Source organism: Bos javanicus, chromosome 22, assembly GCF_032452875.1.
Source record: "Bos javanicus breed banteng chromosome 22, ARS-OSU_banteng_1.0, whole genome shotgun sequence".
Classification (NCBI taxonomy): domain Eukaryota; kingdom Metazoa; phylum Chordata; class Mammalia; order Artiodactyla; family Bovidae; genus Bos; species Bos javanicus.
This window is the reverse complement of record NC_083889.1, coordinates 17,768,675-17,912,488: the sequence shown is the minus strand read 5'-3', so window position 1 is coordinate 17,912,488 and position 143,814 is coordinate 17,768,675. Positions and strand designations below refer to the sequence as shown.

Below are 143,814 nucleotides of genomic sequence, written 5' to 3'. Positions count from 1 at the left end.
GCAAATATGGGTATAACTAGGCATTTCACTGTACAGCAGAAATTAACACAACTTTGTAAATCAACTATTTAAACATTAAAAACAAACACATTTAAACATTAAAACTCAGTTAAACATTAAAAACAAAAACAAGAATAGTGAGTGGCTCTGCTGACCCCCAGACTCACCAATGAGTTCCACGAAGTCTTAAGGGAATACCTGGGAAAAGGTAGGGGAAACATTCCTTTGAAAATGCCATACATTTTATGTCTCACCTAACTCAGTCGAGGAGTGAAAACAGCTCAGGAAGTGAAATCCCCAAAGCCCTCTGACTTAAAACATGGAGCCCAGTATTCACTGCTTGGACAAGGAAATGGCAACCCACTCCAGTATTCTTGCCTGGAGAATCCCATGGACAGAGGACCCTGGCGGACTATGGTCCACGGGGTTGCAGAGAGTTGGACACGACTAAAGCAACTAAGCATGCGTTTACTGCTAACACCAGGAAGGTGACATTCTTGAGGAAGGCCTCTCGGACATAGTGTTTGGAAGAATCGCCTGAGGAGATTGCTTTTTTTGTTTTTTTTTTGTTTTAATTTTATTTTATTTTTTAACTTTACAATATTGTATTGGTTTTGCCATATATCGAAATGAGATTGTTAAATGTGGGTTCTGATTCAGTTCTGATCGGATGGCATCACTGACTCAATGGACATGAGTTTCAGCAAAGTTTCAGAGACAGTGAAGGACAGGGAAGTCTGGCGTGCTGCAGTCCATGGGGTCGTAAAGAATCAGACACGACTTAGCGACTGAACAGCCGATTCAGTAGGTCTGGGGTGGGCCCTGAGATGCTGCCTCTCTAACAAGCTCCAGGTGGCGATGCCATTGGTCTAAGGACCACCCTTGGTGTAGCCAGGCTGGAGCATGTTAGACTTGCAAAGGCTGATCTGAGGCAAGGCAACCTGACCCCTTGCCTGAGAAGTGAGGAAACTGAGACCATAGAGTAGAAGAGCTTTATCAGGGTCACACTGCAAGCTCAAAGTAGGGCCAAGACCACCACCCAGGTCTCCTGGCTTCAAAGCCCACAGCCTTCCTGAACCCGCTAGCCAGGGATGGGATTCCAGTGCCTGCAGGGACCAGGGGATGAGGTACATCCATGAAGCAGGCCACATGCCAACAGCAGGGGCCAAGCTGCTTGTGTGGCTGCCTGTCACTTCGCTTTCTAACACACCAAGAAACATACCTGTTGCTACAACTGCTTTGAAGGCAGCCAGTTTGCATCGCCCCAACCTAAGGCCAGGATTCAGCAACATGTTTCTGCAAAGGGCCAGACAGTAAATATTCTAGGCTTTGCGGGCCACATGGCCTCTGTTGCAACTGCTCAACTCTGCCCTAGTGCCGGGTGAGTAGCCACAGACAAACGGAGACAAACAAGCACCCCGGGTGCCAATAAAACTTGACTGGAGGTAGGCTGGATTTGGCCAGGGAACCAGGGTTCACTCAGCTAATTACACAAACAGGGTCAGGGGGCGGGGGGAGTGCTCTCTATCTTTACCAACTATCCCTTCTAAAAGAGGATTTTTTAAAATGCAGCATGCATCTTTCTAGCTGGTAAAGTGCTGTCCTCTGTGCGTGTGCAGGGACAGAGAGAGGAGGTTAACTATCTTGCTTTCTTGGTTCTAAAGTACACATGAAATGAAAAGATCACATTCCTAGGATGGGGACTTGGCTCCGCCCTGCAGCCCCATACAAAGTTGTCAGTTGAGTGAACGGTACGAGCAGTGAACAAAAACCCATGGAGGACACGACAGATCAACTCATGGAGGACACCCTCCTCTGAGGGTCTACTCTCACGGTGTTCTCAGGCTCCCATCACAGCACAGCAGGGTGTGACAAGCCCGAGTTTTAGGTCATGGTAACCAGCGCTTTTCCATCTAGGAGAAGTCGTATGGCCAAACCATGGTAAACGGATGGGATTCATGTGGAACCAGAGACTGAAAATTTTTATTTTTTTTATTTTATTTTTAAACTTTACAATATTGTATTAGTTTTGCCAAATATTGAAATGGATCCGCCACAGGTATATGCGATGGAATACAACTCAGCCATGAGAAAGAATGAAATGATACCAATTGTAGCGACGTGGATGCAACGAGAGATGGCCACACTAAGTGAAGGAAGTCACAGAAAGACAAACATCATATGACGTCACTCATGTGGAATCTAAAACATGGCACAAATGAACGTGTCCACAAAATAGAAACAGACTCACAGACACAGAGAACAGACTTGCAGCTGCCCAGGGCGAGGATGGTTGAGGAGGGGAGGGCTGGGCTTTGGGATGGGCAGATATAAAGTATCATATATAGGACGGATAAACAACACGGTCCTGCTGTACGCCACAGGGACCCACACTCCATATTCTATGATAAGCCATAATATCTTTATGTGTATAACTAAGTCACTTTGCTGTACAGCAGAGATTGACACAACACTGTAAGTCAACTACACTCCAATTAAAAAAAGAAAATTGTAATTTACTTTCAAAAGTTACATGTCTTCCTGCCACCAACTACCCGAAACCCCCCTACTATCCCCAAAGTGGTTTCCCTACCATATATGACTGGTGTAACTTTCCTAACTGGAGGAGGAAATGGCAACCCACCCCAGTATTCTTGCCTGGAGAATCCCATGGACAGAGGAGCCTGACAGGCTATAGCCCATGGGGTCACAAAGAGTTGGACATGACTGAGCAAGCATGCAACTTCCCTAAAGGGAATCAATTCTGTAGGAGCTGAATTATCACAAATTCCAAATGAGCATGTGGATCTGAAGGAATGAGGCGTGATTATACCTATGTACTCATCGTTTTTTAAAGAAAACATTTTTTAAAAATCAAAAGATTATTAAAATAGAGGCCTGGAAGAAAATACCAAGCATTCTAGATGAAACACCCACAGCCTGAAATGAAAACACCTCATGCTGGAAGGACGAACAACAGTTTACATGGCTCCAGAGACACGTCCTCTGAGCTGCTGTGAAGTCAGAAAATAGCTGGCAGCCTGCCATGGCCTCAGAGGCCGGCTTTTCTTCTAACTCTTATTTCTTCTTCCATATTCAGAGTTTCAAGTGCCTTCTGATGGGTACATGCATCTATTTCCGTTTGGTTGTTGTCAGGCTGTCCATCTGTCAGTCAGAGTGAGATCTTCCAGATTCTGCCCAAATCGAGACTGCCTTCTGTTGCCTGGCGAGGGAATCCCACAGGAGAACGCACACATGGCCCTGAAATCCAGCCATCAGCTTCAGACAGAGAGCGACGTGGGGATCCATCTCACGCTGGGGCTGTGGCGCTGTTCATGCTAAGAAACTTCCTTCTGTTCCGAAGGCAAACCCAGTTCCAACCATTAGGACACCATGTGGTATCCTCCATGCCAGGAAACTTGCCAAGAGAAAAGGAATAGTATTTAGAGTCGGTGGATCTTGTCTGTTCCATTTATAATGGAGAACCAGAGAAATTTTCCATCATTCTTTAAAATTAGATGACTCTTATTTAAAAGGCTAAGTCATCTGCAGGCCCCTGGGCAGCAGTCTGAATGACTACATTAGAGATGCAGGCCCCACTGGTCTTCCTATCACAGGGGAAGAGGAAGACGGTTTGTCATCCTGTCCCCACTCACCCCAGGTAACCGTGCAATGTACGAGTGCGTGCTCAGCTGCTTGGTCATGTCTGACTCTTTGCAACCCCATGGGCTGTAGCTCCTCTGTCCATGGGATTCTCTAGGCAAGAATACTGGAGTAGTTTGCCACTTCCTACTCTAGGGGCTCTTTGCAACCCAGGGATCAAGCCCACGTGTCCTCCACCTCCTGCACTGGCAGACATATTCTTTATGACTGTGCTACCCGGGAAGCAACGTTGTAATAGGGAAGAACAAATCTGACTCCATGTTGAACCTGTTTCTTTTACTTTAAAGTTTGTATTCTAATACTTTTGCCTCAGTTAAGAATGCTGCCTATAGCCTGAAATATACAGGATAACCCATTCTCAAGGGTATAACACTTTTTCATTCATATAGAGGTAAAAAGCTGCAGAACAGAGAAAAACATTTGTCTTGTTGGAGATTTACAGGAACATCATGACATGACCCAGGTAAACAGCTGCAAGAACAAAGGATTCCAACATCAAGAAACTTCCAACAACTGACCATAGCCCTCCCTCGTTCTCCCTTAAAAAGAACTTTGCTGGACTTCCCTGGTGGTACAGTGGATAAGAATCCATCTGTCACTGCAGGGGACACAGGTTGAATCCCTGGTCCAGGAAGATTCCACAGGCCTCAGAGCAACTAAGCCTAGGAGCCACAACTGCTGAGCCTGAGTGCTGCAACTACAGAAGCTCACGTGCGTGCAGCCTGTGCTGTGCAACAGAGAAGCCACCACAATGAGAAGCCCGTGCACTGCAACTCGAGAGTAGTCACCCCTTGTCGCAATTATAGAGAAAGCCCACATGCACCAACGAAGATCCAGTAAAACCAAAAATAGATAGCTAGAGAGATAAAAAGAGCTTTGCTGAAACCCTGCAAAGATTTTGAGGCTTGGAGGGCACAAGCCACTCCACCTCCTTGCATGGGCCTGCAAAAAACCTTTCTCTACCTCAAACTCTGATGTTTCGGTTTATATGGCCTCACTGTGCGTCGGGCACATGGACTTGCATTCAATAATAACCTGAGGCCAGACACTGCAGTGCTGTAAGAAAAAGCTTAGGAAGAGGAAACACATGACACTCCAGCACCAAAAGACCCATCAGAGGAGTCAGTCCCCGTTGTTACATAGAAAGAGGAACTTTCCGAGGTTCCTGATGACGAGGACACCACTCTGCACCCATCTCTCTGCGACCTGGGATCTGGGCCCTGCTGGCAGGCTAGTGCAGGGAGGAAAAAATTCTTTTTCATTGGCTGGGGCCCACCAATCAAACTACTGAAAGAAAGATTAACAAAAGGAAAAAAGCTTTTAATTGCATACCTGTGCCCAGGAGTTGACAAAGAGACAGCTCAAAGAGACAGCTAGATGAATGAGATTTCTAGCGCACATTTCAGGCTTAACAAAGGAAAAGGGGTTTGGGCTTCGAGATGCAGGAGCTGGTCAAGTTACAGGAAGGTAACCAGCAAAAGTACAGTAAACTAGGGTTGTTTAGGAAGGTTTGTTAGGCAGGTTCAAGTCTAAGCTTTCTCTGTGAATAAGAGTGATAAAGAGTCCCCCACTGATAATATAGAGACAGGGAATCATCTTTACAAATAGAAATTTCTTGTGAATCTAAATTTCCTCCTATGCCCTGTTTTTACAGGTTTGCCTACATTTGCTGCTTCTCCATGAACTTCATTCATTTGGTGGTGGTGTATTCCCACAAATGTCATTAACCTAGACTTTTTCTAGTCAGGGCCTTCTTTCTTGAGAGGCTGGTTCTAGATAGGGGATGACAGGAAACTGGCCCAGAAGGCAGAAAGCTGGAGCTCAGTCCTGGGCTCTCCTGCTCCCTGAGAGCTTTCCTCACCTCAGTATCACCTGCAAAACTGGCGAGTGATGGCCGAGAGCATCCCTCCCACCCACCCCTCAGCACTGCTGCGGACCGGATGAGAGGTGGGATGGGAATGGTCTGTGTAAAGAGTACTAGCCATGCACTGCTGCTTCTCTGACATTCTCAGAAGAAAACATTGGCTTTCTGCTAATCTGGTTTGAGAAGAACGTTCTCTCGGCAGCCCCTGATGGCCTAACTCAGGCATGTGCAAACACTGTCCAAACGCTCTATGTCAATAAAATTTATACAGCTTCCTCATACATGAAATAAAGGAAAGCAGGGCTGTAAGCACGAGCAGGGGGAAGGCAGCCAGAGACCCCCCCCCCAACCCACGTATCCACTCAACTGACAGCAACTGACGAGGCCTCCTCACAGACCCCAGGGCTCCCAGGAACCATGGGGGCGGGGCGGGGAGGGGCTCTCGACATTAAGGCTCATCCTTGAGGCAGGAGCTGAAGCCAGACACCCCTCATTCTGGAAGTTCCTTAAAGAAGGGCATTAGGAGGGAAGAGAAAGCAAAACAGACCATTTATCTGACTACACAGTTCAGGTCTGAGGGCAGGAAACGGGGGTTCACTGGGGCAGGGGACTCTGACAAGGCCAATGGTCTGAGACAAGGCTGGCAATCTGGGCCCAGTTTGGAAAGGTCACGTTCATGACTCTCCTTCAGTTTCTGTCAAGCTTAGCCTCACTACATGCTGCAAGTGGAAACCACCACCCCAACTCTTGTCCAAACAACCCACATGGTGATGGATGGGAGGCGGACTGAGGGAAGTTTCCACACATTCGATTTGCTTAACTGGCCAAGCAGTTGGAGCTGCATCATGGCCCCAGAGCAGCTGGTTTCCAGGCCAGCTTCAGGGTCCTGCAGGTAAAGGTTGAGGGCCCAGCCCACCCAAGATGCTGACATCAGAAAGGCACCCAGCCTTGAGGAGGACCTGGAGCTGCTCTGGGGGTGCCCCCTTCTGTCTGACCTACCTCAGCCTCTGTCAGGAGACAACAGATCCTAAACGCAAAACACGGTTGTGGCTCTCGGTCGTACATCACTACAAGGACTAGCTCTGTCCTGCTTTTCCCCTAAACCGACTGACTCTGTGGCTCTTAGGAAAGCAAGCTCAAAACCACTGTGTTTATTTCCTTGACTGTCATTGAAGATCGCCAGATATCCAGTGTGGAGCCGAGGAAGATTATTCCGGGCAAAATGTCAAGACTGTTCAAGTAAGCAGACATTACTATACTGTATCAATAACACAGCTGAGAAACAGCATTTCTGGGGACCCTCACACAGCCCGAGTCCTGGCTGCACTGCAGGTTACTCGTCTCCTTTTTGCACAGGATGAAACTGGCTCAGGAAGGTTATGGAACAAGCCTCGGGCCACTTGGCAGACAGCCGGCAAACCAGGGCTGATGATAACCTGGGTGGAAACTGAGGCCTCGGGACCACACAGCCGGGAAGTAACAGGACTGGGACTGGACACCTGTTCTCCTGGTTCCTTGTCCTGAGGCCTTTCACCTCCTCTGTAAAAGCAGTGCTAGTAACCGGTGAAGCAAGCGGCAGTTACTAAGGCTGTTTTTGCCACGATTTTTGTTGTTTTCCTTGTCATTTTTTGCCTAAGGTCAGAGAAGTTAATTGAGGTTGGCCAGCAAAGGAGGAATTGATCTTGAACAAACACTCGTATTTTTGTTTTATTATAACTCTGCCCATATATTTTGCCTGCAGGGCAGGCAGTTTAAAGGCAAACAGAATCCCGCCACCCCGGTTAGCTTCATCCACAATGGCCTGGATCCTGCCGGCTCAGAGAAACCCGGTGTGAACCAGGGTTTAACTGCAATTCAATGAAGTGAAAGGCAGATATGACCTCCATTCTCACAGAATCCACGGTAAAATATTGGCTGTCCTGGGAAACACTCGAGAAGTATAATAAGGTCGGACAGACAGCTCACGGCCCTAGAAACGCTCCCTGGCTCAAGGCAGGGGCCAGGGTCCCAGCGCTCCATTCACAGACAGGGAAACTCAGGCTCCAGAACAATCCATCATGGGCTCTTCCCTGGCACTCAGGGTGAAGCCTGACTCTGCCACGCCTCAACAAGGCTCCACAAGGGGCCACTTTACAAGAAGCTTTGCTGGTTTCACAGCAGAAATGTTGAAGGGAAAGTAGAGCAGGTCCGAAACGCCACGAAGAGGCCAGCGTGTTGGGGGTGGGGGTCTCTGTCCCAGGTTTGTGAGGTCTGGTCTCTAGTGCTCTCTGCTCGCTACACAGGGAATCCCTGAGGACCCATCCCAGGGCGCCCTTACTGTCCAGGTTAGCACCCAGCACTTGCCTCCCAACTGGTTCGCACCCCTGTCCCCACATGACCCATGCTTCACAGCTGGTACTGACATGCCCAAGTCCCACCCTGCTCACAGCCTGGTGGGGTCTCCCATAGCATCCAGTCCAGTCTCTTTTCTGTGGTTGGGATAATTCAGTGCCTGTGAACCTCCCAAATCTCACCCTCCATCACCCCCACCTTCACTCATTAGGTTCCAGCCACACAGGCCTCTGCACGGTGCTGAGCTATAACAGCCCCAGGACCTTTGCACTTACTGGGTACAGGGATGCTGCCTCTTCCCCAGGTCATCACACACCGGCTCCACGTTGCCATCCAGCATCGACTCGGATGCCAGCTCTACAGAGACGCGGCCCCAATCATCTGATCCATAAGGCCCATCCCCAGTCACTCCATGTCACATCCCTGCCTGTGACACAAGAACTTCTCTACACTGACTAAGGGAAGACCCTTCTCTGCCCAACCCAGTATGGTCACTATTCATAGCGCACTTCTGTGACCAGAGGCAGGGGTCTTTCCCAGACTCACCCATTCTCTGACACCAGGTGAGTGTCCAACCATTCAGTTCTGACACTGACCCCACAGGCTAAAGGCTCAGCCCCACAACACTGCACCCACTCCAGGCACCAATCACGTGCCCCCACTTGTCACCTGTACTTCTGACCAATCAGACATAAATCAGGGTTCTCACGACCGCCTCCATGGGTTTGATAATTGGCTAGAGCAGCTCAGAGAACTCAGTAATGCTTACAGGTTTACTACAGGACACGATAAAGTATACGGATGAATAGTCAGGGACACAGGGCGAGGTCTGGAAGGGTCCCAAGTACAGAGTTGGAGAATGTCACTCCCACCCCGCCCAACACATGGATGTGTTTACCACTCTGCAAGCTGTCCAAACCCCATGATTTACGGATTTTTATGGAGGATTCATCACTTGGACCCCATCCCTTATTAACTCAATTTCCAGCCCCTCTCCCTTCTTTCTAGATTGGGGGAGGGAGCTGAAAGCCCCAAGCTACTAATTTGGTCAGGATTTGGTCTTTCTGGTGACCGGCCCCATTCAGGAGCCCAACCAGGGAGGCCTCATTAGAACCAAAGATCTATCTCCTCTCACCTAGGAAATTCCCAGGGGGTTAGGAATTTTGTGTCAGGAAGCAGGAGCAGAGACCAAGACACATATATTCTTATATGACTTAAAAATCTATTTTCTTGTGTACAACATATAGGGGTGGATCATGTTTATTTTGTTTCTTCTTATTTTTCCACCAGAATGTAAGCTTCATGAAACAGGGGCCTTGTTCATGCTTGATCCCTCAGACTGTCAACAGTGTCCAGCACATAGTAGGCACTCAATAAATCTGGCTGAATGAATGAATAACTGTTTGACAGAGGAATGAACAGCCTATATTTGAGTTTGCTACTGTTTTGTGCTCCCATCCTGGCCTGAAAGCTTCTCCAGAGCAGAACCATGCCTGTTTCATGCAGAGAAGGTGTCTTTATATTATCTGCATTTTCTTACTTCCTATATTCTTGACTGTCTCTCCCAGGGCTGGTCACTCCTTAGAGATCTTAAACAACAGTCCTTTGATATGGAAACCAATCTGATCCTGCTCCACATCCATCGCCTTTGATCAGAATCCTGCAATTTGAGACACTACTCCCCTGCCCTAAGTCAACCCCAGGCTGCATACTGGACAAGAAGGGACTCTCCTGTAAGTCCAGAGCTCACATAAAATTCTCCAAACTACCCAGCCCTAGACAGCTCAGCTTATTCACCTTGCCTCTCCCATGCCTTCCTGTGAAAACCACAATAAAGGCCCCTGCCCACTCTTCCTCCTCTCTCTTCCTGCCTCCTGAGGACCCTGGTGTTTCCCTGCATGGCCCCCCATGGCATTATGAGTCCCTCCTCTTGGGAATGAGCAACAGACTCTCTTTTCAAGGGCTGTCCTCTCCTGATCTGTTGGCCTCATGACACATAAATAGTAATAAGACCTACATTTGAATACAGTCTCCTATCCACAAACACAGCCTGTGCTTAGTCGCCCCCTGAACCACATGGGCTGATCTCACAGGTGAAAGTGAAAGTGTCAGTCGCTCAGTGGTGTCTGACTCTTTGCCACACCGTGGACTGTAGCCCACCAGACTCCTCTGTCCATGGGATTCTCCAGGCAAGAATACTGGAGTGAGTTGCCATGCCCTCCTTCAGGGGTCTTCCCAATCCAGGGATTGAAACCAGGTCTCCCACATCGCAGGTGGATTCTTTACCACTGAGCCACCAGAGGCTGGCACTCAGCAAACCCCACACAAAGATCACACGGGGGCAGGAGTCCCGCCTACCCACCCCACTGCTCTACCTCCAGAGCCTAGCACACTGCCCAGCACACAGCAGGAGCATAATAAACATCAACTGAATAAATGAATAACTTGGCTGAGGGCCTACGAACTGTCAGGATCGTCCACATCTCAGAGGATAGCACAGTGGGTGCATGCACCGAAGCCTGGGGAAACCCTGTTCTGCTACATCCCAGCTGTGCAGACTTGGACAAGTTACTTCTCTGCACCTCAGTTTACCCACATAAAATGTAGTACATAATAATGCCCTCAGAGAATCGCTGTGAGTGTTAAATGCATTCATTTAGGCAGAGAACAGACAGCTGCATGTGGCAGACGGTCATCACCACAGATGTAATTACCTGCCCTTCTTTTCTCTGCCAACCAGCTCTGAGAAGGACGGATTACTGTTTCTATGTTGGAAGGAAGAGACTGAAGTGAAGAAGTGGCGGGACTGTACTTTGACCACTCATCGTGTGTTAGAATCCAGGCTTCCTCCAGTCAGGATGGAGAGCTGGGCCTCCTCCCACGGTGGGGCCCACAGCCCACTCTGGCTCTTGCCCACCCTCCTTGGGCTGCACACACAAGTCATTTGGCGCAATAACCTGGGTTCCAGGCATTCAAATTAAGCTACAATTACGCCTTTGCAATCAGGACTATATTATGCTTGGCAGAGAGCTGTCCAGTGGGACTCAGGCCATAGCACCCCCTCCGCACCAGCAAGAGTTTAAGCATTTTTATTAGTTGCCAATGATGAAAAATTGTGAGATTCCACAGAGAACATCTAAATGTCCATATTCTGCTGAAAAAACAAAAAAAAAAAAAAAAGAAGGGCTGTGCTTATCAGAGTTCAGACCCACCTCTCCAACACCACAGACCCTTTGTTCACGTTCACTCAGACTGTCACACCCTCAAAGGCTCCTGTTTCCACCCTCTCTAGTTCTCCCTTCAGACACCTCCCAGAAAAGAATTTTACCCCACTGCCCTTGGCACAAGAATCTTTTAGAAGATATCAGGGTTAGCATGTCATGCCCTTGCTCTAACTTCCTGATTCTTTGTTTCTCTACAACTTCATGACTACACTCCTTACTGGGACATTCCAAGCCTCTATGGCCCAGCCTCTGGGTACTTTTCTGACCTCATTTCTTTCTATTTTCTTCAGAGCCATCTTAAACTATAATCCTATCCTAACCGGGCAGACAGACAATGAACAAAGAAATAGATGAATGAGACTGTGGAGATATGAAAGAGCTGAACAGGGCAGTGTGATAAGCAATACCTGTGGGTCACCTAGAGGTAGAACAATCTAGGAAGGCTTCTCAGAGGAGGTGGCCTTTGAACTGGAACTCCCATGAATAGAGTTGGTACCAATGAATCTTAAAGACGGATCTTCATCCATCCTTCATTATGAAGGATTTCAGTCCTTCCTGTATCCCTGTCTCCATATTCCTAGCAAGGCAACTTGGCTACCCTCCAACCAAGAAACAAAGTCTATTTCCCTATTCCTTGAATCTGGACTATCGTTGGGACCTACTTTGGCCAACAGAATGCAAAGACCATTCTTTCCTGGTCCAAATGCTTGGGCATCCTTGTTGAAAATCAGTTATCATACATGTGTCTATTTTGGACTCTCTTCTGTCCAGTGGGACAGGGTCTATATGTCTACCTTTCACCAACACGACACTGTCTTGATTGTTCTATTTTATTTTTTATTTTTTTTATTTTTTGATTGTTCTAATTTTATAGTAAGTCTTGAGACCATAAAGAGCTAAGTTTCCCACCTTTGTTCTTTTCCAAAATTGTTTTGGTGGATTCTAGATCATTCTCATTTTCACAAAAACTTTAGAATCAGTTCGTCAATTCCTACAAAAGTGCCTGCTGTGATTTTGATTGGGACTATGTTGATCACTTTGGGAAAAACTGTCATCTCAACAAAAATGAGTATCTCAAACCATGATTATGGTATACCACTCTATTTAGGTCTTCTTTCTTTCTCTTATTGCAGATGACTTCCATTGTAAAAAGTCTTGGCTATTTTAATGAAATTTATTCCTCAATTGTTAGTGGTAATATGATTTCTAAAAACTTCATTTTCTAATTGTTTACTGCCAATACATAAAAACACAATTGACTTTGATTAGCCTTAACCGGAAGCCACATACATCTACCCTGAACATGCATGTTCACTGTTCAGTCAGAGACATGGGGAGAAAATGGAGAAGGTAGGGGTTCCCCCTCCAGCTCTCTCTCCTGCCCAGGACTTCATTGTCACTTTTCAGTAGCCCCCAGAACCAAGCTCTGATCCCCTGGCTAAAGATATGGCAGGATTTCTATTGGAGTTTTAGGTACAGTTTATTGCACCATGACTGCACCCTACCTTCAAGCTAAAGCCATAAACGCTGCAAACTACTCAATGCTGGGTCACTTCTTTCAAGTTTTGACCCTCTCCAAAATCTACTTACTCTGTGCACTTTACAGAGTCTTCAGGTCCTGATTTTCTATCTTATTCAGAGCTTATAGTTATTCTCTGAAGGAGGATCAGCCGGTTAAGAGCCTAGTCTACCATCCCATAAGTGCAACTCCTTATTGATCTTAACACCTCTGATAGAACAAAAAAGGTAAAAAGAAACATATTAAAAAAATAAAATAACAACTGTTGGCAAGGATGTGGAGAAATTGGAACCCTTGTGCTTTGCTGGTAGGAATGTAAAACGGCACAGCCACTGCTGAAAAGTTTGGCAGTTCCTCAAAAAGTTAAGCATAGAACTATCATACAATCTAGCAATTCTCCTGGGCATATACCCAAGAGAATCAAAAGCTGAGACTCAAGGAGACACTCGTATACCAATGTTGAAAGTGACGTTATTCACAACAGCCAATAGATGGAAATAACCCAGTGTCCATCAACAGATGAACGAATAAACAAAATGTGGTCTAGATACAATGGGGTAATTTTCAGCCATAAAAAGGAAGGAATTTCTGGTACATGCCGTTTGCTAGAGATGTCATAACAAAGTACCACAGACTGGGTGACTTAAACAACAAGAATTTATTTTCTTCAGTTCTGGAGGCTAGAAGCCCAAGACCAACGTGTCAGTAGAGCTGATTCTTCCTGAGAGCTGTGAGGAAAGGATCTCCTTGGCTTTTAGATGGTCTTCTCCTTGTATCTTCACATGGTCTTCCCTCTGTATAAATCTGTGTCCAAATTTCCTTTTCCTGTTAGGGACACTGGTAACACTGGATCAGGTCCCATCCACATGACCCGATTTCAGCTGAATTACCTCCGTAAAAACCCACTCCACAAATACGGTTACATTCTCAGGCACTGACAGTCAGGACTTCAACATATAAATTTTCACAGATGGAGGGAGGAGGGACACAAAACTCAGCTCTAACATACAACAACATGGACAAAACTTGAAAATATTAAATAAGCCAGACACAAAAAGACAAGTATTATGCGATTCCACTTATATGAGGTACCCCAAACAGTCAGATTCATAGAGACAGAAAGTAGAATAGAGGTTAACAGGGGCTGAGGGGAGAGTGAATGGGGAGTTAGTGTGGAATGGTTACACAGATTGTCTTTGGGATGATGAAAAGTTCTGGAAATGGATAGTTATGATAGTTGTACAATATTGTGAATGTACTTAATGTCACTGGGTTATATGGCTAAAATGGTAATTTTGTTATGCATGTTTTACCATAATAAAAAAGAATACTTCTATAAAAAATCTATAGGAAGAAATTATTACCCTATGTTTCTTTCACATCTGAAAATGGATGGAGTAGTAGAGAGCATTTCTATTTTGTTTGTTTCCTGAGAAGAAATTTTAATTTTCTATTTTTCCCCCTTTGTACCTCAATATACTGACACCAAATGACACCATTATTTTAAGACAAGAGTGAAAAGTGAAAGTCACTCAGTTGTGTCCAACTCTTTGCCACCCTGCAGATTATATAGTCCATGGAATTCTCCAGGCCAGAATACTGGACTGGGTAGCTTTTCTCTTCTCCGGGGGACCTGCTAAACCCAGGGATTGAACCCAGGTGTCCCACAATGCAGGTGGATTCTTTACCAGCTGAGTCACCAAGAAAGCCCAAGTATACCGGAGTGGGTAGCCTATCCCTTCTCCAGCAGATCTTCCCGACCCAGGAATCGAACCAGGGTCTCCTGCATTGCAGGTGGATTCCTTACCAACTGACCTTTCAGGGAAGCCCTTAAGATAAGAGAGAGGTTGTTAAAAGCAAAATTAGAAAGAGAAAACAGTTTCTGAACAAGTCTTTTTAAAATGAAGTTAAAAGTTAGATCTTCCTTTGGAACAGTGGGTCATCAATAGCCCAGGGTGAAATAATTTAATTTCAATGGTTCCTTGAACTCTCCCAGGGTGGTCAGCTGGGTGTCCTTTTACCCCAGTAAGATTCCATCTTTCGGACTGCAGACTCAGAAGAATGATTTCTCTCTGTGTCAAATGTCACTGTTACCCATTTATAGAACACAAAATGTCGTGGTCCCGGGAGTTTGGCATATGAAGACAAGCAATTTGTGTTTTGGACAAGACATCTGGTACAAGGCATTTTCACTTAATATTTAAAACCACCTTGAGAGAATTATAGCAATCCTTACTGAACAGATAGGAAAACAGGCCTTGGTCTTCCTTCAGGAGCCTACACACAGCATTGGAAAATGGATGTATATTATAAACTATTTGCAGAAAAGTTGTAGCCTTTCCTCTGATGGTTCCAAAATAATTGCCTTTTCTTTCCACTGGAGAAATAAGAGGCAAAGGAGATATATATAATATATCTGTATGTATTGTAAATCTTAAATATTTGTTTCATCACCTTATAAACCATGTCACTTTAGGCAAGTTACCTCACTTTCTTACACTTAGTTTTTCTCAACTGTAAAATGAGAGAAAATACTAAAATTTGACTGGAACTTAGGAAGCATTTGATAACTATTAGCTAGTGTTATTATTATAAAGGTGGTTATTCTTATGTTCTCAGCAGTATATCAAGGGCCATAAGCATATTATTATGTTTCCTCTCTTTCTACAGATATATATCTCTCTATTAGCACCCATCTATCGCATCTAACTCAATCATCTCAGCAACTCTGCAGAACTGCTTCTCTCAACCCTGTCGTATCACAGGGAAACGGACGTTTTGAAACATTAAGTACCTTTCCCAAAGTTTGCACAGCTTATTGGTTTAGACATTCAGGGTCAAGGTTAAGGAAAAACTGTGGCTTCGAAGTCCCAGTTTCAACACTGGTTTGTGACTGTCACTGGACCTTCTCCAACCTCTGTTTCCTCACCTGGAAAATGGGAAAAACCGATCCCTTCCTTCTCTACGTCCTTGCTGTGAGTACCATCCGAGACTGTTGGCTGTGACACCCGGAGTCACGATAAAAGAGTACTCAGGCTTCCTGGGAGGCCCACATCTGTTCTATTCCAGGCAACACTCCCAGTTCCTAGTACTTTGAGTGGGACACAGTAGGTACGCAATTCAAAGAAGCCAGAAGAAGGGGCAAATTAACTGTTTTGCCCCAAGCAGAAGATTCCTGAATAATTCTCCAAATCCCAGTGATCCTGTGGTCCTCAGAACAGGAGCCTGGGAGGATGATCAATCACCATGTCTGTCCCAGGTCGAGCTGTGATTCCAAAGAGGAAAAACGGACCCCAAGTTCCCGAGGCGGGGCGTGGGGGCAGAGACACCTTTATGTCAGCAGCAGTTGTGGCAGAGGGAGGAAGGCCTGCTATCTTTGCAAAGGCTCTGGGTGCTAGTGCCCTGCGTGCTCACAAGGCCGCCTCCACAGAGAGGGGAGAGTCTCTGGATGCCTCACAAACTGAAGTTCACAGTGAAAGTGCGTGCCAGTTTCATTCACGGCCTTATTTTGGCAGTTCAGAGCTCAGCCACCCTTTCAAGGTCCACGCTCAGGTCATGGAGAAAAGCATTCTGAGTCACTCACTGGCTGCCCTGTGGCCATCCCTGTGTTCAACTTGGGTTTTTCTACTCCTCTCAGCAGAGATTAAAGTCTCATTTAGTTTTCCACTATATCCTGGAGGATGCATGTATCTGACAATGAGTCGTGCCTAGAAAAATGAAGAAAACCCTCCAGAAGCAGCCATTTATTTGTTTGCAGATAAAGCTGCAAAAGAACCTAATTAAGGCTTTTATTTTTCACTTAGGTTCAGTTTTGAAACACTCCATTACCAAGAGCCCAAAGGAATCTGCTTTCAGAGTCCTAAGGACTTGAGCAGCTAGACTGGGAAAAAAAGGAGCTGGGAGTCAAAGAAGATGCAGGCTGCCTTCCAGAGATGGGGGCAGAGGTCCTGAGGTTGAAGAAGAGCCCCTTGCCACCAGGAGAGTGACTCTCCCGGTCACAGAGACAGTCACTCACAATATTATGACACCCACACAGCCCACTGTGCAAACTTAACTGCAAGTTATTTTTAAAAACTGTTTCAGCTGCAAGGTGCTTAGTCCTTCAGGCCTCAGTCTTCTCATCCATAAGTGGGGATCATAATGCTTGCCTACATCAGAGTTGTTCTCAACAGTCCAGTGATCTGATGAGCAACAAAGCAATTTTCACAGCCACTGCTGTGACGGAGGTGCTGCTATTAACCTCACTTTACCCATGAAGTAAAGGGGCTTCCCTGGTGGCACAGATGGTAAGAAGTCTACCTGCAGCGTGGGAGACCCAGGTTTAATCCCTGGGTTGGGAAGATCCCCTGGAGAAGGAAATGGCAACCCCCTCCAGAATTCTTGCCTGGAAAACCCCAGGGGTGGAGGAGCTTCATGGGCTACAGTCCATGGGGTCGCAAAGAGTCGGACACGACTGAGCCACTTCACTTTTCACTTTACCCGTGAAATAAGAAGCCTTAAAGAAGGCCTCCAAGCATATGAAAGATTAAATAATTTTCAGAAGCATGAATAGAATTCCCAATTATGTAATTTGAAACACACACACACATATGTAAATTCACACACTGAGATGAGTTTAAGTCAACTATAAAGTTAGAGGGCACTCTCCCCACGAGCACCTTCACTTCTGACACCAACTGCAAACTCAGGGTGGTTCCCAAAATCCTCATGCTTGCTAGAAGAACCCACAGAACTCATGCAAACTCTTAGACTCACAGTTATGGTTTATCACAGGGAAAAGATACAGACTGAAATCAGCCAAGAGAAGACGTGCATAAGGCAGAGTCCATGGGAAAGGTCAAAGGTGGAGTTTCCACTGCGGGTCACCGACAGTTTACTCTCCTGACATTCACACGGGCCACCACACACAGAGTGTCTCTAACAAGAGACACTCACCCAAGCCTCAGAGTTCACAATGTCCACTGTGGTGCCATTACACAGGCACAGCTAACTGACTGATTTATTGATTCACTGATTGACTGCCCCACGGTTGGCTAATCTGCAGGTCATCTAGTAACTACGTGACCCGAAGCCCGCACTCTGCATCACCCAGTTGGTCTTTCTGGCGTGGCCAGCCCCACCCTCAATCACCCTGTTATATCCGGCTGACCCAGGCAAACAAAGATCACCTTCCAGGAGCCAAGGGCAAAGGCCAGACCTCCTTTGGGGCGAGGCTAAACTCTGTACTACATATACACACATACATTTGCTTGTATTTACACAGATAAGTATATAAATGCCTAGAAGAGAGATTAGAAGGAATCTTACACACTGGGAACGGTCAGAATAGAATGAAGTGTAACCTAAATGTTTCACTGTTTTGTTTTTTTTTTTCTATATTTCTCTATTTTTTTTTAACTCTTTTCTGGTGAGAATATATTCACATATTACTTGTGAGAATAATTACCTTTAAAACTTCAAAGAATAAAGAAAAAGAGAAAAGAAAACAAAGTCTATTGTGGCCGCTGGGCTGGCAGTCTAAGGCATCAGGTCTGAACTGCCTCCTCATCCTATAAATAGGATGAAATCTGCTGACTTGACCTGGTGTGGAATGGCCTGGGCTGACTGTGTCACAGAGTTCGGAGTTGGGAAATCCTAATGAAATGGTGCACAGCTGGGACCCAGGAGGAAGAGGAGGGAGAGGAAGGTGAATCCACAAGAGAAACGACCCTCGGACAAAAGCCCACTTAACATGCAGCAAGGCTGCGCGTTAACTGGCAGCCAGCCTGGGCTGAGTCCTGGGAGGAGACACGGTCAGTGGTTGGGATGGTGAACATGGAATTCACATCTTGGCCTTGAAAACGGGTGAGAGAGGTAAAGGGCAGAGGAGCAGGAGCAATCACCCCCACCTTGATGGTCCTCCACCCCAAATCTGACCCAGGAACCCAGGAGGAGTCAAAGCCCCAAGCCCCGCCTGTGTGGCACCCCATGGCACCAATCTGTCCTCCTCTCCCAGCCACACAAAAGCTCTTCCAGCTCAACACCCCAGAAGCTCCCTGATTTCACCCAATCTCACAGCACAGGTCAGGACAGGCCCTGGCCACATGTCCTGGTCATCTTCAGGATAAGCTCCCAGACCTTGCTCTGTGGGGCCCAGCTGTCCCAAGCAAAGGCAAGGCCTGTGGTTTTCTTTTGAAAGGCTGTTGCATTTTCCCTTCTGAAAAGACTTCCTAATAAACCCTAGCAGCAAAGAAAGGCCAATTTGCACAGAGTTACATGCATGAGAAACATAAATGAAAATCATTTGAAAGCATAATTCAAGCACCCTATGGAATCTATATGATTCATGTTCTCCAACTTTTTTTTTTAGAAGAGTAGGATTCTTTGAAAGAGTTCATAGTGCTATTAGAGGCATAACAATGAAGTTATAAATACAATGTCTGCTATATACTGGGTACCACACTAACTCAATTAATCCTGACAATTAAAAATTGCAAAGTGCTACCCTCACTTCACAGATGTGGAAAACTGAGGTTCAGAGAAGTTAAGAGGCTCAACAGCACACAGACAATGAAAGGAAAAGTCACGATACAAACCCAAGGCTGATGTGAGAATCTGTACTCTTCCCAGAAGGTCCTAAGAGTTCCTGGCTCTCTCAGCTCAGAGGAAGTCCTGGTTCCAGTTTATTACAATGAGCTGTAATTTATCAGGCTTTGTTGTCAAATTCAGCAACATCTTGAATCCCAAAATGACCTGGACTGACTGTAAGCTCACCTATTACAGGGATACATTTTCCAAACCAAAATACAAGCTCAGAGTCTAACAGATGAGTTATATTCTCCTTCAAGTGTGAAGTCAATGTGGGAAGGTGTCATTTGGATGATTCCAAGGACAGTTCAATGGTTTATGAAGACCATAGGGGAGAAATTCAGGCACTGGGATTACCCAGAAACCCCATGTTCCCATAGCATCCTGTGTGCACCTTGGGCCCACCTCTCACCAGATGCTAGTGATTGACATGTGTCTTGCCCAATGGCTTGCAACCTGGAGGACAGAGGCACCTGGGGCAACATTGAGTTCAGTGAGGGTACTGAAAGAAAGGAGAGAAAGGAAAGGAAGTCAGAGAAAGTGGGAAAGGAAGGAAAGATAAGAAAAGTAAACCAGAGAAATTTAAGACCTACAGTCACTCTAGTTATAAAACCACTGAGTCCAGTCCCTGGAAAAGGTTCCACGGGCAAACAGACCTGTAGGTAGGAGGCTCCTCTTTTCCTGCATCTGTCACTCCTGATGCAGCCCTTCCTGGTGACCTCAGCCAGCAGCCTAGAGACTCCAGAACCTGCTGACCAGCCCCCAGGACCACACAGGCAGTGCTGCCTGAGGACCGCCTCCCTCGGGTTCCCACGGCCACCTGAAGACCCGGTCCTCCACAAAGATGATGAGGACCACCAGGAGCAGGACGGGTGATCAGGCACAGGACAATCCCCATCCCTGCTTTAACACTATGACAAGTCACTTGCACAGGGATCGGGTGAAGACACAGACTATCTGGATCACAATCTAGCTCCCCCAAGCACCCTGCAAGTGGATGAAGAAATAGGAGCCAGATGATGGAGCCTGTAAGGTGTTGAATGACCACCTCCTAAAAGGGCACTGACTGATGGCTTCACTGAAGCCTGACAGGGACGCACGTGTCCAATTCCACAGGTCATGCTTCTCAGCGACAGGTGAGCACAGGGTGGGCAGCACAGACCCGACAAGGGCTGCCAACTTTTAAGAGAAGTAGGACCCCAACATATCCAGGCAGCCTGGAGCAACAGCATGGATCCAACAAGGCGCAACTCTAATGGGACAGATGCTTGAGAGCCCTGCACTCAGGCCCCGAGATGCAGCTGCCCAAATCCCAGAGGGGGCTCAGCGCTTGACAGCCGCGGGTGTGAGGAAGTCGTGGGGTTGGGCCATGCGTCAGGAGCAGGGGTGTCTGCCAAGCAGGGCTGTGACGGTGGCTGTGCGAGAGTCAGAATAAACACAGTGCCTGGCTCCTCTCTCCTCCAAGCAGCACCTCCGAGGTCCCTCCACTTTCAGAAGGACAGCAAAGAGCTAGTACTCATCCAGGAGAAAATGGTGACAACAGTGGGGCAGACGGAAGCCACGTCATATGAGCAATGGTGGAAAGAGCTATGTTTAGCCTAGAGAAGCAGTTCGGGGGACAAGAGAGCAGCTTTCCAATATCTGAGAGGCTTTCCAATACCTAAGGGCTGTCACAAGGGAGAGGGATTTCAGCAGGTTCCATGTGGCTCCACAGGGTGAGACTGGGAGATGGAAGTGGCATCAAGGCAGACTGGGCTGTGCAGAAGTCAGGTGCAGTCCAGCAGTTTGAGGTGTCTCCAAAGAGAATGAGCTCCCTGTCATTGGAAGTAATCAAGTACCAGCAGAATGACCACCTCTTAGGGGTACTGGGAAGGGTATCGGCCAGCTAAGATGACCCCTGTGGGCCCTTTCACCTCCAAGTTAAACCTTTCCTGGGAGACCTTAGGAGGAAAGACCTATTTCTCTAGCAGGGTGTCTCTAAGGGCCTTTTCCTTAAATTCTCTGGCTAAAGGCAGGAGCCAAGCACTTTCAACAGCTGCCATCCCACTGATTCCTTTTCCTAAATTAGGCTCCCTGGGGCCTCACACCGGCTGGAGCCCAGAGACAAGGACCCTACGTGCTCCAGAAAGTAACTAAGTCCATGATATCATCAGTGACTTGTCCCAAGAACACCGAAGCCCCAGGGGCAGAGGGCCAAGTTCCTCAAATTACCATTCTTGTGGCAGATTTTGGCCTTTTGTCCCCATGGGCTCAAGTCTCTGCAAGGCGACACATGCCAAACAGCGCCCGAAATAGAGCTGAGTGCTGGGACACAGGCTGGCACCCAGGAAGGGGACACCCATTCAAGGACACGAGGGAGGCGGCCTCTAACAGCCCTGCCCACCTCTCCCTCCACTGTCGTCTGCAGTTGTTTTCTTCTGAATCAGCCAAGCAAAGTCAGGGGTGGGAGACGCTCCTCCCCACCAATAGGAGGGGGGCAGGAGACACCCTGAGCGGGGCAGAACTGGCGAGTCTTGGGCCTCTGCTCAGTCTCAGTTCCCCCAGCAGATGAGCGAGCGCTCTCAATGCGGTAGGCATCCTGCTACAGCTATCCATTCTACCAATGGGAAAGGAAAGGACTAACAAGCCAGCAGATACTCTCTCGCGTCGCACTGGAGGCAACTGGAGTCCAGAGAGGTTCAGCGACTTGGCCAGGGTCACACAAGGCCTCAGTGCAATTCTTAAACAGAAGTAGGTCCACGAGGCCCAGAAGCACCAAGGAGGCCTTCTACCATCCAACCCACCGGCTCTCTCATCTCTGGATCCTCTTTTTTCAAGGAATCAGAATGTGTTGGGAATCAGAATTCCTAAATACATAGAAAATGTAAAATCTCTGGGTGCCTAAAGGAGGTGGGTGGGATCTGAAGAGCTTGGGGCTTCCAGAGACAAATTTAGCTCCTTCTCAAATTTCCATCTTGGGATGACTGTCAATCTCGGGAAGGTGAGAGAAGAGACGGAGACAGGTAGGGGCAGGAGAAGCAAAGTGAAGACACTGCCAAACTGGGCACAAAGCCTCAGCCAAACAAACCAACTCTACAGAAATCTGTGCATCAAGTAGCAATTGCATATAGTTCCATCTAATACTAGGAGGTATCTGTGGATGAAATAACACAATTCTAGGATTTCCTTCCAAATTACCTAGTGGGATTAACAGAAGCAGAGGAGGTGATAAGAGATGAAATGAGACCGGCCCTGAGTTAGTAACTGCTGAGTCCAGGCACTAGATACCAGGGGCTCATTATACTTAACATTCTCTCTACTCTTGTACATGATTAAAATTTGCTCTAAGATTTAAGAAGGAGACGTTGCCAATATTTTGAGCATCCCTTCTAATGTCGTGGCCTAGAAAGAGAATCTGTAAATGATGCAAATATTTTCCCCAAGGTCAATTCTGGTGTCTGTGATTATGTTAGTGCTTATTAGTCTTTCTGGAAGGCATATGAGCACATTCCTACTGAGCAGGGCAGGGACTAAGAAAAGCATGCTCATTAAAGACATGACCAAAGAGCTATTCATCCTCACTTTTTTTCTTTCCAGGAAGCCAATAAGCTGGTTTCGGCCTCCTTCGGGGGAAGGAATTGTCTCTGCGGAAGCTCCTAGAAGGTATGGGGGGCGGTTCTCATCCCTTTAATTGCTTCCTGGTGATCTCAGAGCTGGGCTATTGTGCCCTGGCTCCAGTGATGTCACCAGTGAGCCTGCTTTGGAGATTCCAGCAACCCCTCCGCAGAGCCTGGCCCATCCAAACCCAGTTGCTCAGATGCCTTCTCTAAATAGAAGGCTTGTATGATGATGCCTCCCATCTGCCTGCTTGAGGAAGCCACCAGGCCACACCAATTAATCCTGAGCTAATTTTTACCTGTGTCCACCTGTCAATGTCAATTTCCACAGGTCCTGAATAATGCAGCCACGTGGTGTGCTGATGGGACAGCCTGACTTGGGGACAGGACTGTCCATGTTCTGGGGTGAGTTCCCCTGGAAGTTCAGGGATGGCTCTGGTGGTCCACAGACCCAGCATGAAAAGACCCAGGCCCACACAGCAAGAGATTTACCATGTGCTACTCTCAATTCTCTATATGTCACACTGGTTACTGCAGGAGAAAGTAACCACTGCCATTCACTTCGCTGCCGTTAAGTCTTTAACATCCTTCTATTAGATTGGTGCAAAAGCAATTGCGGTTTTTGCATTGTTGAACTTTGCTGTTTGATATCAGAATACATTCCTAAATAAATGTGGTTATGTTACATATCATTTTAATGCATATTTCTCAGTTTATTTTTTTGATAATGACATTACTTGCTGTTTATTTTAGACTAGTGAAATGATGTTAGACAAAAAGAAAATTCAAACGATTTTCTTATTTGAGTTCAAAATGGGTCATAAAGCAGTGGAGACAACTTGCAACATCAACAATGCATTTGGCCTAGGACCTGCTAATGAACACACAGTCCAGCAGTCATTCAAGAAGTTTTGCAAAGGAGACGAGAGCCTTGAAGATGAGGAGCACAGCGGCTGGCCATCGGAGGGTGACAGTGACCAACTGAGGATCGTCGAAGCTGATCCTCTTACAACTACACGAGAAACTGCTGAAGAACTCAACGTCAACCATTCCACAGTCATTCAGCATTTGAAGCAAACTGGAAAGGTGAAAAAGTTCATTAAGTGGATGCCTCATGAAGCTGACCAAAATTCCAAAAAACTGTCTTTTGAAGTGTCATTTTCTCTTATTCTACACAACAACAAACTAGATGGTGACATGCTTCAAAAAGTGGATTTCATACAACAGTCACTGACAAGCAGCTCAGTGGCTGGACCAAGAAGGAGCTCCAAGGCACTTCCCAAAGCCAAACTTGCACCGAAAAAGGGTGACGGTCACTGTTTGGTGGCCTGCTGCCTGTCTGACCCACTACAGCTTTCTGAATCCGACAAAACCACTACCTCTGAGAAGTATGCTCAGCCAATTGATGAGATGCGCTGAAAACTGCGATGCCTGCAGCCAGCATTGGTCAAAAGCAAGGGCCCAGTTCTCCAGGACAACACCCGACTGCACGTCACACAACCAACACTTCAAAAGTTGAGGGAACTGGGCTACGAAGTTCTGCCTCACCCTCCACACTCACCTGACCTCTTGCCAATTACCACTTCTTCAAGCATCTCAACAACCTTGTACAGGGAATACACGTCCACAACCAGCAGGAGGCAGAAGATGCTTTCCAAGAGTTTGTCAAATCCTGGAGCTCAGATTTTTATGCCACAGGAATAAGCAAACTTATTTCTCATCGGCAGAAATGTGTTGAGTGTAATGGTTCCTATTTTGATAAATAAAGATATGTCTGCCTAGTTGCAATGATTTAAAACTCCTGGTCCAAAACTGCAATTATTTCACCAAGTGAAAGTGAAAGTCACTCCGTCGTCTCTGACTCTTTGCGACCCCAAGGACTATACAGCCCGTGGAGTTCTCCAGGCCAGAATACTGGAGTGGATAGCCTTTCCCTTCTCCAGGGGATCTTCTCAATCCAGGGATCAAACCCAGGTCTCCCGCATTGCAGGCAGATTCTTTACCAGCTGAGCCACAAGGGAAGCCCCAAACCAAGAACAAACCTCAGGTTTAGGGTCCCTGCAGGAAACAAGATCCAGCTAAGGCTGAATGACTTTGATTTCCACCATGTTTAATTCTACAGCCACTGCCCTTTCCATCATGTTTAATTCTGTAGCCACTGGACGTGACACTGGCTTCCCATGGACAAGGAAAAGAAATGTTAAGTAGATACAATTCAAGAGTTCTGCAAAGTGTGATGACACAGACAGATTTAACAGGGAGCTAAAGAAGTCTGCATGGGCCCTTCTTGCATCCACCCCAGGACCACTCCATACAAGTGACGGTGTGAAGAGATCACAGAAGACAGGGAAGCCCATCTCAGCTGAGTGGGATTAAGCTACCCCACAGCCAACTTTTCAAAGTCTACAAAACCACAGAACCATCTGAAAATATTCTGTTTGTGTGTGAGTGTGTGAGTGTATGTGTGTGTGTGTGTGTGTGTGTGTGTGTGTGTGTTTTCTCAGTTACCAGGCCTAGAAATCCAGAAGTCACCCTGACTTTACCATCAAATCCCACTTATCACCCCCACCCCTGTTAACCCCACCCATTATCACCATCATTAGCATCACCATCATTGTCTTCACCATCATCAGCATCGGCAGTAGACAAATGACATTTACAGAGTGCTTCCTAAGAGCCAGGCGCTCATCAGTGAATCCTCCCAACACTTGACAAGCAGAGATAATCTCACCCAGCGTATCCTGCACATAATGAAACAGACCGGGAGAGGTTAAATGACTTGCTCATGTTTACAAACCAACTCAGTGGTGGAGTCAGGATTCGAACCCAGGTTTGCCATCAGAGACCAAGCTCTTAATCACTGAATTTTCCTGCCTTTAATGCAATCAACCACTGACCTAGCTTAGACCTTCAGCATTTCTTTCCTCGTTGTCAATACTATTGATACCTGATCAATCTTCTTGCTTCCTGTTGACCACTCGTAGGCCCACAGGAACCAGGTTATCCACTGTTCCGTCACCAGCTTGCTGTATGTAACACTCATTCTGCCCCAGACTCACCTGCCTAAAATCTCCCAAATGGGCTTCACCACTATATCGTAAAAACTCCCTACACCCATTAGGGCTCATTGATAGAAAACAAGTCAAAGATGCTAGGTACTTCAAGAAAGGAAGAAAGGCAAGGGCAGGGAATATATTGGAAAGACACTAAGTAGCTCGCTTATGCTAAGCATGGAGCCAAAGATATAGTAAGCACTCATCCCAAGTTTGTTGGGTGGAAAATGAAAGAGAGAATGGGACTTCCCTGGTGGCTCAGAGGTTAAAGCATCTGCCTGGAATGCGGGAGACCAGGGTTCAATCCCTGGGTTGGGAAGATCCCCTGGAGAAGGAAATGGCAACCCACTCCAGTACTCTTGCCTGGAGAATCCCATGGAGGGCATGGAGCCAAAGATATAGTAAGCACTCATCCCAAGTTTGTTGGGTGGAAAATGAAAGAGAGAATAGAGACCAAATAGGGCAAATTCCTTGGTGAACATCATTTGCTTGTAATCTAATTTGGAATTGCTTTAAAAGCCCCTAGCAGATGAGGCTCTGGGCTACACATACCCCTTCCCCACTACTGCCATCGGAGTTGGAAGGATTCCCAGAAAACCTTCATAAAATCACAGGTAAAATAAGTAAAGCACCAGCCTAGAACCTAGAGATTTACACGTTAGTCCTGGCTCCACCACTCACTGGATGGCATTCTTGGGCTCAACATGTCTCCTTTCTCAGCCTCAGTTTCCATGTTTGTAAGATGGTCATGTCTAGTAACTCCAAGTTCCCTGCGCTCAGAGGGGAAAGCGATAGAGTGTCATTGCGTAAACCCTGAGTAAGTCCAAACACAAGCTCTGCAAATCAACATTCTCAATCATATTTTGGAATTAGTATTAAAATAAACTCTACCCAGCCGTGGGAAATAATGCGGCCATGATGGCAGCTACAGGAAGAGGGCTTTGTTCGAGGGAAAGGCAGTCCTGGGTTTCCAAAGCTGCTGCTATTATTATAGCTAAGTGCATTTACAGCACCAGGGCAGCAGGAGGAAGTTGACAATTTAAGATGAATGAGCTGGGACCTAGCCACCATCCAGCAAGTAGACTGTACAGGAGAATATATATTTTGGCCCTGTGTGTGCAGAGACATGAACACGAGTGTGTGTACACTTGATGGAAAAGGCCCTAGCGAACTTTCCAGCAGTAACTCGCACAGAGGAAGTGTGGAGGAAGCTGGGACTGAGGGGTCCAGTATCTGCTTTTTATGTGGTCACTGATTTTGCATCAGTGGTCGCTGCAGCCCAGGCGTCCTGCTTCCACAGCCAGGGTGTGCCTGCTCTCCCATCAAACCCCCACCCACGAATCCTTGCTACCGCACACCCTGCTTCTCCTCCAAGGGGACCCTCGGTCTGCTGGTGGCGGCTGTCAGTGCCCCTGCGTCCACAGGAGGCAGGTGCAGACACGCTCCTCCACGTGAGCACAACATGCAGTGTTTTTTGTTCTAAGTGGATTGGCACCAACCCACCCTCAACCTGCCAGAAATCTCCTGTGTTCTTTGGGCTCAAGCCCAAGGTCATCATATCACTTTCCAGGGAGTCATGGAACTGGACCCAGAGAGAAGGAACATCTGGAAAGTAGAAAATGGACACATGTTACTCTTGGAACCAAAGCAGCTTTCACCCACCACACAACAGGCGCCAGGCTCACCTTCAAGACCAATACCAACAGACCAACAGACGCAGAACCAGGGGGAGGGGCCAGGACCTGGGGAAGGGCCAGGCTAGGAGCAGGGGTGTGGGGAGAACGGGCCCTGAAGAGAGGCCCTACCAAACTCCCCACAGGCAAAGCTATGTTGGGATTTGCACCCTCCTAGGTGACTGGCAGGAGAAACAGGGCTAGTAAAGAGTCTCTGCAGGGCCTCAGTATACAGCAAGAGTCTTAAAAAAATGTATATAATGTTGCACACAAACCCTGTACTCACAATTTTGTGTTTCTGCATTTACATCTGACATCTCCTCTGGTGTCTGATCCTGGGCCAGGCCCTCTTTTCACTCCAGCTCCTTCAATGATGCCTTCTCCTTGACGTGTGACCTTGAACCACTTAGAGCCTCAGTTTCCACACCAATGACTTCATCCAGTAAACCTCAATTCCCCACTCTCTGTGTCTTATGACTCTGGCTGTTCCCAGCCTCTATGGAAGGAGGACCACTCCATGAAGGCCGAAGGGGTCCCAGCCCTGATGACATTTCAGAGTCACTCTGGTATTCTGAGATTCACATGTCCAAGTGACCATGGCCATGAGGGGCAGCAGGGCTGCCAGGACACCCCTGGAGAGCTCCTGTCTGTGTCTGCTGTAACCGAAGCCAGCTCTTCACTCGTCTGAGTGAACACAATGCAAAACTCAACCCTTTATAAACTTTCAAGAGAAATGCACTGACCCCAGGTGGGTTGGTCAGAATCTGGCAGGAAACAGCCAGGGCAATCAAAACGAGCATCATTTAGGCCATGTTTAACAGAAGGACATTTTGCAAAGGTATGGGCAGGGTGCAGAGACACCCCAGGAGATCACGTGCTTCCCTGCCATCAGCACAACCCCCCAGCACAAGGTGATGGGGATGTAGGAAAACAAATAGCCTCCCCACTACCACTGCTCTCCTCCTTCTCTCTGACGCCCCACTCAGACATAAATGGGGGCACCCCACTGGCCAAACCCAAAGCTCCCTGTTGCCCAAACCCAAAGAAAGCCAGAGGGCAAGGAGCCCATGCAGGATGGCCTCACAAGGTGAGGGAAGTAGAGAGAAGAGACGCCGCCCACCGAGCACTGGGGGATTTCTTAATAATCTTTACTGGCGACTCATGTGTTCACAGGGAAGGAAGGCCCATGTCACCCAGCACCCTGAACTTCCCTTGAAAAGCTCCCCACCTGACTACCTGAATCATCAGGGCCCTCTCCTCAGCAGTGCTATCTCTCTCCCTCTCTCCTGCCCTTCCTCTGCCTGAGGGTCAGCTTTCAAAGCCAGTCACTCCCTCCCCAACTTCAAACCCTAACTTCATACCTCTCCCTCCTTCATTATGCAGAGCAATTTACAGAGCATCCTGCCCTCTGGTCCAAGGGGTCATCCACGTCTGACCTCCCAACCGTACAGCGCCCTCCCTGAGAGGCAATCTGGCAAATCATCTTCTTGTCTCCTTTCACGTTTCTGTCATTCGTACTGTGCAGTTCAAACTCATTATCAGCTGCAAAGCCTTGTTTGGGGAGTGTTGCAAGAAAAATAATTTCCCCTAATTGATCTGGGTAAACATGTGTCTGTCAATACAAATCCCATCCCTTCACGGATCATTTGCTGTGTCTCCAGCTATCCACCCCAGGGCAATGCTAAGGAGGCTGGATCCATCTTTGAGAAAGCTCTCTCTGAGTCAAGCTTGAAGAAAGGAAAAAATAAGCAGATGCTTCAAGCCAGGAGGATTTCTTGTTGTCATGATCAACTCTGGTCTGCTCCCCTGCAAGAGTCCAGATTCCCTCATCTCCACCAAGAGTCACTGCTCTGGAGCCCCCAGCCCACACCTGCCCATCACCACACCACACTGGCCCCACAGCCTGGCTTGTCTGCATTCACTCTAAGTGAGGAGCCTGCTTCCTGCCCCACCTGAGGACAGCATGTGTCACTTAGAGGAGACTGGCCCTCTGTCTTCCTAAGCACCTCCCCCCTTGGAGGCAGATCGACCATCAGTGGACGCTGTTCATGGCAGGAAAGAAGCAAAGTTGGGAGCTTGATTTTCCTCCCAGTTACTGACTGAGCTGAGGCCAGTGTAGATGGAGAGCCTCCAGCCCACCCCCTGCATCCTCAGAGGGCACTCTGCACCCAGGTCTTCATCAAGTTCATGGGTGACATTGAACAGGCACAAGCTTACTGTCTCTGGGGAAAGAGGTTGGCTGGGGGATGCCTCACGTCCAAGGTGTGCACAAATCCCACCCTGGTTGTTGACTGTGTTGCTGTGTAGATTCCCCAACCCCATCTGGGAATGGCACCCAGATTTTCCTAAGGGAACCAGCCGTTCTGAGTTCTGGATCCAGGAGGCTTCCACAGGACAGGTCCCAAGCCCTGGATCCAGGCCTCGCCAACCAGCTCACTTCATCCGCCAGCTGTCAGCTGCTCTGCTCACCCGCAGGAGGGCCGGGGCCTCACCCGGTCTCACACACACTGGGAGGCACGCCATCCATGCCGGCACACCGCCCCGCACCCGGGACTCAAAGACAGCCAGCGTGATTCTAGCTTTCCTGTTACGTGACAGTGGTGGGTGATTTAAAGTCTCTGCGCCTCAACCTGCACACCTGTGAGACGGAGATAGAAAATGCCCCTCCTTATAGACAAAAGGGAACCTGCCTACACAGTTGGCACGAATGTAAATTGGTGCCGCCACTATGGAGAACAGTATGGAGCTTCCTCAAAAACCTAAAAATAGAGCTACCATATGATCCAGCAATCCCACTCCTAGGCTTATATCCAGAAGACAGAAATTCTAATTTAAAAAGACACATTCACCCCAATGGTCATAGCAGCACTATTTACAATAGCCAAGACACAGAAATGCCCACTGACAGATGAACGGATATAGAAGGTGTGGTGTATCTATATACAGAATATTACTGAGCCATAAAAAGAGGGAAATAACACCATTTGCAGCAACACGGATGGATCTAGAGATGAGCGTACTACGCAAGTAAGTCAGACAGGAAAGACAAACATCACCAGGTACCACTCATCCTTGGAATCCTACAAAATGATACAAATGAACTTACTTATAAAACAGAAACAGACGCAGATGTGGAAAACAAGCTTAACATTTACCAGAGGGGAAAAAGCAGGGGAGGGATGAATTACAATGTAAATAACACACACATACTACTATATACACAGATCTACTCTATAGCACAGGGAGCTCTACTGAACACCTTGTAATAACCTATCATGGAAAAGAACATTAGAAAGGATAGATGTATAACTGACTCACTTTGCTGCACACCTGAAACTAATATGACATTGTAAATCGACCATACTCCAAAATAATAATAATAATAAAGTTAGAGTTAATAATAGAGTTAGAGTTAGGACTTTAAACCAGGAGACTGCTTTTGCTAAACAACACAGCCCAGTTTAGGAATACCTTAAATAATCAATAATAAGTGTTGGAAGATTAAATTAATAGTGTTAAAGAAAAAAAGTCCCTTCTTCCTAAGATTGCTGAGATTTAGGGTCTAGCACATACAAAAGCTCATGATAAACTTAGTAAAAGCTTAACAAAGATTTGTCATCATTATTCCCAGTGGCAATCAGTGAAAAGGCAAAAGGGGATTGGGCAGAATCACAGCACCTGCCAAGGCCTGACGAGACGAATCCCACTGGGCTCTGTAATATGACTGAGGTGGGAAGAGACAACAGTTCTGTTAATGTAACAAAGTTCCAACGCTGGGCTGGGTCTCCTGCATGTTTGGCCATGAGCTCCCAAGGTAGATGCTTGGAGTTCTACCAGGTCCCTGGGGACATCTGAAACAAAAACAGGCAGGAAGCACAGTATCTCTCCCTCTGATTTCTTCCAGGAACCCAGGGTACCACCAAGGAGGGCAAGGATCACACTAAAGGGCTGTCCAGCACCCAGGGAGGGGGGTGAGGAGGAGCAGTGAGTGACTGAACTACCTGCCGTCACAAGCCACTGCCTAGCTCAGAGGGCGTCACCAGCAGGCCTGGGGACAAGGAGTAACAAAGGCTGAGTCTCCTGTTGCATTTATTCCTGTCATGATCAAGTCTACCTCCCCACCAAACCAGACACAGCGTGGGCTCTGGAGCCAGACCGCCCATGTCCATGTGTCCAAATAACTGCTTTTCCGCTGAACGTGGGACTTGGATTTAACTTCTACAGGCCTCAGTTTCTCCTTTGTCAAGTGGAGTTCGGGTTCAGACGTCCCTTGCAGGATTCTCATCAGAGGACACGTCGAGTCAAGAACAGCCTCTGACACATGTTCACTATTATTTTGAAGACAGGGAGTCCTCAAGGCAATATCAGGGCCTGATCCACCTTTGCTTCCCTGGTCCCTTAGATCCAAAAGCTAATGTGCTGACCTACAGCCCTAACTTCCAGTCTGGCATCTCAAGTCTGCTTTCCTAAATGTCCCTACTGATTTCCATGGTCTCTTTCTGGAAGGAGAAAGCAGTTTTACCTGGAGTCAATGAATAACGGAAGATATTCTACACCTCTGAAGAAAATTTCTGGAGCCACATCGAGTTCCCCAATAGCCTGAGGACTGCTGAGAGACCCTCACAGGGTTCTGGTGCAGGAGAGACCCTCCAAGGTTTCATGTGTGTGCGCCTGCTGCCCCCTGGTGGACAGAGTTAAAGTGAGCAGGAAGTCTTGGAAACAATGAAGGCTGTCCTTGCCACTCCTAACAGGAGGAATATCTATGCAGAGTTTTAGTTTGCGAAGTGCTTTTCCGTTCAGCATCTTATTGTTGGTTGTTGTGTTTGTGTTGGTCGCTCAGTCGTGTTCGACTCTGTGTGACCCCATGGACTGTGGCCTGCCAGGTTCCTCCATCTGAGCCTTCAAACAACCCGCAAGGGAGGGAGGGCAGGAATTCTCCCCCACTTCAGAGACACAGAAACAGGGTTAGAGAAGGTAAGCCCATGGCGAGCTAAGGAATGAAATTTCAGGCTCAAAAATCTGATTCCAAAGCTATTCTTTTGACTCCAAAAGTCAGTGTCCTGTTCTGACCATTCATAGAATCATCTTGGGCACTGGTTAAAACTACAGAATCTTAGCCACCAATACGCCAAATACCTAGGGCTGTGAGTGAGAATCTGCATTTTGACAAACTTTCTAGGTGATGGTAAGTAGAGTCAGGTCCAGATACTCTAACTGGCTTTTGAAAATCACTGCCTGGTTATCACATAGCCTCAGATTCTGTGCTTAGACACCCTTCTAAGTCTGTGTGAGCTGCTAGACTGGGTGGCTGATGAACCAAAGAAATGTATGCCTCATGGCTCTAAAGACCAGAAGTCCAAGGTCAAGGTGCCAGCATATCCATGTGCTGTGCAGGAAGGGCCTCCTTTTTAGCTCACAAACAGTCACCTTTTGGCTTTAACTTCACATGACAAGGGAGCTCCCTGGGGTCTCTTTTAAGGGACACTGATCCCATTCATGACAGCTCTGCCCTCATGACCTAAACACTTCCCAAAGGTCCCACTTCCAAACACCATCACATTAGAGGGTTAGGATTTCAACATATGAATTCTGAGGAGACATGCAGTTTATAGCACCCTCCCTCTGCTCTGCCCCCAAAGCTAAGGGTCTAATCTCTTTCTCCCAACTTCGGCCTCTCCCTGGATCCCATCATACTAAGAGCCCAAATCATCTGAGAACTCATTTGCCATGCACATCATGCACACTATTCCTTGATGCTCCACCCCCATAAACCTAGGGGTCAGTGTTCCCATCTTACAGTTGGAGGCCTCTGGGCCAGTACAGGTGAGCTGTAGAATCTGAACCCTGGACTGTGACCATGGAGTCCACACGGTGTGGCTCTGTGCCACGCTACCCTGTCTCCCCAGCAGAACTCCCATCCTGTGTTCCAGCCCCCTTAAAGCCCTGCCTGATTTTCTGATCATGAGACAAAAACAAACTGTCACTAAAATGACACTGACTCATTTGGGTCTAAAAGATGAGCTGCCCACGTCCAGGTCACATCTTTCTTTGAGGTGGAAATCCCATGGCTAAATCCCATGTACTCCTACAGCATGGGGACCTGGCTAGAGGGAAGGGACCCCAAATCTGGATGTCCTTAGGCTGCTCCAAAGTACAGGATAAATATCAACTGCTTAGAGAACCACTAGACAGAACATCTACGGTGCTGGTCTCTATGCATGTTTCACTACGAGAAATACGCATTCAGAAAATAAGCTCAGGTCAAAGGTTTAATTCTCTGAAGAAAAAAAGAAACAAAAGACAGAAGGTTCCCAGGACTGCCCCGCGGTCTGTCAGAGAGGCGCCCACCTCCCAGAACAGGAGAGAGAGGCGCCTGGCTCTAGTGTGTTCCCAGAGGCGGGAGGAAGGAGGTGAGGAGGGGGCACTGTACGGAAGGCCTTTGGGGCCTCCAACCACCGCAGCCCCTGTTGGCCTGTGAGCCTGGTGTGTGTGTCTGGGTCCCAGAGATTTCATTTGAGGGAGAAACGGTGAAATTTTAAGAGGAAAAATAAGAAAAGGAAAAATGGGATCCAACCTTCTCCTCGGAGTATAAACCTGAAGGCCCAGAGGGAGGTAAATGGACTCATCCAGGGCACACAGCTGGGAGAGGCCAGACTGGAATCAAAACCCAGTATCTGTGTTAAATCAACGCGTGGCACCTCCATCTAGCCCGTGGGTCACGCTCGGTGGTTTTCTCCGATACAGGCCACACTCACGTAATGCAATGATGGGCAAGACCCAGGGCGCGGGGAGGCGGAGACCAGGCACAGCAGGGGCCGGCACTTGCGCATGCGCCCTGGGAGACAGCGAAGAGGCGATGCCGCAGGACGCAGCCTGACCTCGGGGTGAGGAGAAAATGACCCAAGGAAGCAGTGTGTGGGGGCTGAGCTGAGCAGGGGAGCTGGTGGAACACATGTCACTCACAGTCACTTTGGTGCACGAGCTCCCGCTCACTAGTCACCCGGAGAGGCACTGTGACAAGCATTCAAGCACTGACTGCCCCCAAAAGGAAGAGATGTCCTTTCTAGGTACTGAGCACCTACCTACACAGAGCTCTGCAGTCTGATCTGTTTCCAGTCTGCCCTGCAAAGCAAGCTGTACCACCCCATCTCACAGAGGAGAAAAATGAGGTTAAAAGAACTGCCCAGTGTCACGAAGCTGATAACAGGTGGAACCAGAATTTGAACCACAATGTATATGGTCTTTCCACAATCCCTGCCTATGAAATGTAAGCAAGCAGAGACTGGAGTTTAAGCTGAACACCCCAGCCACTGAATCTAGACAGGTCTTTCCTGCTGAGAAATATAATGCCACAGTCCTGACTTAGAAAACACAGTTCTCTCATGGCTGTCTATATCAAGGGCTGCCCATGAATTTGAAATTGAAGTTGGCTGAAGTACCACAAGCTGATAGGTGTTGAAGGCTGGGGTTAGGGAGCTACAAAGAATGACAGGGACCAGGAGGGAGAGAGGACAACCAGGTCGGGGAGAAAGTCCCTCCTGCCTTCTAAGGAGTGATCCTCCCAGCCTGGCAAACACACACATGCAATACACACAAATACACACACATCATGAATGCACACAAAACATACATATACCATGCACATGCATATACCATGCACATGCATATATACACATGAACATACTCGTGCACACATCTATACACACATGCACATACACACACATGCTTGTACCCACCACCACTGCCGCCACCTTGGCCCTTAGGCTTCCGCATCTTGTAAAGCCACCTGACTCTCACATGGATTCTCTCGTTTTCCTCCACTTGCAGACAGCCTCTCCTTCCATCCTAGAGTCTGAGGGCAGAGACATCAGATGTCTGGGAAACCCTCACCAAGCCCTGCATGGCTCTGGCCGCCGGGCAGAGGCCCAGCGTCTGTCAGTGACTGTAAAGAGCAGGGCTGGTGTTCTCCTTTGGCAGGTTTGTAAAGAGAAACCTAGCCACTGCATCTGCTGTGCTTCCACAACTGAACCGAACTGGGACCAGAGCCACAGTGTACAGCGGCCAGTGCAGGGGTTAGGGCCGCCCTCAAATTCTGCACTCTACCCTCCAGGGACTTTAACTGGTCTGGGGCGAACAGTGACAGCCAACTCAGCCCTAGGGTAACAGGCAGAAAGAGCAAATTAAGTCAGATCCTGGCCACAGCCAAAGTCATGAAAACAGATCACACTGCAGGGGAAAACACACACCAGTTATCAAACAGCCAGAGGACCCAGTGACCATCTGAGATTTTGCCAGAACCACCAGAAGCAAGGATCCCTGTGGCTGCTGGTTCACAGGGGCTCAATTAGAACAGTACCCCCATGACCCAGTTTATTCCAGCTGGATTTTCTCATTGGGTCTGGCTCGCATGCCAACAGCACATATGAGCTACACGGCCTCAACTCTAACATACTCAAGGTTCCCTTTTCACCCTACAATGACACTTATACACAACCCACTTACATCCCATTTTTAAAGCAATTTAATGCCCAAACTGAAATATAAAGGAGAAATGAGAAGACAACAGTGGTTTAATACATGTATTTTGATCTGTGATGCTCAAGCACATGGCCCGAGGAACTCCACTGAAGGCAACGGAGTTACAAGTGTGGACTTAAGGGAGAGGATCAGAGCCATTTCAAACAAGACATACCATAAAAATCAAATAACAGAGGTGAACACTAAATAAAAATCAGCGTTGCATTCATAAGACCTTGTCGAAGTTCTCTGTGAGTGTCGGCGGGGTATCTGCCAGCCTTGTAACATGTGGAATGATGCTCTGCTGTGTGAACATCCCTGAGCACTGCCGGACACCCAGCTCTCCTGGACTCCGTCCACCAATGAGAGCAACAACCAAAAACCATCCCTCCATTTGTACAATGCCGCGGGGGAATGGCCCCAGCCTCCCTCTCCATGTCAAGCCTGGGGGAGCAATCCTCTTCCAGGTGGAGGCAGGCGTTGGAAGACCGACAGGGGCATCTGAGCACTCACAGCCAGGCTCATGGTGCCTCACGCAGCCCCTGACCCAGCACTCCAAAGGTGACCAACCGGGCATTCAGTGTGTGGGATGTGCCCTCCCCGCTCCCAGCGTCCCTGCACAGGACAAGGTATGCAATTCTCCTTATTCTCAGTGGGCGGGTTGTAAATTCAGCATGTGATACAGCAACCTGCATGTATCCTCTAAAACTCTCTAAAATTTACCCATGCACAGGCACCAGAGTAGAATGAGCATACAGACCCTTAGTCTACCCAACAAGCAGACTTGTTCTCCAGTCTTGGAGCAGATCTCTATGTCCTTAATTAGGGTGCACATGAGGGGTGCTTACCCTGAGAGCCGCCACGCTGTGAGGAAGCTCACGCTGCTTGGGGAGGCCACGTGTAGATGTTCCAGCTGACAGTCGCCATCAACCACTGGATATCTGGGGGAGCCAGCCTTCAGATGATGTCAGCGCCCTTGCCCTTGAGCCACCCCAGCCTTTGAATCTTCCAGATGAGGTCCCAGACATCATGGAACAGAGATAGGTCATCACGCAATAGCAGCATCTGAATTTCTGACCCACAGAATGAGGAGTAAAATTCTGTATGCTTTTGCCTGAGTGGCATTAAATGGCAGCAAATTTCCATGTATCTTTCAACAATTCAAGATCACTCAGCTCCACAAAAGGCCCATGCTAGCAGACACACACCAGAACTGAGACTGACCCAGCAAAAAGCAAAATCAACCCCACACTCAATCAGCACTTTAGTTCAGAGGCCAGAGGCAAAGCCCCTGGTTTAAGTTACTCCTCCTAAAGGAATGTGTGTCGATGAATTCTTGAGGGATAAATACAAAGTGAATTCTGCCAAAGGGGCTCCAGAGGGACTTGTGGCTAGACAGAGGAGCCACATTCTCCGGAAGGATACCCAGGGGTTTGTGACTGTCAGAGGAGCCAACAGTGAGTGACCTCAGAGACCTCAGCCGTCCTCGGGGCACATGTGAGTGGCGGGCTCTGGGGGCAGCTGTGTGGTGTCAGATGATGGTGCAGCCACAGCAGTATCTCTCAGGGTAATCTACCAGATACACCTGGCGGTCGGTGCCATAGATGTAGTAGACGTCCGTCTTTCCTTGGTACCAGTAACGAACTTCTGTGAGGGGGATCAGCTCCAGGGTCTGGCGCTGAGGAAACAGTTGGCCAAAAAGAAAACCTCAGTGTTCTGTTCAAGTCACTCACCTCCTCAAGAACCCTCATAGCTCCCTCCTGCCTGCAGGAGGAAGCTCATGCTCTGGAGTTGCCATTTTGGCCCAGACCTGCCTTCCAGATGTATCTCCTCCTAGGCTCCTTCTCTCACCCGAAGCTCTGCCCCAAACTGACTTCTCATCTTTAACCATCACCTGATTCTAAGTTTCATCAAGTGAAGGCACAGACATCCCCAGGGGAGTTTCAGGATGTAGGGAAAGTCACCAGCCCAAAACAGGACATTAATTTTTAGATGGGGCAGGGAGAGAGTGAGGTGGAAAAAATTGGAGGGTAAAGTCATTGTAAACATTTTTATATTAAAACAACCATGGAGATATTAGGAAAGGAGACATTAGGGCCCCACGTATGACAGCTGTCTCCTAACTGGATTCTACTTGCTAATGTCTTAACCCTGAGCAAAATATCAGCATGACTCTTGGTCTATAGATGCCAACCCAAAAGACAATCTGGGGCAAAGATTCACAGAAGTGTTCCCCCATTACATCTCTTTAAAAAAAATGCATGTCTGCCCCTAGCTCACCCCTCCCTGCTCCAGGACCACCACACAAATGGCCTGTGTCACCTGAGATGGGGCTGTGCCATCATAGAAAGCCCAGGAGACCCAGGGTGTGGACGGAGGCCTGCCGCCAACATACTGTGTGATCTTGGGTAGTCAGTGCCCCTTCGCCAAATGAAGGGTTCAAAAGGACTCCAATTGCCAGCCTCAGCAGTAAATACATCCCAGGAGAACCATCTGTAACCACAAACTGCTAAAATCATGTCCTGATCCTCTTTCCCAGTCCCAAAACAGACACCTCAATATTTGGGGGTCTGCATTGTAGTGCCCCCAGAATATACCAGGGCTGCAGGAGCAAGGGTCCTTAGGTACCAATCTGGGGTCCTCTCTGGATGGGGCTGCAGACCAGGCATCACCTCCAGGTGAACAGCCGCTGAGGTGTGGCTGATACTCAGAGTACTACTTCCACTGCATCGCCCCCTTGCCTGACCATCCTGCTCTGGCTCCCCAACCCCTTCACCCATTTTCCCTGGGAGCCCTTGCTTAACACGTGACGAGCACACAAATCCTTGTCTCAGAGCTGCTTCTGCAGAGCCCAGCCTAATGCAAGGTCCAGCCACACCCATTTACAGATGAGGGCATGGAGGCCCATGGACAGAAGAGAGGGTTCAAAACCCGTGACCATGTGCAAGAACCAGGGAGCAGAGCCTGACCTGGTAAGCGAACCGTCCCTGCAGTGGTTGCCAGGTGAAAAGCACCCTGAATCCCTCAGCAGATAGCCCTGCAAACCTTCCCTGGCTTTCAGAGAGTCACTTGTGTGCCTTGAATGTGGTAGATAATAACATATTCCTTAGAGTTGAAAAAGTTGAGTTCTACTTCTGGGCTCTTCCACTAAGAAGCTGTGTTTCCTTACCTAAATTACTTCCACTCTCTGGGCCCCCTCTGATTTATTGGAAAAGTCATGGTTTGAAGTAGACCAGAGGTAGCTGAGGATGCCCACAGGCTAAAATCAGCCTGGTAGCCGATACAATGTTCTTAGCATTTTTTAAAATTTTGTTCTCAATATTGAAAAACTGGAAGGTTTCATATAAAAATGTGGACTTCAGAAGGTCTGAAATCTCTGTCCGAGGGGAGGCCCAGCCTTCTGGATAAGGGGCCCTCCCACCCACAGTACCACCCACCCTGCCGGCCTTTGAGTTTGCAGTGCCCCCATATCATGCTGAGGTTCATTCCAGCTCCAAGAGGGTCACTATTAAGTTAAATGCATCCTTTTCTCTCCTGCAAATAGGGTAGATGTGCAGAGAGAAGGGGAATACTCATTGCAAAGGGAATAGAAGGACACTTCCCCGGTGATCCAGTGGTTAAGAATCCACCTTGCAATGCGGGGTGTGTGTGGGGGGGGTGGGGGGTGGGGGGTGCCTGTTCGAGCCCTGTTTGAGGAACTAAGATCCCACATGAGGCAGAGCAACTAAGCCCATTGCCACAACCAGATAGTCCACGTGTGCGCTGTGCGCTCAGTCGTATCCAACTCTCTGCGATCCCACGGACTGTAGCCCACCGGGCTGCCCTGTCCATGGAATTCTCCAGGCAAGAATACTGGAGTGGGTTGCCGTTTCCTTCTCCATAGGCCACAACAAAAGATCCCGCATGATGCAACTAAGATCCGACACAGCCAAATAAAATTATTTAAGTATCGGGTTCCGGGTGGTTAAAGCAAATGATCTCATTCCTTCAAAACCCTCTGAGGCGATGGTAGCATCTCTTTTTCACAGGTTAAAAACTGAACTGCAAGGAGTTCGCAGCTGGTGTGGGACCACTTTGAGATACGAGAGAACCAGGATCTGCACCCAAACTGTAAGACTCGGACCCGGGAGAGACTCCTCACCAAGTTCAGGCGCTGGGCTTCACGGCTCGACCCCTCATCTTCCCGCCCCATTTCTTTTACACACACACCCCCGTCCCTTCCGTCCCTTCCCACACACCACGCAGCATCTGGAGGCGCGATGGGCAGCACCGCCACCTAGTGGCCAGGAGGATACAGCCGCGCAACTGCCCTGGCCCAGGCCGCCGGTCCAACCCTTGGGGACCGGAGATTTGGCAAGAGCCCTGTCGGGCCGCACGCTGGGTTCCAGCCCTGCCTTCCACCCTAGATCTCTGGCTTTCCCGTCCCCTCTCTGAATGAATACCAGGGGGTGAGAATCAAAATCACACTGAGCCACATTCCTGCGTGAAACCCTGCAAGCTTCCTGTCGCTCTCTGGATAAACTAACCCAAACCTCTCCCTGTGGCGTTCGGGGGGCCCGGCCTGCTCTTTGCCCTCCGGCCACTGTGGCCCCAGGTCAGTCCCCAGTACCTCCGTGCTCCTCCCACTGGGGCTCCTTCCCCCCTCACCCTCCCCGCCCCCATCCTTCCGCCCTGGCACTCTGGGCAAGGAGCCTCCCTACAGAGGGAAGGGCCCACTCCCTCCTTTATGTCCACAGGGCAGTGCCCTGGAGCCCCAGCCCAGCCGGCACCTCACCTCCCACCAGGCTGGACCCCCTCAGCTCACCTGCTGCAGGACGCGGGCCCGGGAGGCCAGGGCGGCGCTGTGTTCTGAGATGCCGCGCCTGGAGGCCAGAGAGATCTCCCGCAGGGGGAAGTCCACAATTGGATACACCTGGGGGAGACGCAGACCTCCTGACCCGAAGCCTCAGCACCTGGAGCCTTAGAGGGCTGAGGGGAGCTTGAGCCCAGAGAGCGGAGGGCCCAGGCCAGGGGCGAGTGGGATGGGTGGGGCTTTTTAAACCTCCGCAGACCCTGGATCCAACCAAAGAGGAGGACTGCGAACAGAGTACTCCCCCACCCAGCAGACCTTTGCTGCTGCCTAACTCAGGTTGAGGGTGGCTGCAGGGCTTCCTAGAGCGGTGATGCCTGAAGTGAGCCTTTAGGAAACAGAGTGACTGGGGCAAAGAAAGAAGGCTAAGGACTATAGCGCAGTCATAAAGAAGGAAACCCTGCCATTTTCAACAATATGGGTGGCAAAGGGCATTATGTTAAGTGAGGTAAGTTATAGAAAGATAAATATCCTATGATCTCACTTATATGTGGAATTAAAACAAAAACAAAAAACCAAACTTCTAGATGCGGAGAATATACTGATGGTTACCAGAGATGGTAATGGGAGTGGGGGCGGGGGGGGAGGGTGAAGGGGGTCAGTTAGTACAAACTTCCAGATAGAAACAAGTCTTGGGGATGTAAATTACAGAGCTGTGACTACAGATGATAATACTGGATTGTATATTTGAAAGCTGCTGAGAGTAGCTCATAAAAGTTCTCATCACAAGAAAAAAAAAAATTTTAACTGTATGGTGATGGATGTCAAACTAGATATATTTACCAGGCAATCTGAAACAGCCACATACTGTAAAAAGAGAAAGGAAGGAAGAAAAGAAAAGAGAAATAAAGAAAACCTGACCCTCCCAATAAACCTCTCCGTAGATGTCCTATAAAAGCCACATTCTCTTACCAGGTGGACAGCAGGGGGCAGCAAATCTTTTCTGTAAAGGGCCAGAGTAAACACAGGCTTTGAAGGCCATAGGGTCTCAGTCTCAACTGCTTAACTCTGCCCTTGAAGTATAAAAGCAGCCACAGACAGTACACAAACAAATGAGCTGTGCTCCAATAAAACTTAATTTATATAAAGCAGGGTGAGGGCCAGAGTTTGCAACCCCCAGTGTACAGATGCTCCCTAATCTGGCTGCCGGCACCTGTTGTGTCTCAGCCCCTTGCTCTGGCCGGTTCACTGCCCCCAGCCCCCCGCTCTCTGCTGCTCATTACGGCCTCTGTCCTGCTGCTTCCTCTGCTGGACACTTTGACCCCTGTTGTCACACCGTCCACTTGCTCCCAACACCACTCCCCACCCCAACACCTCTGTCCCTTCCTGTCTTTCTACCATACAACACTGTGAAGAAAATGCCATTATCATCTTCTCCCTCAACAACTGTGAGATCTGAGGGCAGAGATTGTTTTCCAGGATCCCCAGGGTCTAGCATAGTGCCTGGTATAGGAGGAAGATCTCAAGATTTGTGCAGGGAAGAAGGGAGGAAAAGAGGGAGAGAAAAGGAACAGGGGAAGGATGGAAGGTTGACGATGTAAAACTCAAAACAGAAGTAGCCCTGAAGGGTCCCAGCAGCTTGTGTCCTGCCTGGGAAGCTCTGCTCCTGCCCAGTCTCTGGATGAAGGCATTGCCTGCAGAACCGGAATACCCGGGCTCACAGGGGAGGAGGGACCCAGCTCCCTTTGGGGCAGTTGCAAAGCCCTCCTCACCGTTGTGTTTTCGTCCTTAAACAGGGTCTCTCCTCTGGCTTTAGCAAGCAGCTCCCCAGGGAAGTCCAGCTGGTGCTCAGACACAAACTCAAACAGACTGTTCTTCCTGGAAGTGAGGAGGATGAGAGACGGAGCCGGGGGATTGCGTTAAGAACATGGCCTTGGCATCAGGCAGCCCAGGGCAGGAGGGCTTGCCATGCTACCCTTGGGACCTTGGGAACACGCTTTAGCCTCTCTGGGCCTCAGCAGCCTCACCTGTAAGGGGGGAAACTAGTCAGGTGCTGATCTAGCAAGGTGCCTGACGGGAAAAACCCTGAATGTGTGTAAGCTTTCCTGACATGGGAACTCAGGACCTGGGACTCCTATCTCCCAGCAGGCGCCTGCACTGTTAGAGCCCCAACCAAGCGGACCTCCTCTGCAGGCGCCACTGCAGGCCATGCCCCACCCCAGCCACCACCCGACCTGGCCACGGCACGGAGAGGCACACGTACCACGTGATGACCAGCTGGATGAAGTGCAGCAGCTTCTTCTCACCCTTACAGGTGGCACAGGTCTTGTTCCCCCTCCCCGAGCACGTGCTGCATCTGAGAGGGGCCCCAATTGTAACAGACAGTCATGGCATCCCAGTGGCTCCAGGGCCCTTGCCCCACTTCCTTCCTCAGAAAGGTGGGCTGTGGTGGGCAAGGCTTGCTTCAGTGTGCCCACCACCTAGACCTCCTGCTTCTCATAGCAGTGCTCCAACCTCCTACTGGAGACCACCCTTCTCCCCCCTCCCCAGAGCCTACACGGTTCAAGGGCTTGTGCCCCATCCCTCCTGGGACCAGCCTGGGACCTCAGCCTGGCCAACCAGTTCATTCCATCTCTCTCGCCACAGGGCTGATACAAAGACTAACACATGAGCCAGGTGGGTGTATTGAGATCTACACCAGAACTTTTGTTGGGACTATCAGGAAAGGGTCATCCTTTTCTACTGAGATTGCCAAGCTTGGAGCTGCTGGTGGCCACCTCTGCCACCACAGGAGATAACCTGCCTGAGAATGAGGCCAAAACAACGGAAAGCAGAGTGCAGGACAGAGACAGATTCCTGGTGATATCACTTTAGCACCTGGATCCAGCTATACCTCAAGTCATTCCAGAAATCTATTCCTAGACTTTTCCACTGCATGGGCCTACGGGTTTTCTATTTTGCTAAAGCCAGTTTGAATTGGAGTTGTTTTGCTTTTTAAATGAAAGAAACCCGAGTTTCCTTCCAAATCTAAGACCTTCTTTACCAATCAAGGTGGCAGATCCTCCAAAGCTCACCATCTGGCTTGTTAGAAGGATGGCCTGGGCCTTGGTGAGCCCAAAGTGTCATTAACCAGTGCACCTGTTGAGAGTTTCACTCGTCGGGGTTTCTTGTTCCCTTTTAAAAATTTATGAATACATCATTTCCAAAATGGGCAACAGGCCCATTGACTGCAAAGTCCTGCGAACAGGCACTTTGTTGATCTAGCCAATCAGCCGACCTTCCTTGATTCCTCCTACATTTAGTCCCTGCAGTGGGTTATAAATAGGGTGTGCCCAGGCCTGGATCCTCCGAGTTAAGAGTCTCACCTTGGCTGCTTTTCTATATTCACTTCCCCTCCACGTGAGCAGGAAGAGGTCTCCTCTCTTCACCCACTGCCTCCCTTCCTCCCGGAAGTGCCTCATCCCTCCCATCCACCCACCCGCAGATTGCCTGACGGGCTCCATCTGGTCTGGAGAAACTCTCTCCGAGGTGACAGGCACCTACAATGCCCAGAGCTCTGGGGACACAGGGGTGACAAGACGGATCGCACACCCACTTGCCTTCCTGAGGGCAGGCAGTGACAAGCAAGAACACCCGTGAGAGCACGCTCAGCTCCTCAGCTCTGGCTGGGGAGCCCGGTCTTACCTCCGCCTGCCAGACCCCGAACACATCTGACACCGCCGGGCGGACTTGGCTTTGCGCTTGGCACCACTGCAGGAGGAGCACCGAGCCTGCAGACACACGCAGCCTCAGTCCCACCCGCCTCCCCGGAGCAGGCAGAGGGCATCCTGAGGCCCGGCTGCAGGCCAGACAGTGACCCTCCCCAAGCCACTTCCGTGCTCCCTTTCTCTGGGCCTCCGCCCCTTGTCTGTAAAAGACCCTGCATCCTCACGTCCCTGCTTTTTCTGAGACATTCGCCTCTGCTGCTCTTCTCTGATCCCCACGACCCCCAGGGATCATCCCATACTAAGCAGCCATGGCCAGAAGAGGCGGGGAGATGGGCAGGCTGGCCCTTCGGGTGTTGGGGGTAACAGTTCAGTCTTAGAAAAGCCCCCAGAGATGGCCCAGGTTACACCCCTATAGTAGGCTTGGGGTGGGCTCTGGAGCCATTCCAGGGAAAGCCTGAGGGACAATGTGGGAGGAGGGGACAGGGGAGGAAACAGCAAAGGCCACGGGGAGGGGGCCCTGGGGAGCAGGCCAGGGCAGGAGTGAGACCACAGGAGACACAGGGCCAGCGCAGCCACAGCCAGACCCCGCAGGGCACAGAGCCGGCAGAGCGATGAGCCTGCAGCAGGTCAAGGAAGGAAAATGCTCAGCTTAGAGCAGCAAGCGGTCAGTGTGTATCCAAAAGGCTGGGGCACAAATCGGGAGGTGGGGAGATCTGAGAACACACAAGGGGCGTGGACTTCCTGCTGGGACAGCCGGTGCCTACAGGGGTCTGCAGAGAACACTGATGCCGCAGGGGCCTGGATGGTGCTGAAGGGCCCACCATGGGCTGAACAGTATACGTTATCCCCTCACCCCCAGATTCACTTCGAGCAGAGCCTCAGCGTGTGGCAATCACCTTTGCAGATGCAATTGGTAACGGTGAGGCCACACTGCAGAAGGGTGGGCCCCGTATCCAATGACCGTGTCCCTGTGGCACGGCAGAGACCCACACACGGAAAAGCGATGGAGGCAGAGGTGCGGTGAGGCAGCTACAAGCCAAGGACTGCCAGCTGCCACCAGAAGTCTAGAGGAAGGATAAGATGGCACCTCCCTCAGGGCCTCCCAGAACTAACCCTGCCGACACCTTGATTTTGGATTTCCGGCCTCCAGAACTCTGAGAGAATAAATTTGTTGCTTTAAGCCACCCAGTTTGTGGTCTTTTATTACAGCTGCCCCGGGAAACTAATCCAAGGCCCGAGTCTTGTCCCTCCAAGGCCCTGAGTGTCCCTTCTCGGCACGTGTGCCTGCACTGTAAATCCTGGGCATCTGTCTCTCTGTCCCACAGACAGAGGGTCCCTGCAAGGAGCACCCCAGGTCTCTGTCCTCCTGCAGCTGCACTGAGCAGGTACTCAATAAAAGTTTGTAGGTGGAGGAGGGGAAAAGACAAGAATAAAAATCATGAAGCATCAAAATGAAATAAAGTCAGTAGAGACCAGCCAATCCAACGTTCCCATTTTACAGGCAGGAAAGTGGAGGCCGGGAAAGGGAGGATGACTTGACTGAGATCCCACTGTTAGTGCAGGGAGGCCCAGGCCCCAGCCCAGCACTCCACCCCCACAGGGCCCTGCTCGCACACATCACCTACTCACCAACAGCAACGTGTGACTCACCGTGCCAGCCCCGTGGCAGCCACTGCACTTGTAGCGTCCACGCCCATGGCATTTGTGGCATTCCTGAGAGTAAATGCTCACCTTGATCCCGTTTCCCAGGTACCAGTAGTTCCTGATTTCACCACCCCCACCCCCAGGATGTCAGTATCCCAAATAAATGTCCAGCAGTTCAGGCCACAGTGGGAAGATGGCCATTCACTCATGACAAGGATTCCAAAGAGCCTTGAACGCCAAGCCAAGGAGGTCACATTACCATCTCGGAGCTCCAGTCTGTCCTGGATGCTAAGATGGGGAGGCCTGGTCTCTGACTCCCATGTCTTAACTCATACTCCCAGGCTAAACCACAAAAGCCAGTATCCTTTGCCTAACAGGTGGCTAAAGGAGTCTTTGGGAACAGAAGCCATTTAAAAAAAAGAGAGAAAAACAGGGTATTTTTGCAAAAGGCAGTGAGGTAGCTACTGGAATTCAATAACTGAATCAAAATAGCTTTTCCGCCCTGGAGAACAGAATGAAACACTTTCTTGGTCTCTCAAAGTCGTTTTCATCTTATGACGCTGTGAAAACTCAGAGGGTAAAACGACACGCTTGAATCAAGTTCTACAGTGAAAACAAGGCAGGTGATTAGATGAGAACATAACATAAACATCTCGGCTGTGTCTTTACAACACACTAGGCTACCCTCGCTGCCTGTCCTGATTACATTTCTGTAAAACAGCACGGATGTCGAATTCTGCTCCCCTAATGACTTCCATTTAAAAAAATCCCATGATGCTTTAATTTTGTTTTATATTTGTTTCATTCAGCTATTTACCGATGGGCCAAAAAATAAAAATAAAAAGGATAAAAACACTCAGAGGGCCTAAGAATATGAATGCTCACTATTCAAAGCTGGTGACAATTTCATACCATCCTGTTGCTATGTGAATGCTCCCTATGCTACGTGGAATTTTGTATGAGCCTACATCCCATAGACTGGGTTTCCTTAGAATTCTGTGCATTTGATGGGCAAGGAATGAACCACCAGCCTAGACTCTCAGTTTCCTTTTTAAAAGGATAAAGTTCAAAGAAACCACAGTGCCAGAAAAAACAGCTCAGAGAAGAGTAAAGTCTCCAATAAACAAGTTACCTTGACCAATGATGAGTGAGGGACTTGGAACCTCCTAGTGTCTTCCTGAAACATTGGGGGAACCTGGACCTTGATGTCCCAGAGCCTGGGGGAGGTTCCTCTTTGTGGCCCATCCACGGAGTGATCTGACAGAGAAAGGGGTCATGTTATGACCAGCAGACAGCTGGGAGTACCAGCTTTCATTTACTCATCAAAGAGTCTGGACCTTCACCTGGTACCAGGTATTAGGCTCAACCCGGGGCCAAGGGACTGGTAGGCACAGGTCCCCTTAGAGTCTGTGGTTAAGAACCTAAGCTCTGAAGTTGAACAGACCCAGCTGACTCCTGTTTCTTTGTACTTCCTTGCTGCAGAAGCCCACCCCAGCTCCTCTACCTCTGTGCCCTGCAATTCTCTCCTCTCTAAATGGGGGCTAATGGTGCCACGATGGTAGTAAAACTGCATAGCAGAAGGCACACCAATGCTCATTAGCCCAGGGCTAGTACGTGCTGAGCGATCAATAAACAAGGACTGGAACTGCTACCCTCACCACTCCCACCATCGCCTTCTTTCTCGTCCTCCTCCTCCATTCAAGGAGACAGACTCAGCAACAACCACGACACAATGGCATATGACGCGGTAAGAGCTTTGGACCAGAGCTGAGTGAGTGAAGGGTTCAGGAGAGGAAATCTTCAAAGGCTTCCTAAAAGAGGGGACCCGTGAGCTGAGCCTTGGAGGACAGGCCATAGTGGTCAGCATGGAAAGCAGGTTGAGCACAGAGCCTCCCAGACAGACAGCCTTAAGCTTTTGGGTGCTGCAGAAGAGGGCGGGGTGGCGCACTGAACAAGGAGGGGGTCTAGAGACTCGGGGAGGTGCTGGGGGTGGCCTGGGAGGCCGGCAGACGCCCAAGCACACTTGCTCCCTTTGCCATCTGGCCCCAGGTGGCAGCACCAGCCTGTAGCCAAAGACGAACACTCGACTTTTTCAGGATCTCCTGCATACCACTTCTTGGACAAGGAAGCGTTTGCTAAGCTCAGCTCTGGGGAGGCTCCAGGAAGAAAGGCTATGCTGTTGTTTTATGGGAAATCAGGCTCAGGGCAGCAGAGCATCTTCCTCAGCGTTAGTAGCTAAGACAAGTCCTGACATTCACCACCAGCCCCGTCCATATCTGCTTCCAGTTACACCGATATCAGACAACTCACTTACTGGTAAAGGGCTGAAAAGTCCATTCACTTATCCTGGATTCACTGAAGGTCTCCAATCGATACTGCAAAGGAAAAACAACGTGTTCACACTCATGCCCTTAGGAAGACAGAGCCTTATGCAGAAAATGAGGCTTCCCACCCCTGGGCTCATCATGCCACGCACAGCACTCAAGGGCTGCTCCAAACAGGCTGGCAGTAGTGACTTCTCACAGGTGGCCCAGGGCACTCCTGCAGGGGTCACTCAGTCCGAGGCCTCGGACAAACAGATTAGTTGTGTCTTAAAAAACAAGGCTTTGGAGCCAGCAAATCTGGTTTGAATCCCAGCTTGGTCACTTCTAGTTTCATGTTTGGGGGCAAGTAACTCCACTTCTCTAAACACCCAATTCCTCCTCTTAACTGGTGATGATGGTTATCTACAGTGCAAGGCAGCTATGAGGATTTGATAAGACATATATGGAATGTGCTTCCCATAATGCCCAGGGCATTCAAGCTGCTTCACAGTGGCTGGTACTCATGATTCCTTGTATTATCCCTCACTGCAAACCCAGGAAGTGACAGAACCAACGTCACCACCAGTCACACACACACAGCCCCCCCATGATTCCTTTCCCCCGGCCTCCCCAGACCCCCGCCGGCTGCCCCTCACCCGACACAGGTTCTGTTGCTTCAGCTCCAGAATGACGAGGTCGCTGGCGGCTGCGCTGCCATAACAGCACTTGGAGTTCACGAAGCTGAGGAGGGCTTCCCGGGCCACCTCTTCTGTCACCACGGGGACTCTGCCGGGGATGGAGCAGAGGGGCAGTGGGTGTGGGGACACCCTGCGGGCTCACCCGGGCCAGCCAGCCCCCTCCCTGTGCAGATGTTAACTGAGGACTGGAGATCGGGGCGGGCAGGGAGTTGGGGGGCGCCATGGTCCCCAGCAGGGATAGAGCCCTCGGGCGTCCACCTGGGCAAGGTGTCTCTGGCATTAGGAACTGTGTGAACAGACTGCCGGTGGGAAAGCGTCTAGAGGACAGAAATGTACTTTAGCTGGAGTGTGGGGCTGGGGAGAAGGGCTGATAGAATCCTAGAACTTGAATAAAATAAAAACCCAAAAAAAACAAGATGAATAATGTCATTTCGTAGATATGGAAAACTGAGGTCCAGAGAAGATGTCACACAGCTAGACAGAAGCAGGGTTAGGCAGACACGGTTCCTGCTCTCGGGAACTGTAAGCAGCACTCAGGAGGAGACCCCAGTCGAGAACCTTCTGACAGTGGGGTCCAGGGAGACTTCCTGTGAGCCTGCAGCAGGAGAGCAGCACTGGCTGGAAGGCAGACGACAAGTGGCCCTTCCTCGGCCAACTCTCGGAGACTCCCCTGAGGCCCAGCTGACCTGTCCCTCCTCAGCAAAAGCCCCCCTGCCCTACCACCGCCACAGGCAGAGGCCCCTTCCTCCTTCTTCCCCTCTCATCTCCATATTCTTCTCCATGGCAGCCCAAGTCCAAATGTAAGCCCTGCATTCACACACGCTGTGTCCCCAGCATCCCTGCCCAGGGCACAGAGAGGTCTGTGCACCCACAGATGGCGCACAGCAGATGGAGAATGTGGGGACTGGGGCGGCTAAGACGAGTCCACGGAGGAAGTGGGTCCATGGGCACACAGGGCGGGTGGCCAACGAGCAGAAGGGAAGTGGTCCAGGCAGCAGTGGGGCGAGGAACCAGGAGGACATCCTCGAAGGCAGGACATAGCCGCTCTAGACTTACAACAGGCATAGCTCCTTGTGTCCACACACACCTGGCTGTGCAGCCAGAGCTCTTCCCTGAGTCCTCCACACAAGGAGGGTCTGCTCCAGGGAGCAGAGCAAGTGCAGCAGACTTTTGCTAAAGGCTTAGAGAGCAAATGTTTTAGGCTTTGTGGGTCATATGGCCTCTGTGTCACCACTCAGCTCCTCTGTCACAGTGTAAAGGCAGCCACAGACACTAAGGGAAATAAAACGCGTGGCCGTGTACCAATAGGCTGTGGACTGGATCTGACCCGGGGGCTGTCATTTGCAACCCCTCATCTGGACTAGCGTTTTCAACCCTGGCGCGGTAGCCAGACAGCTTGGAAAGCTTGGACAAGTACAAATTCCCAAGTTCCATCGCTGGAGAATCTAATCGAGTGGGACTGAACTCTGAGGCACAGTCTATATTGAAATCTGTGGCCCCTGAGATCTCCGAGAAGGGCTCTCAGGGGACAAAGGTGACCAAGGGATCGTCATGCATGACCCCGTGTGATGGCTCCCTGGGGGTCACCAGAGCTCACCTGTATTCCAGAAATGAGGACCAGCATCTTTGTTCCTGGGGTCTCCCTGCGGTTTCTGAAGGTGGGAAAAATATCTGGTGTCCTGGAGGAGAGGGGAGGAGTCAGGGTTCAACAGTCTGGCTTCAAGGCACAGGTATTTGTGGGATGAAAGAAGGAAAAATGGGCCGAATGTGAGAAAGAACAGATGAAGAAGGAGGGTTCCAAGACCAGTATCATCCTGGGCTTAAATGGAGATGGACGTGGTCATGGAATGTCCATGGACACAGGGCCTATGCCCCTGTCCTCCAGTTCCCTCCAGACAGTGACAAGGGGCTTCCCAGGGTCCCCAGGGGACAGGGGAGTTCTCCCAGGCCAGCCTGTTCCACACACACCCCCTCGAAAGCATCACCCTTGGAAGAGGCTGGAAGACCACACACTTACTGTCCCCTTGAAGGACCCAGTCACAGCTGGGCAGCGTCTCCAGGAGTTCTGCCGGGGGCGCCAGAGGACTCTCAGCCTCGAAACTGAGGTCTACCACACCTGAGGGGAAACAGGCAGTGCTGAGCCTCAGGGAGGAGGGGCCACAGCAGCTCAACAGGCAGCTGACAAGTGAGGGCCAGTACGTGGGGAAGAGCCCTGAGGTTTAAGTCAGCTTCACTTTGGTCCCCTCGGGCCCCTGGGGACACACACATCTGCAGGGCAGGCAGTGGTGGGGTGGGGTGATGAGAGTAGCAGCAGTAATAATGAGGAGAAGAACATGAGGCAGGGCAGCTCCTGCTCGTCAGCACCTGCTCTGAGCCAGTCGTCAGGACAGGTGCTTCATAAGCAGCATCATATTCCACGGCCCCAGGGGACAGACACTGCGTAACAGATGCGCACACTTCTACGACGCTCCGCTCATCACAAGACGGGCCTCTGTTTGCTCCCCTCTAACCTGGGCAGGCTTGTGACTGCTTCACCAAGGGAACACAGGGAGCAGAGAAGAGAATTGCAGCTCCTACTGCTGGCCTCCTGAAGCCAGCCCTCTTCAGGCCTGAGCTGCCAGGTAAGAAATCAGACCATTCCACTGGAGAGGCCAAGTGGAAATACCCACAGACTACGTGGACAGGGGCCCAGTGGTATCCTGCCTTCTCCAAGAACCCTGCCAAGCCACCAGGAATATGAGCACATTTGGGCCCTGTAGTCCAGATCACTGCCTGCCAGATCACTGACCCTTTAATGGACTGCATGTCTGCAACCCCCCGAAATTCATATGTTGAAACCCACACCCCCAACAGAGCTGGGACCTTTTGGAGGTGATAAGGTTGACATAAGGTCTTAAGGATGGAGTTCCGTGATGGGATCAAAGTCCTAAGAAGGTTGCTGTGTGAGCAACCGGTGAGTAGGCAACTGTCTACCAGCCAGACGCCGGGTCTGTGAACTGGAAACTCAGGACAACTCGTGAAGCCTCCCACACATGGTGCCTCACCTCACCATCCCTCCTGCGGGTGTAGAAGGCAGGACTTCTAACTCCGCTTGACATGAGCAGTGTGAGGCTCAGAGAAGTTATTCAAGTATCCTGAGGATGCGCATTGCTAGACTTAGAGAAGGACAGAGGCTCCTTGCTCCAGCTCTAGCCCACTGGGCCATCCATCAAACCTGTTCCCCAAAGCCCCCATGCTGGGAGACAAGGATCCCTCAGCTCTGTCTTTCTAGTGGTCAACTGACCACAGGAAGTTGACTTTAAAGGGTGAGCTGATAAGCAGTTAGTGGAAAGGGATTATCTGCATTAAGTCACTGAAGCCCACTCGATTCAAGCTTTCAGTGGATCCACCTCATCTCCTGGATCCTTCTCTCTTTTTTCTTTAGCAGTTCTTTAAAGCCTGCTGCTGTTTATCACTACAAAAATAAAAATAATATGTTCTGTCCTTTAGAGATTAATAAAAACAAAGGCAAAAGGAATAAGATCTTGTTCAAAAGTAGAACAGCCTAGGTTATCTGGAAGTAGAGATAGACGGCAGGTAGTGAGGAAGCCTGAAATTTTGGAATTCAGGTCAAGAACAGTGAGGGAAAGAGGGGATGTAATTAAAACAAATAAAAAACCCTGGCTCAACCACCTCCCCCGTTAGGGATGTACTTGTCCTCTGACAGTAAGAAATACTAATGGATCTCTTAAAGTTCTGCCTCCTGGGTGGAAACTTTCAAAGGAAGCAGAAATAGAAGGACATTTGTAGATGTAGAATACCTTTCTTAGCTGGAAAACTATATCTGTAAGTGAACGATTCTGCTGAGACCCTGGGGAAAGCCCTGGGACAGATGTGGGTATGACATAAAGTGACACCATCCCAAACCTTTGAACACCTGTTGCTGTGTCCTGAAATCCCAGGATGAGAATTCACCTGGAATTATTTGTTGAACCTTGGTTCTCAGTATTATTTTGCTTCTAATGAGTTTACTAGCATTCTCAGCGACTCTAGCCACCAGGCACCCAGGGATCAGCAAACATTTTCTACCAATCAGTTCAGTTCAGTTCAGCCACTCACACGTGTCCAATTCTTTGTAACACCATGGACTGCAGCACACCAGGCTTCCCTGTCCATCACCAACTCCTGGAGCTTGCTCAAACTCATGTCCATCGAGTCAGTGATGCCATCCAACCATCTCATCCTCTGTCATCCCTTTCTCCTCCTGCCTTCAGTCTTTCCCAGCATCAGGATCTTTTCCAATGAGTCAGTTCTTCGCATCAGGTGGCCAAAGTATTGGAGCTTTAACTTCAGCATCAGTCCTTCTAATGAATATTCAGGACTGATTTCCTTTAGGATTGACTGGTTTGATCTTGCAGTCCAAGTTACTCTCAAGAGTCTTCTCCAACACCTCAGTTCAAAAGCATCAGTTCTTTGATGTTCAGCTTTCTCTATGGTCCAACTCTCACATCCATACATGACTACTGGCAACACATCATCCCAAAGCTTTGAACACCTGTCGCTGTGTCCTGCAAATAACCAGGTGGTAATTTCAGACTATGGGCTGTACAGTCTGCCTCAGTCATTGTGCCCTGAAGTAGATGCAGACAATAGACAATTGAATAAGTGTGGTTTGGTTTCAAATAAACTTTACAAAACTGGCAATGGGTGAGCTGTGATTCATGAGCCATATTATGCCCTCCCTGACCTGCCACACACTTGTGCGGCTGGGTTTGAAGGGGATCAGGAAGGTGGAGGCTGGAATTTGAAACTTTCTGGGCTGGGGTCCATGCTCATTCATTGCAGTATCTATGAATCCAGTCAAAAGAATTAAAGATGAGGGGCAGGGTTGGACTGCAGCCCAAGGTGATTAGACTCAGAATCCCTGGGCACAGTGGTTAGGAATCTGGGCTCTGATATGCCACCATCTGAGCCAGGTAATGCATGACACTGTCAGACATACATCCTCCCAACACTCAACATCCCCAGCTGTGGAAAAGAGCAGGTGATATTAGGGCCCATCTAAAGAGACAATCTGGTCCCATCACTTCATGGCAAATAGATGGGGAAACAGTGGAAACAGTGTCAGACTTTATTTTTTGGGGCTCCAAAATCACTGCAGATGGTGACTGCAGCCATTAAATTAAAAGACGCTTACTCCTTGGAAGGAAAGTTATGACCAACCTAGATAGCATATGCAAAAGCAGAGACATTACTTTGCCAACAAAGATCCGTCTAGTCAAGGCTATGGTTTTTCCAGTGGTCATGTATGGATGTGAGAGTTGGACTGTGAAGAAGGCTGAGCGCCGAAGAATTGATGCTTTTGAACTGTGGTGTTGGAGAAGACTCTTGAGAGTCCCCTGGACTGCAAGGAGATCCAGCCAGTCCATTCTGAAGGAGATCAGTCTTGGGTGTTCATTGGAAGGACTAATGCTAAAGCTGAAACTCCAAAACTTTGGCCACCTCATATGAAGAGTTGACTCATTGGAAAAGACCCTGATGCTGGGAGGGATTGGGGGCAGGAGGAGAAGGGGACGACAGAGGATGAGATGGCTGGATGGCATCACCAACTCGATGGACATGAGTTTGAGTAAACTCCGGGAGTTGACAATGGACAGGGAGGCCTGGCGGGCTGCGATTCATGGGGTCACAGAGTCAGACACGACTGAGTGACTGAACTGAACTGAAAGAGACAATGTGTATACAGCTCTCAGCCCCAAGCCTGGCATGTAAAACATGCTTGGTCAATGCCTTGGACCTGAGGAAGGCAGGTCTTCTTCATTCTTTGTGTTCCTTTAAGCCAGGGGACCAGAGTGAAAATGTCAAACATGAAAAGAAAGGCAAGGTTATCACAGCCGCATTCCCTTGGAGGGCCACCACCCACCGGGAAGTCTTGACTCTGATGGGGCATCAACACTCTCTTGGACAAAGGAGACAAGGAAATGCCACGTGGCCGCTCTGTCCTGCTAGAAACCAAACAAAGAGGCAGGAAGAGGGGAAGAATAAGAGGTGGGAAACTCAGAGCTCCATCCATCAACTGGGAGTCACCCTGACCTCTGGCAACGTGTCAGAGCTAAATTAACCTCCCCATTATGTTAAAGACAAGAATAAAAACCTCCAGGCTGAAGCACAGTCTGACACATCATTTCCTGGGCAGATAGCATCAGGCACAACAGGAATGCGGATGTCACGGGACATTGTGTGGCGCCCAGTATGGGGAGCTCTGATGGGGGCTACCAGCCGCGTCACCATTTCCACGACACTGGGCTGCATTCTAAGGCGGTCGTCTGGCTGGACCACTGCCCCCTAACAATGCTGGGCCTGGTTTGGGGATGCTCCATGGTCTCTCTTGCACCTCATGACAATCACTTTTGTAGAAGGACCGCATTTTGTAGAAGGACAAGATGGGGTTCAGAGATGTGGTTTGAGACAACGTGCTCACAGCAGAGACAGAAACACTACTTAGAACTCAGAGCCTGATTCCAAGCCCCACGGCCTTTCCACTCAGGTGGACATCTCACTGCTCCAGGCACACAGGTCAAGTGGTTGCCAAGAGAGCTTCACAAAGGGCTACCCAGGTCCTGTTTCTATTCACTAGACACCAGCTGTTTTTCTTTTGTATAGAAAGGAATTTTTCTTATGGAGACAGGCACAATTCATGGATAACCCCTCAAGTTTCTGTTTTTAAAATGTCATTCCTTTGATGTCAGAGGATCAAAGGAGTCCACGTCTCCTGCTCCTGATTAATCATTGTCAAAGCACTGAAATTTTAAAAGTGACTTCCATGTGGATGTCACATCCCAGAATGTCCCTATCCATGCCTCCTTTGGTACCAAAGTATATCACTGGAGGAATGCATTTTCTCTGAAGCTGCTCCACATTATAGACACAAAAAATAAGGAGAAAAAAGCTTAGTGACCAGGAAGGGTATCTCAATTGGCTAAAGGGGATACCATCTTTCACCTAAGAAGGGACATTTAAATTATAGAAGTCCCACAGCAGCCTTCCTTTCTGAAACCAGGAAAAAATTTTACCTAGGTTCAGATTTCATCAACTTAGTTTCTAAAAAATTTCAGAACCATCTCACACCTTGCAGTAGACCCAAAGTGCTGGCTTAAGGTTCAACTGTGTTGGAAACCAGCATATAGAGTGACCCTACAGCAGAATAAGGGGTTTTAGATTTTAAAGGAACTAAAAAGAGTTCATCTTTCTCTTTACCTTGGTTACCAAAAAGGCTGATGCCAAAAGAGAAAGAGCACAATAATAGTATTTTCCATTGAGAGCAGTTTAAAGTTCCAGGGGACATAATCCAATCATTTTCTGATCATTTACTCCATGACTACTCTGGGCTAAGTGATATACTGGGCACTTTACATTAAAATTCATCTTTTACAAATTATACAAGATGACACAATGTCTATTTTTTTCTAGGGGGAAATAATGCTCAGAGAGGTTTAGTGACTTAGGTAAAGTCACCCAGCAATTAGGCAGCACTTGGATTTGAATTCAACTCTGACATAGCCCATATCTACTACAACAAAACCCAAATATAAATGGAAAGCTAATGAGCAGTGCTTTAAAGATGAAAGATTGCAATCAACTATTAGCAGAAACTTATTACAATAATACTGCTGCTAAGTCGCTTCAGTCGTGTCCGACTCGGTGCGACCCCATAGACGGCGGCCCACCAGGCTCCCCCGTCCCTGGGATTCTCCAGGCAAGAACACTGGAGTGGGTTGCCATTTCCTTCTCCAATGCATAAAAGGGAAAAGTGAAAGTGAAGTCGCTCAGTCGTGTCCGACTCTTAGCGACTCCATGGACTGCAGCCTACCAGGCTCTTCCGTCCATGGGATTTTCCAGGCAAGAGTACTGGAGTGGGGTGCCATTGCCTTCTCCACAATAATACTATGGATACACAATTCCAACATATCAGAGGTGAGAGTAGGTCCTCCCCAAATACATGCTACATTATCTATGTATATTCTCTCACTTCAATATGAAAAAGGACTCCAAGAAAACGTAAACTGAGCTCTCTAAGATTAGCATGCATTCATTTTATACCCCACTGAAGTTCTGAGGCTTGAAGCTCTGAGAAACCAACGTTAAAGGCAATAAAAAGTGTTGGGCCTGCACAGGACCTTCCAAGTCACCAAGTTCAGTAAGTCTGAAACTGTACTAATGTCACAGTCCTCTCTGAGATTCAAATGAGACCTGTGGATACCCTACCCCAACCCAACACACACAGAGCACATATACATCATATTTTGCCCTCGACTTCATGCTTCTCAAGTTAAGAACTTCTGACCAATCTCCTTTTACAGTTGGGAAGCTGAGGCTCAGAGAGGTTAAATGACTTGCCCAAGATCACACAGCCAACTGTCAGCAGGGCTAGAACTTGAGCCCTAGCCTCCCAATTTTAAGTCTGATGCTCTACTGTGCTGCCTGTTCCAAATTTAGGAGCAAACATTTCTGTTTTAAAACATAGCACATCTCTTCTGAAAATACCACTTCCTTTTTTATTTCTTTAAATAGTTATCAGATTCCATTGAATTTCTGTCCCAGGAAGGACAAGATGGATTTCCCTGGTGGTTTAGATGATAAAGAATCTGCCTGTAATGCCGGAGGACCCAGGTTCGATCCCTGGGTCAGGAAGATCCCCTGGAGAAAGGAATGGCTACCCACTCCAGTGTTCCTGCCTGGAGAACTCCATGGACCAAGCAGCCTGGAGGGCTATAATCCATGGGGTCGCCAAGAGTCAGATATGACTGAGTGCCTGACACCATGACTAAGGACAAGGTGGGGTTACCTGGGCTGTGTTTGATGAGTGGCAATGAACAAGCCACCTTCTTGTTAGAGGGAGATCACACATAAAAACCTTTCACTGACATTTCTCTAAAATTAACTTCATCTAAGAACTGATGCAACTGTGAAATGGGAACCCTGATATTTGGGCTCACATTTGGCTCTGGAGAATGGGGGTGGGGACCGACTATCAATCAGAAAAAGGAAGGATAAAGAATCTTAAGATTCAGATAGTGTTACAGGATTAGGGAGGAAAGTTCTCACCTTGGTTTCTGCCTTCCTTTCCCACTGCCCAGGGGTACCTAATGGGAGAACAGCCCGCAGGGTGCAAGTGGGCTTTTCAGGCAAGAAGAAGGAGGGAAGGAAGGAAGGGATGCTGTAGCAACACAGATGCAGAACCAAGACAGTGCTGAGGGCAGCAGAGAGATTTCAACTCAGTGTCCCCTGGAAGCGGTGCCCTTTGCCCTGCCCAGCTGTACTCACTGTCATCGTCACTCAGATCCCTGTCCATGGTCCAGATGTCCAGTCGAGGAAGTGTCTGCCCTCCCAGTGGGCCCAGGCCGCTGGGATCTGAGGGACCACCCTCGGCCCCTCCCAGAACAGCGGGCCCATTGTTGCCCGATTTAAATACAACAGAGGGAAACATCTGTGGGGAAGCTGTGAGCCCATCAGAGCACTGCTCAGGTCTAAGTGCTGCTCTTGAGGCTCCTCCTCACAAGACCCTCCACTTGCCAGGCTTGTGCTACCAATCTCCTGCATCCCCACACAGTCCTATGAGACAGGCACTTCTATGGAGCTCATTTTTCTGAGCAAGAATTCAAATCTTCATCTGTCTAGACTCTTAAAGTCAGAGCTCTTGACCCCTGTGCCACATGGCTCATCTGAAGGAGGCAGGTTCCTGAGTGCTGTGTGGGCAGGATGGGGGAGGAGGAGACACCAAAAAATGTAAACTGTAATAACCATGAGGAGGTTACCTCCCCAAGGGGCAGAGGAGAAGCACATGGGATCTCTCAAGACTTAAGTGTCAACCTCCTGGGCTCACAGGGGAATTGCTGAGGCTGGGATTATGAGGTGATGCTCCAAAACCACACAGAACATTGTGGGCAGAGCCAGCTCCCAACCCAGGCTGCATGGCCCAGATCTCTGTGAAACATCTGTGGGTTTTTAAAGGTCTATTCCTAAGCCTTCTGCATCAGGACTGGAAATGCCTGCAACCCCAACCCTTGTAAGGATACCCCTCTCCTCTAGAGGAGTCTGAACAATGTTCAGACTGGACCTGGTCAGCTGCTGCTGGAAGCAGAGAGCTCATGAGCTGGCACCACCTGCCCTGGATCCCTGGCCATGACCCCTCACATCTGGACTTGGAGTTCTCTAGCCAGGACAGCCTGGCTTGGTAGGGCAAGTCACATTCCCTGTGCCCTGCCTGCCCAGCCCAGCAGTTCCCATAGGATGTGTCACGATGCCCACAATAGACTGTCGTGCTCGCCTGGGAAGCACTGTGACTGAGGAGTACGGGCCTGGCCTCGACAGCCACAGCAGGCACAGAGATGTTTCCAGAGCGCCCTCAGCCTCACTCTCCCACATTCACCCCCACCATCCACTGCCCACCCTCAACAGAATGCTGGCGGCAGTCGTGAATACAGGAGCAATAATCTGACAAACGCTTCTTGAATATGCGCAGACGACTCAAGGCTCACAAATAGGTTTTTTTTTATGGTGGACTGGAGCACTGCTTTCTTTAAACCTGAGAGTCAATTCCATTACTGCCTATTCATGAGAAAGACCAAGACCCTCAAGAACTCATTTAGCTTTTTGATAGCTCTGTACATTGAACAATGATTTTAAGCCCTTGGAGAACTGTCCCCATGGTAATAGGATTACCATAGATGTATACGCCTGGTGTGTGTATCTTACTCTAAATATAATATGCATGTGTGTCTACCTCTTTGTCTGTATGTGTGTGTGTGTATTTGAACCTAAACACGACAGATGATAGACAGAGAGAGGCAATTTGTGGCTTAACTAAAACCATACACCACTGTCACATGTTGAGTATTTTGTTGTTGTTCAGTACTTTTCAGGCAACAATGTATGCTTGCCAAATACCCTTCTCAGCATTTGAAACAATCATAGGAAATTATTAAATGGCAAACAAAAGAACAGAATTTTAAATACAGCTGAGTACTAAGGGGTCCAGAAATCTCGAGGCTGCAAAAATGCAGACAACCATTACCTGTACCTTAGGAACCAGGGAGCGGTGATCAAAGGCAGCAAAAGAAGTCCCTTGCGGAACACTAGGTTAGATCACACAGTAGCAGGTTAATAAATCTCTCTTGAAATACATGGAGAATGAACAAATCAACTGACAGACCTTTCTAATCTTGCTTAGGCATCAAGACAGGAATGCTGTCTGCAAGTACAGTGGCATGCTCGAGTGCCTGAGGGCAAACAGTATCCATCACCACGTAGTATTCAGGTGTCAGGAGAAACAAGCATTGTTAATTCTAGGATCCAGGCCAGTATGAAGTTAATACTGGTTCCCACCTCTTACTGGTATCAGAGGGGGGCTTCAGGTGGGTGAAGAGAGGCATCAACTATGTTCCCAACATTTTACATTTATCCTGTATCACTGCTGCTGATATCAAGGAAAGGGTTGCTTGTAGCTCTTCTTCCTGAACCTGTCCCCAGTGGTCCATGGATGTGATCCATTATCACACTCTTCACATCCTGCACATGGTAAGTACTCATGAAACATTTGTTGAATGACCGTAAGTATTTAAGAGTTAACTCTATCTGTTTACTGCTGAGAATCTTGTTTGTTCTTGGAAATAAAGTCTGCATGATCTCATAGTTTGCTCTCTGAGTCGTGAGAGTACTGTGGCTGTGCGACTACTCAAAGTAGTCGTGGCTGTGGGAATTGTGTTGGGCAGTACAGGGCTTTAGAAGAGAGTCCAGAAGTCATGGTGTTTGGCACCAGCTGAACACGATGCTGAGCGAAATGCCTAAAGGGAGGGCTCAGCCAATAACCGCGGGTATTTAAAAGGCTGTCATGAGGAACTGAGTCTCAGGACACTCATGCTACAAGCAGACTCACTGAGAGCCAATCCAGAATGGGGGGACCATTTCAACATATCAGAGAGAAGATCTGTCTAGTGACAGATCTTTCCACTGAGTTGGGCCTCTCCAAAGAATATTAAAGCAGAAGCTTGATGACTAGACAAAGTGGACAGTAGTAGAAACTAACAGTTTATGGCTTCAGAGGCAGTGTAAACTGGGTTCAAAATTCAAAAGTGGATGCTGCAGCACTATGGCCCCCTTTGAGTTCATACCTGGAAGACAGTGAAAGGAAATCCTCCTCGTGGAAGAATCCTGAGCAGTGAGCCTGAAAGAAGAAATGGCCACCAGTAAGAGTCTCTACCAGGCTTCCCTGGTGGCTCAGATGGTAAAGAATCTGCCTGCAGTGCAGGAGACCCGAGTTCAGTCCCTGGTCAGGAAGATCCCCTGGAGAAGGAACTGGTTACACTCTCCAGTATTCTTGCCTGGAGAATTCCTTGGACAGAGAATCCTGGCAGGCTATAGTCCATGGGGTCGCAAAGAGTTGGACACAACCCAACGACTAACAAGAGTCTACCAATTCATGGGCAAAATGCTTCAGCTAGACAGTCGGAACTTTAGAAGGAAGTTCTGGAATACTGGTGACAAGGAGGTCTGGAAATGAGGAATATTGATAGATTTCTCTGAATGGGCAAAGAACACGAAGACCTTTGCATCTCATGTTACTGTTCATCAAAGAGTGACTTCAGCAGATTTCAAGCATCCTGTAAAGCTGAGGTGTGACCCATCCTGGGGTTCAGGCCCTTCCTGCAGTTACTCTGCCACTACCTGGTGGGTCATAGTGGTAGGGACAGAGGGTGAGCATGGGCTCAGGAAAATGGCTCACTGTGGCTGGTCTGGCTACTGCCGAGAGCCCAGTCTGCCAGGAGCAGAGGCCAACAAGGAGTCCCAGTGTGGTGACCAAGAAGCCCCCTGGTGGCAGGATGAGTACCCTGAACAGCTTCCATCATGGAAGAGGCAGCGCTCTGTGCTTCTGAAACACTGGTTACTCACAATAGTTCCACCTTTCCTGGGCTCTAGCAAAGAAGGGACAAAGGCTGCATCCTCCAAGATGGAAGAAATCATCAGACCAGGCTGGACGAGAGACAGAGACTTCTGGCAAGTAGGTCTCATGTTTAAGCCACCACAAAGTTCACCAGATGCACCTTCAACGGTTCAGGAAGTGCCCACCATGTGCCCAGCCCTGAAAAAACAAACAAACAAACAGGTAATTCCTTCACTGGAGGAACTCCTGGTCTTAAGTGGGAGACAAGTTCATAACCTAGTACTTAAAAATCAGAGGCCCAGAGGCTGCAGCAGAGGAGCAGACAAGATGTTCTGGAATGTCAGGGATCAGGCACTATGGGGGATACACACATTGGTGTGGTCGTGGCAGAAAATGCACCACTCACCTGGCTGGTGACACTGGAACTGTTGAATGAGTACTGGGGGATCTCCCTGGTTACTTAGACATCAGACTTCCTTGTGGGAGACCTCTCAGCCAGTCCAGGCTGATGACCTCTTTGTATTAGAGGAGGCAGCTTATACTTGGTTCTTATAAGGCAGCTCCAGACAAGCGTCAGCCCCCACTTGCGTCCTCCCTGTGACCACACCTCAGACCCCTGGAAGCTGTGGCTGGTTTTTCTCCCATCAAAGTAGTGGCCACTCAACAAGGCCAGTGTGTCTGGTTTCAGGCTCTTGTTTCTCAACCAACTTACCAAGGGGCTTACCAATATTACAAATTCTCAGTTTCCACCTCCCAAAATCCTGATTAATTATGTCTGTGGTGGAATCATGGGTCGTGTCTCTTTTTACAAAACAACTAGGAGATTCCAATTCAGGTGTTCTACACTTAAAAACAAAACAAAACACTGACTTAGGGATCAGCCCAATTCAGCATTCTAACTTCTTTCTTTTAAGAGTCATTTCAGGGTACAAACCACAGCAGAAAATGAGGTGAAACCTACTTGAGGTGGTTTTTTTTTTTTCCTTTTTATGGAGAGGATTTTTGTGGGGTCAAGATGAAGATTAATACTGGATTAAGTTCTTTAGTAAGATCATTCTATCGACCCACAGATTTTCATTTTCCTCTCTCAAGGGCACAGATCTTATAGGGGTAAGAGCAATCACCAAAATAAGAACTGAGGAAACTTTTTAGATTCATAGAGCATTTTCTAAGATGTCATCTCATTTGGTGGCAGCTCCAACTTGAGCCATCCTAGGACATTCAAATACAGAAGTCATCTCTTTCATGTCTCCTCTCCCCTTTGGATCCCAAAGAGCCACTAAAACCAGCTGATAAGCAGATGGCATTAAGAATTCACCTAGAGGACTTCGCTGGTGGCACAGTTGATAAGAATCCGCCTGCCAATGCAGGGGACCCAGGTTCAGTCCCTGCTCTGGGAAGGCTCCACACGCTGCAGAGTAACTTAGCTCAGGTGCCACAGCTACTGAAGCCCACATGCCTAGAGCCTGTGTTTCACAAGAGAAGCCAGTGCAATGAGAAGCCCGCACACCGCAACGAAGAGTCAGCCTGCTTACCACAGCTACAGAAAGTCCACGTGCAGCAACGGAGACCCAGCACAACCAAAAATATACAAATAAATTTAAAAATTTTTTTTAATTTTTTTTAATAAAAAATAAAGAATTAACCCAGAATTTTTATGATTCAGGATTCAGCCATTGCTACACAAAGCCAAGTAGAAAGGCTCAATTCTGGTCAAAGTGAACTGTTTTCATGAAAGTGGTGGTGGTCATAGAGCACCTAAAAAAGTTTAATTGTGCACATAAAATTGACCATCTTAACCATACATTCACACTGCATAACCATGACTGTCATCCACAGATGATGGTGGATTTTTTCTTCATCCTCAGCAGAAACTTTGTACCTGTTAAGCAATAACTTCCCAATCCCTGTTCCCCACTGTACCTGGCAAGCACCATTCAGCTTTTGGTCTCTATGATTTTGACTACTCTAGAGATCTCATGTAAGTAGAATCGTACAGTATCTGTCATTTTGTGACTGGCTTATTTCACTTATATTGCAGGGTTTTCACAGTTCACCTGTATTATAGCATCTGTTAGAATTACCTTCCTTTTTAAGGCTGAACAGTATTCCTTTGTATATTTATATCATGGACACTCAAGCTGCTTCCACCCTTTGGCTATAGTGAGTCATGCTCTTGTGAACATGGGTGGACAAATATCTCTTCAAGATCCCACTTTCAATTCTTTGGGGTATATACCCAGCAGTGGACTTGCTGGATCATACAGTAATTCTATGCTTGATGCTTTAAGGAACTGCCATATGATTTTCCACAGCAACTGTACATTCCCACCACAGGGTTCCAACTTCTCCACATTCTTGCCAGCATTTGTTCTCTGTTTACGCAGTACTTTACAGCTTACAAATTGTTACTAGCTCCGCCTGACGGATGTTTTCTAAAGGCTCAGAGAGGTAAAATAACTTGCCCAGGATCACACAGTAAGAAGCCAGGCCGGAGCCTCCTAATTCCTGGTGCCATACTGTCCCCTTGCCACATGGCAACACCTAAGCACTGGTTCCAAACTCAACCTTATTCTTTCCAGATGGGGGTTCTGCCCACCCCCACCCCCCCATCTACAGAGTTCTCAGCACTCAACTCATTTGTCCATTCAGTGAACATTCACTGAGCATCTACTAGGAGCCAGGCCCTACCCCAGGCCCCCTCAACAGCCCATATAAATAAACCTGGATCCACCCACAAAACCCCCTCAGGAGCCAGGACTGCCCAACAAAGGAATTCTACCCCACAGGGCCTGGCAGCTGCGATAACATTGTTCCTGGCTTATCAGCAGGCTGGTAGATGGAGATCAGTGGTGCCCATGACAGGAATCGAGGATGGAGTGGAAGAGAATGGTCTTGACACAAATAAGAATCTGGCCCAAGTGGGAGGTTCCTGGAACACTGCACCCAAGCACCTTCCTCTCCCTGGGAGCCAGGGAAACCGGCACATCTCTTCAGCCCCAAATCAGGGGCTCCTAACTGCAGTGACAGAAAGGGGACTGAGGTCTTTCAAAGCCTCCTAAATGCCAAGGATGAAGAGAGATGCTTTCACAGGTGCTTTCCCACCTAAATCCTTATAGCAACCCCATAAGGTAGATATTGCTGTCTTTACAGATGAAGAAGCAGGGGCTCAGAGAGGGTGAGTGACTTACCCAAAGTCACACAAGCTCAAGTACAGCAGAGGCAGGATCTGTTGGCACCAAAGTCCTAATGTAGGCCAACAATCCTATGCATTTCTATGTGTTGTTGTAAGAATCTGGGGGAAGAGAGAGTGATGTGATTTTCTGAACTGGCTACAAAATGGCTCCATCCTCATAAACCTGGCTACCCAATCAACCAAACAGGAAAATCATGAAGAAAGGTGTGAAACTCTAATGCTGGCAATTCCCTGGCCTTCAGAAGGTCACTCTTCAACCTTCCCTATTCTCCCAGAGTGATGATAATCTGAACCTCTGTCTCCTTGACAATACAGAAGCCACACTTCAACAGATGTCCTTCCCAGGCCTTCCTGGAAGTTCCCAAGGATCACTCCCATTGCACTAGTCCATGCAGGGTGTGCAGCCACTTGACACTCTGGCCAGATGTCCTTGGCTCCTCCCTTTAATCTCCTCAGGGTCTCCGCTCCCCATCACTCGCTGTCCCCTTGACTTCAGTGAGGCCCCTCCTTTAGGTCTTTAGAACCAGGCTATCTCACTTTACAAAATTCAGCTGCAAAAACTATGGAACACAATGGAAAACTTAACCTGGAAACCGGTCACATAACAGCAGCTGGGTTCCCTCAGTCCTGACTCTCCAGGGAACCCCAAACTCACCAACTCCTGTAACAGACCCTGGCCTGCCACTGTCTTACAAGGGCCTGGCCACATCCCCCAGTCGGGGGCTTCAGCAGGCAGGCCCTGGGATACACCCTCAGCTCCGTCAGGACTAACTCCCTGGTCTGGGAGCAGTCCAGAGGGGGTCCCTTATGGAAAGGCCCTGGGCAGAAGGGAGCTGCCCGGCCCCAAGGCATGCCTCACCCTCCAGAGGGGCCCACGACCACGCACCGGCCCATACAAGGTCTCCTTGCCTGAACCTGGTCCCCACAGAATCCACCGAGGCCTCTGCTGTGACTGCCCACAGCTCAAGTTCCCTCCCTGCGGGCCTGCACCTCTGCTCCCTCACAGGACGGGGTCCCGAGACACCCCCCACCCCACTGCCCTCCTGCCTGTAGATTCCTCTTCAGGCTTCCTCCCGGGAAGTCGGCCCAACACGGGCTCCACATTATGTCCAGCCCATCGGGGGCCCCAGCCCCTGCGGTCCCTGAAGATGGCAGGCCGCACACCTCTCCTCACTCTCACTTCCTGGGGGCGCCGAGGTGGGGATGGGGCCTCCTCACCCTCGACTCTAAATCTAGAGGCCTGGACTCTCCTTGTGTCCACCCGTGCTCACTCCCGGGTGACTCGACACTGCTCCCTGACCGCTAACCATTTCCAAATGTGCTCCCTGCCTCTGAGCTCCAGGCCCCTCTCCAGATCTTCACTCGGCTGTAACAGACTCTCAAACTGACCCCTTGACTTCTGTGCCCCTGACCTCCGACTTCCCTCTTCTCCCCATATGCGCATGCAGGTCAGCACATCACATCCACTGTCTGGGTCACGTCACAGTCTGACTCCTTGCTCCCACTGTGTCTGAGCCCCCACCCTCTTCCCCCTGGGTCATCACAGGAGTGTCTCCCTGGTCTTCCTGCTGCTCCCCTCACTCCCCAAGAGCCTGTGTTCCACAGAACCCTCAGACTGATCCTTCTATAAATGCACGTCCCACAGCGGCCCTCCTCTGTTCAACAACCCCCGGCTGCCATCTCACAGGTCCCGAAAGTCAAGCCCCTGCCACAGCCTGTGAGGAGCACCCCACACTCCTCCTATCCTCCTGCCCTGGTGCCCGCTATCCCCTATTCCAGTACCCCCATTACACCAAAGCCACACCAAGCATACTCCTACCTCAGGACCTTTCCTGTGGCTGTGCCCTCTGCCTGGAATTCCAGACCCCACAACTCATTACCTCACCTCTTTTAGGCCTTTGCTCAAATGTCACCTTCCCAATGAGGCCATCCCTGACCCCACCACCTAAAACTGGACACCCCCACAACAACTCCACCAGCTCTCCAGCTACACAGTCCTACTTCCTGCTCTTGTCTTTCTTCACAGCACTTACTACAACCCAACACTTAAACTATCTTACTGTTTTATTTAATATCTCACCACCCTATAATCGGGATATAAAACTCCTGAGGACATATTTTTGTCTGTTTTGTTCCTTGCTGCATGCTGAGCACCCTGAACAGGGCCTGGCAAGTACCAGATGCTCCATAAATATGTGATGAATGAATGAATGCACACTCAACATTATCATGCCATGATTTCATCATCCCATTGTTCTAGACTTCTGAGATTATTCAGATGAGAATTCTGAATAATCTGAATTCAGATTATTCAGATTATTCGTAGATTTTTTCATCTATGGAACAAAAGAAAGAAAAGAAAAGAGAAAAAGAAAGAAAAGAAAGAGATGAGACTACTAGTAATTTTTTAAGTACCAGTTTGTAGATTTGCACGCTTTGAAGAACAGGAACCCAGTCTCAGAATGTCTTGTTACAAGGACAGAAGGAGGAAATTCACTGTGACCCTCAGGGGCAATGGCTCAGCTAAGGATGCTTCCCCAGCAGCTGGGAATATGGAAAGCCCTGTCCCCACAGCGTCCTAACACAGACGGGTGACAGCTCAAGATCCAGCCCGTGGCTGCAGGCACATTTCTCCTGGGGCTCTTTGGTAGGTCCAAGCAGATATGCTGCCTGGGTGCTTCACATCCTGGCAGCTAGACCCAGTTTCTGTGGCCTGGCTGCCAGCCCCTCTGGGTGAAGACCTGGGGGAGGTTTTCCTCCTCAGCTCCTGGGACGCAAGGAGGATGGAGCCATCCGTTCCCAGCAGAAGTCCTAGAGGCTAGTCTCCTAAAGCTTAAGGCTGCTGCCACCAGCAACTTCCTCCCTTCCTCTTCCCTTCCTCCTATGTCATTCATTTGTCTCCACAACCAATTTGGAATTTTTAAATTCTATTCGATCACTTACATTTTCAAACACAAATTCAATTTGCTCTGTGAGGCCGAGGGACAGCCCTGCCCTAGCCCCTGTGACCACAGAGGCGGCTTCCATCGTCAAGGCTCCGGGGTCCGACCTGTCCCTCCTTCCACAGCCCCTGTGGAGGGGTGCAGCTGGGAGGGGTCATCATTGCTGGGGGTGAACACCTGCTGGCATCTCAGAAATCTTCTGGTCCTACCTCCCCACCATACACGTGGGGAAACTGAGGCCACGGTAAGGGAAGGGTCTTGCCCAGGGTCATGTGGCAGGAAGAAGCAAGCCGGCACCCAGGATCTTCCATGACAGATAGGCCCTCACATTTTGCCCTGAGGTCCCCAGACATGAAGTGGCTTCTTCGGGCCATGCAGGGAGCTGCCAGCAGGGTGGGGTGCAGGAATTAGGGGAGTTGGGAGCAGAGTGGGGCACAGGAATTGGGTGCTTTTCACTCATCACTAGCGATAAGCTCTGACCCTGGCAGAGACCTCTACAGGCGCCAGAGCCATAAGTAAGAGCAGGCACACCAAGGTGCCTCCCTCAAGGCCAAAAGTGGCAGAGATGATTCCTCGTCCCCCTCCATATTGGGCTTCCCATCTTGTGTCAGCTGGAGACACCACCCTGAGCAAGGACGGACTTGTGGCCACAACCCCAATCTAATCACCTTCCTCCCCAGGCCAGCCCTTCCCTCCTCAGCTTCTTCTGGCCCAACAGCTTCACCATCCCCACACTCACCCCCCAGCCACACAAACTGGAAACCTCTAGTTATCCTCAACTTCGCCTCTCTTCGCCCCTGACACCCACTGCCCATCTCTCCTCCCCCCATCTCTGGACACCTTCCTCATCCCGGCCCCCACTACGCCTCCATCCTGGGACCCGGGCCCCTCTCATCTGCTCTGCAGCACCAGCCAGCGGCCATGGGTCTACACCACACGCATGCTCCTCAATGACCCCGGGGCTGAGGTGACCACCACCAGATCCCAGAGGGAAAGCACGTGAGAAGACGACCCCGAGTAGCTCAGGTCCCAGACAAAGCTGCAAAATACTCTTCCCTTCTCCAGTTGAGTCACCCACCCCACCCACCTTGGACTCTTCTCCCTGATCCCCGGCCTCTGCACCGCTGCCTCCCTGACACCCCACGGTCTCAGGTGCTCTGGGAAGGGCTCGGCGACCTTGTGGATCCGGAATGTAAAGGGCTTCACTGGCTCTAGACTTCTCCAAATAAAACAGCCACAAGACCCTGGATTCCTCCAAATAAAACAACCACGAGGCCAGCAAACCTTTGTGTCACTAACAGCGGCCGCGCTGCACAACGAAACCTCCTGCTCGTAAGGTCTGCCAAGGCTCTGCCTTTACTCATACTGATCAGAGTCCCTCTTCCCGGAAGGCAAGATGGAAGAAAGGGGAAAACGGGGAAGGACTGAAAGCTCCTTTCTGCCACACTTCACAAGCTTCTTAGTTCAAATCTTCTGTGGCTTCCTGTCGCCATGGAACAGAGTCTAAGTTTTCAATCTAACTCCCCAAAGCTTTTCTAGCTGCACCCCTCTCACTTTCCGCTGACCCTCCCACACCCCTGGTTCAGTCCAGACACGGGGCTCAATACCAGTAACAGAGAAATGACTGAAATACTGTTCATGAGCCTTTTGCTCTTACTGATCATCATTTTTAATTGGGCGGGGGTTTTTTTCTTTATGTGAATTTCATTTAAATATAACACGCACCATAATAATGTACACATTTAAAACACAAGGCTCAGTGAATTTTCACAAAGTAAAGGCACCCATGTGACGACCAGTCAGATGAAGGATAGAACAGGACCAGATCCCAAAGCCCTCTTGTGCCTCTTTTGGGTAACCACTCCCCTGACTTGTAACACCAAAGCTCAGTGTGCCTGTTACTGAACTTCATGCACTTGAATTCATACAACAGGGATGTACATTAGTCATCTCAGGCTGCCGTAAAACTAGCCTGGAGGCTCACACAAGAGAAATCTATCTCCCACATTTCCGGAGCCTGGGAGTCTAAGATGCAGGTGCCAGCATGCTGGGCTTTGGTGAGGACTCTTTCCATGACATGCAGATGGCCACCTTTTCTGCTGTATATTCACATGGTAGAGAGATATTCACATGGTAGAGAGAGAGCGCAAGCTCTCTGGTCTCGTCTTGCCAGGACACTAACCCCATCAGGAGCTCTAGCCTCATGACCTCACTGAATACTAATCACCTCCTCAAGGTCCCACCTCCAAATATCATCACATTAGCATGGCTGGGGCTTTCATGATTTGGACCTCATTTGTGTCTGGCTTCTTTTATTTAATATTACATTTGTAAGAATTATCCCTGGCCATCTTTAACACTTCCTGGCATTCCACTGTAGGAATGTACTGTGATGTATTCAACCATCCTCCTCTTCATGGACTCTAAAATTGTTTCCTACTTTTTGCAATTACAAAAAAAAAAATGCAATTTTTAAAAACTCCTTGTACATATGCCTGGATTGACATATTTCCACAGGATAAACTGATTAGAAACAGAATTACTGTAACTATTCCATTTCTCAGACAGGAAAATGAGGTGCCGGGGCTCAGGGGGGAAACGTGAACACCTCAGTGTTTCAGTGGGCGACCTCTCCAAGGTCACAGTGAGTGAGCAGACTATCCAAGGTCACGGTGAGTGGTTTCCCCAAGGTTGCAGGGAGGGCATGGCAGAGGCAGTGCCAACAGTATGCCTCCCTGACCTCCCACACCTGCCCCAAGAGTCCCCACTATCCTTACTTCATTTCCCTGAAAATATTCACTTGGACTTAGTTATGCACACAAACCTCGTGGAATCCCAAATCATGCCTCAGGCCAGTTTTCTGATTGACACTTGGAGCTGATGGTGCAGAGAGAAAACACTGCTGCCCCTTTGTTTAGAGAAAATTGGGCAGCCTGATGATACAGCCTCATAACCATCCAGCATTTGTTCAACTTACTGCTTGAGAGTTTCTAAAGTACAAGGCTTGGATCCCTGATTAACGGTAGAGGTGAGAGAGGCAAACAGACAGACAGAGGTTCTGAAAGTACACTCTGGTTTTTTTCAAGTTCGGGACATTGGGGGATTGTTCAGATTTCTCCACTTTTTTCCTTCCCCTGGTACTATCATGGAGCAGGGGAAATTGCATTTTCAAAGGCTGTTTTTCTAACTAAACATAAACCTGTGCCATTATAAAAAACAGGGTTGTTGGTTTTGTTTCTTTTTTTTAATAATAATTTGTATCCCATTTCAGCAATGGTAAAAAAGAATAAAATTTTAAGAGAGAGAAAGCCTGGATAAGTACAAATCTCAAACCTTGCTTCATATTCAGGCTCAGAACTGAGAAACTCACAGCTCTGGCAATACACACCCTCCCCCATTCTCATCTCCAAAGGCTCATTTCCCATCAACAAGCCTAACAGGAAAGGCAGCGAAAGGCCTGGCCCAGGACAAATGTTAGCGTTTATTCCAATAGCGCTTGGGAAACCTCTTGGAACACACTGCCACCATTCCTGTCCAGAATCCAGGGTCCCTCTGTTCAGGTAGCTGGGCTGCTGCTCAAGAGGGAAGGTATTTTCCCCCCATTCACTGGGAAGACACAATTCCAAAGCTTCCAAGGATATTGAAGCGGTGCTGGGAGCTGTGGAATGGCGCATGCAGACCAAGGTGGCAAGGAGTGTCCTCCAGAAAATGGGAGGAATCGGGGGATGCAAAGAGCTGACCCCTGGTGATTTTGCCATCCTCTGCCTCCTCGCAAGAGCAAAAGCAAGTATTAATAGATGAACCAAAATCTGGATCTGAACTTTAAACGTGACCCCAGCAGGTTCTGCTGTCCTGCTATGGGCTTTAGATTCTCTGCTTGTGAGGTGAGGCTTGGGGTTCGTCCAGCGAAAGGGGAAACTTCCCTCTCTCTCCCTAAAAATGTATTTTACAGACCAGAGGCAGGAGAGAAATAAAAAAGACTGATCAAGTTGAAGTCTGATTCAGAGCATCTCTGGGACCACAGTGCTCACAACCTGCTTGATGACGGATCATTCGAATTCCCAAACTCTCAGCTCCCCTGGACCAGCAACAGGCAGCCAGTGCTTCTCCACAGTGATCTCACCCCCACATGCCCCTGCCTGTGAGGAACTAATGTGGCAAAAAAAAGAGTGAGGACCAGGCACCTCACACGCATCAGCACAGTGAGTCCTCACTTCAACCTAGTGAGAGGGGAACTACCACTATCCCCATTGGAGAGATGAGGAAACTGAGGCCCAGGGAAGGAACTGACTCGACCAAGTCCTACAGGTGAGAAGTGGCAGAGTATGGGCTTCTCTGACTCTCATAACCTTCTTATTCATAAAATTTATCATCCTTACATCCAATACAATTAACATTGTAACTGCTTCCCTCCTTATCAAGATTCCTTGGTACAGGCTAATATATCTCCACATCTCTAACCCTGGACTCAGTAAGTATTCATTGAATGGGTGCATGGACAGATGGGTGGGTGAGTGGGTGAATGATAGGTGAATGGGTTGGTGGACAGATGAGTAGATAAATGGATGAGTGGATGGATAGATGGGTCAATGACTGGATGGGTGGGTGGATGGATGAATGGGTACATGGACGGGTGGGGGGATGGGTGGGTAGATGGACAGATGGGTAGAAGGATGGGTGGATGGATGGATAGGTAGATGGATGGTTGGGTGGGTAGATGGATGGAGAGATGAACAGATGGATGGGTGGACAGATGGGCAGTTGAGTAGATGGACAGATGGGTGAGTGGGTGGACAGTTGGGTGAGCAGAGAGACAGATGGGTGGGTAGATGGAAGAATGGATGGGTAGATGGATGGGTGGACAGGTATATAGATGGATGGATGAATGGACAGGTGGGTGGTTAGATGAGTGAATGGATGAACAATGGGTGGGCGGATGGAAGGATGGATGGACAGACGGATGGATAAATAGATGAATACTTGACCCTGATGCAGTAAGAAATCATTGAAGATTTGAGGGCAGAGGAGTGATGTAAAGTGACATAAAGAAATGTAAGATTCAGCCCCTACCCTCAAGGAGACTTTAATCCAGTTGGAAAGACTCGGCATGGACGTTTGAATTGTCTCTTATCACTAAGAAGTCACTTCCACCGAGGTGCCCTGTATTTACAGAGCGTGGATATGACAGGAGGTCGGGTGGAAGGGAACCCATGTGAAAGAAGTCAGAAAAGGCTGCCTGGAAGAGGGGAGGTTGGAGCTGTATACTGAAGGATGCGAAGTAGATGGCTGGGAAGGGGGAACAAAGGCAGACTCCAAAGACCATGCTGCCACATCTACTCCAGGTGTCTGTCTGCTGGCAGACCATTCTGCTACATCCTACCAGGATACCGAAAGAAGGGAAGGGTGGGGGAGTAAAGAAAGGAAAATGAGGAAAGAAAGAGGAAGAGAAAAAAGGGTATGAGGAAGTAAAAAAGAGAAGAGGGAGGGAGAAAGATGAGCCTTCTCTGGACTTCACTAGGGTAGCCTGGAGGTTCAGCTCTGCAGGCTTCTGACCCGGGCCCCTCAACCCCAGTCCACTGGAGATTCAGCCATGGTGACTCACACGCCCTCAGTGTGGGGGCATTCTGGGCTGAAATCAACATGTTGCTGTCACTTGCTAAACCTTTCCATCCTCCCTGTTCTCACAGCCCTACACGGCCAGGAGCACAAGCATTATCCTCTCCATAAAAACTTCAAGGCACGAAGGAGCCACTGATGTGAGGTCTGGGTCAGGGAAAGACCAGGACAAGGACTAGCTCCCCAGCTCCTCCCCGTTCTCATCCGCTGGCAGGGAGGGCCGGTAACAAGGGAGGTGAGAGGGACACTCACCGCGCAGCCCAGCCAGCAGCCTGGGGTCAAACCGCTTCCTATCTGGTTAACCCTGGGCAAGTGATATTTAACCTCCCTGAGCTTCGGTTTCCACATCGGAAAAATGGGGGCCACACCCCATAGAAATATTACAACATACCCCTATGATATTATAAGATAAGAGATGATGCTTGGAAAGCCTGAGACCCAGCAGAACTTCAATAAGTGGCAGGCATTACTATCTGCAGTAGTACTGCTTTGATTCATATTAGATTAGGTGATTGGATGGCATCACTGACTCGATGGAGGTGAGTCTGGGTGAACTCCGGGAGTTGGTGATGGACAGGGAGGCCTGGCGTGCTGCGATTCATGGGGTCGCAAAGAGTCGGACATGACTGAGAGACTGATCTGATCTGATCTGAATCTATTTCCATTGCCTTTTGCCTGATGTCTCCAGAATCTCTCCGAGTGAGAATCCTGGTCTCCTAGTTCCCAGCTGAGAGAAGGTGGGGGTGGGCCACTCTGGGACTTTATAGGACACCTGCCTCCCTGCCAGGGAAACTGGTCCCCAAGGGGCCCACTGACGCCTGCAGGAGACCGGCCGGCCTGTGCTGGCGACTGGCTCGCGCCACCGGGCCGGGTGGGGCTGGCCTGTGAACTGCGTGATGCATTCTTGGGCCCCCCAAGGTAAAAATAGTTTTGTTTTGTTAGGCTGGGTGGTTACACACTCTTTGACCTGGCAGCCTGCCCGCTGGAAAGGCAAATGCCAGACTATTTCAGGCTGTAAAAACAAGCCCCTGCCAGGCCCCAGGGTCAAGGCCCCAGATAGTGGTAATAATAGTCCACTAGCTAATTCTTTCAGGCCAGAAAAAAAAAAAAAAGAGTTCTACGGCTGCATGATTCCTCCTTCTATTATCCACAATCATAACAGCCAAAACCACTGCAGACAATGCGTATGATTGTCAAAGCTCGTTCCCCAAACAGAACAAAACACAAAAAGGCTGCAGTAGGAATCATCATCTTCATCATCTTCCAGCACTTTCCACACACACAGCACCCTGATGGGCATGTTGCTTTCACTCTATTATTCTTTTGTAGCAGCCCTGGGGCATAACTATTACAAGTCCCATTTTCTAGAAAAGGAAACTGAGGCTTGGAGAGGAGAATAATCAGCAAGGCTGGATTCAGGTCTGCCTGACTTTGAATCTGACACTCCTTCCTCCAGCCTGACTTTCATTGGTTTTCTTTGTTTTAAGTAAGAAACTGCACTGGTACATTTTCAATGGCTTTCTGGTGCCTCTGAGATAAATTCCAAATTCCCTAGTTCAAGGCCCTAGGAAGTCTGACTCCTCCTACCTTGCAGTCTCCATGCTTCCCCCGAATTCATATGTTGAAATCTGAACCCCCAATGTGATAGCGATTGCAAAGCAATCAGGTCATAAAGATGGAGCCCCCTGATGGGATCAGTCCCCTAACAGGAACCACCACAGAGCCTCTTCTTCCAATGAGGACACAGCCAGGAAGAGGGCCTCACTAGGCACCAGATGGGCCAGTGCCTTGATCTTAGACTTCCCAGCTTCCAGAACTGTGAGAAATAAACATTGGTTGTTTAAGCCACCCGGTCTCTGGTGTTCTGTCCTAGCAGCGAGTTAAGACACCACCCTACACTGCCCAGCTCCAGCTCCACCTCCTCCAGGCAGCCTTCCTTGATTTCTCCCAGCTCAGAGCAGGTGAGGGTCTTCCTGTCTGACCACCTGACACAGCCACTGTGTGTGCCAGGCACCTCTGCAGAGGTGGTCTTTGACAGTTAGAGACATCACATGCCCATATGCTGTCTTCCCAGGGAGAAGGCAGAGGCTGCATTTGTGCTTCTGTCCCTATCACTCCCCTGTCCCCAAACCTCCAATGACATAGGATGATATTCACCCCTCTGTCCACACATCATCCATCCATACATTTCTTCATTCACTCAGCAAACATCCATTGCATGCACTGTGAGAGAAATGGAAACCAACTAAACACCTACAGTTGGGGGTTTCAGGGGAGGTGGCAGATGAAATGCAGCCGATCAAGGCCATGGACTGGGGGAGCACAGGGGTCCTGGGAGTCCTTCCAGGGATGGGGTCACCTGAGTGGACTTTACAGGAAGAATGGAGGTTGATTAGGTGAAGCTAGGAGACCATTCTTGGTCAGGTCTCATGACACTCCCTCCGTGACGGGACCTAACATCCTTGTCCCCATCAGCCGCTCTATCAGTCATGTCCCAAGAGGGAGACTGGCCCACCCAAATCAGGTTAGGAAGAAGTGTGTGTTCCCACGGGGATGACTCTTCACAGGGGGCCGGCGGTGGAACCACATGGTCAGTGTGGTCTGGCTAGTTGTTGTGGAGCTGGTATCACCCACGAGGTTTGAAAGGGCGAGGGCAGACAGGGTATAGAGGAAGCCACGAGCACAGAGTTGGGTAGAAGCCTCAGGAGAGGAACAGTGACTTTATGCCAGAAAGATCCATACCCTAAACCTCAGTCTCCTTTCACTGCCTGACCTCCCACTGGTACCTCCCATCAGCCAACTCTGCTAGAGTAAAGGAACTGGCCAGCCGCCCAGGCAGACAGCAGCACAGAGAAGGGTGACTCCAGAATGGCAGAGGAAGCTGTCCAGTGCGGCCGTCCAAGCGCTCCTGATGGCCGCATTGGGTCCCCTGAGCTCACCCTGGCTTTCATACCTGCTTCCTTTGCTCACTCTGTCCCCTCTGCCCAGAACACCCTTGCCCAGCTTCTGAGCCCATCAAAACCCTCTGCCTCCTTTAAGCCACACCCACAGGCTATATCCTCTGAAAGTCTTTGCTTTTCCTACTCAGAAAGCATCCACCTTTGTAATGCTTGTGTTATACTCTCAGGGGTCTTTTTTCCTCCACCTCTTTTAAGGGCAGGTAGGTTCACCTAGTCAAGGCTATGGTTTTTCCAGTGGTCATGTATGGATGTGAGAGTTGGACTGTGAAGAAGGCTGAGTGCCAAAGAATTGATGCTTTTGAACTGTGGTGTTGGAGAAGACTCTTGAGAGTCCCTTGGACTGCAAGGAGATCCAACCAGTCCATTCTGAAGGAGATTAGTCCTCGGATTTCTTTGGAAGGAATGATGCTAAAGCTGAAACTCCAGTACTTTGGCCACCTCATGCGAAGAGTTGACTCATTGGAAAAGACTCTGATGCTGGGAGGGATTGGGGGCAGGAGGAGAAGGGGACGACAGAGGATGAGATGGCTGGATGGCATCACTGACTCGATGGACGTGAGTCTCAGTGAACTCCGGGAGTTGGTGATGGACAGGGAGGCCCGGCATGCTGCGATTCATGGGGTCACAAAGAGTCAGACACGACTGAGCGACTGATCTGATCTGATCTGATAGCCTAGAATACCTCAAAACCCGTGAAAGGTCTGAGACATGCCTACTTACCAGCTCACTAGTTAGCCTGACATTTTCATGGATGCTGCCAGAAGACAGGAGACTCCTGGATCAGAGACACAGAATTTTATCACTCACAGCAATAGTGTAGCATTTTTGCCCGTTTCCTAAGCCCCAGTCCCCATGTCGTGCCATGCCAAGTCACTTCAGTCGTGTCTGACTCTTTGTGACCCCATGGACTTTAGTTCATCAGGCTCCTCTGTCCATGAGGATTCTCCAGGCATGAATACTAGAGTGACTTGCTATTTCTTCCTCCAGGGGATCTTCCTGATCCAGGGATTGAACCTGAGTCTCCCACATTGCAAGCAGATTCTTTACCATCTGAGCCACCAGGGAAGCTCCAGTCCCCACAGGACCACATAAAGAGAACCACACTAACACCTGTACACACAGTGGGTTGCATTACAGGAGAACAGCACTGAGCTACAGAAACCCAAATATTTTATAGTGGGCAGTAAGCTCTCTGTTCCAGAGGAAGACTCTCTCTTTTAGCAAGGCTGTTTGCTGTACAAATATCCTAGTAAAGATCGTCCAGAGAACAGGACAGATGGGGAAGCACCAGCCACGGGGAAACACCAGAGGCCCAAGGAGAACCATCCCCCAGCAGAACCTAAGAGGCATGCACTGACTGTGATATGCCCAACCTTGGTGTCACTCTGCCTTCCTGATGGCAAACATCAGGACTGAGCATCATCAGAGCCCTGACGTGGTCCCTCCTTCTGGGGTGCCTTCCAGTGGCTACCAGGACCCACAATGATATTACTAAGAGAAACTGTGAAGGAGCTGATGGGTAATAAAGAAACTTACTGGTTCCCCCAAGCCCACGGGACCCTTAGCCATGCATGGGCGTGAGAAAGGGAGGCAGGATCAAGGAGAAGGAAGAGAGCAGGCCGTGTCCAGTCCTGCCTCTTACTAGCTGGTGGCTATGGCAAGGCACAGAATTCTCTCCTGAGCCTCATTTTCCCCATCTGTAAAAGGGGTATAACAGGAACTAGTTCACATGGTGGTCAGAAGGATGAAATTACTTTATTCCTGTAAAGTACTCAGGTCAGCACATAAATAGCAAGTACTATATGTGTTAGCAAAACAGAAGAGACAACAGAAATGTAGAAGGAGGAGGAGGCTGGGCACAGGGGCCAGACTGCCTGGCTCTGCTCTGGAACAGGGAGCAGAGTCTTAGCTGTATTGTGAAAGGTAGAGAACACCATTATCCACCAGTCTTCATCCCCTGATCGGGGCTCAGGTGAATGTAATTTCTTACATCACTGACCCTGGTCTCTGACCGCATCTTCATTCATAGATGGGATGTGACGACATCCATGTGGTTGACGATGGGTGGCTCTGACTCCATTTCTTCAAACAAATCACTACCCACTAGAAAACATAAATTAATAAATCCTGTTAGAATCTTTTCAAATGCTAAATAAGCACTGTGCTACTATTCCTATTCTCATTTAGAAATTGACTTGCTCTCTTCAGCAGCCAAGCTTTCAGGACCAAATCATTGGAAGATCATAATGGCATGAAGGAAAACAGCCATTGCCACAAACTGAGCATACTAACAAGCTAACCAGGCCCAGAGCTGGGGCTTTGCATGCATTTCCTGTCTGATACTCACCATAATGCCCAGGACGGCCATATCATCATTATCCCCAGGTGACAGATCAGAAAGCTAAAGCTCATGGAGGTGAAGTAACTTGAACTCAAGTTCTAAGCTCAGATGTGAACCCAGGCTGACCAGACACCACCACACTGCATTATGCTGCTACAAGGAGCCTTGGGAATCACCTCTCCCCACACTTCTGACCTACAGAACAGCAGACGTTAGGCAGATTGGCAATGCCACCTGCTGAGTTGGAGAAGTGCCTGCAACCAAAACTCTTAACTCTGGGTCCAGACTTCCACCCTCCCTTCATTCTTTGTCCTCTGATAGCTTCATCGGTTAAGTTGTGAGAAATAAACAGAAAACACAGAGAAAATTAAGAAGGTCGTGGGATGCAGGAACCACAGCAGTGTGGCTGGAAAGGCCATTTCCAATTCACTCAAGCCCGAGAATTTCACGGTCGAGCTGAGCAGGGATGTCCACCAGGGGGCGGTATGAATCTATTAAGTGATAAAAGCCTCCATCCAAAGTCACAGGATGTCCACAACTTAACAAGTGTTTCCCAAGAATGGGGTCCCCTGAGTACCGCTGGGACACATGAGGTAACTATAAAAGGCACACAGATGAACTCGTACAAAATTGTAATAATTATGCATCTTCTAAGAATGTATTGTTCTCTTTTAAATACACTTGATGAAGAATTTGCTTTCTGCCTGAAGCATCAATATTTTCTTGGATTAGAAAGTGAGAGGTTCTTTAGTTCTTTAGCTTCCAAAATACAGCTTCTAAAAGAAGAAAGTGAAAAATCAGATTATGTCATAAGTTCTTCTGGTTCTGTTAATGCTAAGTGTCTGCTGATCGGGATGTCCAGCTGTAGGTTCTTAGCAGGTCATGTAGCCCCATGGCTGCTGCTAACCAGAAAACACTCAAGACCAGTGACTCTGTAAGGTGAGAGAGATGGAGAATCCACGTAGTTGCTCTGCAGCTTCTAGAAAATGAAACTAGGCAGAGAGGCATAAAGGAAAACACATCTTCCAAGAGCCTCACATTTTCTTTGGCAATTCCAGGTCATGAAATGCTTGTCCCTTGGGAGCAGGCCACCATGTCGCACAACTCCTGGGTCACGATTTCCCATCGCAGTCTTCATGAACTGAGGTGTCCCTTTACCCTGGAGTTGTGTAAAGCCCAGCCATACCTGGCGGCCCTGATTATAAGCACTCATTCATCCATACATTCATTCATTAAACAGTATTTCTGAGAAACTGCTTTTTGTCAGATACTATGGTTGGCCTGCTTTTAAAAAACATAGAGCCAAAAGTGCTGTGTCAGGGGTGAGAGCGTGGGGGAAAGAGGGGACACAATTTTGAATTGAGTTAATGCATCCCATTTTGAGAAACCAAACTTTCCCACTTCACAGATGAGGAAACTGAGATCTTCAGAAGTGATTTGCACACTGACAATGACACACCCAGGAAACAGCAGAGCCTGGTTATAGCCCAAGCACCTTGGCTTCTCCCCATGCTGTGGCCTCTGACCCAGGCTGCCCTCCCCTGACCCACAGTGGGTCAGGAACCTGCTGGAAAAAGCCAAGATCAATGCTCGTATTTCACAGAAAAGCAAATTAAGGCACCCAGAAGACAACCTGGACAGGTTATCAAGATCAACATCCATCCAACTCTGAAACATTTCTCAAGAAAGACATCTTCCAGTTCCTAGAAGTCTCTTCTGGATGTGAATCATAAAAACACTGAATTTGGATTCTCCCTGGCATCTAGCACCTGCTGACCCACCTTTACAAACGCCTCCCCTAAGAAGTGCCCCACACATGCAGATCCCCGCCACCTACACATCTCCTCTCCCCACTCCTACTCTGACAGATTTTCTGCTCCACATTCAACTGAGAAAACCCTTCTGTGTCAATGCCCTGGACCATTTATTGTCAAAAGGGTGAGACGCTAACTGCAAGCACTTCAGTTTGGGTGTACTTCAATTGCTACAACAGGAAGAGAAAAAAAAGAAGAGGAAGAAAGATGAATGAGGAAAAGGCACTGGAGGGGAAGGAAGATGATGAAGATGAAGGAAAGGAAGAGGTGAATGAAGGGGGAGAAGACTGGAGGAGGAGCAAGAGAAGAGAGTGGGAGTGGAAACTGAAGTTTAATGCAACTTCTACAACATCCCCCAATTCAAAGGAAAGCCATTCTGACTTAGAGACAAATCTTAGCTAAGAAGCAAAAAAAAAAAAAAAGAAGCTTAACTCTCAAAGAATGTCAGAAGTAGGGCAAGACCACAGAGATCTCTATGGGAATCTCAGCTTTCAACACATGCACACCTTTCCATTAAATACCTCCCCAAAAAACCCCAAAACACCTGCTTTCCTTAATGTTTCTTAAAGTCTCTAAACAGATTGTATATCATTACTAAAAACAAACCAAGGCTATAGAAAGTTTAGATCAAAATTATTTTTCCCTAAAAGGTAAACTGAACCTTGATTTTATTCACATGCTACCAATCTGCTAGCCTGCCCCAGCTTTTCTCTCTTAGGTCAACAGTGGCCGCTAAAACATCACCAAGATTCATTCCAACATCAAGGCTGTCGCATGCCACTTTTTTATGTTGACAAAAAAAGGCGAAATAGTGTACAACAAATGCTGACTTGTTTTCAGAAAGTGAGAGAGAATATTTACCTCACCACCCAAAGTCAGTTTGAGGTGGGTGTATGTTGTCTTTGCTACTAAGTCAAGCTTGAGTTCCAGTAATACCTCTGGGAGATCTGGCAAAGAATGAATGCTGCTGAGAAAGGGGTTCCTTACAGAGTTTCAAATGTGCTCTTCAGCCACAATATCAGAAAAAATGTGTTTAGTTGACCCTTCATATCCGAAAGTTTTGCATCCACAGATTCAACCAACCGAAGACTGAAAGAAAATTTTGAATTCTAGAAAGTTCCAAAAAGCGAAACTTGAATTTGTCACACACTAGCAACTCTCCTCATAGCTTTTACATTGTGTTAGATACTGTAGCTAATCTAGAGATGATTTAAAAGATGACTTACGAGAGGATGTGTATAGGTTATATGCCAATATTATACCATGTTATATAAGGGACTTGAGCACCTGTGCATTTTTATATCAGTCAGGGATCCTGGAACAAACACCTTGGAGGTATCAAGGCACAACTGTATAAACTGAAATTCAAGTTTGAAAAAGTCTTTCCCTGGGTATTCCAAAAATAGGGTGACTGTGACTTTCATTAATTTCATTGAGGTTAATCCCTTGGCAAAAAAAAATGAATCTTGATGTTCTGCGATTAGGGCTCAAATCTTCACACAAAAAGGTAAGAGATAACCTGATGTTTCAACAAACTCTTGTTCACCAGCTGGCTACCTGAACAGCCAGTCTGAAGCTGCCCTCACAGAATTTTCCAATCACATACTGGGCAGTGTTTAGACATCCTAAAATACAAATCTTCCCTTGGATTTTTGTCCCAGATGCTGATCTTGAACCTAGCACTGCTAAAATGGCATCAACAGACACCAAATCTTATTTATTTTTCCTAGCTAAGCTCATTACCTAAAAGAATTCTGGCAACGCTTCAGAGAGACTGCCAATGTAAGAGGTGTCTCCAGCGCTAAGGACCACAGCACAGCATGCATAAACAAGCAACAAGAACAATTTCCCTTTACTGGTGATGAATTAACCCGAAATGTTCTTTCCTCTGTGAAGTCCTCATTTCAGCCTTTGACCATTAAAACCAGACAAAACAATACCCTGGAATTTATTTGTAATTTTTTTCTCCAAATCAAGAAACACTCTGGCAACACTCAGGAGTCATGGTTTTCATGATTCTCTTCAACAACATTAAGTTCCTGTCATTCTCTGTTTAGATTTTTAAAAAACTATTTCAGTTGTTTATAAGCTAGGTAAATTCCTGATTCTATATTCTAGCACAGTAGCAGAAGAGAACTGTGCCCTATTAAAAAAAGGAAGAAAAAATTCCATCCAGACCTGTTAAAGGTTTGTTTGAGGACCTCAAATAAAGCTGAGCTGCTTAATGGTAGTCTCAGCAGCCTCTCCCATTCGAATAGAACACTGGTTCAACATAATAGAAAGCAGTTGAAAAGCGATTTTAATTATCTGTACTTTGCTGTACTGTTTAATTTATAAAAATAGTATATCATGTCAAGAGGACACAAGAGCTAACCTGAAAGAGCTCCCACCAGCCAAACCTGGAACAACTGGGACAATAAAAGAAGTAGCTGTACTATTTTACTATAGCCCAACAAATAAATACAATGCCCATGAGCCCAAACTCATATTTAAAAAGACTGAATAAATAAATAAATGGGAGAGAAGTGATGACTCTTCCTTTCAGAAGAACTCCAGTTGACAAACGGAGAAGGAGTGGGGGAAACAGAAGCCCCCATCAGAGCACCGGAACAGCCATAATGGCTGCAAGGTCCACCAAGAAATACTAAGGCTAGCGAGTGAAAGATGAAGGAGAAACAGGGCATTCGATAACCTCGGAGAATCCCCCCCTCCAACTATTTACTATTTACTAAGGGAGAAACAGCAAGCTTGCAGTGGAGAAGTGGCGGATACCACGTACCAAGGCGAGCTTCAGTGGGAACAGACACACCCGTCTCATGCACCCCGGTCAGAGGCACCGGAAGGGCACTCAGCTCTGCAGCCTTCTCTCCCCAGACCCATCACCACCATCCATCTAACACGAGGAAACAGCAAGCCTAAACTGACGGACACTCTACGAAATGCCTGACCAGCGCTTTCCAACATGGTCAAGGTCACAGGAGACTGGTAGAGGCTGAGGACCAGTCAGCAACTGGAGACCAAGGAGACCTGAGAACCAGAGGCAGTGCATGATCCCAGATGGGGTCCTGGATCAGAATAAGCATGTTAGCAGGAAAATAGGGGAAATCTGAGTCCCTGTGTTCTCCTTAGCAGCCTTGCTGCAGGATCAATGCTTAGTTTTGGTAAATGTACCATGTTAACATGATAGGAGGCTGAGTGGTGGGTGTATGAGGACTCTCTTTGCAACTCTCCTGTAGGTCTACAGCTATTACACCAGTAAAAATAAATAAATAAATAAAATAAAATTTAAAAAGAATAAAAAAGTAGAAGACAGTATTGTAAGAAGTCAAACCAAATAGGAGGTTGAAAGAAAAACTTCACCTGCCTCTAAAACCAGTTCACCCCTTGAAGTAACCTGTTTGGCATTGACTTTATGGTTTCTTTTACTCATAAAAATATATATATAGATACATAAGTGTATCTATATATACATTTATTAATGTTTTCCCTTTGCTTTTTATTTGATTGTGTTAAAATAATGGATTGTTGTGAAAAGGTGAATATTTACAGATTTAAACTTTACAGAAATCTCTTTAAAAACCTCCAGAGGGACATTCTGTTGTATGGTGCCCATCAAAACATGGGGGAACCCTTCTGCACCCTGATTTATTTCTGAAGTTCATAGTTCCTGTTCAGAAACCTTCCCTCTTACCCAGACAAAATAATAATTTGAAAAGAGGCATGCACTCCTATGTTTACAGCAGCACTATTTATAACAGCCAAGACACAGAAGCACCCTAAATATCCACAGACGGATGAGTGGGTAGATAAGATGCAATAGTACTCAGGCACAGAAAGAACACAATAATGCCATTTGCATCAACTTGTATGGATCTAGAAATGATCATACCAAGTGAAGTAAGTCAAAAAGAGAAATACAAATTCCATATGATATCACTTACATTGTGGAATTTAAAATACGACACAAATGAACATATCTATGAGACAGGAACAGACTCACAAACATAGAAAAGAGACCTGTGGTTGCCAAAGGAGAGGAAAGGTGGCCGGGATGGTGGGGAGTGGGAGTTTGGGATTACCAGATGCAAACTATTATACAGGATAATAAGCAAGATTCTGCTGTATAGCACAGGAAACTATATTCAACACCCTGTGAGAAACCAAAATGGAAAAGAATACACACACACACACACTCATATATAACTGAATCACTTTACTGTACAGCAGAAATTAACACATTGTAAGTTAACTATACTTCAATAAAATTTAAAAATCAAACCCAAAAACAAACCTTCTGTCTATTTCTTCACTGTACCCTTATATCCAAGTTTCTGACCCACAGTGGTTTCCTTCCTGGTCGACTCACCTCAACCCACCACCTCAGCCCAGTAATTCTTCTCTGTTTATGCCCCTTTTCCATGGCTGCTGCTGCTGCTGCTAAGTTGCTTCAGTCGTGTCCAACTCTGTGCGACCCCATAGATGGCAGCCCACCAGGCTCCCCCGTCCCTGGGATTCTCCAGGCAAGAACACTGGAGTGGGTTGCCATTTCCTTCTCCAATGCAGGAAAGTGAAAAATGAAAGGGAAGTCACTCAGTCGTGTTTGACTCTCAGCGACCCCATGGACTACAGCCTACCAGGCTCTTCCATCCATGGGATTTTCCAAGCAAGAGTACTGGAGTGGGGTGCCATTGCCTTCCATGGCTACTTCCCCTTTAAAAGGAAGCAAGTTAAACTTCCTGGCTCCTGAAGATGCCCCAGTTCACTCGGTAGCATGAGCTCCATCACCAGAGTCCAAAGCAAGCAGCAAAGGATCCTGGGAGATGGCGGGGAAGTTGTGACTTTATCAGTATCTTGGTTCCCACCGCGCAATGTTTGACTGAAACGTTTTTCAAGTCAGGTGGGCTATACGGTGGCATTATCCAGGATTTTTAGATATAATCCATCCTGAAGAAGTTATATTCTATTCTTTGCAATAAACATGGATCCACACTTGATACAAGCCTTAGAAGTTTAGGGGGAAGGGGTGTTTGTTGCTGTAGTCAGCAGGCAGCACCCCCAGAGAAGGGAGGGAGATAACAGTGAGGAGAAGAGGGCTGGCTGCACTCGGGTGATGAGTGGTGTCAGCAGTGGCCTGTGGGGGGCAGAGCGGCCCCAGGAATCCAGCTATCCTTGGACCCATTTCTGTCCCTCTCCCTATACACAGACAGCTGCAGCAGACTTTGATCCCATCTCACTATTTTAACGGAATTTAAAGGCAGATCCATGCATCCTTATTCTGATTTCTTTGGGGAAGAAATAGGGGAGATTCTAACTCTTGAGAGGATATCATCAAAATAATTGATTTTGATATTCTATTATAGCAACTGTCAGAAAAAAAAATTTTATCTTTATTTGACACCAGCCTGTCTTGGCACTGAATCTCAATCTTTCTACTCACTTGCTGTGTGATCCTGGGACAATTACTTCCCCTTTCTGTAGAGCCTACCGCCCTCATATGTAAAAAGATAATACTATTATCCGTGTAACATGGTTGTTGTGAGGGTTAAAGAGCTAATGTAGGTAAAGTATCTACACTAGAGGTATTTAAAAAGCCTCCAATCTTAAAAGGACAAACAACACAAACTACTTATTGAAATTAAATGGGTGGGTGTATGGACAGATAAATAGATGTATACACATATATATTTGGCATTTAGAGATATTTTGGTGATCTGACAAGCTCATGTATATGAAAGTGCTTACCAATCCAATTTTACTAGAAAAACAAGCAGACACTGTACTGTATCTCGAAGCTTCCACAGATGCTAAGCAGTGGCTACAGAAAATGGCAGGTGAGGCTAGGCTGCCCTCAGGGCACACCCACAGCAATCGGGGGATTAACCACGCTGGTCCCCTTTCAATGCCATTCATGACCTATGACCTTGGTGACTGGCTACTGTTCCTTCATAACCCACCACCAAGTGATGGGACTCGAGTTTAGGGCCTGAAGTGATTGTTCATGGAGTCAGGGTATTTGCTTGTCTGTGGATGTGAAAGGAGGACTCAGCTGGGCCCAGTGTTGCAGGAAGCCAACGTGGGCCTCCCGGGCCACCCGCCCCCACTCACCACGCTTCGCAGACACAGGCAACGCTGCCAGGGCCTATCTCAGCTGCCACTCCTTTCCCCCTTGGAGCCACACTTTTACACTTACCCCGCTACGGTGAAGTGCCACTTAACCTGGGAATTTCACCTTTCAGAACATGACTCAGAATATAGGAGAGAGAGCCAAAAGGTCCTTTGGCAAAGTCAAAGCTACTGCCAGCACCAAGTGCGTGCCCCAAAGCCATGCTCGCAGCCATGACTCATAGTTGAGACAGAATTGTAACCAGGTTAGTTATCCGATAGCCCAGATCACAGAGGATTAGAAACAGTGACTTCAGAGGGGGCAGAAATTAGAGGCAGCCGACAATAACAAGGAGTGGCAGTTGAAAGTGAGGAAAGAAATGCAGCCAAAAGCTTCAAACACCACAGCAATCCAGGTCCAGTGATATTAGAAGCATCATGTCAAGGAGGGCAGGACAGAAAGGAATGTGGAAAGGGGTGAAGGCCACCAACGCAGAGCACGGCTTCACTGAGCACAAGACTGAGCAGGATCTCACTGCTCACGGCCTGAGAACAGACACACAACAAGCAGGACAGATGGAAAACCAGGGCAGATCCCCAAGTCCCCGACCACTGACTGTAGCACCCTGACCCTTCTCCCACACTTAGGATACGATGGGAGGTGCAGATGGCCTGGGGCAGCCCCAGAGGGAAAAGCATGTGGGACAGAGAGATGACGCCCCAGCCAGACACCCCCATGGCCTGGGAGTCAGAACTTCCACCTGATTCTCAGTGTTCCGTGACCTAACAGGCAATGGTAAGTAGACGCAACCAGCCCTGCCTGGGGCCCAGGGAACCAGGAAGGACATTTTGGGGAGGGACAGGAGTGTCCCAACAGGTCGGGAGGGGGATCCAGTCCCCTCGATCATTTCTTTTCCTGTGACTGATGGTGGCAGCAAAGCTCACTGTCAACTTGAGGATATGCTTGTTTGGCTCCTCCTCGGCTAAAGAGTTAGAAGAACTGAGAGGCAAAGGGGAAAGCATGAAAGGGAGAGAGAAGGTCCAACCGCAGAGCTGGCACCAGCCCTGTGACGTCAGGTGCTAAGAAACGTACTCCTGCCTAGACTGCAGACTGAAGTAAGCCAATTCATTTAATTGCAAGTTAAACATGCAGTATTCCAAATGCTCAGTCTCTGGCAACATGGTGAATTTACCAAGCATCCTAAGTTAGAGGTACACAGAGTTATATGATTACAGGTTGAGCTGGGGAGAAACTATTAATCATCAATAAGCAGACAGACTTACCAGAGAGTTAGTACCAATATGAACAGCTGGCACAAATCATTAAAATGTGAAGATGAATGTGATAAAGGGGAAGGGAAGGAAATGTCCCCAAGAGAGAACAGAAATAATAAAACTCCATAGAAAAAACTTTTGGCATCACCAGTTACCAAAGACATGTAAGTAGAAACTATGGTGTGTCACATGACATCGATTAAATAATCAAAAAGAAAAAATAATGATAATGCCCGATGATGGCAAGGTTGTAAGAAAACTGGTAAATTCAAATATCACTAGTGGCAGAGTATTTTGGAAAGTCATTTGGAAACACTTCTTGAGCCATAAAATTATTGGTACCCTATGGCCCAATGGTCACAATACATGGAGTTTTTTCTAAAAGAATCCAAAAGTGCAATGTCCAAAGATGCTAGAACAACAAAGAAAAATTTAAAAACAATCTAAACACACATGGTATGGAAACAGTTCAGTAAGTTATAACATGTGCACCTAATGGAATATTTTAGAGCCATTTAAGGTGACAATTGTGAGAATTATGTAACAACTTAGAAAATGTTTTTAATATACCTAGTGTGCAAAAGCAAAATGTACAGTTAACCCTGAAACACGGTTTGAACAGTTTGAACAGTTCTACAGTCTGAGGTTGGTTGAATCTAACACAGAGAAATTTGCATATACTGAGGGTCAGCTATAAGTTATAGTCAGATTTTTAACCGTGTGGAGGGTCAGTGCCCTGACGCCTGTGTTTTTCAAGCGTCAACTGTATAGAGGTAGGGTTACCATTATGGAAAATTTCTGTTTCTAGGGGTATAAAAATAAAAGAAGTTCAGAATAATGAAAAGTGCTGTTAACTCAGTAGGGTGGTAGGGATTAGCTGATCGTTCAGAGTGAAAACTGTCTTAAGTGTTAGTTGCACTGTCGTGTCCAACTCTTTGTGACCCCATGGACTTTGCCCATCAGGTTCCTCTGTCCATGGGATTTTCAGGCAAGAATACTGGAGTGGGTAGCCATACCCTTCTCCAGGGGAACTTCCCAACACAGGGATTGAACCTGGGTGTCCCACATTGCAGGCAGATTCTTTACCATCTGAGCCACCAGGGAAGCCTGAAAACTGCCTTATGGGAAGTTAAATACAGAGGGTGCTTCTAGCCAGCACTGCTCACACCCCACGTGGTTCTGTCTTCAAGCCCAGTTTTCCAACATGCCCGCATCCCTCTCCCCACACTGGTCAATCAGGGACTCAGGCTTTCAGCACCCAGAGTTCTGTTTAGATGAGAGAAGAGAAACCACCTGAGCCCCCCTCAGGGAAGAAGCCTGGAAGTCATAAGGTGACCCATACTCCCTGGGTTTCCACTTTTTAAAGCAGCTCCAAAGATGTGATCTCCCTCAAGACTCACGAGAATCACGGGAGGAGGTATAATTAGAGAATACTGTTTGGGTTAGAAACTGAGGCTCAGAGAGGTGAACCACCCTCTTCAGGGCTGCCTAAGCACATAAGCAGCACAGATGTCAGAGCCCAGGCCTGCTGACTCCAAAGCCCATGTTCTGTTGGCTCAACAGGGAGGTTACTGGCAGAAGCCTAACTGCCCTTGAAACCTTCATAACAAGAAGAAATTTGTATTCACCAGAAACCTCCCAAAGGAAAAACACTGATTGTCCAGAGGTTTCTGAACTTGAGCTTATATCAGAGTCACCTGGAGGGGATCTAAATGTGGATCACCAGGACCTACCCTGGTCTGGGATGAAGCCCAATAATCTGCATGTCTGACAAGTTTCCCAGTGATGCTCCGCTGCTCATCCACAGACCACACTTCGAGAACTGCTGGTCTGGAAGTCTTGAGAAGGGCTTCCGCTTAGAGGTGCAGTTGGGGCAGCAGGGGAGAACCAATCTCCAGGAAAACCAAGGAGAAAAACGCATTCTCTCGTTAAAGCAACTGGAACTATGCGGGCTTGGTGTTAGTGGTGTAGTGGGTTGGAGGGTGTGGAAATTGAGGGCATAAGTGGTTAGGTGTTGTGTGGGAATAGGGGTGAGACACATGGCCAGTGATGGCCAGATGGACAGGCTGGCTGTCTGGATTCCAGCCACCTGGAGATTAGGGTAGGGCTACCAACATCCAAGGCTGTGGTATCGGGGGACAAAGTGCCTGTGGGCAGTCATCTGACATACAAGTCAGATGAACCAAAGATGAGAGTGGCCTTTGGTGGCCTCTACCATGTGCTGGCATGAGATCACTGCCATGCATTTATGAATGCAGCATGAATGAACCCATCTTACTCAGTGGCTGCACCCCCTCTAAGGTCAGGGAGGAGTCTGGGCACGGGGAGGTGAGGATGCCAAACCCAGCTGAACACCCTGAATCACAGTGGCTGGTGTGACATCCAAGATCCCACCACCAGAGATTAATGCTTTCAGGGAAGGCTCTGGCATCTTCCAGGATCCTCTGTTAAAATGTCCCTGGTAGGCTGACTCACCCATTAGCTCAACAAATATTTACGAAGTATCAGGCAGATGCCAGGTAATATAAAACCTTTAGACGGTCATGAGCTAATGCTTTAGTGGGTGTTAATCGGCAATCAGTCCATCTCATCTTCATGTAAAATGGTCAGCAAAGTGAAGGAGCAGGGGGCTGAGGAGCAACCTGTGACTTGGGATTTACGTTCTAGGAGTCAGCAGGCTGGTGCCGTTATTCTGATGGTGGCTCCTGTCAGAGCGGCCAGCGTGGCCCAGAGCTCCTGGTTCATGCCAAATGTCAAGCCTGATGATGGAGGAGTGTGAGTACCAGTGTTGTGAATACAGTGGAGGGTAGGGAGTGGAGAGGGCAGGCAGCAGGGGGCACAGGAAAGATGGAGACATGGGTGGCTGGGTGCTCCTGACCTCAGTTTGACAAGAGCTCCAAAGACATGCGTGTAGAATGAACTCCAGGGGAGTGGTGGGGAATTGGGGTTGATTCTTCTGGAAACCCACCCATGATATCCCAGAGGCCTCCACTGTGGAGAAAAGTTGTTTGCAGTCAGTGTGAGAGGGGTCCTGTAACTTTCATTGTGCTTGAAAGTATTCAAAAGCCAACCAAGGGAACGGAGGGAAGAGCACTAGACTTGGAGTCATGAGCCTCAACTCAAGACTCCGGGCTGTGCCATCTATGGGCTGGGAAAACTCAGTTCAGTCACTTCCTCTTTTGAGCCTCAATTTTCTCACTCATGAGAGAGGTGCTAACACCTCCATCCTAGCCTCTGAGAGGCCACAAGAACAGTGGTTAGAGGCCCTGACTCCAGAGCTCCACCACTGTGATGCACAAGCCATGTGACTTTGGGCTGGTTATCTAACTTCTCTGTGCCTCCATCAATTCATTTGTAAAATGAGACTAATTATCATTTCTAACAAGATTCCTTGTAAGAATTAAAGAAGATAATATGCGTAAAGCATATACAACAACTTTTGGCATCTGGAAAATGCTATATAAGTGTTTATTTCAAAAATGACTGAACAGGATATTGAATTGCCAAACCCATCACCTGCCACAACCTATGGATGGGAAGGGAGGGATTTCTGAAGGGAATTTGCTGCAGGTACAGGTACCAGTGGGTCCTTTCCAAGCCAAGTAGGCGGAGCCCCAGAGAACCACATGGGTAGGCTAGGGGATGCTGGCAGAATGAGCACAGGCAACACAGGCATCCCCTCCTGACTGATCTCTGCTGAGCTGCAGAACCTCAAAGGCCACCCTGAGCATTGAAGAGTTCTGGTGGCGCCAGACAGGAAGTCCTAGGAGGCTGGGGGTTATGCAAGGACAGGCCTAGTGCTGGCCCCTCAGAGAAGCCTAAGGAGGCAGAAGCAGCCTGCAACAGAAAAGCAAGGAGAACAGCCTGCATGCTTGGCGGGCCCAGTGCTCTGACCTGAGTTCTGTCCCCCACTCGTAAATTCATATTATGAAGTCCTAATCCCCAATGGGATTATCTGGAGTAAGGAGGCAATAAAGGTTAAATGAGGCCATAAGGGTGGGGGGCCCTGCTCTAAGAGGACCAGTGTCCTTTCAAGAGGAGACACCAGAGAGCTCACTGTCTCTTTTCCCCATGTGAGGACGCAGTGAGAACGAAGCTGTCTGCAAGCCACGAAGAGCGCCCCCATCTGAAACCCAGTCTGCACCTTGATCCGGGAACTTACTTCCAATCTCCATAACTCTGAGAAATAAATGTCTGTGTTAAATGTCTGTGTTAAACCGTCTGGCACTGTGTCATGGCAGCCCAAGTGAAGGCACCCAGGCTGCCTGCAAGCGCCCAGGCACCCAGAGGACTCTGGAGTCCTGTGGCTGCCTCCAAAGTGCAGGAGCCCCTGGGGTGTGCACCCGGGCAGGACCAAAGATCAGGCCAGAAGCGCAGCTGGTGAGGCCAGGACAGAGGCCCCCACCAGGCATTCTGCAGGGAGAGCAGGCTAGGGATCGGCCACTTGTGTGCCCGGAGGGACAGCCACAGACAGCGCTGGATGGGGCACGGGCACCACCTGGAGCTTCCCTCTTGAAAGGAGACACTCACACCTCTGTCTCTGTTATCGCCTGGTCTTGCTGTACCATGTGCCTCCAATCCCAAATTTCTGGGACTCCCCAGGGGAAATCTGACCTGTGTCCAAAAAATGTTACCATCAACCAATTCCAGGGCTCTACAGGGCTGGCTCTTGTTTCGGTTGTTTAAAGTTCAACTCCAGACACCCACTGGCTGCTGCTGCTCCACCCCACGCTTCCCTGGCCCCAGGCTCACCCACCAGAGTTCCCTCCCCAAGGCTGGAGGCACATGAGGCTCAGACCTCATGTGTACCTTCCCATGCTGCTAACCCTGTTGATGTCAGCTCTACCCACCAGGACCTCTCCCCAGCACCTCTCCTCCTGGCTGTACTCCAAGGGAACCCCAGATTCATTAAGACTGAAGGTCTAGAAACAACTTACACAATCAGACCCAGGATCTCACGCCTGATACTCCCAGTCAGGGGCCTCTAACCCCCTTACAAAAATTGTCCCAGAATCCATGTGCAGCATCTCTGCACAGGCTGGCCCCCTCTCTCCACCAAAAGGTCATCTTCAATTGCCAGCCACAGGCCCTCTTGTTCCCTTTCTGAAGCATCCTGTAACCTGAGGGAGAGCTTTGGGCATCACTGAGTTCAAACCTCAGCACCAGCACTTAGAAGCTGTGTGAGCTTACGTACATTACTGAGCCTCTATGAACCTCAGTAGCTCCCCCCTTCTGAGTTATGAGGGCAATCCCATGAGAACTAACACATGTTACCCCTCCCTCCATTAGGTAACTCGCCTGAAGTCACATTGGGTATGTAGCTCTAGAATCAGGGTGAATCTGAATTTATACACCCAATTTATATCTCATCTTCTCAAAACACACATCTCAAGATTTTCTGTGTTTAATATTAACGTCAATTCAAAACTATGCAGAATTCAGCCGAAAGCTGCTCGGATTTCTTGACTCAGCTGTGACATGAGTCATTCTGTGCGTACAAGAGCCACCCCTAGCAGCTTCCAGAACCACGCACAGCCTTGATGTGCAGTCAGCTGCTTCCCGCCTAGTGGAGCCGGCATTCGACGTGACTGGAGCCGGACGCTCGTTCACAGTCCTCCCCTTCTGTCAGTGTGAAGCCAGCCCAGTCGTTAACCCTATGTCTCTATAGCTCAGAAAAAGAGTTTTATACAGAAAACCAAAGTTTTTCTCTATCACCTGTGAAAATTCATTCATAGAATTTGCCAGCTGAGCATTTCTGCTCTTTTTGTCTTCTCAGAGAGAATCCACGTGGTATGATTTTCATTTACTTGCTCAACAAATATCTATAGATCTCCTGCTGGGGGCCCGGCACTACAGTCCAAAAAGTTAAATTCAAAAGAACAACTTATTCCCAGTTGCTACTCATTTTCCATGAACCAACTGCTCAGTTAATTCCTCAGAATTGAGTTCAGAAACCTTGAAAGTCCTGCAGGCTCCATAACTACAGGTAACCTGGTTTTATTCAAAGAAAGACTGTCCTGTTCCAACCCCGTTAAATAAATCCACTCCCCTCAACCAGGCCAGCCTGGGGTGGCGTGCCTACAAGGCTGCTGCTTCTCCTCCATGCTTTCTCATTCTCTGTTTGTACCCTCCTCTTTCAGTTAGCAAGCTTCCCTCCAACTCCCTGGGCCATCTTGCCACAAATCTAAAACCACTTTCCCCTCCGTACCTTTCGAGGGTGAGGGGCCCAGTCCCTGCTCCAGTGTGTCTTTTGCCCCAACCACCACCACAGCAGTTCTCTGACAACAGCCGAGCCTCGGACAAGTCAATTCAATTCTGACCCTATCTGGAGATCGCCTGAGATACCACAGGTTAAGAGCTCAGTTCCACAAGACTGTGCACCCTCCCCCCACACTCCTCCAAAAACACACATTTCAGATGCAAATCACAAATCCAGATTGCCACCTGGGCTTCTGACCAACTGGCTATAGTTCAGAGGTCCCCATGACACCCACCTTGGGTTCAGTTAACTTGCTAGAGTGGTTCACAGAACTCAGAGAAGCATTTGACTGTTGAGATGACCACTTTTCTTTTTGTTTACTATAAAAAGCTATAACTCAGGGACAGCCAGATGGAAGGCATGCATAGGGTGAGGGTATGGGGGAGGGCCACAGTGCCTTCAGGCCCTCTCTGGGCACACCTCTCTCCCAGGACCTCCACTTGTTCACTAACCCGGATGCTGTCCCAAATGCATCCTTTCTAAGAATTTCTGCAGAGGCTTCATGACAGGCATGACTGATCATCACTGGCCATGGATGACAGTTCAATATCTAGCTGCCTCCCCTCTAGGGAGGTCAGGGGTATGGGAGTGTTACAGGAATGGGGACAAAGACCAAACACATATTACTTTAAATCACATTGCCCCTTTCCCTCATTCTAGCCACTGCCTGCTGCCTCAACTTCCTTGGCTCCTGGGAACCAACCAAATGGACCACTCTTTGCTTTGTCCACTGAACGGGGATAAAATTAAAGTCTGCCAATAAGACATCTCATTTCACCCAATAAAGCTAACTCCTCCTACCCTATGGTACATAAATATGGATGGAAATACGCACGTTGGCTAAAACTTCTCTTTACAAGCCCACGCCAGCACTACAGCACACCAAGATGAAAGGCTATAGGGCGATCCTCACACAACTGAGCAAAACAAAGCCCTGTCTATCTGAATTTGAACAAAATAAGGCCAGTCCCCAACTACAAAAGTTCTATTCCAGTAAGAATGACTTTTATTTACCTGGCAGAAGTGCCAAGTTCATCAGATAAATGCAACCTAATGAATCCGTCTGCTCGGCTGCCTCAGTTTAATGATCTTATTAAATGTTCCCAAATGGTTTCCCACCCCCGCCACCGGGGCTGATCAAGGACTCTTTCTTTAAACACTCCATTTAACTTCCGACAGTCATTTCTCACACAGCCTAATAACCTTGTCTCCCTTGAGCCAGTTTAGGTTAAATTTTAAGCTGGAGTTTACCAAGTTTAAGGAGGCTGGTTGGGACATTTTTATTTCCTGTTGCAGCCTCACCAGCCACTTGCTCTATAACACCCAAAGGACAACCTCTTATTTTCCAATCTGTCAAGATCCTTTCTCGGGACTTCCCTGGTGGTTCAGTGGCTGAGACTCCATGCTCCCAAAGCAAGGGGCCCAGGTTTGATCCCTGGTTGGGGAATTAGATCCCATATGCCATAACTAAGCATTGGCATGCCGCAACTAAAGATCTCGCATGCCTCAGTGAAGATCAAAGATCCCATGTGCCGTGACTACGACCCAGCACAGCTAAATAGATAGATGGATATTTTTTAAAAGATCCTTTCTCATTGTAAATGTGCATCTTGTCACTCCTTTTGTCTGAGTTCTTAAAAGATGTATAGTGTTTCCCATAAAAGACCAGCCACAGCTAAACAATTTCACAAGGACTCTGGGCTTTCGACAACAGTCAGTCAGTGCCCTTCTTACTCACAAAAGCCATTGTAGCCCACATCAGTTTAATACTGAACTTGGCCCTTTCCTCCAAAGCTCATGATGATAGGCACGCTAGGATATGTGAAGCTTTATGAAGACAGTGAGGGGTCACAGGGAGAAGATCCAGCTGACAGCAATCACCCTCAAACCCCTATCATGGACTCCTTTTCCCCCTGAGTCTCTCTCCCTGGCCCCAGTCACCAGGCGGCCCCGTGGCTGTGCCTTCACCCTCCCTACTGGTTCTGAAACTGGGAACCACTGACCCCCACGTTCACGGCAGCACTGTTTACAACTGCCAAGTTACGAAAGCAACCTAAGTGTCCAACAACAAAGAGATGAAGAAGAAACATGATTATATATATATATATATATATATATTATACAAACACACAATGGAATACTACTCAGCCATTAAAAAGAATAAAACCTTGCCATTTACAACATGGTGGACTTGGAGAGTACTATGCTAAGTGCAAGAAGTCAAAGACAAATACTGTATGATATCACTTATTTGTGGAAGCTAAAAAGTGTAACAGACTAGTGAATATAACAGAGAAGAGAGTCATAGATTCAGAGAAGAAACTAGTGGTTGCCAGTGGAGGGGCTGCATGGGGGGAGGGGACTAAGAGGTGCAAACCATTGGCTGTAAGATAAGATCGAGTTTAAGGATATACTGTGTGACACGGGGAGTATAGCCAACATCTTGCAATAAATGTAAATGGAAAGTAACCTTTAAAAGTTGTATTAAAATAATAAATACATATGTATTAAAATATGTAAAAAAAGTAAGACTGGGACTCACCGAGAGTAGAGCTCTGAAAATGACTGATGCCAGGTTCTAAACTAGAGATGCCGACATAACTGGTCTGTGTGTGGCCGGCACGTTGACTCTTCACAGTCCAGGAGGACTCCAGCCCTAGACCAAGTTGGCCCAGTCCCTCTTCACTTTGGGTAAGCTGTTTAGCTCCATACGCAAGCTTGAGCACCCCTCTCCTCTGCGAGGCAGTAGGGCCTGTGATCAGTTTTCCACAGTCCCTACCATTCCTTATCCAACCCCACACTGAAGCTGAGTTTCCCTCACTTAGTCACTAATGTTTTCCCTGTCAATTTCCCAATAGCTAAAAAATAAATAAATAAAAGGTATATGTCTTGTCCCCAGGTCTACCCAAAGAGAGAGCACCAGCAAAGCCCTGTGTTTCCTCCACCTGGGCTGGTTTGCTCACTTCTCTTGAGGGCATTTAAATCTGTGACCCTGGCACTGTCTTCATTTCAGGAAGGATGAAATGTCCTTCATGTCATCATCATTCCTGTCATAGGGGAGAAAACTAGGGCTCACAGTCATACAACTGTTAGATCCTCTTAATTTAACTCAGAAGTCCAGGCTCTTAAGATCTACAGGATTCTGCAGTCTCCAGAGGAGCTGTGTTGGTACCCTACACTATTCCCTGAGAGCTCTGGCTGTTGGAAAATCCCTCCTTCTATGGGACTCAAATCACTTTTCAGCTCAAATATAATGTTCATATAAAAAGAAAGGGAAGGAACGAGAGCCTGGGGTCCAGATGCTTTTTGGCTGACCAGTAGGTTCTGTTCAGCTAGGGACCAGCAGTGTCTCTGCTGTCTGGAGAGACCGCCCTGGGGTATGGGGCCCCAGAATGCCCAGAGTCAATGCTGAGGGCTCAAAAGGAACCTAGGTGCTTATTCGCCAACAGGCAAGAAGTAATGGGTCCCTAGAGACCAGACATATAGGGTTGGAGGCAGCAGTCAGGACAGAGTGGAGGCGAGAGCCTGGAACACAGGCTCTGATTTGGAGCTGAGGTTGAAGGGATGCACTTTGAAGATGGGAGCAGGGGTTTCAAATCAAAAAACACATGTGGCTTCTAGAAGCTAGAGAAGGCAAAAAAGGAAAGTCTCCCCTAGATCCTCCAGAAGGAGCACTGGACAGTTGACCACTTGACTGGAGGACTTCTGACCTCAAGAAATGTAAGAGAGAAATTTGTTATATTAAAAAGCACAAGTTGTGCTCATCTGTTACAGCAGCAAAAGGAAATTAACACCATTAAAGGTTTGGACCCTTCCACCTTGGAAGTTGCCTACGGCCGCATAACAAAGCACCACTAACAGACTGGCTTACACTACAGAAGTGTATCGTCCTACAGTTCAGGAGGCAACAAGTCTGAGATCAAGATGCCTGCGGGCTCACATCCCTCTGAGGGCACAGGGAAAAAGCCGCTCCCAGCCACGCTCCTAGCTTCTGCTAGATTCCTGCCTTGTAGTAGCATGACTCCTAGCTTCACATCACATCGTCCCTGTGTGCACATCTGTCCCTGGGTCCACATTTCCTTTTGACAAGGACACAGTCATTCAGGATGGGGGCCCACCCTACTGAGCTTATTTTAACCCGGTCATCTGCAAAGACTCTAGTTCTAAATAAGGTCACATTCACAGGTACTGACAGTGATGACTTCCATCTCTCTTAGGGGCACACAGTCCAACCTATACACAATATTACTCCTAAAATCTGCCTCCTTTAAATACAAGCCGTGCTGCTGAGCCCATTGAAACTGCCCAGGAGCAGAGACCAGCTGCTTGGGGACAGCTGGTCTGTCCCCAGTTGTGGTCCAACCACAACTCCCTGTAGTTCATCACAGTCCATGAGGCGTGGGGTGCTGTGGTCCCCCGACATCCCCTACAGGCAGCAGATACCTCCAGGTAAGGACCGTGTGGCCCCTTCCTCCTACAGCCTTCAGCCCCCCCCCCCCCCCCGCCCCCGCTACCTGTCTCATGTCACCTGAGGCTGGGCCCTGCATTGGTCACTGTTTTTCTCATCTGCCTCCCAGGGGAAACATGCAGCTGGCCATCTCTGCTCCTAACTTCTCCGCTGCATCCTCAGCACCATTGAAGAGCCACACCCCCGGTAAGCATTTGCTGAGATGATGCATTCCTCATCTGTGGTTCCCATCCATCCGCTGAGTCCTACAAACACACCAGCACCAAGTCACTCTGTGGTGACTGAAGAAATGGTCCCAGAGAAGCTTCCCTACATACAGAGACGCTGAGCTTGCCCGGTTTTTCGGCTTGTTTGTTCAGGCCACGCCATGCAGCATGTGGGATCTTAGGTATTGGAAGTGCAGAGACTTAACCACTGAACCACCAGGGAAGTCCCTAGCCTGGTTTTAAACACTGTTTGTGAGGTGGGGGCATCCTCTGAATGATCAGGGCTCTCGGGGTGCAGCTGGCCTCCTAAGCTCAAGTGAAAATTAAACTGGGACTTCCCTGGTGGTCCAGTGGTTAAGAATCTGCCTGCCAATGCAGGAGACATGGGTTTGATTCCTGGTCCGGGAAGATTCCCCAAGCTGTGGGGCAACTAGGCCCGTGCACCACAGTTACTAAGCCCCTGCTCTAGAGCCCACGAGCAACTACTGAAGTTTGTGCACCCAGAGCCTGTGCTTCTCAGCAACAGGAGCCACCACCACGAGAAGCCTGCACGCTGCAAAGAAGAACAGCCCTGGCTTGCTGCAACTAGAGAAAGCCTGCACGCAGCAATGCAGACCCAGCACAACTAAAAACAAATAAATAAATACAAAGAAAATTAAACCGGAGTGGATTCTTTTGAAGCTGAGACCCAATCTGACAGCAAAGTTCTCCCTTAAGAGTAACACTGAAAGTGAAAGGGTTAGTTATTCAGTCGTGTCTGACTCTGTGATGCAGTGGGCTGTGGCCCACCAAGCTCCTCCATCCATGGAGTTCTCCAGGCAAGAATACTGGAGTGGGTAGCCATTCCCTTCTCCAGGGGATCTTCCCAACCTAGGAATCCAACCCAGGTCTCCTGCACTGCAGGCAGACTCTTTACCATCTGAGCTACCAGGGAGCCTATCAACTATCATTAGCAAGAGGGCTTACAACAATCCAGGCACTGGGCTTAATGAAGCCAGAATCAGCCACTTATTCACCCATCATTGAGACCACCCAGAATCAATCTCATCCTTAAGCCTTCAGGGATTTGAGTGAAGTTCTTCTGTTTTTCCCTACTGAGACTCCTCTTCTCCAACCCCAAACTGTTCTTTCTCATTAAGACATGTTTCAAGCTCTTGCCCCATCTTACTCTCTTACTCACCCTCTCCAGATATAATCCAGTTTTCTAAGGCCCTAAACAATGTTCCAAGTGTAGTCTGACCAGGGAGGAGTTAGGTAGATAGCCACCTCCATTGTTCTAGGTGATATATCTCTTTTAATGCATCCTAAGATCACAGCGACATTTTTGGAATCTATTCCAAAAATCTCCAAGGTCTCTGGTAGGAATCAGGTACCATAAGCTGCTACAAAGAGATGACGTTGTAATTCCCGTGCTATAGCAGAGTAAACTGAAGCTTGGAGAGGAGTGACCTGCTGGTGAGCATCTGTCCAGTTACTCAGGGTTCTCCTGTCTCCAAACCTCAAGTTCTCCCCTCCTTTAACCGAGACATTTTGGTCTCTCAGTTTCTTCATCTGAAAAATGCAGAAACTGGATCTCTCCCAGCTCTGGCATGCTCTGACTTGTCTTCTAAATGCAGAGTCCAAAAGCCAAAGGGTGAACAGAACAAAGAAGCCTTGCGCCTAGATCTAAAACTCCCAAGAGAAACAAAAAAGCTCCCTTTTCTACTCCTCATCCCAGCCTTACCTACTCTGGAAACTCGGGGTTAAGTGATGCATGCTGTTGGTTAATGGTAGTTCTAAATTTGACAGTTAGTCGAGCCTTTGGGCTGCAGCAGTACAACGTTCTTGGCAAGTCAGCCCACATCATCTCTCCTATTTCTTCCCTGTTCTCACTCCACAAAAGTATGTCTCACTGCACATCCCATTTTCAAAATATTTTTTCCTCTCACTCCCGTAGCAAGCCAAATAACACTCTCCCAAAATGCCTTTAAAACAAGAACACAGAGTCCTCCCTAAGCCCCAGGTGCAAAATGGATTTCGGAAAGCAGCTCTTCTTCTGGCCCTGTGTTCTCATGCCAGGAGCACTGCCCCAGGGCTGTCTCAAAAGCTTCATCCTTCACTATGTTCTCAGTAACATCTTCTCCCTGGGTACGTGTGCCCGCTGGTGCCCCACCTGTTTTTCTCCTGGTGGGAGAGGCACAGAGTCACAATGTAAGGAACACAGTGGGTGTCACCATCCACATGCGACAGGTGAGAACTCAGCACAGAGGACACAGGGGGCTGAGCCAAGATCAAGGAGCTGGTTAGTGCTGGCGCTGAGAAAAGACCAAGTGTCCTTTCTACTACAGTGTGTCTGGAAACAGGATTGCCACCATGAAATGAGGGACAGATCTCTGTCCCTGATATCTACCTCTTTCCAGTCTGCCTCTCTGATTCCAATCACCCTCTGTCCAAGAGCCAGCTGAAGAGCCACCACCTGCAGGAAGTGCTTCCTGGGCGCCTCAGCCCATACACCCTGCTTCCTCTGAAATCCAAAAAGTGCTTCAGCTCCCCGCTACCTCGGCCCTTAGCACTGATGACTGGCTCAAGGCAGTGACCCCTTTCCACGACCAACGAGCCAACTTCCACAAACCTAGGGTGCGTTGGCCTGGCACCAGCACACGGGGAACCTCCAACAACAGCACTTGCTGTCACTACTGTTATCACTCAGTGTTCCAGCTGCTGTGACTGCGAGACCAGCTACCCCCAAATTTAGTGACACAGGAAAAGTCTTCTGCTCATGGACTCTGGTTTAGATATTCAGCGCACAGACAGAACAGCTTGTGTCTGTTCCATGAAGCCTGGGCTTGAGCTGGAAGGCATGAAGGTTTAAGGGTGCCTTGAAATCTAGGAACTAGAGTTATCCAAAGTTTCCCTCGCTCACACGTCTAGCAGTCGATGCTGGCTGATGGCTGGGAGCCTTGGTTCCTTTGCCTGTGATCTCTCCCCATGAGCTAGCTTGGGCTTCCTCACAGTGTGACATCCAACTTCCAAGGGCAAGAGTCCAGGAAGGAGAGACCCTGGAAGCTGTATCCTTCTTACAGCCTGGCCCCAAAGTCAGAGAGAATCAGTGTTGCGAGACTCTGGGAGTCAATCTTGGTGGAAGGAGTGTCAGTACCATTGTAAGAGCATAGATGAGGCCACCTTTGAAAAAAAAAACCTCTAAAAAAAAAAGAAAGAAAGAAAAATACTATCTCTATAATCCTTACTATTATCTTTTATCATCACTTCTCCTTTAGGATGGGTCTCCTTCAGATGGCTCCTCCATCCCTTCTGACCATACAGCTGCCCCAGCTTTTAACCAGATATATCTGGTCCTGCGGTGGACAAAGCTCAAGCTCAGGCTCAGATTCCCGCCACAGCCCATACGAACACAAGCAGCACTAACCTTCGTCCTAATTTCTTTGCAGGAGGAGGTGTATATATCCCCAGGACCTGGTCCCAAGCAGGAGGATTAAAAAAAAAAAAAAAAATGTAATTCCTAAGAGATTTCAGGACAGAATTTTCTAGTTGCTAACAATTTTTGCTAGTCATACTGTGTAGGCCGAAACTGTACTCAGCTAAATATCTACACTTCCTGGCGTCATTTGCCAAGACAGATGGTTAGTGAGAAATAAACGGTTGTCATGAGGGACCTCCTGGAGAGTTTTCTAATGAAGTTGACTTGGCTGATGGATGCATTTTCCTACCCTGCCCGTTCCTCATTCTTCTTGTCTAGACTCAGACATGACGGCTGGAAGGGTAGCATCCTTCTTGTGCCTACGAGGTAGCTTTGAGACTAGAACGGAAAGATGGAAGGCTGGTGCCTGATAACATCATGGAGCCACCACAGTAGTTCTAAAGTATCTATTTGCATTAAGCAAAAGAGAAAAAAAGAAAGCCCCTATCTTGGATGCCTTATTTTGTATCTTTACTATTTGTATCCAAGTACAGTTATTGAGCCACCCCTCCTGACCTTGACCTCACACACTAGTAAAGTAATGCTCAAAATTTTCCAACCCAGGCTTCAGCAATACATGAACCGTGAACTTCCAGATGATCAAGCTGGTTTTAGAAACGGCAGAGGAACCAGAGATCAAATTGCCAACATCTGCTGGATCATCAAAAAAGCAAGAGAGTTCCAGAAAAACATCTATTTCTGCTTTATTGACTATGCCAAAGCCTTTGACTGTGTGGATCACAATAAACTGTGGAAAATTCTGAAAGAGATGGGAATACCAGACCACCTGACCTGCCTCTTGAGAAATCTATATGCAGGTCAGGAAGCAACAGTTAGAACTGGACATGGAACAACAGACTGGTTCCAAATAGGAAAAGGAGTACGTCAAGGCTGTATATTGTCACCCTGCTTATTTAACTTCTATGCAGAGTACATCATGAGAAATGCTGGGCTGGAAGAAGCACAAGCTGGAATCAAGATTGCCAGCAGAAATATCAATAACCTCAGATATGCAGATGACACCACCCTTATGGCAGAAAGTGAAGAGGAACTAAAAAGCCTCTTGATGGAAGTGAAAGAGGAGAGTGGAAAAGTTGGCTTAAAGCCCAACATTCAGAAAACTAAGATCATGGCATCTGGTCCCATCACTTCATGGGAAATAGATGGGGAACAGTAGAAACAGTGTCAGACTTTATTTTGGGGGCTCCAAAATCACTGCAGATGGTGACTGCAGCCATGAAATTAAAAGATGCTTACTCCTTGGAAGGAAAGTTATGACCAACCTAGATAGCATATTCAAAAGCAGAGACATTACTTTGCCAACAAAGATCCATCTAGTCAAGGCTATGGTTTTTCCAGTGGTCATGTATGCATGTGAGAGTTGGACTGTGAAGAAAGCTGAGTGCCGAAGAATTGATGCTTTTGAACTGTGGTGTTGGAGAAGACTCTTGAGAGTCCCTTGGACTGCAAGGAGATCCAACCAGTCCATCCTAGAGGAGATCAGTCCTGGGTGTTCATTGGAAGGACTGAAGCTGAGGCTGAAACTCCAGTACTTTGGCCACCTCATGCAAAGAGTTGACTCATTGGAAAAGACCCTGATGCTGGGAGGGACTGGGGGCAGGAGGAGAAGGGGACGACAGAGGATGAGATGGCTGGATGGCATCACTGACTCGATGGACATGAGTTTGGGTAAACTCCAGGAGTTGGTGATGAACAGGGAGGCCTGGCGTGCTGCGATTCATGGGGTCGCAAAGAGTCAGACACGACTGAGCGACTGAACTGAACTGAACAGTTACTGATAAGAGTCTTTTTATCACCACCAGCTTTTAGATTAGTCTTCCTGCTTCAAACCTCACCCAGCTCCAATCAAGTCTTCATGTGAATCTGTTAAAAACTCTTTTCTGCTATGAAGTCTTCACTGGCTTCCCAGCACTTCTAGACAAATTTGTACTCTTCAGTATGACATTTGAGATTCTTCACACCCAGATCGGAATCAAGATTTATCCCCTCCCTCACCCCTCAGACAACATGTGCTCAAGCCACTACACAATTCTCAGCATTCTGGCTCACAGTAGTCCTCTGATACAACTTCCCTACCTGAAATGTTCTGTGTGGTAAACACCTTAAGTGGCTAAAGCCACTTACTTCAGGAAGTCTTCCCTGATGTCCAGAGTAAGCCATTGCCTCCCATGGGCTTCTAAGACAAGTTCTTTGTAAGTAACTCAAATCTGCAGTATTTGCCACACATTATTACAATTACTTATTTTTCTGATCAGTCTGTCGCCTAAGGCTGTGGGCTCCCCAGAAGGCAGGGACAGAGCCTTACTGGTCTGTTTATCCTAGCTCTTGGCAAATTTTGAGATGAGTTGGTGGGTGATAAATGAATGCACAGACCCTACCACCTGAGGACTCAGAGTCTTCATCCTTCATGCGGCAGGGGCCTTGGGTCATGGCTGGGCTGAAGAAGGATGCAGGGAAACTGACCAGACACCTAAAAGAGGTGCTTGCCCAATGCTCGTGCTATGCTTGGGGTCCATGGATAGCCTGAAGCTGTCCCTGGGGACAGGGCAAAGGGCAGGGTGAATATGGACTCCACGTCCCTTCCACATGTATCAAAAGGCAAAGGAGGGTGGGCAACCCCATGAGTGGCCTCCTTCCCATCTTACCCTCCCCCAGCCCCAATCCACGCTGCAGTCCATCAATCCCCATCCAGGGGAAACCCCAGAGATGGGAAAACCTCAGCCCTGCTTTGGGCCACCAAACCATAGGGCAGGTGCCAACTGCTCCAACGAGAATCCCCACCAGAGACCAATTTCATTCTAAAGCCCTTCCCCCCACAAGCTCATCTCGTCTCCACAAGGCTGAGCAGAGCCCCGATTGGTACTATTATGGACCCATTTTACAAGTGGGGATGTGGTGCCCAGAGAGGCAAGTTGTATCCAAGCTCACACAGCCAGCAAGAAGCCAAGCTAGGGGCAAAAATACAAGTACCAGGGCTGCACAGCAGCCGCTGACTGCGGTGGCATCAGGGGATGCCAGGCCCTTGACTCACTCGTGAGGCCCAGCTCCCACGCAGCCCCCTTTAAGGAGTGCTGGGTCTTCCAGCAGGGCTCCAGTCTTAATTTTAGCTTGGAGGCTTGCCACTGGACGCTTCAGCCAGCGGCAGGCTGAAGTTATGCGGGACAGCTGTCAGCCGGCACGCTGGGTGGGGCCTATTTAGCCAGCAGGGGCACAAGTCTGGGGACATTGGTGTCTGTGCCCCAGGTCTTTTCAGCCCCGCTGGCCACACGGCTCCCATCTCCTCCCGTGGGTCCCCTGGCTCCACGATGATGGCCGAGGAGCACACAGACCTGGAGGCCCAGATCGTTAAGGACATTCACTTCAAGGAGATCGATCTGGTGAACCGGGACCCTAAGAACATCAACGAGGACATAGTGAAGGTAGGCTTGAGGGCCTGCCCTGGTGCTGCCTGCCCGAGGGTGTGGGTTTGGGTGCTAGATGGGAGTGGGCTCTGCTCCAGGGCCATCGGCTTCCCTGTTCCTCCCTGGCTTCTCCAAATACCCGCTCTGAAACCAGCTTGTACCCCCAGAGAACCTTTAGTGTAAACAAGAGCAAAGAATCAGTCACACATACAGGACCATCCACCAGGGCGGGAGAGGCGAGTTGCAAAGGAAGCTCCTTACAACTCTGCCACTATTCCCATCTGCTCCTGGCGTTCAGCCGGGAACAGACAAGGTGGCCAAGTCGGGCCCTTTCTGTGCCAGGGGCATTCTGCGGTCTCCACAGTGGGCCTGGGATTAATCCCCAGAAGGCAGCTTCCAGCAGGGCTCCTGGCCCCTCACAGGGGGCCCAGCTTCCCCAGGGCACCACTGAACACCCACTTCCCCAGGCTGGGGGGCTGTGGCCAGCACTCATGTCTGCTCCCAGCCTGACGCCAGTGTCCAGTGGCCAGGGCAGGGCAGAGGCCCTCAGAGGGCACCAGGGCCCTTGAAAGGGGATCTCAGATGAGGGTTACCCTGCCTTCAGGGAGTCTCCCCCATGGCTGTCCCTGAGTCAGGCCTCTTTCCTTGCCCACATGCCACCAGCAGCCTGGCTGCCTCCAGGCCCACACCTCAGTCCAACCTCCACCCGATAGCCACAGGCATCTTACTACAGCAGAATTCCTGGGAGCAGGGTGCCCAACCACAAGCATCAGAGTCACTGGAAAGGCCTTTAAAAGGGCACGTGAAGGGGCCTCTAGGGTCCTCTGAATACATCAGAAACACAGACCAGCCCCGCCCACTAGAAACATAATGTGACCCATTATACAATTACTCTATGTCACTTTAAATTTTCTAGCAGTCATGAGTTTAAAAAGGAAAAACAAACAGGTGAAGTTAATTTTCACAATATTTTTCATTGAACTCTGTGTATCTAGATTTCATAAAATGTAGAGCTGAAAATTGATTCACAAGCCCAAACTGTTCCAAACATTCTTAAAGTTTCCCAGTCACAGGATAGACTATCAATTTTTACATTTTAAGTAAAATTAAACATGATGTAGAATTCTTCAGTTGCACTCACCATAGGTCAAATACTCATACATATCTCAAGGCTACTGGGTTAGACAGCGTGGTTAAGGGCTTGTTCTAAGCACTGCCCTGCATTGTCACCTTCAGCAGGATACCTCCCAAGCTGGCTGAGTCTAACTTTTTCCCATGGCTTCTGAACCCCAGCATAATCTGGCCCCCACCTTCCTCTTCTACCTCCAGCCCCCATGTCAGGAGCCAGTCACAGGAACCAGAACATACTCCTCTGTCTGCCAGGAGTGCCTGCTTCCTCTTCTCCATGTGGTGTAGGCCCCACTCAGCCATTGAGACCTGATTTAAACATCACCTCCTCCAGGAAGCCTTCCCTGACTGCCCCAGGAAATCAGGAGCTCCTTCCTCTGTGAGCCCACTTCACGCAGGCCATTTCTCTGTAACAGTTTACATTATGCTATTATTGTATTTATAAGCATCATTTGTGGTGGAGATAGTATAATCACGACACAGCTTGGAAAGTTCAGCAAAATTAGGGAATGAGTTTTCCAAACTGAAAAGCACTATAAAAACTTTAAGTAGTATTTGTCACGGTTTGGGCAGTGTGATCTAGAGGGAATGGTCCCAGACTTGACGCTAACAGATCTGGTTTCAAATCCAGACTCGTCTACCTAAAAACAATGACACCAGACCCTCTGCAAAATGTTCATAATTTGCCCACCCCCATCCCGATGGGGTAAATGGATCTCAGAGCAGCACTGTGCAATAGAAATAGACCATGAGGATTACATGAGATAAGGGATTTGAAAGTGCCTAATAGAGTCCCTGGCACAAAGCAAGGGTGTGCAAATGTGAGCTGATAGGAGCCAGGAGCCTGGAGGGCAAAAGAACTAAGCCAGGGCCAGCACGGATGCCCAGGCTCTGCTCTGGTGGTCCCTTGCCAGCTGCTGGGATGGAGAAGAGGATCCCAGGGAGAAGGCGGTTTCTGAAGGATTCCTGCAGCAGGTGACAAGTGGAGAGAGGCTCAAGGGTCCCAGTGAGCCAGGAGTGAGCCAGCTCCAGGCCCAGACTGTAATTCTCGGGGGGGATGGCTGTGGCCACACTGGTACAGCTGCTTCTGTTGCCTCCTGGGGACTAGAAACTATCCTCACTGGAGGCACTGAGCCACAGAAAACCATCCCTCCAAGGTGAAGCAAAAGGCCCACAAACATTCCTGTTGGGAATGAAATGAAAGTCGCTCATTTGTGTCTGACTCTTTGTGACCCCATGGACTATACAGGCCATGGAATTCTCCAGGCCAGAATACTGGAGTGGGTAGCCTTTCCCTTCTCCAGGGGATCTTCCCAACCCAGGGATCGAACCCAGGTCTCCCGCATTGCGGGTGGATTCTTTACCAGCTGAGCCACAAGGGAAGTATACTGAGGATAAGCTGGTCTGGGAACTTATTTGACTTTTTCTTTCCTTTTTAATGAGTAAGAGGAGACTTCAGGTTGGTGTAATGGGCTGTGAAACAATAAAGGAAAGGAAGAAAAAGGGGGAGAATGTGGCTAGAAGAGAGGGGTCAGACTGGACAGACTGGCCTTCGGGTCACCTGGACGTCTTTCATCAACTGGGCAAAGGACAGGGGCGAGGGGAACAGACTTGGAGAGAAAGAGAAACAAGGCGAGGCCAAGAAGGCTGGAGCTGCCCGCGGGCAAGGAGGGCACAGTAAGACGGAATTAAGTAAGACACGCCGGAATAAACTGGGCTACGGAGACCCACGCCTGGCCCCATCCTGACACTAACTTGCTATGTGACTCTGGGCAAATCCCGTTCCCTCTCTGGGCTTCAGTCCCTAGTGCAGACAGAGGCCGAGTGGAAAAAAGTGAAAGTTGCTCAGTCGAGTCCAGCTCTTTGCGACCCTATGGACTATATAGCCCAACAGGCTCCTCTGCCCATGGAATTCTCCACGCAAGAACACAGGAGTGGGTTGCCATTTCCTTCTCCAGGGTAACTTCCAGACCCAGGGATCGAACCTGGGTGTCCTGCATTACAGGCAAATTATTTACTGTCTGAGCCACCAGGGAAGCCCGGAGTGGAAAGAGAGACCCATTCCCTTACCGGTGCTGCTGAGTTTTCACACAGTAAAGCCAACGGTGGAGAACAGGAGATGCACTCACTGGGTCCATGGATTTGACCCTCAGGAGAAGGAGGTGCTCTCTTTGGATTTCCAGAGTCGAAACTTCACTGAACTTCACTGAGCAAGGCCTGGTGTTGCCCTTGAACCCAGGATGGAAGTGAGTGCCAAGGGCGGAGGGAGAGCCCTGCACAGCCCAACAGACTTGAGTGTAGGCTCCGTGCTCTGGGGTGGGGCTGGGCAGAGGGGAGGCTGCCCATTGCCTTTGCCACCCCCCCACCACCATTCACAGAACATCAGTGCCACCAATCACTGCTTGCTCTGTGCCAGGCACCGGGCTGTCGCTGAGATGGTGATGAGCAAGTCAGACCCACTGTCTGTGAGCCCTGTGCAGGCTCTGGGGCAGGAAATGAGGGCCAGTGGTCCAGTGCTCCAGCTGGCCAGATAAGACACCGTTCCCTTCAGATCCAAACTGCAAAGCCTCCAGCCCCTCCCCCATGCACTTCTGCAGGACCCCAGCCCCACCCCCACTGTCTGCCTGTTATTTGAGAGGGGTCTCAGGACTCTCATTGACAACTCACGCTTAGGCAGCGGGGCCCTGGAGCAGGACGTCTGACCCCTGTGTCAGGCGGGTCATTTGGTTTCTGTTTTCAGCCTCTCTCTGAAAACCCTTCAAACAGACCTGATCCCAACCCGTCACACCAGTTCCCACCTACCTCCAACCCATATCTGCCACACACGCCTTCCTCCTCCAGTAAAACACACAAACACCACCTTCTGCTGCTGAGCTCAAGCTAAGAAGTACCTAGAGAACCCAACAGCTCCCTCTTCCCCCCAGTTCTCCAAAATCTGCTTTCAGTGTGGACCCACCTGGACACCCTATTGCATGAAGATGTGACTAACCTGGTGCTTCCTCTTGAGAAGAATCCAACCCAACAGAGAAGATGAGGCTACATTGATAAGAATGTACAGGAGGAGGTGGTAAACACCATAAATCAGCCATCAGTTGAAGGGTCACGGGAGGTTAAGAGAGGAAGGCACTCGCAAAATCAAGAGCCAGCTTCATGGGGAGGTGGTATCCAAGCTGCATAAATAACGAGGAAAATGTAAAATGTGGAAAGGGGACATCAGGCTTTCCAAGAAGAGGGAATGAAATAAGCAGAGGCCACAACCTGGAGCAGGATGTTGGGCAGCATCAGCAAAGGTGAGGCCTGGTCCTATATCCATGGCAGACATCACCAATGGATCACAGCACACTCCCAGGAAGCCATGGGCCATAGGCTTGGCCGAGCTGGCACACAGGTGAAACCTCTTTGTTACACTGTCTGCAGGAGAACAACAGGATTAGAAATGCCTGCATTTATGGGAGAGAAGGCAGAAGGGGCAGGATGATGCTGAATTAGGAAAGGTCATAATCTGCCAGGCATTCCACACTGGCAACTCCTTCATTTGAAAACTTTTCATCTTGCCCCCTGGCAAGTACCTCTAAGAAGGGCTACCCTGGACTAACTCACACTGAGGTATTTGTAACTTCGTGTTGTGGGGACTCCTGTGTTACGAACTAGAATTTTTAAAAACGTGGTCCACTTTCTTGGGGGCACTTGTTAAAATGCAGACTTCCAGGCCCTGCCACCAGTCAATGTTTTGTGCTTTCAAGAGCTAGCCAGTCCTCTTCGTCTAACAGAAGACACGCCTGGAGTCCAGAGTCATCACCAGTTTTCCTTAAAGATGCACAGTATCAGTTGTGTGACAAACCATCCTAAAACTCGATGGCTTAAAGCAACAGCCCTTCGAGGCTCTCTCAGTTCTGTGGGTTGACTGGACTTGACTGGGCAGGTCTCAGTGGCAGCATCTCCTCTGCCACATCCTGCTGGTGGAGCAAGGCACAAGGTGAGCCCAGACTGAGACTGTGCCCAGACAGAAGCCCTGACAGGCATCACTAATTGGGGGTCATTTTTGGAGATTAGCTAACGTCCCTGGAGAAGCTGGTGCACAGCCAAGCCTAGAAGTCAAGCCAAGGCAATTCCTACTCCTCTCCAGTCCACCACACCAACCTCACAAAGGCAGAAACTAAGGGGCCAGGGAGAGGATGGAAGAGATGGGCAAGGGCAGAGCTCACTAAGATCTGAAGGGGACTCCTCTGACAGAACCCTTCTCTCCTCCCTGATGCCCACTGTTATCTGAGTCTCTTCATAGCTCCTTCGTCTGTGCCCTTAGCTTCAGGCCAGGTGCCCCAGCTGCCCCGCCCCGTAGGATGATCTGGACCCCAAACTCCCACTAGTACTTGGCCCCCTCCTCCCACTCCTAGAACCGACCTGTGCTTCATCCTTGCCTCACCTCTGGCTAAGGAACTAGGTCCTGCAATGACCCTCGTCAGGGAGATGGCAGGAGAAATTGAGGTCCAAAGTTTGATGTGGGTTCCACCCCCTGCTTGTCCCTTATAGGCTGGGTGGAATACTGGATATAAGACAAATGGCCCAACCTGACACCTACAAGGGCCAAATTTTGGCCCTACTATGGTCATCCCAGATGGTACAGAATTCTACTGCTGTTATTATCAATTATAACACAGGAAGCAAAGCTTTGCCATTTTCCGGCTACTCTGTAGCCATCGCTGCATCTCAGCTTCCTGCTTTAGAGGTCAGTGCTGCTCAGGCTATCTGGGGGAAGGGCCCGTTTTATTGTTATTATTCCAATCTGTTGTACGCCAATAGTTTGCAAAAGTCAATCATAATTAACTACTAGAGAGATGCAGTGAAAAATAGGTATTGACGATGTAAAATCCAATTTTTATTATTATTCGAATCAACAGACATACAATTACTTGCTGAAATAACTATTTCTAAACTGCCAGCTCTCAGCTTGTGGACTTACCTTGTTGGGAGGAGCACACTGACCGGACCACCCTTTGAGTAGCTAGATAATAGGTGACAAAATAGGTGACCAAGATCCCACAAAGCTAAGGCACTCCTTCGGATCTTGACTTTAAAACTAATTCCGTGTCACTAGGGATGTTGGCCCAATCCTCTTGGTAGTGTCAAAACCCACAAACAAAAAATCAAACAAAAAAAGGGGGCCCAGAGAGGGAAGGCCCCAGACCTCAAATCACACAGTAACTCAGTGGTCAAGTAGAGACCCGAACCAGACGGCTATCCCCCTGCCTAGAGCCATTTCCCCCACCCACGGAGAGCCTGTCTGAATCCTGCAGGGCCCTGCATGCACAAAGACTGAGTCACACAGGAATGAGGGGGGAGGCATTTTTGACTGGGCGGGGGGGGCGGATTGGGGGATGGCTGCTGGCCTCCCTCGCATCCTTGGGCAGCGCCCAGCCCAGCTCCCCTGCACCTTCCCTGCCCTCCTGGAGATGGCAGGAGCCCTGCTGGCCAATTCCAGTGAATCAACTAGCTCTCTTGCTGTTCCAAAAATAAATACGCCAGAGAAGGGGACACCAGCTAAATGAGCCGCCACTTTCTCTCCGTCCCAGCCCCTCCTCCAGCTGCACACCCAGCCCTCCAGCTCTGCCCACGGACTTAGCCCCTACCCCACCCTCCCAGAAAAAGCCATCTCCCCTCCACTTCCGGAAACGAATTAAGAAATGAAGTCACCGTGTGCTTCTGATACACTGGCACGTCTGCCTAGAGCTGCCTGAGCTGGGCTTTATAAATATCTTCCCAAAGTAGTATGGTGATCAGAGCGGTCTCAGCCCTGGTTAAGGGAACGGCTGCCTCCTCCCAGGATGGCCCGTCTCTCTGGGAGCATGATTTCAGGTTCACAGACAACAGAGAGGGTGCCCTGGGCACAGTGCCAGAAGGCGATTACTAAAAAGAATTCAAATTTCAGCAACAACAGCTTCTGCCTTCTGCCAAAAAAAAAAACAAAACAAGGATGATCATTAAAAGACATCATAGAGAGGTTCTTGGTGGTAGGATTATTACCATAAGCAGAGAAGGAGGGAAAAGAGGAATCCATCCATCTCATGGACATGTGCACACACTCATTTACGACCAGGTAGGCTGGAGAATCATTGCACTTATAATCTGGGGTACCAAGAAATTTTCTGAGATAAATTTTCACAGGAACTTTAGAGCAGCTGAACAAATGATTTTGTCACTCAGATCAGAACAGATCAGTCGCTCAGTCGTGTCCGACTCTTTGTGACCCCATGAATCGCAGCACACCAGGCCTCCCTGTCCATCACCAACGCCCAGAGTTCACTCTGACTCACGTCCATCGAGTCAGTGATGCCATCCAGCCATCTCATCCTCTGTCGTCCCCTTCTCCTCCTGCCCCCAATCCCTCCCAGCATCAGAGTCTTTTCCAATGAGTCAACTCTTCGCATGAGGTGGCCAAAGTACTGGAGTTTCAGCTTTAGCATCATTCCTTCCAAAGAAATCCCAGGGCTGATCTCCTTCAGAATGGACTGGTTGGATCTCCTTGCAGTCCAAGGGACTCTCAAGAGTCTTCTCCAACACCACAGTTCAAAAGCATCAATTCTTCGGCGCTCAGCCTTCTTCACAGTCCAACTCTCACATCCATACATGACCACTGGAAAAACCATAGCCTTGACTAGACGGACCTTTGTTGGCAAAGTAATGTCTCTGCTTTTGCATATGCTATCTAGGTTGGTCATAACTTTCCTTCCAAGGAGTAAACGTCTTTTAATTTCATGGCTGCAGTCACCATCTGCAGTGATTTTGTCACTGGGTACCTACTATGCGCCATGTACTGTACTAAGCATTGCCCAGGAGGATGTGCCTAGCACAGTCCTGTGACTCTTCCTTAGAACTGTGTATCCCAACTCACAGATGACCCCGCCCTGCCTCCTCCCCTCTAAGCTGAGTGACAGGTGCATCTAGGCATCCTGATTCTACCCTGAGCTCTTCACACAGCCCCAGCCAGGGTCAGACCCATATGTGCCTAGCACAAAGGAGGTATTGAATAAGTATTTGTTTGGCTGAGTGGACGGATAGGTATGAATGGGTGGATGAGGATGGACAGATGGATGAGAGGACAGATAGATGACAGGTAGATGGATATGAATGGATGGATGCATATGGGTGGACTGATGGATCCATGGGAGAATAGACAAGATAGATGAATGGGTAGATGAACAAATGCTGGGGACAGATGGACAGAAAAGAACTATGTCTGTTCTTCATAACAAGGTTGTAAAAAATAGCAAACCCATTTTACAGATCAGAAAATGAAGCTCAAAGAGGTTAAGTTATTGCCAAAGTCACTCATCAGATCAGCAGGTGTGCAAATCCACCTTTGGGACCCTGGCTCCTGTTGAAGAAAGCACTCTAACAGCCACTAGCAGCTAACAGTTAGTTAGTGATGAGGATCCTGTACCAGGCAATATGCTGGGTATTTACCTGTCTTAACTTATTCAATGCTCTGATAAACCTAATGAGATCAATCTAGGAAAACGAGGCATAGGAAAGCTGAGACGCTTGTTGAAGGTCACAGGGCCAGTAAGAGACACAGCTGGATGCAAACCTCAAAAGTACGAGTTGGTCAGGGCCCCTTCCACCCTCAGAGGCCAGACACAGATAATCAAACGCTGCTGAATGGAGGAATATGCTGAAATACATGAACAAAGCCGGCTGGGCTGCAGAGGGGCAGGGGAATTGCTGACTGCTTGGAGTAGAGTGGGTGGCTGCAAAGAAGGGGCCAGGGGCCCTGCCCCGGGGCAGGTCTCTCTGGCCGACTAGGACCAGATCTCAGAGGGAACAGTCTCCCTCCCTGACAGCCAGTGTCTGCCTCAGCGTGTGACCCTGGCTGGGGCAGTGTGAAGAGCTCAGAGTAGAATCAGGATGCCTAGATGCGTCTGTCGCTCAGCTTGAAGGGGAGGAGGCAGGGTGGGGTCATCTGTGAGTTGGAGTCCACAATCCCCAGGAAGAGTCACAGGAAGGGGAGGCCCCAGGCACTGAATAGGACAGAGGTGGAAGGCAGGGAGCACACCTCCACCCAAAGGCCTCCCTCTGCTGCCACGTTCCTAGGACTGCAGCAGGACCCAGAGCCCAGCCCAGGCACTAAGAGGCATCAGGCACAGGGGGGCATGGCCACGATAGGGAAGGGGCTGGCTGCGGAGGTCAGAATCCCTCAGCTGGCAGGATACAGGCCTTGGGGATTTGGCTGAAACTCCACAATTTTAGTGTGTGTACCCAGGGCAAAGCTGGAATGCTCCCCTGGGGCCTATACTCCTCAGCTTCTGGGATCTCGACTCCCCTTAGAAACAGCAGCTCTGGATTTCTGCCCATATAAACTGGATGTGGAAAGATACCAGTTATTTCCACTCACTCTCCAAATCCATGGGACATTCCCCAACCAACTTGGGCCTTCTTTTCCAAAGGTCCGGCACTAGATCTAGAGACTGGAGACTCCTGCATCTCTAACTCCAAATCTCCCACCATCTACCACCTCCTAGAAGCCCTCCAGGAATCAGTGCTCTCTTTTGGAGGAGATGAGGACCATATTCATAGTTTTCCTTCCAGCCCTTCCCTTCCATCCAGAGGGCTGGCTGTATGAGAGGTTAAGTGATCTCCACTAAGCCCCAAGAAGAGAAGGCTGGAGGCTGAGATTCACAAGTGGATCCTAAAAGGCCCTGACTCCCCAAGTCAACTTGTGCACATCGCCGGCAGCCTGAAATCTCATCCTGTGAATTTTGCTCCCCAATCAACATATCACCCCAAGTGTCGGGCTGCATCCTCGGCTGTCTCCAGGGGGACCCAGGGATCTGAGGCCTGGCCCGGGAGCTCAGAATCCAGCCACGTGAGAAAAACAGGACTCAACAATGGACATACAATATGGTCATGTCCACTCCCCACCCCTCAGAACATTTACACTGGAAAGAAAAGCATCAGAGCAATAATAATTTTAGTATTACTAGTAGAGAAATGCAAACTGGAAATGCATGTGTTTTGTTTTTCCTACTCCCTTAATTCTCTGCAAGGTGGCTATGTTATAAGGAAAAGTAATTTTAATAATAACTTTATTCATAGAGAGGATCTCCTTCCCCCTCAAAAGTGGGATAAGGGTCTGCATGGGAGACTGAGGTTTGAGCTCACTGGCCCGACTCCCCACCCTCCAGTTAGTCTGATTCATTTGTGCATTCATTCAACCAACTGCTGTTAAAGCAGCCCAGGAACACACTGCCTCTCATTTTATAGACAAGACAGCTAACGCTCAGTGCTGCTAAATGACATGACACAGGAGAAAGCAGCATGATGCTGCTTAAGGCATAGTAGGGACTCACGAAAGGTTAGTGAAGTGACTTGGCCGAAAGCAATCTTTATTTTTTCCCACTTACCAACTGGGGCCTCAGTCACCATTTCAGTGGGATGTGTGAGCAGGATTTTCTTGAGTGTCCACCTTCTTTCCAGATGCAAGGGAGGGACAGGGAGGAGACTTCCCTGGTGAGCCAGGTTAAGACTCCACACCTCCAAAGCAGGGGGTGCAGGTTTGATTCCTGGTCAGGGAAGTTAAAAGCCCAAATGCCATGCGGTACAGCCAAAAAGATTTTTAAAAAGAAAAAGAAAGGACCGAGTAGGCAGCATGAGAGGAAAAGTCTGAGGCTGCTCAGGACCAGGGCAGAGAGAACAATGCTGCACTCCCGAGGTGCAGCACTCAGAATCCAGACGCCTCCACCAGCCAGGACAACACAGTCCTCACCTCACCACCGGCCAGATCCTGAAACAGCTCAGACCAGTGCACCTCCTCTAGCCTCCTCCATCACCCCGGACAAGGCTGGACCCAGCGACGCCTCCCAGCTGGCCTCTCCCCCAGGCCTCCTCACTCCCACCCCAACACCCACCCCAGTCATGTCAGCCAGGATGAGCTACTCAAAAGTCAGACCAGAGACGCAGAGAGCAGACTGGTGGTTTCCAGAGGCGAGCAGGGAGGAGGTGAAATGCGTGAAGGGGGTCAAAAGGTGCCAACCTCCAGTTACAAGATGAATGAGTCCTAAGGATGTAGAGCACAGCATGGTGACTACAATGCATGGTGAATAATAGTGTATTGCACATGTAAAAGCTGCTGAGAGTAAGTCATAAAAGTTCTGATCACATGCACACAAAGATGTTAACTATACTCAGTGTGGTGATCATTTCCTGAAATATAAAATTCAAATCACTGTGTTGAACACCTAAAACTAACTTAATGTATCAATTATACCTCAACTGGAAAAAAAAAAAAAAAAAGCTACAATCCAGCCAAGCCACTCCCTGTGCAAAAGCCCTCACTCAGAGGCTGCTCTCTGCACAATGCCTGCCTCATCTGGCCTCTCCAGCCTCCCTCTGGCCATCGTGGGCCTGTGCTCGGCCTTCCAGAAGGCCTGTAACTCCCCGAGAGAGCACACCATCTATCCCACTAGGTCCCAGCAGTTGGTGCCCCAAACACTTTTCCAGCCCACACCTCCACCCACCACCTGGCTACCACCAGGAATCAGCTTAGCTAGATATCACCTCCTCCAGGAAGCTTTATCCCCAGGCTGAGTTAAACGTCACCCTGTGGGTGCACATGGCCTCTGTCCTTCCCATAATTACCAGAGAACTGGCCTTGTTCTCTCTGTGGCCGTAAAGTCCAGGAGGGCAGGAACCTTCACCTGCTTGCCATCCTATCAGCAGGCACCCAGTAAATCTTTGCAGGATTACTGCCATTCCAATTCCCTGCTGCTGCTACTGCTGCTAAGTCACTTCAGTCGTGTCCGACTCTGTGTGACCCCATAGACATCAGCCCACCAGGCTCTCCTGCCCCTGGGATTCTCCAGGCAAGAATACTGGAGCGGGTTGCCATTTCCTTCTCCAATGCATGAAAGTGAAAAAGTGAAAGTGAAGTCGCTCAGTCGTGTCCGACTCTTAGCGACCCCATGGACTGCAGCCTTCCAGGCTCCTCCATCCATGGGATTTTCCAGGCAAGAGTACTGGAGTGGGGTGCCATTGCCTTCTCCGTCCAATTCCCTAGGATCATAAAATAAGAGAATTTCAGAGTCTCCTGGCCAGCCTGGAACTTACAGTTTAAATCAGTCAACTCCTTGGAGCCTCTTCTCCCCCCATAAAAGAGAGGACTGGACCAGCTCTTGTGCCTCACAACTCTAGGACAACACCAGCCATCACCTGGGAGCTGGTCAGAAATGCAGAGTCTCAGGCCCCAGCTGGACTCACAGGGGTCTGAAGTCCCGTGGGTGTGGCCCAGGCACCAGCTTTAACAGGCCACTCAGGGGGTTCTGACCCTTAATAGGTGATACTGTGACTTGAGGATTCCCCCTCCTGCCCCTGCAGGTGGATTTTGAAGACGTGATTGCGGAGCCCGTGGGCACCTACAGCTTTGACGGCGTGTGGAAGGTGAGCTACACCACCTTCACTGTCTCCAAGTACTGGTGCTACCGCCTGCTGTCCACTCTGCTGGGTGTCCCACTGGCCCTGCTCTGGGGCTTCCTGTTCGCCTGCATCTCCTTCTGCCACATCTGGGCGGTGGTGCCCTGCATCAAGAGCTACCTGATCGAGATCCAGTGCATCAGTCATATCTACTCACTCTGCATCCGCACCTTTTGCAACCCACTCTTCGCCGCCCTGGGCCAGGTCTGCAGCAACATCAAGGTGATGCTGCGGAAGGAAGTGTGAGGCCGGGCGGGGGGTTGATGGGGCAGCAGGGCAGGGGAGCCTACTGCTCGTGGGGCTGCTGGTGGGCTCTTTCTCCTTGGGGACCACTGCCGCCCCCCAAGATGGGAGGACGCAGAGTAGGAAAACCAGAAAGAAAAGACAGTCCACCAAGGAAGCACAGTGGGCTTCCCTCTGCCCCCTGCCGTACCACGATGCCCCCGTGACTGGGTGCCAGAGAAGATCATTTGCTAAGAGGCAGCTACTGCAAATCTTTGCATTCACTTGTACTGTAACAGCATAAACCGGCCCACAGTTCCCACCTGGGACACCCTACCCCTGCCCCAGGAAACCACCAGTGACTGCTGGCATTAGGAGGGTGGCTCCAATAAAGGGTTTCGGTTGCATCTGGAGAAGGCTGTTTTTCATCTGTCCACTCTGTGGGCACATGCCCTGATCAGCTCCAAAAATAGGTTTCACTGCCCTGAGAAGCAGAAGGGTCAAGCTGGCTAACCCGTCTCTCAGCCAAATGCAAGAACCAGAGTTTGGTTTCTCTTGGGATTCTTGTTCACTGGATATCTGCTCCCACTGTGCTCCTTGGGAGATTATTCCCCATCGACTTCTGTTGCCCCTGGGCCAGCCAGGGGTTACTCACAGAAGGAAATAGCCTCTGGGCACCACTAAAAGCAGGGCCTGGGTTCAAACCTCCCTTTTGGCTCAGATGCTGAGCCCCTGGCATCGCCTCCTGGCATGTACACCCTCAGCCCCAAGGGATGCGATGAGGGCATACGGTCCAATTTGTTCACATGTGGACCAAATAAAAGGCAATGGAAAAGGCATGGTCCACCTCCTGCCCACCTAGCCTCAGCAGGAAAAAAAAAATCAGAAAACCAGAAATCTTTCATTCTTTAGGGATGCTTTCCCCAAGTGTGTTATCTACAGCTAAGTCCTCGAAAAATGCAGGGGGCAGCTTTTACACTTAAATTTGTTTGGAAAATGTATTATATTTCTCTCAGAGATTTTCAATAGACATTAGAATGTTAAAGGCTCTGACAAGTCCTGCAGTAAAGAAAGCTATTTAGGCTCCAATCCTATTTGATCCCCCCGCTCCTTTTTTTTTTTTCATGCAACGCCTATAAGTCTCATGAAATTCAGGTTCCAAAGTACTTTTCATGTTTTCAGAGGTGCCACCTCACTGGCACCTGGCCACGAGCCCAAGGGACCTGGGGGTGATGTGGTGGAGGGGGCCACACCTGCAAGGGAGGCAGGGCAGAAGCAGCCTCCATTCTATCCTTGCCTCCCCTCCTAGTTGGTCTCAACTTTATCGTCCACGAAATGATCTCTAAAGTCCATTTTAGCTCTTTTTACCTGCTTTTGTTTTTTCGAGTATCTTAGTATGAAAATTTCAAACACAGAGGAATGTTGAAAATGTCTGCCGTGAACAACTATCTACCCACAATCTAGGCTCTAGAATTCACATGTTACTGCTCCGCCTTCAACACGTTCCTACTCATCTTTCATCTGCCAATCTCCCCTTTCTTTTGCATTTTTAAAGAAGCTGCAGATATCGGTATATTTTGTTCTTAAACACTCATCGTCATCCCTTACTTTTTGCAAACAAGAAAGTCACTGTCCAGAGGCCAGACTTGTCAAAAGGTGCACAGCCAGTCACATTCATGCTGTGGTTCCAGCCCACTGCTCTCTGCTCAAGGGCCCTGCACATTCTCAAGTGGACTCACAGCCTAGGCTCCTCCTGCTGAAAGGTTTAAAGCGAGTACCCCTTACACCCCCTTGAAGGGCCTGCCCCTCAGACATCTCTCACATTGTTGGGCCAACCATTTCAGACTTGGAGTCTTGGCTTATGCAGAGATTTTTGACCATCTTGGCATTTACTGTGACCTAACTTGACCCTGACTCCAATTTTTCAAGCTCACTCTCCTTCTCTAAGGGCCAGACTATGACGGGAGTCATTCCTTCTGTGACCCCAGCTGAAAAGCAGCAGTCAGAACAGCGTACTAGGGGAATGATGAGAACGGGCCAGAGAAGGGGGTGGCATTCCACTCTCATACACTGCATCTGGCTCATGAGGTATTCTTGCTTAAGACACAGGTTGTGATTCAGTAGTGGAGACCAGGAATGACCACAAACCCATTTGTGATTCTGCAGGTAGCTCCCATGCCCCATTTGAAAAAAGATATGCCTTAAGCTTCCTTCAAGATGACAATCTAGACTCCCATAATGTCCAGAGTTAGATGCTGGGTGTGGCTACATCATACAAGAGGTTTGTGTATGGGTCTTAGAGCATCTTCCAACAGAACTCTGATAAATGAGAGAAGCTGTGAACCAAGAGATTGGGATCAGGTCTCCTGCTGACCAACACCCCCTGCCCCCCGGCATCTGCCACAGCCCAGATGCACCTGTGTCACAATCAGACAGATTATGCAGATTCAAGGGAAGCCCAGCAAGGGACCTGAAGTCTGCAAGCCTCCAGATATGGTCACTGTTCTCAAGAGAAAGAAAGAGGGCAAAGCAATAAATGGAAAAATATATTTATTAAGTGCACCTTTTATAGAGCACTGTCGGGTACATCATTCACCAACTGGCGCAGACAGGAGATAGCATAGAAATTCACCAAGTAGAACAAAGTCAAGGAATTCACATTTTGCACTTAGGGGCATTTTGCTGCAATTAAACACAAAAGGTTACGCATTTTGAAACCAGGATCTTCTTAAAAGGCAGCCTCCAGCAGTCACATCCTGTAGAGCCATCCCTCAAGAAGACCAAATAGTATGGCAGATTTCTTTTCAGCACGTAAAGAAATAAGGCTCAGAGTCTTCAAGTGTTTGCATTTCACTTTTCAACATGAGAACAATGAAACATTCCAGAAGAAAATCTTCATGCTCCAATTTATTGGCACCTCCAGGTACCAATAGGTGCGTTAGGTTTGTAAACAGTCCTGAAACTGCAGGCAAAGATGGCTGGAGGACCTCAGGCATTAGGTCTGGAGGAAGACAGAGACAAGGGAGTGCTAATTGCCTTCTTCCAGGCTTGGGTTGGGGAAACAACAATCAATTGTGAAAACACTCTCCAGGAATGTTGGGAGGGGAGAGGTGCATAGCCAGTGGTGCAGCTGAAATCAAAGGTCACTGATCAGCTATAAAACAGACTCCTGTGCCATAATGAGAACCAAGAATCCAACCAGAGCTTTCACAGCAAGAGAATGAGGAAAGTGTCCCAGCTGGTTCTGATGCCCAAGAACCTTGCAGCTCCAGGGTTCTTGGCAAGGTTATGCCTGTGGTCAGAAAAATCAACTGAGTTGCTGTCTCCTTGATCCCCAGTGGCCTCTGGTGGCTGCTAGGATGGCAACTTCCCTAGTTGACAGCAGAGACTTGGGGCATTTCTGGTTGGCGAGCAGAAAGGCTCAAATGCTAACAGGCCCCGCCATCACTGCATTTGCACCCACGCTGCCCTGGTGTCCTTGAGGTGGGCACGGAGACCCCAAATTGGCATCCAGTTAGCTCCCCAAACAGCCAGGACTGGCTGGTGTCGACACTAGGGACCTGTCACAGCAACACTGCACTGCCTCTGGGTTCAAAGCTGACACTGTCCTCTGTCTTCAGTTAGTACCGAAGATCTTGTCCTAAACGGTGGGGTTCTGAACACTGGCATTTCAGTGCATACTTCTCTTCTCCCTGAACATCAAGATCCTGCTAGCTCATTCTACTGGGTGTGAGTGTGTTTGTGTGTGTATGTGTGCATGCAATGCAGTATAGAGTGAGAAAAGGAAAGTAGAGAGAGGAGAGCTGGGGCTTTAGGAAATGCTGTTGTATCACAGTGAGTCCAAAAATACGTGTGCAAAAAACAAAAACAAAAAAAGAGTGCCAGTGTGCCCAGTCGGAAAACCTCTGATCTATAATATCCTATACTGAATAGCAAAAGGTGTTTCCTGGACATGGGCACATGTGCTTCAAGGCTGAAAAGACACTTCACAACATGTGTACCAGGTATTATCACTACTGGTACTTTTGGTCAAACTGGAAACACCATCTTTCGCAGGAAAACTAAGAAAACCATGGATTTTTCTGAAATGATGAGTCACACGGAAACAAAAGCTCTGAGAAGTAAGAGATTCTAAGAAATTTGTCCTTCAGGCTGGTTGCCTCTGAATTCAGTTGGTAAATATTTTTTAAGTATTAATGTAGTAGTTTTTAGCATATTTTCAAAATGTATACATCACTAATTCCAGAAAATCTTCACTACCCCTCAAAAAAGCCTGTAACTTAGCAGTCCCTCCCCACTCACCCCAGTTCCTGGCCCCTGGTAACCACAATTCTGGTATTTGTCTCCACAGATTTGCCTACTCTTGACATTTCATAGAAATGGAATCACGCAGTATGTGACTTTTCTCAAGGTTTCTTTCACTTAATATGTTTTCCAGGTTCATCCGTGTTGGAGCATATGCCAGTACTTCGTTTTATTTTATAGTTGAATCATGTGCCATTGTATAGGTATACCACATTTATTTACCCAGTGATCAGCTGATAAACATTCGGGTTATTTCCACTTTTGCCTCTTATAAATCACAGTGCGAGAAACACTTACATACAAGTTTTCATGTGTGTGCAGGCTTTCATTTCTCTTGAGTAAAAACCAGGAGTAGCATTTCTGGCTCATCCGGTAATTCTATGTTTAACTTTTTGAGGAACTGCCAAACTATTTTCCAAAGTGGCTGCTCCATGTTACCTTCCCACAAGTGATAGAGGAGAGGTCCAGTTTCGCTCCCACCTGTCATTGCCTATCTCTCTGATTAGAGCCATCTTGGTGGGTGTGTACTGCTATTTCATGGTGGTTTTGATTTGCGTCTCCTTCATGAATAAGGATACTGAGAGTCTTTTCATGTGCTTACGAGCCACTTATATCTTTTCTTTGTAAAAGATACAAAAATATGTCTACTCATTTGTTTATCAAATATGTTGCTCGTATTTTAAACTGTGTTATTTGGCATTTTACTGATAAAAAGTAAGAGTTCTTGATATATTCTAGACACGAGATTATGGCTTCCAAGCATCTTCTTCCATTCTGGTTGTTTTGTCACTTTCTTGATAGTGCCCTCTGAAGCATAAGAGTTTTGTGCCCCATTGATGAGGTCCAATTTATCTATTCTTCCTTAGGCTTATGTTTTGGGTGTCGTATCTAAGAACCCATGGCCTAGTCCAAGGCCACAAAGAGTCATCCCTGCTTACTTCTAAGATATAGTTTAAGCTCTTACATTTAGGTTGATGCACTTTCAGTTAATTTTGTACGTAGTGTGAGGTAGGGATCCAACTGCATTCTTTTGCATGTGGATATCCAGCTATCCTGGCACCATTTTCCAAAAAGACTACCATTCCTATTGAATTCTCTTGCCACATTTGTCAAAAATCTATTGGCCATAAACACAAGGCCATTCCATTCCACTGGTTTATATGCCTCTTCTTTTGTCTATGCCACACTCTTTTGATTACTGTAGCCTTATAATAAGTTTTGAACCGGAAGTGTGAATGCACCAACTTTGTCCGTCTTTTTCAGTGTTTATCTGGCTATTCTGGGTCCTGACATTTCCATGTGAATTTCAGGATCAGCTTATCAATTTGTACAAAAAAACTAGCTAGGATTTTGATAGGGATTACACTGAATCTGTATATAAAGTTGAAGAGTATTGTTAACAATATTTAAGTCTCTGATCCATAAACATAGGATGTCATCCCATTCACTTAAGCCTTCAACGTCTTTCAAATATACTTTGTAGTTTTCAGGATATGTCTTGCACTTCTTTCATTAAATTTATTCCTATTCCCTCTGATACTATTATAAACAGAATTATTTCTGAATTTTATTTTCACATTGTTCATTGCCAGGGTAAAGAGGAACAACTGATTTTTATATTGACTTTGTATTCAATACACCCTGATTCACGCATTAGTTCTACTGGGTTTGTGTATGTGCATGTGTGCATGAATTCCTTAGAATTTTCTATATACAAAATTGCATCATCTGTAAGGAATTTTACTTCTTTTACACATTTGGATGTCTTTTATTTCCTTTTTCTTTCCCAAATGCTTCTTAAGTATTAGCATACCAAACACTTTTAACCCAAGTTTTACTTGGCTGCCTGTGCCAGACAGTCTCCGAAGAGAATCCCCTGTTCTGGGGCCACCTTCAGACAAGTTGGTGCTCAAGGATGCTAGCACCAGTCCACTCAAAGGCAAAAGCGCTTTGAGGCCAGGAGGCTATTAGTACCACCACCAGCAAGGTCCTAGTCCTCACCCCAAGCTCAGAACACTAGGCTTCTGTACCCAATGGTCACCAATCTTATACTTACTACCTCTCTCAAGATCCCAGAATACAGTAAGTCCTCTACACATGAACCTTCTAGTTGCAAACTTTCAAAGAGGCATGGCAGCCCCTGTATTCCAGGTGTACTTTTCAAGGTACTCTACTATAAAACTGAAAAGGCTTTACTTTCTGCGTTTATGTATGTATTACTTGTGTGAAAAGTATTACAAACCTATTACAGTGCAGTAATATACTAGTTCAGTACAGTACTCTATACAGCACTATACTATATAGTAAACTAGTACAGTACCATATAGCTGACTGTGTTAGCTGGGCACCCAGGCTAACTTTGTTGGACTTACTAACAAACTGGACTTACAAACGTGCTTTCAGAACAGAACCCATTCTTATGTAGGGGACTTACTGTTAAAGGAAGGCAGCAGTGGGGTCAGGGCAGGAGAAGTACCCGTGGGAGCCCACGGAAGATCCGGGGCTTGGTTTGATGGTGGAGTCACCCTACCATCTTTCCCCATGGGGGTTGCTTCCCCACCCAACTCCAGCTGCCTAAGGTGCAGAGGGGTACAAACTGAAAGGTACCTTATACACACATATACACAGCCACCAAGAACCAGAGTGTCACTGTCGCACAATCGAAGCCAAGGAGGGCAGTCCTGGCCCTATCAGTCACAGCGTGGATGGCTGCGAGCATCTTCTCTGGCTGGAGCTGTACTGGCTCAGGACAAAGGTGGACGAGTTGCTCTTTTTGCTGACGCTTGTCTCCCCAGGCCGGCTGCCTTTCAGGCGGCGGAATGAGCAGCAGAGGAAGCGCTGCACAAGTTCTTGGAAGAGGTGGCCCGTGAACAGCATGTAGATCCAGGGGTTGCAGCAGCTGTTGAGGCTGGCCAGGAGCATGGCGATGATGAAAGGTGAGGCTGGAGGCGGAGGGGGAAGAAAGGAGAACACGGCATCACTCTCGTGGCATGAAGCCTCACCTCCTGAGAAGAGGGACCAGGTGCTGTGTCACAAGGCGGAGGACGGCAGAGACCAAGCCTGCCTTCCTCCCACATCAGTGCTCTGAGCACATGCACAGCCCAGCCCTGGAACGTTCCTTGTCCCTTCTCCCATCCGAAGCTTCCCTACCACATGCTTCCATCTGCATGGCCACCTGTTCATTCCTTACTGACCTCGCAAGTCAACTGCCTCCCACTCAAGAGTATCCAAGCACACAGAGGTAGAAGCTACCAGACCTAGCATGTAGCCCTGCCAGCCATAAATACTTTAACTCCCCAAGAAACTGCTGTTTTCTCATCTCTGAATGATGATAATGAGAGTCCCCAAATCTCACAGGAGCACAGCAAGGGCAGAAGAGCACCTAATACTACAGATGGCCGATGCACGGCAGCTGCGATCGTGACCACGTGCCAGGGGGCCGTCTGGGCTCGTCTAAGTCCATGCTGTTCTGAATGAGTAACCCAGCAGGGGAGGAGAAGGCTCCAGACTTATTCCAGCTGACTTACGAAGATGCTTTTAGCCCAGGAATATCTGATCTTGCATGCAGATCTCAGAGGTAAGGTCTTCTGCTTTGCTCACACACAGCCAGGACACTGCAGCTGGAAAGAGTGCTGTAAAATCACCCCCTCCACTTTCTGCTCACCTGCATTCTACCTTCAAGTCCCAGTGCCACTCCACTCTCCTGGCGGTGGTCTTCTACACTGAAATCCTCACTGTGTCAACCATCTCCTTTCAAAACATAGCCACCCAGTGGGTTGCTGCAATCGGCCACTGACTGAAAAGGTGACTGAGAGAGGTGCTGCCCCACTGGAGTCCAGCAGGCTGGCAGCGGATGCTGTAGTGGCCACTCGGGGTCCCGTGTTAGGACCGGGCACTCAGCCCAGAGCTGCCAGAGAATAGCAAGCAAGCACACAGCGGAGTTTCTCTGGGGGCACTGCCTTCAGCCAGGGGGTAACACCCTGTACCAGGCAGCCCATATCCAGTGCCTGCTTCAACGCAGGGCCCCCAGGCTGGCTCCTGTGTCTGCATCCCAGCTGCTCTGAAGGGTCAGCCCAGCTCCCAAGTTCCTGTGACTCTGGCCTCAGTTATGCTAGAGCAGAGTGATGGGGAAGTCAGTTTGGACAAAAGGAGGGTGTGGAAATCAGAATCTAGAGATTCATCCAAGAGAGTGGTCAGCAGCCAGCATCTCCTTGGGGGTCAGGCCCATGGGGAGCCCCTTACAGAGGACCCAGATGCAAACCCAAGGGGTGTGAACCCCCTTCCTACCTATTCATTCTCTGAGCCACATCTACTGTCTGAACCTTAACAGCCTTATCTTGAAATGGAGGTGACACCCACTAGGACTTTGAGAAAATTGGGGGAAAAAAATTGTGTGAAAGGGCATTGTGAATGGCAACGTGTTTATTCAAGTTATTATATTATTATTTACAGATATGAAATGTGATCAACTGCAGATTTTTTTTATCACTCTTGAGTTCAATTTAAGAAACTGTTCTTTGCCCTTTTTTCCATGACTTAAAAAAAAAAAAAAAAAACTCAAAACCCAGAGCCCTGAGATTGGATTACATGACCCCAAAGGAACTCCAGATGGTCTGCTGTGGAAAACTTTACTCTGCCATAAGAAACCCAGCAGGGAAGGGGGCTGCAGCCATGGGTGAGAAAGGGATTTCAGGGTCTCCACCAGGCGAGCTGGCTCTCATCCATGTCTTCTATCCCCCTCAGCAAAAGGAACACCTGTCCCTCAAGGTCCAAGCCCTGAGGGCTTGCAAACCACTCTCTTTGGTCCTGGAGAGAAGAGGGGCTGAGTGGGAGGCATGAACCAGGGATCGGGCCTCACACCTGCCTGGCCTGAGCTCAGGGCATTTCTCAGGAAAGGGAGGGAGGGGTGGAGGAAGAGATCAGATGCCCATGCATCCTCCCCTGCTGTGTCTACTCAGTGCCAGCCACCCAAGCAACCCTGGGGACCTGCCCTCAAGGGATTTACAAATCCAGGTGAGAAGGAGAGAAGCCAGACAGGCCTTCTAGTCAGTGGGGAGTGGCAGCATTGGCAGACAGGCGATGAGCGCAAGGCAGGGCACTCGGGGTAATCTTCAAGTGGGGGCTCCTACATGCCAAGCAGAGAACTGAGCAGAAAGGGCCATGTGCCAACTGCAAACGTTCCCTGCTGGGCATTTACCGCCCCCAGGAGACAGACACCATGCTGAACTTCCACCCAGAACCATGACTCATGAGGAGGTGGGTGGCCGAGGGCCATGCAAGGACAGGGTGTCCCAGTGGTCCACCCACCCACCAGCCTGGCTTTACTCAAGCCGCATGAAGTCCCCTATGCGGATTTCCCGGTACTGCCCCCGCCTGTCACCATCACTGTCACCCTGGGCCCAAATTAGCCCGGAACAGCTGACGGGCAGCTGGCCATGGCCTCTCCTCTCCGGCTGCGCTGTTCCTGAGGCAACGAACACATGTCACTTACAACTCAAAGACCTATGGCTCAGTTGAATCTGATCAAGCTCATCAACCTTCCTAAGAGGCTCTCACTCCAGAAACCACTCATCAGTTCAAGGCCTCCCCTCCCCACCCTTCCCCAACCCATGGCTCCCAAATCAGGCACCTCTCATAAGGACTAAATCCCTTATCCCTACAGGAGCTATAGGAGAATTTGGGAGTTGTGGTGTACAGAGGCTTTTTTAAAAATGATTTCTGGATGTACATGTACAGAAAGATTGAATATGAGTATGTTTTCCAAGGCTCTTTGAAAAGAGCACCATTTTACAACATTGGAATTGTAAAAGTCACAGGTGTGTGATCTTACCATGCATAAGGTCAGGAAAAAGAGCTAAACTTGTGGGCTACACAGCTTTAAATAGTCTTCCGTGATGCCATTGCTCAAATCTGGGGACATGTGGGGCCTACCAGGAAGGACCTGAGAAATAACCATGTTCTAGAAGCAGAAGAGGTGAGGTTTCCTGCAAACGGAGAGCCTTTCCTTACCCTTTAGAGAATGACAGGACCCTGCCACCAACTTGGGCCACTCATGCAAAGGCAAGCCACACATTTTGGGAACAGAGATAACACATTAAAGCTTTTTAAAGCCTCATTACTTAATGTCCAGTCAAGGGCCCTGCACAGGCATCACCTAGGAGCTTGTTAAAAATGCAGTCTCACAGGCCCCACCCAGATGTGCTGAATCACAATCTGCACTTTAACAAGTTCTCCCACATGATTCTGTGTACAAAATGAAGTCTGAGAAGTATTCCAATGATCTCATCAGGCAATGTGTGTATGTTTCTTTGCATAACCAGCTCCTACTCATCCTTCAAAACCCTTTTCAAATGTTGATTCCTCTCTGATCCTGATTTTTTTCCAGGGAGCTAGAATCAATGAATCCTGGGGGCACTCACGGTACTTCTGACAAGTGAATACAACTCTTACAGCATCGTCCCTTCATATTGTAACTATTTCTGCTTATAATCTGTGGTTGAGGACTTTGTGACATCTGTGGCTCTGTCCTTGGCCACTAGCAGAGGCTGGAAAATGGGAAATGTCCAATAAGGGACTAAGTTGAAGTGAAGCATGAAATTAGCAGACAGGAGGTCCTGATAAACCAGTCACCACCACCAGTATGTTGGAAAAGCAAAAAGACAATTTCTCAGCTTGATGATGGGAGATGGGCCCCTAACAAGATAACTGAACACAAATTCAATTCCCCCTGGAAAAAGTGAGTTCGCACGCAAATATTAAGGTCAGGTGGGGATAAAGAGAAAGAAATAGAATGAATAAGTGTGACCATTACAGTGTGAGGCGTGGACTGTGGAGGGCAGAGGCCCCTGGTACTGAAGCATCTGGAAAGGGGGGGAGGTACCAGTGTTCCAGCACAGCACGGAGGGAGGTGCCCTCCGTGGCACCTGAGGCTGCCCCTCAGTGGCCTGGAATCAGAATCACAGGAAGACCACCTGGTTACACCGCTCTGCCACCCACTCATCCGAAACGGTCCCCTTGGGCTTCCAAAACTCAGAGCTAAAATCTCCCCACCTTGCATCATACTGCTTCCTCTGGGGAAACCTTAATTTCCCTTGACCTCTTAACACTCTTGTTCCCAGCATTACTGGACTTGCCACCACTCGATGAAAATTGTAGTCCCTCTGTGAAAATGCATTCCTGAGCTCAACAATCCACACTCCCTCAGCTGTATGGATGGATTCCATGACCTGACACATCTTGAGATCTTCCTCTTTGTAAAGCACTGGCAGCGCACTTACTGCATGCCAGGCTGTATGCCACCAGCACCTTCTACCCTCCCCTCCCCACAACCTAAAGCCTAATCTTAACCCCAGCAAACAGCCCCAGGCAGGTTTAGTCAACCATCCAGGGTGACTGCTGCTCATTTTACAGATGGGGAAACACTTACAACCAGGCCTCCTATGGATTTCAACCTTTGCCCTGGCAAAACACCCTGGCAGATTTTTGATTACCCCAAGTGGTGGGGGGCGCACTTCCTCACTGAGTAGCCAATTCTATGGCCAGAGGTCTGCATAGAGTCTTATTTATCTTCAGTTCAACTCTACACACTCATCCCTGCCCCATCTTATGAACCTTCCTCCTCCCATAACCCACATGTTTGCTCAACTAGCACTGGTTGCACTCCAGGGGATGGCCAGCCTTGTGCTAGGCAATGGGCACACGTCAGAGAACAGGACAGGTGGCATCCCCCCTGTGACAAGGTTCACAGTCCACCTCTCTGGCTTTTAACAAGCTTCTCCACACACCAACCCTCCTGGACACACTACATACTGTCCAGCAGACTCTGCCAACACCCCACCCCCTCCTATTTCCTCTGACGAATAAATGTCTATTTCCTCTGACTGCCGAGATTCTCAAAGCCAATCCCAAGAATGAAAACAAAACTTTAAACAACCAGAACGGGGGAAAGGCGGAATGACATTGATCGTGTGGTCCCCAGGTGCTATGGGTCACACCATGTCATCCTCATTATGACAGAGGAGGAAGCTGAGGCTCAGAAAGGGGAAATCATCAGCTCAAGGACACAAGAGAAAGTGGAAGGGTGGGCTCCAAACACAGGCCAACACCGGCTCCAACACCTGCTGTTAGCCTGCACCGAGACCTGGGGACCTACAGGCCTGCCTGCTGTCTTGACCAACTGGATACATCCATCTGTCTTCATCTCCCCCCAGAGAAGCAGCTCAGGGTCAGAGTCCCTGTTACCAGCAGCCAAGCAAGTTCCACAGAGTTCAAGGGGAAAGGTTGTTGCCAAATCTTTTGGCTGTGCAATTTGATCTTGACGGTTCCATCCGGGGCTTGTCCAAACCTGCTAGGGCTGTCTGGTCCAAGCCCTCCTTCTGCAGACTTACTAGACTCACCAAAGCAGGGTCCCAATAGCATGTGGCTACTGGGGCGGGGACGCTCATTAAATTATCACAACCCTCCTCTTGCTTTTTTCTCCTCTATTTTCTGCTCTGAACAATGAAAATACTGAAATCGAGAGTTTTCCTCTTTGCTTTGGCTCTTATGAAAAGGAAGCCTTTTGCACAGCCCCCTCCCCCCAACACACAAAGAAGCTTTATTATTGCTATTATTATACTTTTATCCTTTTCCCCCCTTTCTTCCCATTTTCCCCTATCTATTTTATCATGCCTGGGACCTGAATCTTTGAGCCCCCTCCCCAAGTTATTTTTGGAACAAGGCGAGCTCTAAACCAATAAAGGCAGAGCTTGGTGTGAGTGAAGGTGTAGGCGGGGAGAGATGGAAAAGGAGCAGCTGGGTTTACAGGGACCGGCAGGGGGAGCGAGACCTAAGGAAAGAGTTCTGTGGGGGCCACAAGGCCAGCTGACAAGCCACATGTGATTTCTCCAGCTGCTCAGTTAGTCCCTGATCTGTGAGCAAAGCAAAGTTAGAGAGCTGAAGGATGATTTCAGCTTCCACGGGTTGGCTGCCGTGTTGGAGACTGATGGAAGTAGTACTGATTCTATCCAGAAATGGGATAAGTTTGCTTTCTCACGGACAGAACAGCTGAAAGAGAGCCTCCCAGTCTTTCCTTACAAGCAATTGAGCCGCCGGCATTCCAGTGCATTGAGATTACCTTGCAACCAAAAGGTGTTAAGTCGTTCACCACCACAGATCACCCCTCCTGCTGTTTGCAAATGAGCTACCGGAACTGTCTGTGAAGAAGGCTGAAGGCGCAAAGCCTCGGCCAGAAGCCAGCGCCCCAGAAGCTCTGCTCCCCTGGATCCCTCCTCATAGCATCCCACCCTACCTTCGCCTCCCGGTTTCACCAGCCACCCTCAGTTCTGACACTGTCTGTCCTCCACTGGAGAGCGCGCGTTTCCCGCCTACCAAAATCAACCGGGCTCCAGAGACAAACGGGGAAGTTTGCGTTCCGTTCGCTCCCTTCCCTGCTTGCCCCCACCCCTCAGCAGAAGCACTGTCTGGGCTCCTGGGTACTGACAGCGCCGCCGCCGCAATACTCACCTCTCCACCTCGCGGCTGGAGAGAGGGCGAGGGGCACAACTCGCCTCCTCCACTCGGCAAGGGATTCCCAGTCTCCGCCCACTGACAGCGCCCTGCCCCACACCTTCTCAGGCTCGGTTGGAAGAATCCAAGCACCCATCTCCCGCTGCTCTGATTCAAACCAGGTCTCCCGGGTTCACGCTGACTTGAACTTAAAGTGGAAGTTCAAGGGAAGTGAACTTAACGTGGCAGGAGATGGGGCCTGGGTCGGAAAGTCACCTCCCCGCATTGCTCACCAGGTGGAAAAGGCAAGTCATTGGAAGCTCAATTTTCGGGTCCGTAACAGTGAATCAAATACCCCATGTGGCCTAAAGACTGTGGTAGGGATTTTACGTGCATTTTCACATTTCATTCCCCGACTGTTGAAGAGGAGGCTTCCCTGATGGCTCAGTGATAAAGAATCCACCTGCTAATACAGAAGACTCCGGTTGGATCCCTGAGTTGGGAAGATCCCCTAGAAAAGGAAATGGCAACCCACTCCAGTATTCTTACCTGGGAAATCCCTTGGGCAGAGGAGCCCGGCGGGCTACAATCCATGGGATCGCAAAAGAGTCGGACACTGGTTAGGAACTAAATAACAACTGCAGGGGAAAACTGGCTTATCATCTTTGCTATTTTACAGAAAGGGAAGTCAAGGCTCAGGGAGGTTATGCCCCAAGTCACCTGGCCAGCAGATGATGCGGCCAAGGCTCAGAACAATCCACGAAGCCCGCCAAACCCTGGACAGGGACAGCAGGACCAGGCCACGCCCGCCGCGCTCCCTCCTCCCGGTGCTTCCGCCCGCGCTACCTTCCTTGGGCGCATCGGCATCCCAGACACTCCACATCTGCACGAAGAAGAATGGCGTCCAGCACACGATGAAGGCCAGCACGACGATGAAGGTCATCTTGACCGTGCGGATCTTGGCCTTAGAGATGAGCTTGACGTTGCTGACGCGGGCCAGAATCGCGCGCCCCGCCCAGTCTGCCGCCTCGCCCTCAGCCCCCGCGGCAGCCTCTGCCGCCGCCGCCGCCGTCTTGAGCCGTAAATTCTGCCAGATCTTGAAGCTGATAAGGCCATAGCAGGTGGCAAGCACGATGACGGGCACAATGTAGACGGCGAGCGTGATCCACGTGATGTAGGCCTTGGGCCCCCAGGGTTGAATGAAAACGGCCCAGCAGTCGAAGACACCGTCGGCCACCTCGCGCAGCGAGAAGATGTGCACCTGCGGCGCGCTGGCCACCAGGCAGCCGAGCCATGTGACGAGTACCGCCAGGCGGTCGGTGCGGCGGCTCAGCGAGCGCAGCGGCTGGCAGATGGCCAGGCAGCGGTCGAGCGACATGAGGAGCAGCAGGTAGGTGGACGCGAACATGCCCACAACCTGCAGGTACTTGACGAGGCGGCACAGCAGGTCGGGCCCGTAGAAGCGGAACGTGATGTCCCACAGAAGCTGCGGCAGCACCTGGAACACCGCCACCACCAGGTCGGCTATGCTCAGGTGCTTCATGAAGAAGAAGAGGCGCGAGTGCTTGTGGCGCGTGGTGCGCAGCGCTAGCAGCACGCACGCGTTGCCGCTCAGCGCCAGGAACAGGATGAGGCACAGCACGGCCACCTCCACCCGCGCCAGGGCCTCGTTGCGCTGTGGCGGCCCGGCAGTGCGATTGCCCTCGGTTCCCGGCGGCGCCGCGCTCCCGTTGACCGCCTCAGCGCTCCAGTTAGCCGCAAACGCACCCTCCATGACCGTGGCCGCCGCGGTGCGCCCCGGCCTTCGAGTCCTTTAAGGCGCGGCGCGGGGGCGGGGCCCGACTTGCAGTCCCGGCGTGCCTGGAGGCGGGGTGGGGGCTCCTGGGTTCCCCTCCCTGAGACTCCGCGGACCGGTCTGCTGGGTCGGACTCTGAAACAAACCCCGAGGGCCGTGAGAAGACCGTGCGTTTCTCCCGACGCGTGTATGCCTCAGCTGTCCCCTTTCCAGGAACCCCAAATCATCTAGGACTAGGGCCACCACCGCCGGCCCTGGGGTTGCTGAGCGGCTGTCCTAGAAATTCCCGTTTGAGAAACTTCTTTTGAGACTTTGGAAATGAGCGGGAATCTACCGGACCCGCAGTTCCTTGAGATAGTCGCTTCCACTGAAGGAGAGGGAGGAACATAACCAGTTTCCTCCCGGACTGGGACTTCTAAGCCAGCCACCTCGCCTAGGGATCCCCCAACTAGTTATTCCCCAGAACCCACAGGACAGCCACCTCTCCTAGTAAACCCCACTCCGGATGCTCCCTCTGAAGACACCCCCCCCCCGCCCCCAAACAGCCACTTGCCTGGGAAACCCTGCTCAAGACCATCCCCCTCCAACCCCGTTTCTAAAATGCTTAGCCATCCACCCCTGAACTTCCACAACAACCTCTTCTTTGCCTCCATCCTGGAGGCACTCCTGACTCAGTATATCCAGGACGCCTAACCTGTTCTCAGTACCCCTGACACCTCTCAGGGGAGATCCTCCCCAGCCCAGCATCCTCGAAGGTTCGGGAACTCAACAGGCGTCTTGGCCCCCGACAGCCAAGGGATCTCCGTCGAGATCCTGAGCAGGTACTTAACAATCTCTCAGAGTACCGGCGGCGCCTCCGGAACTAGGATCTCAAAGCACTCCAACACCTTCTCTCGGGTCCCAGTGGCTCCACCAGCGCCAAACATCCTGTCCACTCATGCGCTGGATTCAGCTACCTGAACCGAGTCGTAGGGCGAAACTACACTTGGTTCCCTGGGGAAGTTGCACCGCCACGGATGGTTCCAAAGACGCGTGTGCTCCCGGGGCAGGTTGAAGTGGCTGCTGCCGGCACCCAGTCTGATAGGATGCTAAGGGCTCGGACGCTGTAACCTGGGGTGGAATCACCTCGCCTGCAGCCCTGACTGGTGGCTGGGTAGGGACTAGAAGCGATCAAGGAGCCCTGTCGAGGCTATGCGCGCGGACGGCGTTAGGATGCGGCGCTGCCTGCCAGTGGCCAGCTTTTCTGCAGCGTGTAGCGTAGGCTGTACCACCTCATAGATCCGCTAGGAGGCGCGGAAGGCCGGTCTTGCCGGTTCCCACGAAGCGGTGTAATCTTGCCCAGCGTTGCCCCAGCGTGGTAACAAACAGGCTTATTTCACTGTGACTTAAAGCAGCAAGAGGGAAGAAGCTCGTAAATAATATGCTTGGTTTCTTCCTTTCTTGATTTAGAAGCTCCTGACTCTCAGGCAAACGGGAGGCTTGGATAGCAGTGTTTCCCTGTTGAATTGACAGTGAGGAAGTTACAAAAGCATTTAACAGATATTCCCCAATCATCAGGTCAATTTCAGGGCTTCTTCCCCTCCTACTGTTCCAGGGAGCTTGATGTAGTGGATTTAGCAGTGGATTCATGCTTTGGAATATTTTTGCTCCTATTTCCATTCAAGAGGAATGAGATACTTTCTGTTCCAATCAGCACTGGGAGAGGTCTTTCTTCACTTAGTTTTAGGGGAAGATCTCAAGGCCCTCCCCCCCCAAAAAAATCTATCTTCATTTTAAAATGACTCTGTTTGTCTATGGCCCAAAGCCATTACTGCCTCTTTGCTATGATTCAGTGTTAAAATCCTAAAAGATGTCAAAGTAATATGAAATTCTAAGATGGTTTTTCTGACTCCTAGCTCTTTTTCTATTCTAAAATCATTAAAAAAAAATAATTTAAATTGGCTGAGAAAAAAATGGCAGAAAGAAAAAAGAGGGTTCAACAGTGGACATGGCTCTTTAAGTATCGTTAAATGCATCTCTTCCTGACATTTCACTTACCCCTTTTAAAATTATGTGGCTAGAATAGTGTTAGTCAAGGATGGGGGCTAACAGTTATAGCCCTGTGCCAAGACATACTAGGGGTGGGCCACTGCTGCTGCTAGGTTCTGGGCTTTACCATCTACGACCTGTGTGGCCAAGTCACGGAGCCCCGAGACTCAGTTTCTCTGGGGGCTGACATCGTGGGGCTGTGAGGAAGTAAGACTTCACTCACGTGAGGAGTGCTCTGCAAACAGTTAAATACATCTGAAGCTGTTTTCTCACATTGACAATCCTCACCCCAGAACTATCCTATGAAAACATGTTCTCATCCAATCAACCTCCATCTTACTTATCTTCCTGGATTGAACTCATTTATCTTTTCAGTTAAGACCAACAGAGTATGTGTGTGTGTGTGTGTGTGTGTGAGAGAGAGAGAGAGAGAGAGAGAGAGAGAGACTGTACCAGACAAGGACCTGAGTTAGGCCCTCTGAATCCGAACTGGTGTGATGAGAATCTGAGATCTTTACCTCTTAGGGGAAGCCCTCCCTGACCACCTCAGCCCACTGAGAATTCCCCATTTTCTGAAGCTCTGATGCTTGACTGCAGATTTCACCTATAATACAAATGTGTCGAGTCTCCCCAGTGCAGTGTAAGTGCCTAGAATATGTCTCGCAGATCATGGTCCTTTGTATAATTACCATTATGTTTCCTGTCATGCATACCTATCAATAGCAATGTGTTGAGAGAATGACACTGGATTACCCAAAAACACCCCTCTGCAAATTAACCACTAGGTTCAGTCTTTTGCTTCCCAGAATAATCTTTCTGAGGAAATCTGGCTAAAAGAGGACTCTTTGTGAGAAAGCATGCTATTCTGATATGTTCGCTATTTTTCCTGAGAGGGAGCGATGGCAGAGATAAAGCATGATGCTTCCAATTCCACAAACGTGTCCACTGACCGTGGCTGTGACAACCCAACCTCCTATTAAGGAACTACTATCAACACCCACATTCTCCACTTGCAGACACCACTGGCCTATGTTAAGGCATGACCAGAGAGAAAAAGCCTTCTAAGGGGGGAGCAGAGCTTGGAATAAAAGCAGGTTGTTCTTCTTTTTTCTTTTTTTAAAGCAAGCTATTCTTAGGCAGAAGAAAAGGTTTATTGAGAATCAGGAGCTTTGGAATGTGTGACTTTTTGAAGAGGCAGGGCCTAGAGGAGGGAAGTCATTTAAACGTGGGGGTTATCTTCACAGCAAGTGAATGAACAAACAAATGGGGTTCTCCTGAGGACTACTGAGGAAGAAACTGAGGTTCAGAGAGGAGGAGGGGCTTGCCCAAGGCCCCATAGCTGGTTAAAGAAGGCCAGCATGGCTGGAGTAAAGCACGAGGCAGATCTAGAGAGGTGGCAGGCACCAGACCCCCAGCCTGGTTGACTTGGGTGTCTTACCTGATGGACAGAGGTGACCAGTGACAGGCAAGGGGCTGGCTAGGGGGCCAGGTACAAAACTGCAAGGGGCTAAGAGAGGTGACTTGAGATAGTCCCCTGGGATCACTGGAGAGTCAGCCTAGATTCATTCAGGGCACACAAAGAAAGCAAAGCTCTTCTCCATCTGCCCTCCCCCGCCCCTCCTCCCGACTCCCTCCACCTCCCACCTCGTTTCTATCAGTCCGTCTCTGGTGGGATGAAACAGCCTAAGGGGGATTCCAGTGACCTAACAGTTTCAAAACAAAACTTGCCCTAAACCTCCACGAATTCCAACAGCCCACTCGCTTTCATTTTTCATTAAAAAAAAACAAAGGACATTTCTTCCCAGAGGGGGCCCCTACTGAAGTTCACCTCTCCTGCTGGGCTGCTGAATGCATTATGGCCGAGCAGACTCTGCTCTTTCCAGCACAAACATTCACTCAATAAATATCTTCTAAGCACCTACTGTGTGCCCGACAGAGTGACCGAGAATCACAGCACCGAGTCTGGAGTTGAACTCCACTAACCAGCGCTCCTGAGATGGGCAAAAGCCAAGACAAGCAGAAGGACCGGGACCTCAACTGCACCAGGGACGCAGAGTCCTGTATGACCAAGGGCAAGTCCTCATTCCTCCAGGGCCCTGGTTTCTTCTCCTAAAAATGAGGGCGTTGGAAAGTCTCTGAGATCCCTCACAGTTCTATCATTCTCTAAGTCTAGCAAGCAAAACACACACAACGCGGCAGGGAGCACACAGACTGATGATGCATCCTCAGCGTCCCTGAGGCCTGGAGCACTCAGTAGGTACTCAGCAAACACTAGCAGGAGGACCGAGCCTCAGAAGTCACAGTGCATCCCTCTGCCACATTCTGCTCCACGAGGCAGTCATGAAGTCCCCCCAGTGCAGGAGGAGGAGAAACACAGTCTGTCTTTTGCAGGGAACAGTGAAGTGCTGGAGGCACGTCTGACTAAAGGCAGTGTTGTAACTTTGGGGGAAAAATACACAATCCCACTGTGTCAGTGAGTTGCTCAGAAAGCTTCAATGAAAGAAGAGCTGGAATGATGCCTGCTACATGGCGAGTATCTAAGAAACAGGAACTGTGGCCACTACCTACAAGGATGCCCAGTTGTCCAGGGACCACAGATCAGGAACCAATGGCCTGGTGCAGAGAGATGAGCTGGAATTTGTCCTCTAAACCCCAAGCCACAGGGCTCAGAGTACACTTCACTATCCCCTAATCTGAGTGAACCAGGGGCCTATGACAGGAAAGCCACATTAGTGAGAGTTTCCCTACAAGCCCCCCACATCCAATACACCCCAATATTATTGCCCAAGCTCCCAGATTACGAGCCAAGGGTATTGGTCCTAAAGAAAACACATCTTAAACAAGACAGACTAAGCACATGGCTCAGAAATGAGAACAGAAACGTCTGCAGGCTGCAGAGCCAGTGGAGACACATGCAACTTCCGGAAACAGAGGCTCAGATGTCCTCCAGGCCAGCAAAACAGTCCCTGGCAAGCCAGGTGCTTCCAACCCACTCTGGGGGCCTGCACAGCCCAGCCCTGGGCCAAACTGTTGCTGGGGTCTGTCTTCTCTTAACAGACCTCCCTCAGCTTCACCAGAGAAGACCAGGCCACAGAAATTTCAGCCAAAAGTAGCCACAAATTATCACTGCTCCCAGAACTGGTTTTGCTGTTGTTGTTATTGTTGTTTTTTACCTCATGGAGCATTTCTCTCTACCCGGGGCAGGGGCGGGGGCAATCAGGCACAGAGTGACAAAGAAACAACGGACAACGGAGAAGACACGCAAGGGCCTGCCGAGCCCCTGCAAGCCAGTGTCTACTCGTCCCACGGTTGAGGGCCAGCCCAGCATGGAGAGGCCACAAGGAATTGCAACGAAGATACAAAAGAACCATAAATGTGTTAAATGATGGCCCACAAAGGACTCCAGAAATCATATCTTGCCATCTCATTGCTTCTTAGAGAACAAAAGTGTGCTTCAGACTGGGGTCGGGGCTGACCCCCATTTCTGCTGCTCTCCTGCAGGGCCAGGCCCCTTTGGCTGCAGCTCTGATCTGTTTGCAGCTTGATGGCTCCAGGCAGTGAGCCCTCCAAGCCCAACACCTGGTCCCCCTGCTCCAGGAGAGCTGCTTCTGGACTGCCTGCAGCTGGGGGAGGGGGCCCTGAGAGTCCAGTTCCAGCCCCAGGGCAGGGCCAGGCACCTACTTTACAAGGTTGAGTGCAAAGTGACAATGTGGAGCCCCTTGTTCAAATTTGATTAAGAAAGTGACATCAGAGTGTTAAATCAGGAGTGGGGCCTGAATTAACGCAGAGACTGCATGGCCCATGAATCCAGCTCACCCATCACCCGTCACAGCATCCATTCCATCTCAAAGACTATCTGACTTTTTCCTTAAGTATCTCTTGATGCTATCTCCCCCATCCCCCACCTCCACGCCACTGCTCCATGCTACGTTGCTGGCCATACACACTTCTTGGACGCTGCAACCCTGCTGTCCCCTCCCACCTGCTCTCCATACAGCAGTTAGCTTTTAAAATGACACTTGTTATGATGTCATCCTCTACTTCAAATAGTTCAATGTCTTCCCCTTGCCCTGGGAGTAAGGACCTAATACTTTAAGGTAGCCTAGGGCCCAGAGTGGTCCAGCCCCTGCTGCCCACAGCAGCCTTGTCCTGCTCCACCCTCTTTCTGGTCCTCTGAGCTTCAGCCACTTCCCCATTCCCCTGGCCACGCAAGCATGTACTCATGTCTCATCTCCCAGCAAACCCACCACATCTTCCTAACTCCATCAGGACTTCTCATCTGCAGACTTCTCCTCAGCACCTTCTATGAGTGTAATTTCACATCCATTTGTGTGGGTTTCTGGGTATGCCAAAGGCTTTGACTGTGTGGATCACAATAAACTGTGGAAAATTCTGAAAGAGATGGGAATACCAGACCACCTGACCTACCTTTTGAGAAACCTATATGCAGGTCAGGAAGCAACAGTTAGAACTGGACATGGAACAACAGACTGGTTCCAAATAGGAAAAGGAGTACGTCAAGGCTGTATATTGTCACCCTGCTTATTTAACTTACATGCAGAGTACATCATGAGAAACACTAGGCTGGAAGAAGCACAAGCTGGAACCAAGATTGCTGGCAGAAATATCAATAACCTCAGATATGCAGATGACACCACCCTTATGGCAGAAAGTGAAGAGGAACTAAAAAACCTCTTGATGGAAGTGAAAGAGGAGAGTGAAAAAGTTGGCTTGAAGCTCAACATTCAGAAAACTAAGATTACGGCATCTGGTCCCATCACTTCATGGGAAATAGATGGGGAAACAGTAGAAACAGTGTCAGACTTTATTTTTTGGGCTCCAAAATCACTGCAGATGGTGACTGCAGCCATGAAATTAAAAGACGCTTACTCCTTGGAAGGAAAGTTATGACCAACCTAGATAGCATATTCAAAAGCAGAGACATTACTTTGCCAACAAAGGTCTGTCTAGTCAAGGCTATGGTTTTTCCAGTGGTCATGTATGCATGTGAGAGTTGGACTGTGAAGAAAGCTGAGCGCCAAAGAATTGATGCTTTTGAACTGTGGTGTTGGAGAAGACTCTCGAGAGTCCCTTGGACTGCAAGGAGATCCAACCAGTCCATTCTGAAGGAGATCAGCCCTGGGAGTTCTTTGGAAGGAATGATGCTAAAGCTGAAACTCCAGTACTTTGGCCACCTCATGCGAAGAATTGACTCATTGGAAAAGACTCTGATGCTGGGAGGGATTGGGGGCAGGAGGAGAAGGGGACGACAGAGGATGAGATGGCTGGATGGCATCACTGACTCGATGGACGTGAGTCTGAGTGAACTCCGGGAGTTGGTGATGGACAGGGAGGCCTGGCGTGCTGTGATTCATGGGGTCGCAAAGAGTCGGACACGACTGAGCGACTGAACTGAACTGAACTGAACTGGATAATGATGGGTCTGGTTGTGGTCACCATAATGTCCCCTTGTCTAGTACCTTGGAGCATGCACAAGTCATGGAATGAATGAGTTACCATTGAACCAGTGGCTGCCACCAAGACAGAGATCCTGGGGCTGACAATGTGCCCAGTTGGTCATGAGGGGGAACCGGGACATCTCAACTGTGACAAGTGGACTAGGTTACCTTCCTTGAATGGATGTTGTAAGGATGAAACTGCATTGTATGTAAGTCAAATCATTATGCTGTGTACCTTACACAGTGCTGTGTGTCAATTGTATCTCAATAAGAAAAAAAAGAGAAAAAGAATGAGACTGTGGAGTCCCATACCAAGGTCACAGGTGCAAGGCCTCACCACAGAAACAAGATCATCTCTGGAACTGACTGAGCCCCATTGTAACTGTTGCCAGAAGCCCCCTGATCCTTACCAGCCAGCTTCCTGACCCCAAATTAGGCAAAAATGACCACCTTGGTACTCACCCTATAGCACCCTAACAAATCACCTAATACCACCCTTCCAGCAGGAATTTTATCTTGAGGATATAGAAACTGGCTACTAGCCCACAGAATCATCTCTCCCTTGAACCAGTAGGCTGTTCTAACAGTAACGACTCTCCCTGGCCTGTCAGAAGGTCAGTCTGCTGTGCTCGCATTATTTCTGCTCTTTGTTCTCAGTAAAACTCACTCCTTTCTGCAATACTCTGGGTATGGAAATTCTTTTCCAACCTGCGCTCAGACTGCCACAACATTGACTATGTATAAAAAAGCACCTGGAACAAGAGCAATGCTCAACAGAGTCTATTTAATGTTTGTGGATGGACACTGTGAGGCCTGGGGCAGGTGGACATCAAGGGAGCCCTCCAGTCTTTCCTATCCCCAAATATCTGGGATTCTAGGAAGAAATGCTTAGGTTCCTTTCTTTTCATGATAGATTAGAGATTGTATGCATTTCCTCTTCTAGAGGGACATGCACTTAAAGGGGGGCTTCTGTTGCTACTTCAGGTTGCATAAGACCCATCCCTGGCCAGGCACAGGCATGGGAGGAAGTGATTCAAATCCAGTGGGGACACGTTCCACACCCAGGTCATATTCTCCTACACTGGTTCAACAATAGGGGAGAAGGTTTCACCTAAATTACATTTCAGCCTAAGTTAGATCTAGCCTAAACCCTCAGTCTAATCTACATTAACTAACTTTCATAATGAGGAGAAGCAGGGTAGACACCCATCCTACCCTACCCACAGGCATAGAGCTGTCCCAGGCATTGTCCATCTGTTTTGCTCCTGAAAAAGCTTCCTGAAGTTCAGACTCAATGAAAAGATGATTAAGTGGCCTGGTCAGTTCAAATAGAAAGGGAGCTTCCCTCCCTGCCAGGCCACCCACCAGGGATGGGAGTAGCAACCGGGGTCCAATCTATTTCCTCCTCCAGCCTGACCTTTGGTTTGTCTTCCTAGGTAGGCTTTGTGGCTCCCATGGGTCCTGACAGGCCTGGAGGCATCTGGGCCTTGGGAGGCCCCCACCAATAGCTTCCCAGGGCATCTAGAGAGTGGACAGCCACCAAATTCAACATTCAAATGAGGCTCCAGAGGAAGCTGAACCTCAAGGCAAAGCCTGGTCTCCTAGAGACCTAATTTCTGTGATGGATCTGGGCAAAGTAAATGGAAAACCTTCTGTAAAACATTCACCATTCTAGACACCATTAGGAACATTCGTGATTCATGAGAAGAGGTCAAAATACCAACATTAACAGGAGTTTGAAAGAGCTGATTCCCTTATGGATGACTTGAAGGAGTTTAAGCCTTTACTGGAGGAAGTAGCTGC

The 143,814-nt window shown here is 48.9% G+C and overlaps 3 protein-coding genes across 5 annotated transcripts; 1 reads left to right on the top strand and 2 right to left on the bottom strand.

Moving 5' to 3' along the window:
• Nucleotides 1–36,055: 36,055 nt before the first annotated feature.
• On the bottom strand, nt 36,056–78,862 carry SSUH2 (ssu-2 homolog). Of its 2 annotated transcripts, none has more exons than XM_061396343.1 (12): nt 78,781–78,862; nt 51,166–51,264; nt 50,746–50,827; nt 49,107–49,236; nt 48,462–48,522; nt 47,280–47,404; nt 46,154–46,216; nt 44,481–44,566; nt 43,060–43,152; nt 42,569–42,674; nt 40,812–40,919; nt 36,056–37,685 (listed from the first exon to the last, which is right to left on the bottom strand). In XM_061396343.1, the coding sequence occupies exons 1-12, from the start codon at nt 78,806–78,808 to the stop codon at nt 37,539–37,541; spliced, it is 1,128 nt and encodes a 375-aa protein (XP_061252327.1). In that variant the 5' UTR covers nt 78,809–78,862; the 3' UTR covers nt 36,056–37,538. The 2 variants fall into 2 exon arrangements, with proteins under 2 accessions (XP_061252327.1, XP_061252326.1); XM_061396342.1 differs by lacking the exon at nt 78,781–78,862 and adding an exon at nt 58,452–61,303.
• OXTR (oxytocin receptor) lies at nt 78,517–136,164 on the bottom strand. Of its 2 annotated transcripts, XR_009732457.1 has the most exons (3): nt 133,576–136,164; nt 125,851–126,185; nt 78,517–78,884 (listed from the first exon to the last, which is right to left on the bottom strand). XR_009732457.1 is itself a non-coding variant. In XM_061396344.1 (2 exons), the coding sequence occupies exons 1-2, from the start codon at nt 134,501–134,503 to the stop codon at nt 125,938–125,940; spliced, it is 1,176 nt and encodes a 391-aa protein (XP_061252328.1). In that variant the 5' UTR covers nt 134,504–136,164; the 3' UTR covers nt 121,472–125,937. The 2 variants fall into 2 exon arrangements, 1 of the variants encoding a protein (XP_061252328.1); XM_061396344.1 differs by lacking the exon at nt 78,517–78,884 and having other exon boundaries at nt 121,472–126,185.
• CAV3 (caveolin 3) lies at nt 105,889–119,354 on the top strand. Its single transcript, XM_061396347.1, has 2 exons — nt 105,889–106,143; nt 118,621–119,354. The coding sequence occupies exons 1-2, from the start codon at nt 106,030–106,032 to the stop codon at nt 118,960–118,962; spliced, it is 456 nt and encodes a 151-aa protein (XP_061252331.1). The 5' UTR covers nt 105,889–106,029; the 3' UTR covers nt 118,963–119,354.
• Nucleotides 136,165–143,814: the final 7,650 nt, after the last annotated feature.

Excerpts from the sequence above, each read along its gene's own strand:
- OXTR (XM_061396344.1), bottom strand. The coding sequence starts at position 134,503 with ATGGAGGGTGCGTTTGCGGCTAACTGGAGCGCTGAGGCGGTCAACGGG. Across the intron at positions 126,186-133,575 it reads TGCCGATGCGCCCAAGGAAG|CCTCACCTTTCATCATCGCC; the intron begins GTAGCGCGGGCG and ends CTCCGCCTCCAG.
- CAV3 (XM_061396347.1), top strand. The coding sequence starts at position 106,030 with ATGATGGCCGAGGAGCACACAGACCTGGAGGCCCAGATCGTTAAGGAC. Across the intron at positions 106,144-118,620 it reads TCAACGAGGACATAGTGAAG|GTGGATTTTGAAGACGTGAT; the intron begins GTAGGCTTGAGG and ends CTGCCCCTGCAG.
- SSUH2 (XM_061396342.1), bottom strand. The coding sequence starts at position 58,614 with ATGTTTCCCTCTGTTGTATTTAAATCGGGCAACAATGGGCCCGCTGTT. Across the intron at positions 48,523-49,106 it reads AGCAACAGAACCTGTGTCGG|TATCGATTGGAGACCTTCAG; the intron begins GTGAGGGGCAGC and ends TTTCCTTTGCAG. Across the intron at positions 42,675-43,059 it reads ATCCAGCTGGTCATCACGTG|GAAGAACAGTCTGTTTGAGT; the intron begins GTACGTGTGCCT and ends CCTCACTTCCAG.